General features: G+C 38.1%; 1 long non-coding RNA gene and 1 pseudogene across 2 annotated transcripts; both read left to right on the top strand.

Moving 5' to 3' along the window:
• Positions 1-30,727: 30,727 nt before the first annotated feature.
• LOC147380060 (uncharacterized) lies at positions 30,728-95,430 on the top strand. Of its 2 annotated transcripts, none has more exons than XR_015169086.1 (4): positions 30,728-30,835; positions 37,952-38,083; positions 93,856-94,005; positions 95,289-95,430. It is a non-coding gene; the product is annotated as an uncharacterized LOC147380060 (long non-coding RNA). The 2 variants fall into 2 exon arrangements; XR_015169087.1 differs by lacking the exon at positions 30,728-30,835 and adding an exon at positions 33,578-33,608.
• A 30,433-nt stretch (positions 95,431-125,863) lies between these two features.
• Positions 125,864-126,556, top strand: LOC147380059 (ferritin heavy chain pseudogene; annotated as a pseudogene).
• The last annotated feature ends 17,623 nt before the right edge of the window (positions 126,557-144,179 follow it).

The following is a 144,179-nucleotide window of genomic DNA, read 5'->3' as shown; positions in this document are numbered from 1 at the left end:
TTGACATTATACATATAAATGATAACTTATAGTATTTGTATTTCTCTGACTTATTTCACTAAACATAATATCATTCAGGTACATAAATATTGTTTCAAATGACAAAAATTTGTTCTTTTTTTATGGTTGAATATATTCCAAAATATAATATTATTTTGGAGATATATTTATATATCTCCAAAATATTATTTATTCATTCATCTGTTGATGGACACTTAGGTTGCTTTCATATCTTGAAATTGTAAATAGTGCTACTATGAACACTGGGGTGCATATATCTTTTTGAATTAGTACTTTTATTTTCTTTGGATGTATATTCAAGACTGGAATTGATGAATCATGTGATGGTTTCTATTTTTACTGTTTTGAGGAACTTTCATACTGTTTCCACAGCAGCTATACCAATTTGCATTCCCACATCAGTGTACAATGTTTTCCTCTGCTCCACATCCTTGCCAACATTTGTTATTTGTGGTCTTTTTGATAATAGGCATTCTGACAGATGTGAGATGATATCTCATTGTGGTTTTAATTTGCGTTTTTCTGATGATTAGCAGTTTTGAGTGCCCCATATGCTTGTTGGCCACTTGTTTCTAGTCTTTGGAAAGCTGTCTATTCAAGTCTTCTGCCTATTTTTAATGGGTTTTTTTTTTTTTTTTTTTTTTGAGTTTGAATTGTATGAACTGATACATTTTGGATAAATATGCGCACAAAAAGATAAAGGAACTTAAACCTAATATTAAAGACAGTCATCAAATCATAAAGGAAGAGTATGAAAGAAAAAGAAAGGAATGAAAAAGAACTATAAAAACAATCCCCAAACAATGAACAAAATGTTGTATGTACCTATCAATAATTACTTGAAATGTAAATAGACTAAATGCTCCAATCAAAAGACACAGAGTGGTTTGCTGCTACTGTTGCTGCTAGGTCACTTCAGTTGTGTCCAGTTCTTTGTGACCCTGTGGACTGTAGCTCTCCAGGCTTCTCTGTCCATGGTATGCTTCAGGCAAGAATACTGCAGTGGGTTGCCATGCCCTCCTCCAGGGGATCTTCCTGATCCGGGATTGAACCAGCTTTTCTTACGTCTTCTGTATTGTCAGGTGGGTTCTTCACCACTAGCACCACCTGGGAAGCCCTAGAGTGGCCAAATGGGCACAGAAAAAAGGGCTATATATATACTTCCTAAAAAAGACTTACTTCAAATCTAAAGATACACACGGACTGAAACAGAGGAGACAGGTAAAGGTATTTCATGCAAATAGAAATCAAAAGAAAGCTGGAATGGCAATACTTATATCAGACCAAATAGAACTGAAAACAGAGACTGCAACAAGAGACAAAGAACAGCATTACATAATTACCAAGTGGTCATTCCAAAAATAATATATAACCATTGTAAATATATATGAATCCAATATATGAACACCTAAATACATAAAGCAAATTATTAGCAGGCACAAATGGAGAAACTGATGGTAACACAATACAAGTGGTAGACTTTAACAACCCGCTTACATCAATGCAGATTATACGGACAGAAAATCAATAAGAAAACCCTGGCCATAAATGACATGTTATACCAGATGGACTTTATATGTATACAGGACATTCACATGCTTTTCAAATGCTCATGAACAATTCTCCAGGATAGATTACATAGCAGGTCACAAAAGAAGCCTTGGTAAATTTAAAAAACTGAAATAATATCAAGTGTCTTTCTAAACACAATATTGTGGGGCTAGAAATCAACTACAAGTAAAAATTACAGAAAAACAAAACAAAACAAAATGCAAGCATATTGATGCAGAACAACATATTACTGAACAACCAATAGATCTCTGAAGAAATCAAAGAAGAACTCAAAAGGTACCTGGAGAGGCCATCATCATTAAAAAGTCTATAAATAACAAATGCTGGAGAAGTTTTGGAGAAAAGAGGACCCTCCTATATTGTTGGTGGGAATGTAAATTTGTGCAGCTACGATGGAAAACAGTATGAAGGCTCTTTAAAAAGCTAAAGTAGACTTGTTATATGATTCAGCAAATCCACTCCCAGACATACATCTGGTGAAAAACAATAATTTGAAAAAACATGCATCTGATCATTCATAACAACATTATTAATCATAGCCAAGACCTGGAAGCAGCCTAAATGTCTATTAAGAGATGAACGGATAAAGAAAATGTGGTACATATACACAATGGAATATTAATACTCAGCCATAAAAAATCATGAAATAATGCCATTTGCAGCAACATGGATGGACCTAGATATTATCATACTAACTAAAGTAAGTCAGAAAGACAAGGATAATTATGACTTTTATGTGGGATCTAAAATACAATATACATAAACATTTATAAACTAGAAAAAGACTCACAGACATAGAAAATAAATGTATGATTACCAAAGGGAAAAGGGATTGTGAGAGGAACAAATCAGAAATTTAGAATTAGCAGATAAAAAAGTACTATATATAAAACAGGTGAACAACAAAGTCCTATGTGTAGCACAGGAAACTACAATATATTCAATATTCTATAATAATCCATAATGGAAAAGAATATGGAAAACACAACTGAATTACTATACTGTATACCAGAAACTATTATAACTTTGTAAGACAGGGAGGCCTGGCATGCTCTGGTCCTTGGGGTTGCAAATAGTTGGACACGACTGAGCAACTGAACTGAACTGAACTCAAGTCAATAAAAACAATTTTCATAAAGTATCCATTGAAAACCACAAAAACCAACTATCCAAAATCTATGAGATGTAGCAAAGCAGTGCTAAGAGGGAAGTTTACAGGAAACAAACAAACAAAAAATTCTTAAACAACCTAATCTTACACATCAAAGGTCAAACAAGATCCTTTAGTATAAGAAAAGAAATAATAAAGTTCAGAGCAGAAATAAATGAAATAGAGATTAAAAATCAATATAAAAAAGCCAAAGAAACTAAAGGTTGATTCTTTGAAAAGGTAAAACTGATAGGCTGTTAGCCAGATTCATCAAGGAAAAAAGAAATATGATGCAAATCAATAAAAACAGAAATTAAAATGGAGAAGTTATAACCTACACCATGGAAATATGAAGGATCATAAGAGATAACTATAAACAGTTGTTTGTATACAGTAAAGGGACAACTAGAATAAATGGACAAATTCCTAGAAATGTATAATCTCACAAGACTAAAACAGGAAGAGATAGAAGATATGACTAAAACAATTGTGTATTGGTTGCTCAGTTGTGTCTGACTCTTTGCTACCCCATGGAATGTAGCCGACAGAGTCCTCTGTCCATGGAATTCTCCAGCCAAAAATATTGTAGTGGGTTGTCATTTCCTCCTCCAGGAGATCTTCCTGGCCCAGGAATTGAATCTGGTGTCCTGAATTGCAGGCAGATTCTTTACTGTCTGAGCCACTGGGAAGCCTGACTAAAACAATTACAGTAATGAAATTCAATTAATAATTTAAAAAAATCCCAACAAACAAAATCCCAAAACCAGATGATTTCAGAGGTCAATTCTACCAAATATATGAGGAATAAAAGCCATATGTGCATATCAATAGATGCAGAAAAATCTTTTGACAAAACTCAATATCTGTTTATGATTAAAATCTCTCCAGAAGAGGGTATACAGGGAACATATCCCAATATAATAAGGGCCATATATGATAAGCCCACAGATAACATCAACAGTGAAAAGTTAAAAGCATTTCCTCTAAGATTGGGAACAAGATAAGAATGCTCACTCTCATCAGTTTATTCAACATAGCACTGGAAGTCCTAGATATAGCAATCAAAGAAGAAAAATAAATTAAAGGAATCCAAACTGAAAAGGAAGGAGTAAGACTGTCACTGTTTGCAGATGGCATGATTCTCTACATATCCTAAAAACTTCACCAAAAAAGTATTAAGGCTCATCAATGAATTTGGTAAAGTTGCAGGATACAAAATAAATATACAGAAATCTTTTGCATTTACATACACTAACAACAAAATAGCAGAAGGACAAAGAAAAGAAACAATCCTATTTACCATTGCATTAAATAGAATAAATACTTAGAAATAAATCCAATTAAGGAGGTAGAAGACTTGTATTCAAAAATCTATTACATTGATTAAAGAAACAAAATGACTCAAACAGATGAAAAGATATCCTACATTCCTGGATTTGAAGAATTAATATTGTCAAAATGACCAGAATACTCAGGACAATTGACAGGTTCAATGCAACCCTTATCAAAATATCAAGAATATTTTTCACAGAACTAGAGCAAAAAAAGTTTTTAATTTGTATGGAAACACAAAAGAGTCCAATAGTCAAAACAATCTTGACAAAGAACCAAGCAGGAGTATCATATGCTGTGACTTCAGTCTATACTATTAAGCTACAATAATTGAAACAGTATGGTATTGGCACAAAAATATATAATAGATCAATGGAACAAAAAGAGAGCATAGGAAAAGCCCATGCATTTGTGTTCTATTAATCTTTGCAAGGTGGGCTTCCCTGGTGGCTCAGAGGATAAAGCGTCTCCCTGCAATGCAGGAGACCCAGGTTCAATCCCTGGGTTGGGAAGATCCCCTGGAGAAGGAAATGGCAATCCACTCCAGTATTCTTGCCTGGAGAATCCCATGGACAGAGGAGCCTGGAGGGCTACAGTCCACGGGGTCGCAAAGAGTCAGACACGACTGAGCGACTTCACACACTCCACACACACAATCTTTGCAAAGGAGGCAAGAATATACAATGGAAAAAAGACAATCTCTTTAATTAGTGATGTTGGGAAAACTGGATAACTACAAGTAAAAGAATGAAATTAGAACGTTTCACTTCAAATTTCACACCATACAAAAAAATAAACTCAAAAGGCATTTTTAGGACCCAAATGTAAAACTGTTAAACTCCTAGAAGAAAACATAAATAGAACACTCTTGACATAAATTATAGCAATATTGTTTTTGATTTGTCTCCTAAGCAAGGGCTACCCTGGTGGCTCAGGTGGTAAGGAATTTGCTTGCAATGCAAGAGACCTGGGTTTGATCCCTGGGTCAGGAAAATCCTCTGGAGGAGGAAATGACAACTCATTCCAGTATTCTTGCCTGGAGAATTCCATGGACAGAGGAGCCTGGTGGGCTACAGTCCATGGGGTTACAAAGAGTTGAACAAGATAGAGCAATTAACACTTTCACTTTCCTAAGGCAAAGGAAACAAAAGGGAAAATAAGCAAAGGGGGCCTAATTAAATTTAAAAGCTTTTGTATAGCAAAGGAGACCATATACAAAACAAAAAGACAATCTACTGAAGGGGAAAATATTTGCAAATAATATGACCAATAAGGGGTTAATATCTTCTTTGCAATTACTTCTAAAGTGAACAAATATACAAAAACAAAAGAAAACAAAACAAAACATGGAATCTAAGGCCACTAAAACCTTGAAGAGAAAGACCAAGTTTTTTGCTCTTTTGGAGTTCTTTGTATGGAGTTGTTTTTTTTTTTTTTTTTCCTAAAGCATCTAGTATTTACGTAATAGATTCCCTGCTTGGAAAGTAAGCAAATGAGAACTAAGCAGGTTGGGGCAGGAGGTAAACTGTTCCCTAATGCTGGGCTCATTAGGTTGTCTTGTTTTCACCAACCAGCTTATAGTACCCAGAAGCATTTGCAAATGTTTATACCCTCTCACTCAGGCAAACCAACTCTGAATATCCGGATCAAATCCAGGTTCTTTAAATCTGAAGATTTTGAATCATTAAGCAAAGATTAAAGCATTATCAGATTAGTGATAAAGTACACTATTCAAAAAGAATTTTCTATACACATTACCGGTTTCATTTAATTTGAAAATAATATTGGCCAATAATAGTTTAATACTAATGCTAAGAGATGCATTAATAAACTTCCCAACAAAATGTTTTCAAGGTATCCACATAGTTTGATTTCTCTCTCTCTTTTTCCCACCTTTTTTGAATAAACTTAACTCTAACATATCTCTATTCAGGACTTATCATTTCATATAAAAGCAACTGGATATTTATGATAGTTTGGCAGTTTTCAAAATGTTTCCATAAATACAAAAATCATATATAATCATATGATAATGTTAGTTCAGTTTTAACTTATATATTCAATACATTGCAGAGATTTTGAGATGAAATTTTCTACTTGGTAATATAATTGGATATCACATACAAACTATTCTTACATAAATCTATGGTATGTGGTTTAAAAAAATATACAGAAGCTGATCACCAACATTTGAAAGTATTTAATTCCTAGAGCTGTAAATTATAATCGCCAAACTTGTTCCATCACTTAAATAAAAGTACCAACTAAATTTTAAAATGAAGTCCAGACTTTTGTTTGTTACAATTCTTTAAATCACAGTTTCAATTTCACTTCTTATAATTAGTCTGTTCATATTCTCTGTTTCTTCCTGGTTCACTTTTGAGAGCCTGTACCTTTCTAAGAATTTGTCCATTTTTCCAAGTTGTCCATTTTATTGGTATATAGCTGCTTGTAGTAATCTCTTAAAGGAGCTTCCCCACTGGGTAAGTGGTAAAGAATCCGCCTGCAATGCAGGAGCCACAGGAAACATGGGTTCAATCTCTGGGTCTGGAAGATCCCCTGGAGGGGGGCATGACAACCCACTTCAGTATTCTTACCTGGAGAACCCCATGGATAGAGGAGCCTGGCGTAATATAGTCCATAGGGTCACAAAGAATCGAACACAACTGAAGTGACTTAGCATACATGCACAGTTTCTGATAATCCTTTATACTCCAGTTGTGTCGGTTGTAACTTCTTTTTTGTTTCTGATCTTATTGTTTTGAGCCCTCTACCTCTTTTTCTTGATGAATCTGGCTAAAGGTCTATCAATTTTGTTTATATTTTCAAAGAACCAGCTTTTACTTTCATTAGTCATTTATTGTTTTCTTCATCTCTATTTCATTTATTTCAGCTTGGATCTTTATAATTTCATTCCTTCTACTAACTTTGAGTTTTGTTTGTTCTGCTTTCTCTAGATGGTTTAGTTATAAAGTTAGGTTGTTTATTTGAAACTTTTCTTGTTTCCTGAGGTAAAACTATATTGCTACAAACTTCCCTCTTAGAACTGTTTTTGCTGCATCTCGTAGGCTTTGCGTCATTGTGCTTTCATTTTCATCTGTCTCTAGGTATTTTTTGATTTCCTCTTTGATTTCTTCAGTGAGCTGTTGATTGTTTAGTAACATATCGTTTAACCTTCACATGTTTGTCTTCTTTACAGCTTACAGTTGATTCCTAATCTCATAGTATTACTGTCAGAAAAGATGGTTGAAATTATTTCCATTTTCTTACATTTATTGAGAGTTATTTTGTAGTGCAGCATGTGATTAATCCTAGAGAATGTTCCATGTGCATTTCAGAAGAATGTGTATTCTGCCCCTTTTGGATGAAATGCTCTATAAATATCAATTAAATTCATCTTGTCTAATGTGCCATTTAAGGCTTCTGTTTCTTATTGATTTTCTGTCTGGATGATCTTTCCCATGGTAAAAATACAGTGTTAAAGTCTCCCACTATTACTGTGTTACTGTTGATTTCTCCTTTTACATTTCTTAGCATTTGCCTTATAAATTGAGGTGCTCCTATGTTGGGTGCATATTTATTTACAATTTTTATAACTTCTTCTTAGATTGATCCCTTGATATTTAGGTAGCGTCCTTCTTTGTCTCTTGGAACAGTCTTTACTTTAAAGTCTCTTTTGTATGTTATAAATATTGCTGTTCCAGCTTTCCTTTGATTTCCATTTTCACGGAATACATTTTTTTTTATGTGATTAAAAAAATTCCAACAAACAAAAGTCCAGGATAAGATGGCTTCACAGGTGAATTCTATCAAATATTTAGAGAAGAGTAAACATCCAGCCTTCTGAAACTATACCAAAAAGTATCAGAAAGGAAAACTCTCAAATTCATTCTATTTGGCTACTATCACCCTGATACCAAAGCAAAAAATGACACCACAGAAAAGAAAGTTACAGATCATTATTGATGATGAACATACAAAAAATTCTCAACAAAATATTATCAAACTAAATCCAAAAATACATTAAAAGGATCATACAGCATGATAAAGTAGAATTTATCCAAGGGATGCAAGGATCTTTCCATATCTGCAAATCAACAATCAGTGTGATGCACCATATCAACAAATTGAGGGATGGAAACCATGTGATCATCTAAAGAGATGCAGAAAAGCTTTTGACAAAATTAAGCATTCATTTATGATAAAACTCTCCAGAAAGTGGGCATAGAAGGAACATACCTCAACATAATAAAGGTCATATATGACAAACCTAGAGCTAACATAATACTCAGTGGTGAAAAGCTGAAAGAATTTTCTCTAAGATCAGGAACAAGACAAGGATGTCCACTCTTTCCACTTTTATTCAACATAGTTTTGGTAGTTCTAGCCATGGCAGTCAGAGAAGAAAAAGAATTAAAGGGAATCCAAATTAGAAAATAAGAACCAAGACTGTCACTCTTTGCCAATGACATGATACTATACATGGAAAATCCTAACGTTGGTACTAGAAAACTACTAGAGCTCATTAATGAATTTGATAGTTGCAGGATATAAAATAAATACTCAGAAATCTCTTCATTTCTATATATTAACAATAAAAAATCTGAAAGAGAAATTAAAGATGCAATCCCATTTACCATCACATCAAAAAGAATAAAACACCTAGGAATGAATCTACCTAAGGAGTAAAAAGACCTCTCCTCCCAAAACAATAAAACTCAGATGAAAGAAATCAAAGATGACATAAACAGATGGAAAGATATACCATGTTTTTGGATTGGAAAAATCAATATTGTGAAAATGGCTACACTACTCAAAGCAACTACAGATTCATTGCAATCCTATCAAATTACCAATGGCATTTTCCATAGAACAAGAAATCTTGAAATTTGTATGGAGACACAAAAGACCCCAAACAGTCATATCAATCTTGAGATAGAAAAATGTAACAGGAGGAATCCAGTTTCCTAATTTCAGACTATACTTCAAAGTTACAGCCATCAAAGCACTATGGTATTGGCACAAAAACAGAAATAATGATCAATGGAACAAGATGGAAAGCCCCAAAATAAAACCATGTACCTATGGTCTATTAATCCATGACAAAGGAGGGAAGACAATATAATGGAGAAAAGACAATCTCTTTAATAAATTGTGCTGAGAAAACTGTATGGCTATGTATTAAAAAAATGAAATTAAAACATTCTCTAACACCATATACAAAAATAAACTCAAAATCAATTAAAGACCTAAATGTCATACCAGATACTATAAGACTCTTTGAGGAAAAGATAGGCATAAGACACTTTGACATAAGTTGCAGCAATATCTTTTTTTTAATTCATTTCCTAGAGTAAGGGAAATAAAAACAAAAATAAGCAAATGGGACCTAATCAACTCAAAAAGCATTTGCACATCTATTGAAACCATAAAGAAATTGAAAAGACAACCCATATAATAAAAAGAAAATTTTTGCAAATGATGCAGCTGATGAGGCATTAATCTCCTAAATTTACAAGCAGCTCATGCAGTCAAAATCCAAAAAAAGAAAAAACTCAATCAAAATATGGGCAGACAACCTGAACAGACATTTCTCTAAAGAGGATATACAGATGGCCAGGAGGCACATGAAAAGATGCCCAACATAGCTAATTATTAGAGAAATGCAAATTAAAACTATTATATAATGAGACACCTGATTAGACCAGTCAGAATGGCTATCATTAAAATGTCTTCAAACAATACTTCTGGAAAGTTTGTGGAGAAAAGAGAACCCTCCCTCCTACACTGTGATGGGAATGTAAATTGGTGTAGCTACTATAGAGAACAGTATGGAGGTTCTCTAAGAAATTAAGAATAGAGCTACTATATGATCCAGTAATCCCACTCCTGGACATACATCCAGAGAAAAACATGGTTCAAAGGGATACATGCACCTCAATATTCAATGCAGCACTGTTTACAATAGCCAAGATGTAGAAGCAAACTAATTGTCCATAAACAAAAGAATAGATAAAGAAGAGTTGGTACATATATGCAATGGAATGTTAGTCATTAAAAAGAATGAAAGTGAAAGTGAAGTCACTCAGTCCTGTCTGACTCTTTGTGACCCTGTGGACTGTAGGCTTCTGCATCCATGGGATTCTCCAGGCAAGAATACTAGAGTGGGTTACCATTTCCTTCTCCAGGGGATCTTCCTGACCCAGGGATCGAACCTGGGTCTCCTACATTTTCAGCAACACGGATGGATTGGAGATTATCATGACAAAATATCAAGATAAATATCATGATATTGCTTACATGTGAAATCCAAAAAATGATCCAAACACATGCATTTATTAATACAAAACAGACTCACAGATTTAAGGAACAAATTTAGGGTTACCAGGAGGGAAGAGCGGGGGGAGGGACAGATTTGGAGTTTGGGATTGTCATGTACACACTGCTATATTTAAAACAGATAACCAATAAGGTCCTATTGCATAGCACAGGGTACTCTATTCAATACTCTGTAATAACCTAAATGGGAAGAGAATTTGAAAAATAACTGATACATGTATATGTATGCTACTGCTACTGCCAAGTTGTTTCAGTCGTGTCCGACTCTGTGCAACCCCATAGATGGCAGCCCACCAGGCTCCCCCATCCCTGGGATTCTCCAGGCAAGAACATTGGAGTGGGTTGCCATTTCCTTCTCCAATGCGTGAAAGTGAAAAGTCAAAGGGAAATTGCTTAGTTGTGTCTGACTCTTAGTGACCCCATGGACTGCAGCCTACAAGGCTCCTCTGTCCATGGGATTTTCCAGGCAAGAGTACTGGAGTGTGGGGTGCCATTGCCTTAAATGAGGGGTTTCTCAGGTGGCACTAGTGGTAAAGAATCTGCCTGCCAATGCAAGAGATGTAAGAGACGGAGGTTTGATCCCCAGGTTAGGAAGATCTTCTGGAGAAGGAAATGGAAACTCATTTCAGTATTCTTGCCTGAAAAATCCCATGGACAGAGGAGCCTGGTGGGCTACAGTCCACAGGATCACAAACAGTCAGACATGACTGAAGTCTCTTAGTACACATGCACGTATAACTAAACCACATTGCTGTACAACTGAAACTAATACAATATTGTCAATCAAGTCTACTGCAATGTAAAATAAAAGTTAAAAAATAAATAAATAAAACGAAGCCCTGGTTAGTTTGGGAGTCACTCTTGGGTCCAGGGGGGCTTCCCTGGTGGCTCACAAGGTAATGAATCTGCCTGCTATGCAGGATACCTAGGTTCGATCCCTGGGTTGGGAAGATCCCTTGGAGATGGGAATGGCTACCCCCTCCAGCGTTCTTGCCTGGAGACTTCCATGGAAAGAGAAGCCTGGTAGGCTACAGTTCAAGGGGTTCGGGGGGGGAGGGGCGGGGGCGGGGTGGTAAGACATGGCTGAGCAGCTAACATTTTCACTTTTTTTTGTTACCTGGATCCTAAAAGGATTCCCAGGTGAATGCCTATGTAACTTTGGGCTCATCATACCATTGTAATGAAGTGTTCAACTACTTACAGAATAGATTCACACATAACAATTTCCTTATCAGTAACCACTGCTGCACTGACCACCTTTTAAAATGACTCCTCCCAATCTTTTGAACTGTTTTTTTTTCCAACAAGCTTTGAGTCTGTGATAGCATCTCTCTTAAGGTCACTAGCCTGGCAGTCGGCTCTTTTGATTTGAGTTTCCTGATTCATCTACCAGACTCTGGAAGAAAGCTTTTGCTATCCTGGCAATCATCATGAACAAATAATTCTAGACTTAATCCTCTTAAAGTTCCTTCTTATCTGTGGCTATAAGTTAAGATCTTCTATGAAAAACTTTGCTGAGAATAACCCACTCTGTGCATGACTTGGAGATTGGCTCTCTGAATACCTGAACTTTCTATGACCCTCCTAAGTAATGACAGTATTGGTTTGGCTGTTGTTCTGGTTTCCAGATGGGCAGGAAGCCCATCTCCTTTATAAGTGCATACTTAAAAAAATACACATAATTTTACTATTATTTTATCTGGCATGAATTTCTATTTTATTAACAGAAACATCCTACGTAATATCCTTAATTAATATTGTAAGAAAAAAGTCACAGTGAACTTGAATTAGATTCTTTGAAAGGCAAGTAAAAAGCAACAAACATATATGGATTTTCCACCTATTCTATGCTGGACACTATGCTAGGCATTAATATGCTCTGTAGCAAGAAAAATCCTATTATCTAGGCAATGGCATTCTATTGTTCCATTATACTTTTAGCCATAGACATTCAAATAGATATAGCCCACAACTCGAGAAATATTTAAAAATGGCTAAGTGATGTTGTTACTGATGAATTTATCTACCTTAAAAAGAGATTGAGATTCAGTTTAATAGTCTGCTAAATAAAGCTTGGATCACTATATTGAGGATTCTGAAAGCAAATATGAGCTCAGCATGAAAAAGCTCTGGGATCAATTAACAGCATCCACTACTTGTATGAATGGGTAGTAGTAACATGTATGCTAGGTGAGAGAGAGTTGTAGAAAAATCACTCTTTGCCTAAAGTTGTCCTGGTACCAATAGAAATGTACACATATTATTATTTCTCTTCTTCACATCCCCAGGAAGGAAAATCTATTTCTTATGATAAATGTGTTGCATAAGTTTCTTTTTGATACACTATACATCACTGAAGCTAACTTTTATAAACTATAAAAACCTCACTACCACACACAGCATTGTATCTATAAAAAAAGCATTCTTCATTCCAAACTACCAAATAAATGCATTATTAAGGACATGATTTTATTTTTTAAAATTCCTTTTTAAGAGAGTTCACTTATACTTTCAGTAACCCAATGAAATTCTACGGTAATCTGAGGATAGCAGATACTGAAATGGATGACATCACCATTTTATTTACCAATGAAACTTTTTCTCTCCCACTGAAATGGGAGAAATGAAAGTAACTCAAAATACAAAGGGAAAAATATCCTAGGGTAGAGCAATGACACACTTTGAAGGATATCCTAACAGCATCAATTCTCAGAATGTACTGCTAAATATGCTATAAACATCAGTTCACCTCCATTTTCAGCATCTAGAAATAATCTTTAGTTGTTATATATCCCTTATGTATTTCATGATTAAGGACACAAGTCTGAGTCTCAAAGAGAATTCACTTGTGTCTAAAATACAGAGAATTTGAATTTCTCCCCTAGAAGCAATCATACACATGGTTTACAGAACATCAAAGCCAAGAGAGTAGTACCATATAATAAGCTTTCTATCAGAGCTCTCTGTAAGTATTGAAGTCAGGTCAAACATCCAAAGTGTCCATTAGTGGTAATAAGAAAGGAACACAAAATAAAACTTGCTGCCACTTAAAGTTGTACTAGTGTGGATAGCCTCACAAGGAAGTCAAAACATCAAAGGATCTAGCTAATCCTCTACACCACTGGCTATTTTTACCACTTAATACTTTGGGAAGGAATACTTTTTATTCTGTGAATTATCATTTGGAAACAAATTTCCTAGAGTGTAAGAAAAAAAGAGAGAATGGACATTTAGGTAAATATAGAGGGACAATAAACGAGAATATATACTTGTTAGAACATTTACACAACACAGTTTTTCAAGATGAGGGTCACTTTTGCTCTAAGGGATGGTAACCTTTCAGGAAATGAATAAATATAACACATAATTAGTAGCTTGGAGGGCTTCCCTTGTGGCTCAGCTGATAAAGAATCTGCCTTCAATGAGGGAGGCCTGGGTTCGATCCCTGGGTTGGGAAGATCCCCTGGGAAGGAAAAGATTACCCACTGCAGTATTCTGGCCTGGAGAATTCCATGGACTGTAAAGTCCATGGGGTGGCAAAGAGTGGGACACGACTGAGCAACTTTCACTTTCACTAGTAGCTTGGAACTTCAACACCTCTTATATCTGAGAAAGGTGGAGCATAAATGAGACATTTTGGTTTAGAGAGAAAAATTCTCCTTTATATCACCTTACCTTAATTTGAGAAATTGTTCAGCAGACCTAAAATGGCCTCTCCATCCTGATAAAGTGATATGCTAATTATCTCCATTAATTAAATTTTGGAGGTTTTAATTGAAAACATAAGGTTAGTTCAAAAATTCAGCTATAAAATATTCAGTAAATGTTATTGGATGGGGTGTTGTGAAGGATTCAGTGGTAGAAGATAACATATTTGTCCTCAAGCCACTAGCACATTTGTTGTAGAGAAAAGAGACACCTCTGATGGAGCAGTGTAAAACAAGAAAGCACAAGGTCGAATGCCACATTAAACGATATGAATTCTAAAATTAACAAATCAGCACTGACTATGGAAAGTTCAGGAGTTCTCAGAAATGGCTGCAATTTTAATTTCTACTATTAAAAGTAAATAAAATAACTATTAACAGTTTCATTTTAAAATTAATCAATTAGCAAGTCATCTAGTTCCTACTGAACGAGCATGCACAGTGATTATTAGAGATCAGATAAGCATGATTAGAGCTCATTTATTTAATGGCTTATCCTTGAGCTGAACACTCCAGCCACTCTGATGATTTTGATTGTTACAAAACCTAAAATTGCTTTAGTCATCAACGTATGACATAAATTTATAATGGATCGTGAGTGCTTTAAAGAGAAAGCATAAGTAATGCTATGTTGAAAAACAAGTAAATCTTAAGTGACAAGTGAACTCATATGCAAGAAACATCATATTCTCCATTTTTGTTTGTGTGGGTAATGGATTTGATGACTCAATCCTGCCTGGTCAGGGAGGACTTTACCTTGGTCATGACTGGGTTTCCCTTGGTCATCCCTACCACTTGCAGTCATAGCTCCCACATTTTACACAAAGCACAATAGGGATCTCTCTAGTTTTCTCTTTACTCTGTTTTTTCTGAGGAGCTTATGTTCTGAGCCTTCTAGTTAATCTGTTAATATCTACTACCTTTGCTTCTGCTGTCAGGTTGGGGGTACAGACACTCTGAAGTGTTTTGAAACCTGGGGGTCTGGACTCCAGGCTCCATAGGTGCACAATAAAAATACCTCCCTCCCCCCGCCACCCCCCACCCCACTCCCCATGGCATCAAGCAACCCCTCTCCAATGTGAGCCACTGGGTTGTGGTCTTGCCTATCCCTCAAAGCTGATGTCTCAACTTTGTCAGGCTCTCAGGGACACAGAGAAGAAAAACCATAAGACATTTTGCCTTTAAATGCTTTTGGTTTTCCTTTATAAATCTTTTTTTGTGGTGATAACAAGGCAGATTCTTTTTAGTGTAGAGTTGAATATACACAATAATGAATACTGTACTTTATTAGAAATTAAATGGATCTTTCAAGGATAATTTTAACCATATTTTATTTCTAGCATATGCATAGTCAGAAATTAACCCAAGTAAAATATGGAATACATTGTATGCTATGTCTCCATGCTTTACACTATATTTTCCCCATCAGTCTGTGCTAGTGGTGCTTATTGGAGATCCAAGAAATGTGTTTTTCACTCCTAAAAAGAATCTGCCAGCACATGAAATGTGGCATAGCTTTCAAGGTTGGGAGCAAAGAAAAACAAAATAGTATTTGGAATACACATTAGGTATAAGGAGATATTTCTCATAGCATGCATTAGAATCACATGAGAGGTTTGGTAAAGGTAGAGAATATTGGGCTTTATTCAGTCTTATTAAATGAGATTATCTGGAGGAAGAGACCAGAGATCTGTAAATCTAACATGCTAGTTAGGTGGTTTTCATGAATGCTAAATGTGAGGACCACTGCAGAAATCAAGTGAGAAGACTAATTCTAACATGTCATTTTCCAAGTCTTTTTTTTTTTTTTTAATTTCAACCTCCTCTTGTGCAAAATAAAGGAAAATATTATCTGCAGTAACTACACCAAAGGGTTTAGAGGATGGCTAAATGAAAGATCAGGTATGAAATCTCTGTCGAACTTAGAAGTCTGAAACCATACATACAGCTCTTGTGAGTCTCATTACCATGATACTTAATTCCTGTCTCAAGCTCTATATTCCTTCTTCTATTCTCTGTACTGCATACCCTGTGGGAACTCAGGCCCAGAAGCCACTAATATTTATAAGAGAAGAGTCTGTGATCCAGTCAAGGAAAGTATCAAAGCTGGAGGAGGTTTTAATGTATTTTTTCATGTGTCTAATTCAAAGTTTTATATGTGAAAATATTGAAGCACAGAGATTTAAAGTTACTTTGTCAAGTCCTTTTCATGTTAGAACATAAGGAGGAGAGGTTTTGTTATTTTTTTTTATCACGTACAGATATTCATTCATGAGTTTGTGGGTTCTAAACTCTGTTTGCTCTTTCTTTTCTACTTGTGAACAAAATGTCGGGAAAAAAAAAAACAAACAAAAACAGGTTATCTGAAGGCCTAAGTCAAAGTTTCACATTGGTGTAATTGTTCCTATCACAAGAAGAGTATCTGCTATCTGGGTGGATTTTTAGAGCTTAATCCTAAAACCCTCATTTACGTTTGTTTGAGATATCCCTGATCTTTGTACTCCCTGCAAACACCTTAGGCTTCAACAAAAGATAGCCATACACAAGTCAAGAAATCTGTACAACACTTATGATAAAATATTTTGATTGATAATCTGCAATCATAGATGATAAACATAGACTGTTTCTAAATACAATCAATCACAGAATAAAGGAAAGACTTAAGACTCAAGAAGACCTTAGAATAACATAAACTATGTTTTCCATTATACAGAAATACAATTGAGGCCAAGAAATACTATTGTGTAGAACTTTGAGAGTATGGTAGAACATTACCATGATCTACTTACGTATAATGCAAATCAGTATTTATTTCACAAGCTGCTAATTAAAAACAAACAAATACAAGTTTCCATGGAAAGAACAATCTCATATTCAATGACACGCAGAAATACTTAACAGCAGCTAAATATTCCCTCCCCTAGCTTATATTCAGTTCAGTTCAATCACTCAGTTGTGTCTGACTCTTTGCGACCCCATGGACTGCACCACGCCTGGCTTTCCTGTCCATCACCAACTCCCAGAGGTTGCTTAAACTCATACCCATCGAGTCAGTGATGCCATCCAACCATCTCATCCTCTGTCACCCCTGCCTCCTCCTGCTTTCAATCCTTCCCAGCACCAGGGTCTTTTCAAATGAGGCAGTTCTTTGCATCAGGTGGCCAAAGTATTGGAGTTTCAGCTTCAGCATAATTCATTCCAATGAATATTCTGGACTGATTTCCTTTAGGATTGACTGGTTGGATCTCCTTGAAGTACAAAGGACTCTCAAGAGTCTTCCAAATCCACAGTACAAAAGCATCATTCTTCTGTGCTCAGCTTTCTTTATAGTCCAACTCTCACATCCATACATGACTACTGGAAAAACCATAGCTTTGAATAGCCGGACCTTGGTTGACAAAGTAATGTCCCTGTTTTTTAATATGCTGTCTAGGTTGGTCATCGGAGAAGGCAATGGCACCCCACTCCAGTACTCTTGCCTGGAAAATCCCATGGACGGAGGAGCCTGAAAGGCTGCAATCCATGGGGTCGCTGAGGGTCGGACACGACTGAGTGACTTCACGTTCACTTTTCACTTTCATGCATTGGAGAAGGAAATGGCAACCCACTCCAGTGTTCTTGCCTGGAGAATCCCAGGGACGGGGGAGCCTGGTGGGCTGCCATCTATTGGGTCATGCAGAGTCAGACGCGACTGAAGTGACTTAGCACCTAGGTTGGTCATAGCTTTTCTTCCAAGGAGCGAGCATCTTTTAATTTCAGGGTTGCAGTCACATTCTGCAGTGATTTTGAAGCCCAAGAAAATAAAGTCTGTCATTGTTTCCACTGTTTGCCCATCTATTTGCCATGTAGTGATGGGACTGGATGCCATAATCTTAGTTTACTGAATGTTAAGTTTTAAGCAAACTTTTTCCCTTTCCTTTTTCACTTTCATCAAGAGGCTCTTTAGTTCTTCTTTACTTTTTGCCATAAGGGTGGTGTCATCTACATATTTGAGGTTATTAGTATTTCTCCCAGTAATCTGGATTCCAGCTTGTGCTTCATCCAGCCCAGCGTTTCTCATAATGTACTCTGCATATCAGCTAAATAAGCAGGGTGACAATATATAGCCTTGATGCACTCCTTTTCTGATTTGGAACCAGTCTGTTGTTCCATGTACAGTTCTAAATGTTGCTTCTTGCCCTGCATACAGATTTCTCAGGAGGCAGGTGAGGTGGTCTGGTACTCCCATCTCTCAGAATTTTCCACAGTTTGTTGTGATCCACACAGTCAAAGGCTTTGGCAGAGTCAATAAAGCTGAAATAGATGTTTTTCAGGAACTCTCTTGCTTTTTCGATGATCCAACAGATGTTGGCAATTTGATCTCTGGTTCCTCTGCCTTTTCTAAATCCAGCTTGAGCATATGGAAGTTCATGGTCCATGTACTGTTGAAGCTTAGCTTGGCAGATTTTGAGCATTACTTTGCTAGCGTGTGAGATGAGTGCAATTGTGTGGTAGTGTGAACATTCTTTGGGATTGAAGTAAAAACTGACCTTTTCCAGTCTTGTGGCCACTGCTGAGTTTTCTAAATGTGCTGGCATATTGAGTGCAGTGCTTTCACAGCATCATCTTTTAGGATTTGAAATAGCTCAACTGGAATTCCATCACCTCCACTAGCTTTGTTCATAGTGATGCTTCCTAAGGCCCACTTGACTTCGCATTTCAGTATGTCTGGCTCTAGGTGAGTGATCACACCATTGTGGTTATCTGGGCCATAAAGATCTTTTTTGTACAGTTCTTCTGTGTATTCTTGCCACGTCTTCTTAACATCTTCTGCTTCTGTTAGGTCCATACCATTTCTGTCCTTTATTGAGCACGTTTTTGCATGAAATGTTCCCTTGATATCTCTAATTTTCTTGAAGAGATCTCTAGTCTTTCCCATTGTATTGTTTTCCTCTATTTCTTTGCACTGATCACTGAGGAAGGCTTTCTTATCTCTCCTTGCTGTTCTTTGGAACTCTGCATCCAAATGGGTATATCTTTCCTTTTCTCCTTTGCCTTTAGCTCTCTTCTTTCCTCAGCTATTTGTAAGCCCTCCTCAGACAACCACTTTAACTTTTTGCATTTCTTTTTCTTGGGGATGTTCTTGATCACTGCCTCCTGTACAATGTCACAAACCTCTGTCCATAGTTCTTCAGGCACTCTATCAGATCTAATCCCTTGAATCTGTCACTTCCACTGTATAGTTCTAAGGGATTTGATTTAGGTCATACCTGAATGGTCTGAATAGGTCATACCTGAATAGATGTGAGAGTTGGACTATAAAGAAAGCTGAACACTGAAGAATTGATGCTTTTGAACTGTGGTGTTGGAGAAGACTCTTGAGAGTCCCTTGGATGGCAAGGAGATCCAACCAGTCCATCCTAAAGGAAATTAGTCCTGAACATTCATTGGAAGGACTGATGCTGAAGCAGAAACTCCAATACTTTGGCCACCTGATGAGAAGAACTGACTAATTTGAAAAGACCCTGATGCTAGGAAAGATTGAAGGTGGGAGATGAAGGGGATGACAGAGGGTGAAATAGCTGGGTGGCTTCACTGACTCAGTGGCCATCAGATTGAGTAAACTCTGGGAGTTGGTGATGGACAGGGAGGCCTGGCATGCTGCAGTCCCTGGGGTTGCAGAGTTGGACACAACTGAGCGACTGAACCAAACTGAACAGAACTGAATGGTCTTGTGGTTTTCCCTACTTTGTTCAATTTAAGTCTGAATTTGGCTATCAGGAGTTCACGACCTGAGCCACAGTTAGAATGTAGTCTTGTTTTTGCTGACTGTGTACAGCTTCTGAATCTTTGGTTGCAAAGAATATAATCAATCTGATTTCAGTATTAACCATCTGGTGATGTCCACATGTAGAGCCTTCTCTTGTGGAAGAGGATTTTGCTATGACCGATGCGTTCTCTTGGCAAAACTCTGTTAGCCTTTGCCCTGCTTCATTTTGTACTCCAAGGCCAAATTTGCCTGTTATTCCATGTCTTTCTTGACTTCCTACTTTTGTGTTCCAGTCCCCTATAATGAAAAGGACATCTTTTTTTCAGTGTTAGTTCTAGAAGTTCTTGTAGGTCTTCATAGAACCATTCAACTTCAGCTTCTTCATCATTACTGCTTGGGGCATAGACTTGGATTACTGTGACATTGAGTATTTTGCCTTGGAAATGAAGAGACCATTGTGTCATTTTTGAGATTGCATCCAAGTACTGCATTTCAGACTCTTTTGTTGATTATGCGGGCTACTGCATTTCTTCTAAGGGCTTCTTGGCCACAATAGTAGATAGTAATGTGCACTATCAGACTGATAAAATGTCTTAAGGCAAGGAGCACAATCTGATACATGAGTGTTCTGAGGCAGAGACTTTCACTTTAATTATACTTCTTCCTCGATCTTAACTCTCAGAAAGTTGGTCAAATTGCTTTTAAATCCACAACCTCGGGATTATGCTTATTTAGGTTTTTATTTTTTGTATACTACCTATTTCTTAATATCAAAAAATAAAAGAAAGCTCATATTTTACCATCTTGAGTATTTCAATATAACATGATTATTATATCAAGTGACTTAAATTACATGGATAAAAATAGGTTTTCCAGAGTATTATTTTATATTACTTGCAGTGGTATTTTCTGTATCATGATGCATGCCACTAAGATCTGCTCTTAGTAAGGTCACAAATAAAATATACAGTTGGTTATTAAACACTCAATGAAGGAACTATACACAAAGGTACTGTGTATGGGAAACCAGCCAACAAATAAAATGTCAGCTCTGCCAGCAGCCCACACATCGATAAAGACAAGTGTTCACTAGGAGGAAAAGTAATTCTGTGTGATGACAATTCTGTAAAAATGCAATAATATAAGAACCTTTTTCCAAATAAGAAGTAGTTGTGATTTATCATGCTTTTCAGATTTAAAGATATTTTTAGCATTCTGTCATAAAGGAAGATATTTCAGAACTGAAAGGGATCAACCATCATGTGTATTTTCTGACATGACATTTACATAAGAACTTTTTCATAGTGGAGGATAAGCATTAAGGTCTGGATTTTACTTTATGCCTAAAGAAACTCATCTTGCTAAATCAGCAGTGACTGATGCTTGATTTGTTGAGTTACATTTTTTGGTGGTCATGGTGGTTTAGTCGCTAAGTCGTGTCCCACTCTTGCAACGCCATGAACTGTAGACTGCCAGGCTCCTCTGTCCATGGGATTCTCCAGGTAAGAATAGTGAAGTGGGTTGCCATTTCCTTCTCCAATCACATTTTAAAAGTAGACTTAAATAAATACTCATATTAATAAATATTTATATGAAAGGTTTTGAGATAGTAGAGCTTATTTTATGTGTTATGAGAAAAAAGACATACATAAAATAAAATAAAAATAGTTCTTAGTGTTTACAATATTGAGGTAACATCATATATCTTTTTTTAAAAATTCTTTTACTTAATCCCTCATACTCTGGTTGATAGGTTCTTATGTCTGTTCATTTCAGATGTTTTATATAGTGCACAACTAATACTCATATTATTTTCAAAAATCACATTTTGTGCCCAGTAAAGCCTAGTTAATAGGAAAAATATTTGAGATAGTTTTTATCAACCAAAGACTATTTTTCCACATTCTTCCGATGTAATAAAATAAAACAAATCTTATACAGTTGTAAACATACATGAAGGTACATATACCTAGGAGCACACTCCAATTGCACAAATGGCGGAATATAGGCATGATGGACTTGTACTACTAGTGACCTTAATTAGAGAGAATTAAGTTGAGCACCCAAATATATAACTGAAGAAAAAAGAGGTAAAAACGAACATTCCAAGACTTTTCTCACTTCTGAAACCAATCAGAGCAAAGGTTATTTTGATTCCTATTTGAACAAGAGAGGTTAAATTTTGTTCATTAAGCCACACTGAATAAAGTATTCTACTAGTTCTCTGACACCAAGGAGATTCACTGAGTGGATTTATTATGAAATATATACAGGAATTAAATACTACTAATAAAAGTGTTGCAACAAGTACTAAATACAGGTTATTAAGTTCACAGTACAGGCTACTCTCTTGGGTAGCCCCTTATATGAGCATATGGGGACATGGTAGACTTAGCCAGGGACTTCAAGGTTGGAAAGTCTGGAGTAGAAAGAAAGGGTAGGAGAGCTCAAAGGGAACACACTGGGCAAACGGTTGAACTTGAAGCAGCTTTGATTCTAACTATCTGGGGACAGTAACTAAAGAACAACCAATGAGACATGGTTTAAAAGATCTGTGGGGCAGGAATGAGATTGATAAATTCAATGCCTGATCACTAAGGATTTGATGAACTCAACTGATTATTTCAACCTACACTTGAATTTTATACATAAATAGAAAATGGATCGAGAGATTCTAAACTTTTTTCATGTTTTTCTTTCTCAGCGAGGTTAAATTATTTAATGACTAAAGCATATAACAATTCTCAGCTATCATAACCGAGTTTCCTCCTAGTAACAATGCATGTTCTTGTTTTTCTCCTCCACAATACAAAGGGTTTCAATCCCAGCACCATCTGCACTAGTTGGAATGAGATTTTCCTTTGTACAAGGTGACCAGGATAGCTTTGTCAATACAATTTGTCATGCCTTTTCTACTTTCAGTACTTGGTTCCCACTGCACTGAAGTCCCAGTTCCCTGAGCTCAAAGTCTTTCTTTGACACAAATGACATGTTAATGATTAGTAAAAACACAAAGCAGGAGGTTAATGACCATAGCTGAAATTATGGACTTCATTTCCATCAGCTCAGCAGAGTCTGAAACACCAAAGAAAGCTCAGGAAAGAGGCCTGGCTAATGCAGCTGCTGGTAAGCATGAGGGCAGCTTAACATTAACTTTCAGTCAATGATCCACAGTTCTCATGGGGAAACTCACCATTCTCCAGTTCACTGGGATTGCTGCTCCCTGTGGACTTTAGACAGTTCCCTGTTACTCAGATAACAGCTGGGTGCCTGGAAACCAGTTTTCATTTATGAGATGCTTGGGAGATAACAGTGGACAGAGCCCAGGAAAGATTTTTATTTGTATCTGTGAGGTGATTACAGCCTACTTCAGAAGATGAATAGTGATTTGGGAGATGGCACCTCTCTATTGGCTCCCTTCTCTAGACCTCCTTAGAAATATTTTATTTCTAATGGAATCCTGATCATACCAGTGTCTTTGATAATACTATTCAATGACTCACTATTGCTCTTAAGACAAAGACTGAGTTTCTTAATCTGGTTGAGTCTCCTGCCTGGTCTGGCCCCAGCTGACATCTCCATTATTAACTTAATTGAGATTCCCATTTCTGTTCTCTTTACTCCAGTCACTGTGGTCTTCTTTCAGCAGCTCTAGAGGACACTGCTGGGTCCTGCCACAGGGCTTTTCCCCTTTCCTCAGATATCTCAGCTCACATTTGTCCTTAGGAAAGCTATTCTCTGATCTCCCTGGTTAAATCAAATCAGATGTTTCCTAGAGATGTAATTAGAACATTATGTAACTCATTTACATACATTTGCATAATTAGTTTTGAATGCCTGCCTTCTTCTTTAGATTGTAAGCTCTATGAAATCAAGTATGGCTCACCTTTGGATAACCAATTGCTCAGTACACTGATAAGCAAAGAGGACACATTGAATATTTGTGAGATGAAAAGATATATTAGGAGAAACAAACTCATAGCAATGTAAGTGCCATACACACAGAGGCACATTTGTATGTGTATATAAACCCACATGAATAGTTCTATAACTATAGAAATTGTAGAACACTGTGAAGAATATTAGAGCACAAAAGTGAGGTATAAGACTGTAAAAGGTCAATAGGTCTTTCAGAAAGGACAAGTTAAAAAAAAAAAAACACTGAAGAATTGAATAGAAAGAAAAAACAGCAATAAAACCAGTCATTATACAAACTTGTTTACATCAATCATATAGCCTACAATATAAAAAAATTAAATAATAAACATAGATTATTAAGTTGTACTGTTGCAACTAAACCTGTGAAATGGAAATATGTTATAAAGATTAAATGTACTCTGTGCTTAAAGATTATGTTAAAAAAAAGAATATGTTAGCCTTCTTTGATAGAAGTAAAATTATGCTTTCTCCTAACTCTAGATAAGTGTAAGAATTATATCTACCTAAAGTTTGTAAGTGTTTTTACAGGTAGATAAGACACCCGCACCAAAGGTGATGATAACTCAAGGTTATGATCATAATCTTGGTTTTTTTACCGTGGAAAAGATTCACGACAGCTGTGTGCTAGCCCAGAGCAGGTATGTGCTGCATCCCAAACACCACTAGCTTGCTTTCTTCCTGGTGTCAAGGACAAATTTAATTTGTAGACCCTGCCCTCTTCACACTAAGCTGACAGGGATAAAAGAGCCAATTTCAAATGGATTTTCAGCTTTCAAAAACGAAAGCATATAAAATATACTCTAGAATTTTTGACTTCAGAATATTATTTCAAACAAACAGTATTTAATATTTTAAAAAGTCAAATCATTTTCTGCTTTTCACCTAACATAAATAGACAGTTAACAGAATAGGGAGATCACATTAAAATGCGTGCTCTGTAGTATCAAACATTCACAACATACTGTAAATGCAGGAATAGGAAAGACTATTCAGTTTCTTAAAGGCGAAATTGAGTTAATTTGCCAAATAAAAATAAGCATTTCCATTGATGAACTTAATAAGGCTTAATTACTACCTGCATCATGTTATTGAGGATACATGTTTAGTTTTGATGCATATGTAAAACATGAGGTTTTGCCATAGAAAAATAAAAAGAAATGATTAATTATGCCATTTTCAATTTTGAGAATTACTCTGGCTCCTAGAATGGTAAATTAGAATTTAGAAGCATGACCTTAAAATACACACACACACTCACACACACACGTATGTGTATATATGTATATATATATATATATATATACACACACACACACACACACACATCAAGACTGTGGGATGCTCAAGTGTAGATAAAGCCTTTTTAAGTTTTTGTGTTACATCTCTGAACAAAATAAGTGACGCTAAGAGCTGTAACAAACAACAGCAAAATTTCAGAGGTTTAAAAAAATAAGAGTTTGATTCTTACAAAAATCCAATGCAGATGTTGTTGGGTTCGCATTGCAGGGTGGGCTTCCTTTCAGTGGTGACTTAGGGATTCAGTTGTTGATGCCATCACCTGTAAGTGACCACCATGATTGCTGCAACAAAAGAAAGAGGATGAAGAGTTGCTAGTGACTAGTTCTCTGTCCCATCCATCCATGAGCCCAAAGTTAGGAGCACCACCTTTTTTATTTCCTATGCCACATATCTAAACAACTGTTCCTCCCATTTCTGATAAAAAATTCTCTTTTAAAGGCACATCATCAGGCTATTCAGCCTTCTTTCCTGAGGTTAACAACATCTTAGCCACTTCACTATATTTACCACTTTCTTCCTCTCAGATTGTTAGGAGACTTCAGGATCCCTGTCATCAGTTTCTGAACCTGGATGTTTTTACCTGCATAAATCCAAGGCACCAAGTTTTAATATTTGAAACTGTTTCATCTCTGAAATCTTAAAGAGCAACTAATGCCACATTCTTCCTTTCCCCCCGTGTCTTCGCTTCCCTATCCCACTTTGCCCATGTGCACTGACTTCAGGAACTCCTCAGTACTTCAAAATGTCATTTTTCTTGCTTCTCTATAATCCCACTCTTAGTTCCTATTCCTTCCCTAACCATCCCAAACTCCATATTTCCCGAACTGAATCAATCCAGTTGTCCACAGTTTCTGGTTTGTGGCTTAGTGATTCTGGAGAAAATCCATTTGTTTGAGAGGAGCATAGATCCAAGGACCTCAACTTCAGTCTAGGAACACTTTAACATGGCTGTATCAGGTTTCTATAGCTGTGTAACAAAAGTATTATAAAATACAGGTGCCAACAATATCTGTTCATTATCTCAAAGTTCTGAGGGTCAGAAAAATTCAGGCAGTCTTGGTTGAGTTCTCTGAGTAAAGTCTCCTAAAGCTGAAATTAAGATGGTGACCTGGATGGACTCTGATCTGGAGGCTCGGGAGGAAAAAATTTCCGCCAAATTAATTCAGATCATTGGTAAAATCTCACTCCTTGCTGTTGTAGGACTGAGGTCCCCATTTATTTGCAAGCTATTAGCTCAAGGCTGCTTGTTGTTATTAGAAGCTACCTGCATTTCTCATTATATCGCTCCCTCTATCTGCAAAGTCAGTTGTGGCTTGTTGAACTCTCATACTTCAAATCCTTGTGATTCTTCTGCACCTACCTAGTAAATACTCCAGTTTAAAAAGGCTCAACTTCTAGGGTCCATCCATATAATCTCTGTATTTTAAGATCAACTGACTTAGACTTTTAATTATATCTGCAAAATCCCTTGACAGCAATACTCAAATCAGTGTTGGATTGAATGACTGGGGCACACTTATTTTTCCTCAAGGGACCATATTTGGAATTCAGCCTTCCATCATGGTTCTACTTAGTTCAGTCAGCTACACTACTGCACAGCTCTTTCAACCTTCTCAAGACCCCTGTTCTACCAATGGACTCCCTTACTCTCAGAAGTAACCCTTCACCTCTCCTTTTTCTTACAGAGAAATTAGAAGGCAGTAACTGAAAAGAGGCCCATCAAAATTCTGACCCAGTTTTTGGTCCTAGAAAAATACATAATGTTCTTTTTCAGGATTCAAAATATCCTGGCCCTCAACCAACCAAAGTTTTATCTTTCATTTTCTGAGTTCTAACACTCCATTTTCTAATTGTCTCTCAGTTAAATTCTGTATCTTTCATCTGAATATACCACCTCTTCTACTACTCAATACTACTCAAACTATTTTGTTTTCCTATTTTTTTCACCTGGACAAATTCCATGTTACACCATTTGCATTTATCTGTAATTGTTAGCTATTTGTACTTATTCCATACTTTCTCCCTTCATTTCTATCACTATGATTACATTACCACCTTTCCTATAAAAGGGCAAGCTGTATGCTAGACTTTATTCCCTTTTCCCTTCTCTAAGAACTATTTCTTTTTTAGTTGTCAACTTCTCTCTCACTGTGGGGATTTTTCCCATGAGCATATACATTTCTGGTTACTCTTCTATTAAAACACACACACGCATGCCCTTGGCTTCCTTCAATCATTGTTCCATTTCTATAGATTGTTTCAGTGAAACTTATTTCACTTCCCAGTTTTATTTCACCACATCCCCAACTGACTACATTAAACTTTCTACTTTGAACATTTGAGAAAATCTCCAAGGACTTCCATGTTGGCAAATCTAATGGTCTCATGTTTGTCTTCGTCTTAATCAGTCTCAGGTCAAAATTTTATAGAGTTGACCCTCTTCCTTCTATTTTAGAATCTTTCAATATTTGGCTTTAATGACATTCTATTCCTGCTTTTCCTTCTCTAATCTCTCTAACCACTTCTTCCTAGACTCCTTTGCTCGAACTTCTACCTTCTCTGGCTGACTTCTCTTTGTGAAGTGCCCAAATGTTCTGTGATGAACACCCTTCTCTTCTTTGGCCACATTTATTTCTAGATCCTGTCTAGTCCTATGACCTTAAATACATTTATATTCTTGATAATGTCAACATTGAATTTCTAATACTAATATTTCCTGAGAATGCCATATTAAAATATCTTTAAAATCTTCATTTTGTCATCCAATTCAGTGCATCTCCAACTTTCTGTGGCAAAAATATGTAGTTACAATAATTTCCAATTCCTCATAGATTAGTAGCTTTGTGAAGGTCAATCAAAACAAATTATTTGAAAAATAAAGAAAAAAACATATTAAAAATACAATCTCCCCCTTTTTCATTATATCCAAAGACCTAAAACTCCATTTTAATAAGTATACTTAGAACAAGAAAAGCATAAGAAAAAATGAATTGCAAAAACTGTATGTGTTATTTACCATGTGTGTATAGGTATTGTTAATAGACAATTGCTTCAACATAGTTTTTTAACTCTGAAATTATTATAATAAAAAAATAAGAATAAAATAGTGATTCCCCATATTACGTTTTCTATAAGTGTCTTTGAACAAAGAAGTATATGAATATTTATATTGACAAATAAACTTGCTTCTTATCTAGTCTAGTTTAGATGGGTGACAATTTTATTTCAGGGAATGATATACATATATACATATTCATATACATACACTTATTTTTTCTGCTTTAATAATATTCAGTAGATGAACTTCCCTGGTGGGCCAGTGGTTAAGAATCCACCTTGCAATGCAGAGAAACTGGGGTTGATGCTGGTTGGGGAATTAATGTCCCTCATGCCAAGGAGCAACTAAGGCCCTGTGCCACAAGTTCTGAGCCAATGAGCCCCAGTTAGAGAGTCAGTGAAGTGCAGTGAAAGATCTTGCATGATGCAATGAAATCTTGCATGCCACAACTAAGACCCAATGCAGCCAAATAAATAAAATAAAATTCAATAGAAAGCTGCTGCTAAGTCGCTCCAGTCATGTCCAACTCTGTGCGACCCCATAGACGGTAGCCCACCAGGCTCCCCCGTCCCTGGGATTCTCCAGGCAAGAACACTGGAGTGGGTTGCCATTTCCTTCTCCAATGCAGGAAAGTGAAAAGTGAAAGTGAAGTCAAAAGCTCAGTCGTGTCCGACTCCTCGACCCCATGGGCTGCAGTCCACCAGGCCCCTCTGTCCATGGATTTTCCAGGCAAGAGTACTGGAGTGGGGTGCCATTGCCTTCTCCGAATAGAAAGCTAGTCTCACAGATATAAACTGACAGAAATGGAAAAGAGAATTTAAAGCAATTTAGAAAACTTAGGATATTTAATCTTTATTAGAAATAATGCTAGTGATGAAATAATTTCAAACTATATCTTCAATCTTTCATGAGTAGACAATTGCAATAACTTATCCTATAGAGTTGTAATGATATTTAAATTCTTTTGACAAAAATGGATTTCAAATGTATACATTTCTAGATTACAATTAGCAAACTAATTTTAAATTATCACATGCTGTAACATGTTCTTTCAGTGCATATATTATGTAGCTGTTAACCCATGCAACTCACTATGCAAATTTGACAGCAGAAAAATTGGTCAACACACAGTTAAATGTGACAAGTTTATTTACCACAAACTTGGATATCAGAGCTCTATCGAGTTCCTATAAACATTTCTAAATTCTTATTCCTATATTCTGTACTTATCCTGTCACTAACTGATAAATAATTCATGAGCCAACTTTGATCTAATTCATACCTCAAACTTAATATAGCCAAAAAGGAACTCATGATTTATCAAATCACAGTAACTTTTATTTCCATCTTCCAAATTTATTAAGTAGTATCATCACCCAGCCACTTGAAAATTGTTAACACCAAAATTATAGGTATTATTATTTTTTCTTTTTTAAAGCACAAATCACAAGTAGGATTCTTTTGGAAGAGACATCCTTTGGAACAGAGGATTTGGTAAACCATCCAGCTCACAATGGTAATGCACACACGCATGCTAAGTTGTTCCAGTTGTGTCCAACTCTGTGACTCTATGGACAAATCCTCCGTCCTGGGATTCTCCAGGAAAAAATACTGGAATGGGTTGCCATGCTCTCCTCTAGGGGATCTTCCCAACCCAGAGATCAAACCCAGGACTTCTGTATTGCAGGCAGATTCATTACCATGGGGCTGCAGAGTCGGACATGACTTAGCGATTGAACTACAACAATAAACCACTCTGATGAGGGATGTTGGTAGTCAGGAAAGCTGCACATGTGTGAGGGGAGGAGGTATATGGGAACTCTGTACTTTACACTCAATTTTGCTGTGAATGTAAAATTACTCTAAAAAATGAAGTGAATTCTTTAAAAACAGTGATATAAGCAAAAATAAAGAATAACTTGAAAACCAAAATAATAAAGCTAAACAAATAAGGAAAAAATAAATCCTGTTATGTCCTTCCTTAAACTCATCCTTACCGCTTACTCCCCAGGCCTCAGAAAGCATTCCCACTTCACTAAGAACAAAATCTAAACCTTTCCTGGTTTGCAGAACACCATGTGATCTAACCCATGCTTACTTCTCCACTTCTTTCAGAGACTCCAGTCATACTGCCTTCATTCTCTTTCTGGCTCAAGTCAAACATGTGGGAAAAAATGAAGACCACCAGAATGAGAAGAGTTTGCAAGGGAGTCAGCCACCATCATCTGCATTTGGCAGAAACACAAAGGCAGTAGAGCAGTGGGAAAGCTTTATAGTGAACAACAGCAAAGCTTCAGGTGTGCTGTCACTGGAAGTTGCTGGCATGGGAAACCTGGAAGAGGGCTAAATAGAAGTGGACTATCTTAAAAACTGGTGAACACTTTGGCTATCTCTTGGTCTTGAGTTAGAAACAGAGGTAAAATTAGCGAAAAAAGCTGATTTGGCTTTTGGTGCTGTTGCTACAGACTTGAATTAGAGTTATACTGTCATATATTAACTGGCCATTGGCTATTTGCATATTCAGTCTCTTAGTTATCTAACTGGTCTTTGCAACTTGTGAAGCCTCTGTCTGGAATATTTTTGTTGTTTAGTAAGTGAGTCGTATCCAACTCTTTTGTGACTCCATGGACTATAGCCCACCAGGCTCTTCTGTCCATGGGATTTCCCAGGTAAGAATACTGGAGTGGGTTGCCATTTCTTTTTCCGGGGCATCTTCCCAACCCAGGGACTGAACCCACATCTCCTGCTTTGCAGGTAAGTTCTTTACCACTGAGCCACTGGGGAAGCCCTTCTGTCTGGAATGCTCTTTCCTTAATCATCATTTGGGAACTCTAAAGCATCCTACACTATGATAAGACACAACACCTAGAGTTGTGCTTTTGGATAGCTACACCCTGACTTTAGGTATCTTAGACATCTACTCAAAGATATTATCTTTGATCATGTGCTGTGCTTAGTCGCTCAGTCGTGTCTGACTCTTTGGGACCCCATGGACTGTAGCCTGTCAGGCTCCTCTATCTTTGGGGATTCTCCAGACAAGAATACTGGAGTGGGTAGTTATGCCCTCCTCCAGGGGATCTTACCAACCCAGGGATCGAACCCAGTTCTCCTGCATTGCAGGTGGATTCTTTACCATCTGAGCCCGCATTGATCATATTATCAGCACATTAATTCATTTTAATTTCTGGAATGCCATCCATCACAATATTTTTTATTATTTTTCTTTTTTTAATTTCATTTATCTATTGAGTCTATTTCACTTGAAAACATATATAACTTGATAGCAGGAATTCTACTTATCATCAATACCTATAATAATGTCTGACACATAATAGCTGTTCACCAATATACTTTGAAAAAATAAGTAAATGAGTGAATATTATAAAATATTCAACGAAGTTGACATCTAGGTCCTGTGTACAACTATGTGTGGCCAATTTATGAAAATATTTATTACTTCTAAAAATAAAGTATAACTATATTTTCATATTTATAATCTTCATAGACTTTTCTGTTTTATTTTTCTCCCTGGGATCAGGAAAAAAACATTTCTTTTTTTTTTTTCCTATTTGCACTTTTATCTTCTTACTTCATTTACTTTCTCCCAAACTTTTATCTCTGTTTATTCTGCTGTTGGATGATATTTCTCATTTCTTTTCCTCATATCTTTCTCATCAGGAACTGTTTCAAACCTTGATAATTTATCTGTCTCTGAACATTTATTTAAATAACCAAGAGAAACTGATATTTATAGTTCTATGAAGGGTAATTTGAGTAGCCCAGATATTTAAGCTTTGTCGGGGGGTTAAAGTTAACACCTTTTTCCTGTTTTCTTTTTTTCCCATTGGTTCAATAAAAGCTGATTTACTACTTGTTGTGCAAAACTGGTCAGTGGGGAAGAGATACAAAAACGTGCCTGTGAATCCTATGTCTTTCCATGAGGGAAGGTATAAATAACCTATTCCAGTGTTTCTCAACCTTTTTTCAAAATTGTTCCCTTAGGGATCTCTTTTAGATAATCCTTCCTATTTACTCCCCCATTTCATGAAGTTTTAATACCTGAGACACATTGTGTATTTGTTTCTGTACTTTTGTATATTTGTGATTTATACAAAAAGAGGTTGAGATTGTTTTCACCCCCCAAGAACCAAGTTTTTTCCCCTCGAGGTCAATACCTCCCCTGCTTGGAGAATGCATAAAGTCCTGAGCCATTCATCCTGCAGTTTCCTCCTGTAATTCTCTCACAGTGAAATAGGTTATCTTAGCAAAGACTCAAAGAGCAATGAGGCTCCTTAAGTAAATCACTTTGCACAGAAACTAACTAAATGGTGACTCTGGCTCTGGAAGGGGCCCAAAAGCTCATCAGCCTTTGACTGAGGCTCAGAAGTCCTATGGACATGGCCAAGCTGTCACAAAGCCTGTGCCATCAAAAATAATGCTCCACAATGTGAGTGCAGAGTTTTGAGACACAAGCATATGGCTGTTGGAAGCAGACTGAAATCTGTCTAGGACATGTCATAAGAGCAGTGGATAAGCACAGATAAACCGTGAGTTCCATAAGATAGGATTGTTTTGTTTCCTTCTCTACTATATTCAGGAGACACCAGTTTGATTCCTGGGTCAGGAAGATCCACTGGAGAAGGGATAGGCTACCCTCTCTGGTATTCTTGGGCTTCCCTGGTGGCTCAGCTGATAAAAAAGTCCACCTCTAATGCAGGAGATCTGGGTTTGATCCCTGGGTTGGGAAGATCCCCTAGAGAAGGGAAAGGCTGCCCATTCCAGTATTCTGGCTTGGAGAATTCCATGGACTGTATAGTCCATGGGGTCACAAAGAGTCTGACACAACTGAGTGACTTTCACTACTATATTCAGGACAAGTTATTTAATGTGTGGAGTCTAGTGCAAAAAGGAAGTACAAGATCTCCTGTTAAAATGTTATTCAGGTTTTAAAGATGGTGACAGCAGAGCACTAAACCAACCTCAAATCCTTCTGAGCATGAGGCCTTGCCTGACTGCACTTGAAGCCGTCCTGGCTCTATCTTCAGCATGTAGACTAGTATCCAGAACACTGTTAACTTAAGTAGAATTTGATGAATGTGTTATTCAGGGCTCTTCAATGATCAGAACCAATAAGATATAGAGAAAGAGACTATTATGATATTACAGTTATGGAGGGCAAGAAGTCCTACAATTTGCCATCTGCAAACTGGAAGCCCAGGAAAGCTTATAGAATAGGTCCAGTGTAAGTCCAAAGGCTTGAAAGCCAAGTGAGCCAACATTGTAAGTCCCGGTCCAAGTCCAAAGGCTGGAGAATGAGGAGCCCCTATGTGTAAAAGCAGGAGAAGAGAAAGGGGCCAACTCAAACAGAGAACGTATTTACCCTTTCTCTGCCTTTTCGTCCTATCCAGGCCTTCAATGGATTGGACGATGCTACTCTTGCTGGTAAGAGTGATCTTCTTCACTTGTTTTTCCAATTCAAGTATTAATCTAGTCCAGAAACAATTTTTTAACCAGCTATATAGTCATCCCTCAGTCCAGTCAAGCTGAAAGATAAAATTAACCTTTTCCATAAGTAAATGAGATTATGGAGCAGGACTGGACTTAGGATGAGGGCAGTGAGCACTTAGGATGCAAAGTTTAAGGAGGCACTTACTCCCAGATTAGCGCAACAGCTGGACCTAGACCTGTGGGATCCTGGAAGCAGTGCACAACCTCCAAAGGCACCCATACATGGTTCAATGGTCTGCTACCACTGCCCTAGAATTCTTAATAATTTTTAAACAAGTGTCCCATGTTTTTTATTTTGCACTTGGTCCTACAAATTGTGTAATAGGTCCTGCTTGAGAGTGAAAGTTTCCCTAAGAGTGAAGAGTTCAGGTCACATAATTTATTAGATGCTCACTCTCAGTTTTGTACAAGTGTTCAGCCTGCACTTGCAGCACACTTACAGCAGCGTTGCCTGACATTCTGTACCTTAGACACTTCTTTTGCTAGTCTGGTCCTGCAACGGAAGACAAGCCATTTCCAATGTCACAGAGAACTAGAAAAGGACTAATGTTTGTACTGTTTCAATTGTCAGTTTTTGGAAAATCTGGGAGTGGTGGTAATGGCAGTGATAAGAAGCCTCAGACAATATCCCTGCAAAGGAACTTGAGAGATTAATCTGAAAAATAAAGAAGACATATTTCCCCATTCATGTTGGTAATATCATGGATCCTAGACATCTCCTGGGAATACTGTGATGTTGACCTGCAGATAAAGATTGACGTCAAGAGTCATATTTATTTGGGCCTTCTCATAGTTTGAGAAGTTGATGTTGAGTTTTTGACTAGAGCTAGTCCCTGATGTTTGGGCCTCTTGGGCCCTAGGCCTGACTTTTTAGGTTCCCAACTTGTTACTCATAAATTTAAAGCAGAATCGTTACCATATATCTTTTGCTTTCCCAAACATAGCCAGGCTAAAAAAAATGATCTTCTGCCTTATAGCTATATAAGCTATAAGCTTATACCTTTAGCTATAAGACTCTAAAGGTAATTATCTTTACTTCTAGAGTGACACTAATGTATTATTTATAAAAGTATCTCTAACACAGATCTCATTATAGAAACTTACTTCTTAAAAAGTCAGTATCATTGGTTTATACCATCATCATTATCAGTGCTCAGAGAATATACAGCACTCTGGAACATTGGTCAGTAGAGTTCTCTGCTAAAGCAGTAGTTTAATACTTTAAATCAATTTGACACTTTAAAATTTATTTTCATACTGAATATCTTATTCATATTAATTTGTAGAGGAACAAACATGATTTTTTTTCCTACTTCTATATTAGAAGTGTTCATGTATCATTCATGACTAGAGTATAGCATGGTGTATCAAAGAACAATTTGGAGTGAAAAGTTAGACAAATACATTTGGAAAATTCAAGGCAAATGATGATAATGTGATGGTTTTTGTTAGGCTCATCGGGTTGCTTGGAATGGGACCTGCCTGCTACCTAGTATCATGAGAGTTTACTAGGTGTATACACACATATACACACATACATATATATGCCATATAAATATACATAGGGTATATATGTATATTATATATATTATATGGGATATATATGTATTTGGATATATATATACACACATGTAATCATGAGAAACCTGAACATCTAAGCCATATCTTTTTAAAGGTGATTGGAACCAGAAGGTTCTTTAGAATTCAAGATAGCTCCAAGGCCTGAGTCATGGGAATTAATGGGTATTTATTCTGACTGCCTTCCGTTAGAGCAACCCGGCAATGCTCTGTGAGTCAGTTTCTGTCTCTCTTCAATTCTCTCCCAACTGGTCTTTTACCTTCTACTCCCTGGGTCACAAATCGGCAGACTAGAGCAAAAGAAGCCCAGGAGATAATTCTTTGTTAAGATAGCATGTGATTTTTGTTTTGTTTTTAAAACTGAATTTGAACGTCTTCAAGGCAATATTTGCATTTTCCAGTTTGCAGCAAGCTGCTCACAGCTGCCCCATCAGCTGAGAGATGGGGCGTCTTCTTTGGGAGGATTCGAGCAGAGAGACACCACAGACAGGCCCACTGTACCCTCTCACAGTGGGAAGACCTAGTGGATGCCCACTGGCACTTCATGCTGCTTAGCTTGGCTACTTTGCTGTCCTGTGCCTGTCTGCTTTTACATAAAATGAGGACAATACTATTTACCCAAATACCTGTTTTTGGTGTTAAACAGAAAGAATAAAATATCAGAATGCTTCTGAGTCCAAGTAATAGACCCATACAACCTGGGTTCAAAATTGTCTCTGCCATGTAGTAGTGTAGTTCATGATCATAATTTAACCTCTCTCAGTTTCTTAGCTTATATTTCCTCTTCTGTAAAATAGAGAAAATAATATCTTTCTCAATACTTATTATGGAAATAAAATTAGAGAAATATATATAAATATATATATATACACAAAGACATAAATAGTATCATTTAATACAGTGGCTTATTTGCTATGAAATAATAAATATTAGCTACTATTATCTACTGGGAAAATTGAACATCACAAAATTGGCAGTCAGATCAGTTAGATATCTCTTCCTTGAAAATGTTCTTGACCATCTGAGCAAGAGGAATTTACCTTTTATCTTACACCTTAGTGGGATATTTAGAAGTTGCAAAGATTCCTTAGTCTACTAGTATTTCTCCTGAATATTCTCATTCCACTCTGCCCTATAATTACTGTCTCTACCCATACTTAGATTTTTCCAATTATATAAAAAAAAAAACTCTCAATTGTTAAATAAGTTTAAAGAGTCTTATATGCTCTCTGACCACTTATATTTTTAAAACATGTCAGAAGTCTTCTAAAAATATACAGTGTTTTTAATGTCTTCACGATGAAAATGCTCTGAATGTGATTTGTGCCTTTAATCATGATGTCAAGTCATTGCCATGAACATTGTTTCTTATGCCTTGTCCTAACAAGGTGTTACCTTATTACTGTAGAGCCCTATAGGATCCCACCAGCACTATAGTCATTATATCAAATTTGAGTTCAACTTGCTTTTTTTTTTCTATCTACTTCTTTGCCCTCATGCTGTCAGTGTATTTACTGTTTTTAGTCTTATGTCCATTTTAAAAGAGGAAAGATCTAATATTTGCCAAGAGAATATTTCTTAATATGTTATATAATAGACCCCACTTGTCTCCTTAAAGTGTCTGGGTCTCCAAGGTGTTATTCGTTTTGTTGTTTGTTTGCTTGTTTGCTTTCTTTATTTTGTTTTTCCCCTCCCTCTTTTGTACTTCTTTGGCTTAAAGTGAGTAGGACTTTGTTTATGAAAAGAATTGAGAAGGTTTCTATGTGCATTATATAATTTAGAAAGCACCAGGCTTCTCTGATGGCTGAGTGGTAAAGAATTTGTCTTCCGGTTCAATTCCTTGTCTGGGAAGATCTCACATACCTTGGAGCAGCTAAGCCCATGTGCCACAACTAATGAGCCTGTGCTCTAGAGCCTGGGAGCTGCAGCCACTGAGCCTGTGTGCCGCAACTACTGAAGACTGCATGCCTACAGTCTGTGCTCCACAACAGAAGCCACCACAGTGAGATTGGAGAGGAGCCCCTGTGCACTGAAGCTGGAGAAAAACCTGCACAGCAACCAAGACCCAGCACAGCCAGTAAATAAATGAAATTATAAAAGAAGAAAAAAATCAATAAGTTGAACTTTATCAAAATCTAAAACTGAAAAAAAAAAACAAAACCCACTGAAAAGCCTATTACTTTCCACCGAATTTGACTCAATTGTTTTCTTACATACCTATAAAAGGGCCGGAGAAGGCAGTGGCAACCCACTCCAGTACTCTTGCCTGGAAAATCCATGGATGGAGGAGCCTGGTGGGCTGCAGTCCATGGGGTTGCTAGGAGTCGGACGGACTGAGCGACTTCACTTTCACTTTTCACTTTCACGAAGTGGAGAAGGAAATGGCAACCCACTCCAGTGTTCTTGCCTGGAGAATCCCAGAGAAGGGGGAGCCTGGTCGGCTGCCGTCTATGGGGTCGCATAGAGTCAGACACGACTGACTCGACTTAGCAGCAGCAGCAGCATAAAAGGGCCAGAAATTATAGCATTGGAATATTGTATGAACAATTTTAGGTTTAACATAGCAAAAATGGCTTATCGCCCAGTGCAATTCTAAAACAGTCAAATGATGAAAGCTGGGGAGTCAGCTGGGCATTAAGATAGGTGTCTCTGAAACAAACTTATTGCACCTTCATCTTACTTTTTGTTCCTGTTGTCAGGTAAAAGAATCTGAAGTGGAAAAAGTGATCACTGGGTACTTTACAATGGAATGTGGAACATTATCTAAAGGACTCTTCTGGGGTTATCTGGTTTTATAACTTTCATTGTCTGACTATTCTGCAATATTCGAGGTAATGTATGAAGAGATGGTAAACGCAAATGATTTCTGTTCATAGAAAAGCAAATGAATTTTGGATGATGGAGATGAAACTGATTTCTAGCTTGCCGAAGAGACAAATTTTGTATATATTAGCAAATATACTTCAGCATTGCTTAATGTCCATGTATGTATCTATTCTCTGATAGCCTTTTGAACTAATGTAATTACATGGATTTCCTAAATAATGAATGAGATAAAACTTGGCTAAATAAAATCTTTGAATGTATCTATTTTGTATTTTATAAGCTATGATTTTACCTTTCAAAAAGTCATTCTTTGACAATTTCACTTCACCCTTCTGAAGCTTTTTTTTTTTTCCTATTTCTTCAGTCTCTATCTATGCTTTAGCACTGGGCTCAATGCTTATTCTCTTAATGAAATGTTTCTTGATCTAGCAGGGTGTTTGGTACATGTCCTTACTTATAAATCACTGTGACCTAATGGCACCCATACTGAGCAAAGTAGCACTGTAGTCTTTAGATAGCAAGTCCAGGAATCTTTCTCTACTCCTCTCTGTCTGATGCCTCTGTCTTATGCCTGACTCCCTAACCTGTGGCTGGGCCTCATGCTGTTTAGGGTCCCCACTTACATTTTGAGTAGCAACTGCCAATGTCAGAATCTACCAAATGATAGAATCTGTCTGTTAGGGAATTGGCAATTTAATGAACCACCTTGTTTGCGGTCACCTGTCTAAGATGTCTGAGCTTACTGGGAAGAGAGAAATGTGTACTGAGATCTGAGGCAGAGGGTGATTCTGACTGAAGCAGCTGCTTTCTTACACCCCTAAATATGTGCCTCCCCTCAGGCTGGATTCTGTTGGCTGAGAGAATAATACAAGTTACTGCAGCTGACCCAAAGTCCCCCTACCAAAGCCAGTTCACTCCAAGGAAAGCAACAGTGCAGGGCAAGGGCGTGGGAGGGGTAGAATATTTTCTTTTTAAAAAGTATTTACTATATACTATTTCCAGTTTTTTAAGGAATCTCCACATTGTTCTCCATAGTGGCTGTATTAGTTTGCATTCCCACCAACAGTGTAAGAGGGTTCCCTTTTCTCCACACCCTCTCCAACATTTATTATTTGTAGACTTTTGGATCGCAGCCATTCTGACTGGTGTGAAATGGTACCTCATAGTGGTCTTGATTTGCATTTCTCTGATAATGAGTGATGTTGAGCATCTTTTCATGTGTTTGTTAGCCATCTGTATGTCTTCTTTGGAGAAATGTCTATTTAGTTCTTTGGCCCATTTTTTGATTGGGTCATTTATTTTTCTGGAGTTGAGCTGGAGGAGTTGCTTGTATATTTTTGAGATTAGTTGTTAAAAAACTGGAAATAGAACTGCCTTATGATCCAGCAATCCCACTGCTGGGCATACACACTGAGGAAACCAGAAGGGAAAGAGACATGTGTACCCCAATGTTCATCGCAGCACTGTTTATAATAGCCAGGACATGGAAGCAACCTAGATGTCCATCAGCAGATGAATGGATAAGAAAGCTGTGGTACATATACACAATGGAGTATTACTCAGCCATTAAAAAGAATACATTTGAATCAGTTCTAATGAGGTGGATGAAACTGGAGCCTATTATACAGAGTGAAGTAAGCCAGAAGGAAAAACACCAATACAGTATACTAACGCATATATATGGAATTTAGAAAGATGCTAACAATAACCCTGTGTACGAGACAGCAAAAGTGATGCTGATGTATGGAACAGTCTTATGGAATCTGTGGGAGAGGGAGAGGGTGGGAAGATTTGGGAGAATGGCATTGAAACATGTAAAATATCATGTATGAAACGAGATGCCAGTCCAGGTTCAATGCATGATACTGGATGCTTGGGGCTAGTGCACTGGGATGACCCAGAGGGATGGTATGGGGAGGGAGGAGGGTTCAGGATGGGGAGCACATGTATACCTGTGATGGATTCATTTTGATATTTGGCAAAACTAATACAATTATGTAAAGTTTAAAAATAAAAAAAAAAAGTATTTACTATATACTAGCTTCTAGACCCATAAAGCCTTATATACTTATTATTCAACCTTTTAGAGAAAAAGGTTAAAAGTTTGCTGATTCTTGCTACAAGTTATTGTTTTAATTTATGACTTCTCTTTCCAAAAAGATTGTAAATTCCTTGGGGTGACAAAAAGGGATAATTGTCCATCATGCTCAATAATTACTAAATGATTAGTTGTTTGTTTTCACCAATCCATGCTCTTTAGAATTGAAATCTTCTATATTTCCCTATTTAGCCCAATGCTAGGCTTATAACTTTAAAAGCTACATATATTTCAAAATAACAGCTAACCACATAGTATTACTACTTATCTAAGGTATTTTTAAAAAGCTTTGAAGTGGTAATTTTTAAAAAAAATAACTTTTCTATTAGTCAACAGTGACAATTTTTTTTTTAAAGTTACAGGAGAGATTCCAGTTAATAAAAACATTTTTTTAAAGAAAATAGAATTCTAAAATAGGTCTTACTTAATTTTAACTACAGGGTATTAAATGTTTCATGAGTTTTGTAGGAAAAAACAATTTCCTCTTTTCTAGAAATTTCAAGGTATTTGTTTCAGTAAATCTGACACTGATCTCTTGCCTTCCTCATCTGCTCTTTGACTCGTACAAGGCCTATGACTCAGGTATATTGCATGTTGCAGGTAGGCCTTAGACAGATACACTACAGATGTATTTTCTCATTGATGTCTGAGGGGAGAGCTAAGAATTTTTGTCAGCCACTGCTCATGTTTTAGTGATTTTTTCTGGTTTCCACCTTTATTTTAAACAAAGAACTCATGCTATAGACTGAATTCTACTTACCAAGTCATTCTGTATTCATGAGCTGTAAGGTCACTCATGTTCAGGGTAAATACTATGTATTTTTGGTATGTGCTTATTTTTTGGGGGAATTTGGGAACTGGATGAGAAAAAGTCTCAGGTGAAAGGTAGGTTTGAATGAAAAAGCCTGGAAAATGGCATATCCCTGAGGATGATACATGATGAGTTTTTAAAATTAAACTTCCCTGTCAGGTAGGCTTCAGAGTTATCTGTTGCCTGTTATGTCCTAAATAACTGAAGGAAGAAGCTTCAAGGAGATAAGCATGGTCATGTGAAAGGCACATTTTTAAGCAAATGTTAATTGTGAATATTCAGCTACATCCAAGGTGCTTGTTAGGGAATAATTCTTATTATCTAAATTATTATTGTTTTTGCATAATTTTACAGATTTTTAGGAGAGTGTTTTTAGCTGTTTGGAGCATAATACCAGGGAAACTGAGCCAGAGAAATAGAGAAAGAGAAAGGAAGATCAATTTCACTTTTAAATATATATATGAAAGGGAGCTTTGTGTGGGTAAGAATTCTGTGACCCCAAAGATTATACTTTAGCCTCCTACAAATCTATATGGAAAAGGCTTGTTTGCAAAGCAAGAAGTATAAACAGTTCAGAGATTCACCTTACACCAGCATCTTCAAGTGCAAAGGGCTGAGCCTTATAGCAAAACTCTAATAGTACCCATTATGAAAAGCTCTTCTAGTTTATATAAAAGAAATTCCTGAATGTTTCTGTTCATTTAGAAATAAAAAGAAGTCATATGAACTTAGGCCAAATTTTTAAAACCTCTATACCCACAGGACATGACATGAGTTTGAGCAAGCTTCAGGAGTTGATGATGGCAGGGAAGCCTGGTATGCTGCAGTCCATGGGGTCACAAAGAGTCAGACATGACTGAGCAACTGAATTGATACCCACAGGATACTGCCGATGAGCTTTAGGGAGAGAGAGACCGGGTGAAAAGCAAACCAAAAACCATGTTGTGAAATGACATAGATGGACATTTAGCAGGAGAGCTAGAAGCAAATTTCCTGATATACCAGTATCATGCATGGCATTTCATACAGACTTCAACTTTTTTTTTTATGTAGGTGGGTGAAGAAAAATTAAGCAAAATTGAAAGAGCAAACTTATTCTTTACTGTTTTTAAGAATGAATTTGGAAAAACAAAGCAAAAACATTCTTTTTAAAAGTGGGATTAAATTTGGTATGCCACACTGGAGTGGACAAGAAGTAGGATTACGGATATTGTCATGGCCCTGAGCTATGGATTTAAGGAGTGGCTGGTATCATCTTTCAGCAACTTCACAAAGAAGAACCAGATCTCTTGAGGAGGAAAAAGGACTATATCAAACTTAAAATGCATCCCACTATGTTTGTTTGGATTCATTTTATCTGTTGAGCTGCAAACAAACAAGTGAGCTGGAAACGTGAAAGCTACTGAGGCTACTTCAAAGGAGTACTCAGCAGGAAAGCACAAAGAAGGAAAATCAACCTTTGTTGAGGACCTACCATATGCTAGAAATGGTGCTATGTGCTCAGTCACTCAGCTGCATTTGATTCTTTGCAACCCCATGGGCTCTAGCCCACCATACTCCTCTGTCCTTGGGATTCTCCAGGTAAGAATATTGGAGTGGGTTGCCATTTCCTATTCCAGGGGATCTTCCTGAACCAGAGGTCGAACCCTAGTTTCTTGAGTCTCCTGAATTTGTAGGTGGATTCCCTGGTGGCTCAGAAGGTAAAGAATCCTCCTGCAAGGCAGGAGACCTGGGTTCAGTCCCTGGATGGGGAAGATTCCCTGGAGAAGAGAAAGGCAACCCACTCCAGTATTCTTTTTTTTTTTTAATTAATTAATTTTAATTGGAGGATAATTGCTTTACAATATTGTGATGGATTTTGCCATACATCGACATGAATCAACCACAGGTGTACAGGTGTCCCCCCATCCCTTCAGAGCACTGACTTTGGGTACCTGGTTCACACATAGAACTTTCACTGGTCATCTATTTTACATATGGTAATGTACACGTTTCAATGCTATTCTCTCAAATCATCCCACTGTCACCTTCTCTTGCTGAGTCCGAAAGTCTGTTCTTTACATCTGTGTCACCTTTGCTACCCTGCATGTAGGATCATCAGAGAAGGCAATGGCACCCCACTCCAGTACTCTTGCCTGGAAAATCCCATGGACACAGGAGCCTGGTAGGCTGCAGTCCGTGGGGTCGCTAAGAGTTAGACACAACTGAGCGACTTCACTTTCACTTTTCACTTTCATGCATTGGAGAAGGAAATGGCAACCCACTCCAGTGTTCTTGCCTGGATAATCCCAGGGATGAGGGAGCCTGGTGGGCTGCTGTCTATGGGGTCGCACAGAGTCGGACAAGACTGAAGCAACTTAGCAGCAGCAGCAGCATGTAGGATCATCGGTACCATCTTTAATATTCGATATATATGCATTTATATACAGTATTTCTCTTTCTCTTTCTGACTTACTCCACTCTGTATAATAGGCTCCAGTTTCATCTACCTCATTAAAACTGAACTCCATGGACAGAGAAGTCTGGCAGAATATAATCCATGGTGTCACAAAAACTGAGCTGTTAACACTTTCACTGTTTATAGTCAAATGACATTTAATAGTCACAATAAATTGACAGATGTTTTATAATTTCTGTTAGAGGAAAGGAAAATTAGAGGTTGCACATTATTTTCACAAGGTCACATAGTTAACTGTGGAGCTTGAATTCAATCCAGGTCTGTTTAACTGCAAAGCTGCTGTGGCATCAAGCCAAAGAAGTATACAGGTAGACCCCTATAAATATAAATTATCTCTTTTAATGCTACAAAACCATACATGGAAACTTATAGTCATTTTATCAAGATAACCGATAGGGAATTTTTAAAAATTTTCCCATGTCTACTGGAAATAATATTCTTTCTACTCCAAAAACCTCAAAGAATTCTTATGCTCCTTGGAGTCTAAGTAAGTTTTAGTTGAACACACTTATTTTGATCTTTCCAGGATTAATACAAATTACTCATCCTGAAAGATCAATAAATATTGGCTTTCTTTTTGTTCCCTAGTCTGTGTTTTGTGATGAGCTTATCTGATGTGTTAGCACAGCACAATGAAAATGATGTGAAATGGCATCAGGGACTCATGACTGATAGCCAGGTAACTGCCCAATTATGGGGGAAAAAAAAACGTTTTTTTCCTAGATATTAGAAAAGAGATGTCACCTTATATGCCAGAAGAAAACATCATGTTTTCTTGAAAGGAAGTCACCCTAACAAAACATTATTGAGCCTTAGATGTCAATTCAAAGCCCCATAGAAAGAACTAATACAATGTTCCTTTTCCTTTAAGTTTCAGGAAAAAAGACCTAAATAAACCCCTGCAAATTATAGGCTGGGACAATTATGTATTCTCATAAATTCTCCTGTTCTAAAGTTTTAGAGAGAATGTCAACAAAAAATGACCCCTGTATTCTGGAAGAAATCATCACTTCTTCATAAACAAAGAGCACCTTTTCAATCACTTAGTTTGCAAAGGGTATGCTTTTGCCAAAGAAAACTATTCTTTTCTTCTCTTTTTCCAGGCTATATCAACAGCATGGGTCACATTAAAACTGTCAATAAGTGGCTATATTCAGATTCAAAGGCAGTATGTTCTTTACAGTAGATATAACATTTGAAAGGGGATAGTGTGAATTTTTTCCATAACTAACATCTGTTAATATTCAATATCTATTTAGATCTATCGACATCTCTATCACTTTCTCGTTCAACCTATCACAAGGCAGAAAAAATAAGTTTATTTCATTTTCTATCCTTAAATAGTTTTATTTCTGTCACTTATTTCTATTTTCATTCATTTAAAACACATCTAATAGGCATCATATATGTGCCAATCACTGTACTAATCCCTGGGAGCCCAAAAAAGATTGAAGTCCTGCATGCCAGGATCTCACACTCAAGTTAGGAAGACAAACACCTAAATCAGTTCAGTTCAGTTCAGTCGCTTAGTCGTGTCCGACTCTGCGACCCCATGAATTGCAGTATGTCAGGCCTCCCTGTCCATCACCAACTCCCGGAGTTCACTCAGACTCACATCCATCGAGTCAGTGATGCCATCCAGCCATCTCATCCTCTGTCGTCCCCTTCTCCTCCTGCCCCCAATTCCTCCTAGCATCAGAGTCTTTTCCAAGGAGTCAACTCTTCGCATGAGGTGGCCAAAGTACTGGAGTTTCAGCTTTAGCATCATTCCTTCCAAAGAATTCCCAGAGCTGATCTCCTTCAGAATGGACTGGTTGGATCTCCTTTCAGTCCAAGGGACTCTCAAGAGTCTTCTCCAACACCACAGTTCAAAAGCATCAGTTCTAAGGCGCTCAGCCTTCTTCACAGTCCAATTCTCACATCCATACATGACCACAGGAAAAACCATAGCCTTGACTAGACGAACCTTTGTTGGCAAACTAATGTCTCTGCTTTTGAATATGCTATCTAGGTTGGTCATAACTTTCCTTCCAAGGAGTAAGCGTTTTTAATTTCATGGCTGCAGTCACCATCTGCAGTGATTTTGGATCCCAGAAAAATAAAGTCTGACACTGTTTCCACTGTTTCCCCATCTATTTCCCATGAAATGATGGGACCGGATGCCATGATCTTCATTTTCTGAATGTTGAGCTTTAAGCCAACTTTTTCACTCTCCACTTTCACTTTCATCAAGAGGCTTTTTAGTTCCTCTTCACTTTCTGCCATAAGGGTGGTGTCATCTGTATATTTGAGGTTATTGATATTTCTCCCGGCAATCTTGATTCCAGCTTGTGTTTCTTCCAGTCCATCATTTCACATGATGTACTCTGCATAGAAGTTAAATAAGCAGGGTGACAATATACAGCCTTGACGTACTCCTTTTCCTATTTGGAACCAGTCTGTTGTTCCATGTGCAGTTCTAACTGTTGCTTCCTGACCTGCATACAGATTTCTCGAGAGGCAGGTCAGGTGGTCTGGTATTCCCATCTCTTTCAGAATTTTCCACTCCCCAGGTCAGTAGGTGCCCAATATGCTACTGGAGATCAGTGGAGAAATAACTTCAGAAAGAATGCAGGGATGGAGCAAAAGCAAAAACAATACCCAGCTGTGGATGTGACTGGTGATAGAAACAAGGTCTGATGCTGTAAAGAGCAATATTGCATAGGAACCTGGTATGTCAGGTCCATGAAGCAAGGCAAATCGGAAGTGGTCAAACGAGAGATGGCAAGAGTGAATGTCGACATTCTAGGAATCAGTGAACTAAAATGGACTGGAATGGGTGAATTTAACTCAGATGACCATTATATCTACTACTGTGGGCAGGAATCCCTCAGAAGAAATGGAGTAGCCATCATGGTCAACAAAAGAGTCCGAAATGCAGTCCTTGGATGCAATCTCAAAAACGACAGAATGATCTCTGTTCGTTTCCAAGGAAAACCATTCAATATCATGGTAATCCAAGTATATGCCCAAACCAGTAACGCTGAAGAAGCTGAAGTTGAATGGTTCTGTGAAGACCTACAAGACCTTTTAGAACTAACACCCAAAAAAGATGTCCTTTCCATTATAGGGGACTGGAATGCAAAGTAGGAAGTCAAGAAACACCTGGAGTAACAGGCAAATTAGGCCTTGGAATACAGAATGAAGCAGGGCAAAGACTAATAGAGTTTTGCCAAGAAAATGTACTGGTCATAACAAACACCCTCTTCCAACAACACAAGAGAAGACTCTACACATGGACATCACCAGATGGTCAACACCAAAATCAGATTGATTCTATTCTTTGCAGCCAAAGATGGAGAAGCTCTAACAGTCAGCAAAAACAAGACCAGGAGCTGACTGTGGCTCAGATCATGAACTCCTTATTACCAAATTCAGACTTAAATTGAAGAAAGTAGGGGAAACCACTAGACCATTCAGGTATGACCTAAATCAAATCCCTTATGATTATACAGTGGAAGTGAGAAATAGATTTAAGAGCCTAGATCTGATAGAGTGCCTGATGAACTATGGACTGAGGTTCATGACATTGTACAGGAGACAGGGATCAAGACCATCCCCATGGAAAAGAAATGCAAAAAAGCAAAATGGCTGTTTGGGGAGGCCTTACAAATAGCTGTGAAAAGAAGAGAAGTGAAAAGCAAAGGAGAAAAGGAAAGATATACCTATTTGCATGCAGCGTTCCAAAGAATGGAAAGAAGAGATAAGAAAGCCTTCCTCAGGGATCAATGCAAAGAAATAGAGGAAAACAACAGAATGGGAAAGACTAGAGATGTCTTCAAGAAAATTAGAGATACCAAGGGAATATTTCATGCAAAGATGGGCTCGATAAAGGACAGAAATGGTATGGACCTAACAGAAGATGAAGATATCAAGAGAGGTGGCAAGAATACACAGAAGAACTGTAGAAAAAAGATCTTCATGACCCAGATAATCACGATGGTGTGATCACTGACCTAGAACCAGACATCCTGGAATGTGAAGTCAAGTGGGCCTTAGAAGCATCACTATGAAAAAATCTAGTGGAGGTGATGGAATTCCAGTTGAGCTATTTCAAATCCTGAAAAATGATGCTGTGAAAGTGCTGCACTCAATATACCAGCACATTTGGAAAACTCAGCAGTGGCCAGAGGACTGGAAAAGGTCAGTTTTCATTCCAATGCCAAAGAAAGGCAATGCCAAAGAATGCTCAAACTACCACACAATTGCACTCATCTCACATGCTAGGAAAGTAATGCTCAAAATTCTCCAAGTCAGTCTTCAGCAGTATGTGAACTGTGAAATTCCTGATGTTCAAGCTGGTTGTGGAACAGGCAGAGGAACCAGAGATTAAATTGCCAACATCCGCTGGATCATGGAAAAAGCAAGAGAGTTCCAGAAAAACATCTATTTCTGCTTTATTGACTCTGCCAAAGCCTTTGACTGTGTGGATCACAATAAACTGTGAAAAATTCTGAAAGAGATGGGAATACCCAACACTTAAATAGACAATTACAAAAGCACTGTGGAGGTCAGACCAAAACCAAGCAACACAACTATAGTTTTTCCATGGGAGGTAACATACTGAATTTTGTTTAAATTAATGCTTAAATTTTTATCTAGCAGTGAATTCTTATACATAGGGATTTCTAAGACCAGTTTTTTCCCGATTATTTACCACGAGGTAAAGGACCTAAACAAAAGGATCTTTCTGTTTCTCTGTTTTGTTTATGCAGATTCACTATGTGTTGCCACTTATGTAAAATACAATAAAAATATCACAGAAACATCAAATCACTATATTAGGTGCTTATCTCATCAGAATCTGTAGCTAACAGTTTTTTGACCATCACTAGCTTACAGATCCAGATGTGAGTATCGTTGACTTAGTTTACCAGACTCAGCAATGTATTAATAAATCACAATATTTGGCCTTGCTTACTAATAGATGCATCTATCAAACAAACTGAAGAATTCCAAGAATTCTGCACCCCCAGAAACAATATTATTTAAGAATCCCGTAGCTGTTGCTCTGACACAGGTACTCTGCACAAACTTTGAGATAGGAATACTCCTGGCTCCATTTCACAAAGATACTAAGATCACACAGCCAAAAGTGTCAGAAATAGGATATAAACACAGAGGGGCCAGTTCTGATTATAAGCAAACACCAGAAGGTGAGGACATGGCCCTGGCTATTTTGAGGTAGTTTTCTTTTCTTCAAGTGAGAAGTCTAATATTCCATGATTTCTACAGAATATATTCATTCCAATAAAAATGTGAGCAGTGTGCTTGTTAATACAAAGGATAACATTACAATAGTGAGTAGTTTTTTAAAATGAAGATTTTACTCAAATTCTGTTGATGAATTAAAGTCACTAAAATCAGAGGTAGTAGGTTTTCAGCTTCGTGTGTGTTCATGTACTGTGGGAGTGTAACACCCTTCTGGACACTGGAGAAGAGGCACATTCCCTGCCCTCTGTGACACTTCTGTGTGTCAGTTCAGTTAGGCTATTTATTGTCATGCAGTCGCTCAGTCGTGTTTGACTGTTTGCCACTCCGTGGACTGCAGCACTCCAGGCTTCCCTGTCCATCACCATCTCCTAGAGCTTGCTCAAACACATGTCCATTGAGTCAGTGATGCCATCCAACCATCTCATCCTCTGTCATCCCCTTATTCTTGTGCCTTCAATCTTTCCCAGTATCAGGGTCTTTTCTAATGAGTCAATCCTTTGCATCAGGTGGCCAAAGTCTTGGAGTTTCAGCTTCAGCATCAGTCCTTCCAATAAATATTCAGGATTGATTTCCTTTGGGATTGACTGGTTTGATCTCCTTGCAGTCTAAAGGACTCTCAAGAATATTCTCAAACACAACAGTTCAAAAGCATCAGTTCTTTGGCACTCAGCTTTCTTTATGGTCCAACTCTCACATTCATACAGGACTACTGGGAAAACCATAGCTTTGACTATATGGGCCTTTGTCCATACAGTTAGGACATAGTACCCAGTTATTTAATCAAACAGGTGTTGGTGTGGAGGTATTTTGTAGATGCAGTTAACATCTACAATCAATTGACTTTAAGTGAAAGAGATTATTTCTCTAACAAGGGTGGGACTCATCTAATCAGTTGAAAGTCCTTGAGAGCAAAACAAGCTTCCCTGAAGAAGAAATTATTCTTCAAGATTGCAGCATTAGCTCCTTCCCAAGAGTTTCCAATCTACCAGCCTGTCCTACAGATTTTGGACTTGGCAGCCATCACAATTGCATAAGCTAATTCCTTAAAATAAATGCTTATATATATGTGTGTGCTCAGTTGTGTCGGACTCTTTGTGACCCCATGGACTGTAACACGCCAGGCTCTTCTTGTCCATGGAATTTTGCAGCAAGAATACTGGAGTGGATTGCCATTCCCTTCTCCAGGGGATCTTCCTGACCCAGGGATCAAACCTGTGTCTCTTGCATTGGCAGGCAGATTCTTTACCACTAGCATCATCTGGGAAGCCCAGATGTTTATATAAGTGTATCAGTTGCTCAGTTGTGTCCAACTCTTTGTGACCCTGTAGACTGTAGCCCACCAGGCTCCTCTGTCCATGAAATTCTCCAGGCAAGACTACTGGAGGGGGTTGCCATTCCTATAAGTAGTACTTTTGTTGTTCTGGAGAAAACTGGGTGATACACACTCCTTTCTGGCTATAATCCAAATTATTTAATTATTTAAAATACTCTTAAGGTATATATTAGAACATCCTCTATGTATATTTGTTAGAAAATTCAATTTGAAAATTGCTAAGTTTTTATATATATTTTAAATTTTTTATTTTATTTTTTTACTTTTAAAAATTGTAATGACCAAACCCTCCTCAAAGTCCTGAACAAAAAAGAGAGCATACCATAGGTCTGACACTCTTCTTCATTGTAATCTGTGCTGACAATTTTGAAATATTCAATCTGTTCATTAATATTTTCATTTCACTTCATTGGTGGTGGTGGTGCTTAGTTGCTAAGTCAGGACCGACTCTTTGTGGACTGTAGCTCACCAAACTCCTCTGTCCATGGGATTTTCTAGGCAAGAATACTAGAGTGGCTTTCCATTTCCTTCTCCAGGGTTTCTTCCTGACCCAGGAATTGAACATCTTGTGTCTCCTGCATTGGCAGGCAGATTCTACACCACTGAGCCATTGAGGATTACCTTTTTTCAATTTTGTACCTCAATTTTTTCCTCTGTGTAATAGGAATAAAACTTGCCAACTTTCTGCCTTAGATGAATAAATATTTTGGAATATGCAGTGTAGGGACTTCCCTGGTGGTCCAGTGGCTAAGACTCCACACTCCCAATGCAGGGGTCCAAGTTTGATCCCTGGTCAGGGAACTGGATCCCGCAAGCTGCAGCTAAAGAGTTCACATGCTGTGACGAAGACCAAAGATCCCACTTGCCAAAACTAAGACCCAGTAGAGCCAAAAGAAATAAATAATTAAAAATTTTTTTTCAATGTATTTAGAGTAACACCATACCTACATAGAAACAGCACTGTTTCGGTTCAAATATTTACTAATTCTTTTTAAATTTCTGGTACAGGCACACACACAAAAGGCAAAGACAGTCAATTTTAGCATTTTTATAATTAATAATTTGATAAGAAATTAAAACCACAAGCCTCTATTACCTACAAAATAAATTTTATTACACTTTAGGTTTTATATTTTAAAGAAAATTTCATTAGAGGTCAGTTATAAAAAGCATAACACTTCTTTATTTAATTTTAAAAAGCCACCCACAGGTCAAGCACCAGTCTTGGTAGGTGCACTTTTGAAGTTATCATGTTCCCTCTGAAAAGATATCAGACATTTTCCAAAGAAGGGATAGGAAGCTATTTATAGATTACTGAAAGTACTTTTGTCCAGGGAATATTTAACTTTTAGTGAAATACAGATTCATTCCAACAATTCAAAAGAAGCCACTCTATTACTTTAATCCAGAGTATTCACTATTTCAAAATTCTTGCACTAATTTTCCAGGGTCCATCCCCCTTTTAAATTTATTTTTGATTATCGCATTGGAGTCAGTAGAACTGAATGATTAATCATATCCAGAAGAAGCTTCAGAGTGCTTGTGGCTGCACCCAATATCTGGTGTGTTAACTATCAGCAAATCGACCACAGAACAGCTGATCATAGCAGACAGGACTCCAAAACAGGAACATCCAGCTCAGTCGCTGCCCTGATAAGGTTCAGTGGGGCTGATATGAGTAGCTCTTCCCAAACACCTAACTGTGGCAGGTACATTGTTTCCTGACTGAGGGGCAGAGGTGCGCTAGGAGATAAACCTCTAAGGAAAGGATTCAGACCTGGGTCCAAGTGACACCTATTGATTGGCAATATTGTATTAAAAACAAACAAACAAACACACACACACACAAAATCATTGATTTGTTAGAGAGGATTATGTACAGGTACATATGGACAACTACAAAATGTTGTGTTTTGCCGTCTTTTGAAGATACTTTCCTTTTATTTTAACAACTCCACTGACATATCTCTCAGGGCCACTGTTCTTTTGAGTTTATTTTGGAAAGTCCCAGTAGTAGAGTGGGAAGTCCAGACTGAAAGTTTGAAACTGAAAGTCCAGACTTCCACATATCTTTTTATTACCATTAACTCCAGACTTCTTCAGATAGGAGCAGATAAAGTTCAAAACAGTAATTTCCCCCAGTAAATAGGAATTGAAATTCTAGACAGTTAATAGAACTTTTTCATCTCAACCCAACTCTTGTGATCTAATTTCAGATAGCAGGAAATATGCCAACTTTAGTGGCTAATTAGGGTTATTCATTGGAAACTATTTGTAGCCAATCTTTAATCTCTTATAGCAAAGTGCATTGACAATGTTGGCAGCATAAGCCCTGGCAGCATGAATGCTGGAATGGTTCTCAGGAAAAAGTGCAAGAAAAAATGGTTGCATTTAGATTATGCAATTCACTTGGCTGAAAAATTTCTCAGACTATACGGATGCTAATTTTGGCTAAATATAGCCACAGTTCACGTTTTTCCACTTGGATGCTGGAAGCCTTCTTTTGTCGGGGAGGGAGCTGTAGTAGGGAGTGTCTTTCACATACCTGGAAAATACAGTTTAATTCTGGAGTAGACTGGCACTTGCACTGTTAATTCAGATTTTATTAGATTTATTAAATTTGGGTTGCTTTAGGATTAAACACAAAACCTCTCCTTTTGTTGACATAATTATACTCATTTGGGGTTTAATGTTCTGTTCCCGCCGGAGAACCCATCCTAATGTAAACTCCATGAAATCAGAAAGCTTTCTATTTGGTTCACTGCTGTATCACCAGAGCTCACAGCAGGGTCTGGCACACAAGTAGGCACCCACTATGTATTTATTAAGTGAACACTTGAATGAATGCATGAGACATAGTCTCAAGTGCAGGAGAGGATGCCACTGCACTGAGATCAGCTGGCAAGCCTAAATACTTGGTTTCAAAGAGGCTCACCCACCGATGCCAGGAATATTTGGATCTCAACCACACCCTGTGTTCCGTTCCATTCCTTCCTCCTCCTTGCTCTTACTTCCACTATTTTAATAAAAAGGTTTTATTTGAACTTTTTACAAGAAGGGGAGTTTGGCAGAGCTAATGAATGACCTTTCATACTATATTTGCTTAAGGGCAAGAAAACTTACTTTTTCCCACAATATCACTGCCTTAAGGCAGGATTCTTTTTTGAAATAAACAACGGCTTTAAATCATGCAGGAAGTCAGTTACGTCCAAAAGGGACCCTTAAAAAACCAACAACAATAACAAGAACAAGAGCAACAAATATTTAGTCAGCAAATTTTGTCTGTAACACTCCATACTTCAACGTCTTTTCTTTGTTTTATACTTCCTTATGTTCCTTGCACAAAGGTGTCCATTTTCTTCATTTCACCCTCCTCTCCCAGGAAAAGATTTCATAACTCATTCACTTGGAATTATAAAAAAGACCTTATCTATTATTATTACTTTCAGAGCTGTTATAATTTTAGATCAAAAGGATCCACTTCTAATTGGGTAAGAGTATTTTGTAGATAAGAGACCAACTCTAAAATCCTATTTTCAGTCCTATAATATAAAAGAATATTAGTTAGCTACAAAGAGTTCATAGTCTAGCAGTAGGAGCAAATATGTAAAACCAATTATAAATTTCCATAATTACCACTAATAATGTGGGATATGACTATTTCAAAGGGGGTGATCAGTTTGTCTCGTACTCTGGAAAAACTATTTATCATTGAATCAGAATCAGTCTTTTTCATTGCTGGGTAGCATTAATTATTTTAAAGATTTATCCTCTTGTTGAGCTGAAGACTGTTTCCATGTGTTTTACATATTTGCCAAGTACTGACTTCTGGAGTAGAAAAAAGTCACAATTCTTCAGATATTTTAGCTAAGTAGAAAGTTTTTTTTTTTTTTTAAGGATTGCATATTTTTTAAACATTTAAACACATCTCCCCTTTGTCTGTTTTTAACTAGTGCCTGTCCTATTAGAAGTGACAGATTACCCAGCATCTGTTCTACTATACCAAGTATCTATCTAAGTTTGTAGCAGCCGGTAGGAGGCAATGGATTTGCCTCTAATAATGAATGGACTGTCATTCTCTTGGTAGGACCTCTGCCCCACTGCATTATTAGACATGAGGTAGAATATTAGATTAGGAGCTAAAGATGCATAATTTCAAGCACCGAGTTCCTTGAAGGATAAAGACCCAGGTTTTTGCCTGTGGCATTTGACTTTCTCCTTGTAGCATGTAGCAGTCTACCTCTGCAGTGGTCTGAGGTCTCTGAAAGAAAGGCTTAGTACCAAGCAGGCTCCTGAATTATTCTTAAAATTCTATGGATGGAATTTTAAGTTTTAATTCTTAATTTTAATTTAAGAATTTCCATTCTATGGATGGAAAGTTCACCATCAATGTAAAACACAACAGGACTTTAATGACCCTGAAACTGTCCTGAGAAATTCAGATAAAAAAAAACAAATGAGGAGCTGAGATTTAAAACAATGATAATACAAAACGTTAATGAGAAGATACATGCTTACATGATCCTGGTGGATACTGTCTTCTGGGAGGTGATTTGGCAAAAATATTAGAAGTTAGAAAATGTGCACATGATCTGACCCAGCAATATCTGGCATATAATTGGAAATGTACACAAAAGTTTCCCTTATAAACATATTTATAGCCCATAATTTATAAAAGAGGAATATTTGGGAAATTAAATATTTGGCCATAGAAGATTGTTTAAATTAATTTGTTCATTCTAATGAGGGAATGAACACAAGGAGTCCTTGAAAATCGTGCTCTAGAATACTTAATGACATGAGAAAATACTCATTATTAACCAGTAAAGGGAAAAAAACAGGTTGGAAAAAATTATGTGCTGTGATGTAATTTAAATTATGCAAAGTATGTAAATCTACATGGCAAAAACCACATATGAATATCTATATATACACATCAATGTGTAATATTTGATTCCTTAAGTATAGGGATTAGAGCATAATTTTTTTCCTTTGCTGTGCTTTTCTTGAGATTCCATATTTTCTGTTAGGATGGGCCATAAGAAGTTGCCTTTATTTAACTGGGTCTTATCTGCAAATGGCCATTTTGTAAAGTTGAACTTATATAAATAATAAGATTTTTTTCCTAATAAAAATTATGCTGTTAAAGAAACAATCCTCTCAACACACAGGCTGAGACACTAATCTCCCAACACTTGTTTTGGTTGCAACAGCGAGAAGCCAGGCCTTTGCTTTTGTTCTCCAGCTCCTTCTCTATTTAGTATGGATATAGAAAATGATCATTTTCTAAGGATGTTGTCAATTAAAATAGTTAGGTAAACACTGGTAGATCAAGAAGACATTTTCATAGTTTTTTTTTTTTCCTTGCAGGGGGTTGGGAGTGGTTTGGAAAACAACAGATTTTTTAGCATTATTTCTGGAAAGAGGCTCAAATTTAGAAATTCCCTTTCTCTAGGAATCTGTGACACCAAAAAGATCGGTTTATCTGGTTCTCCAAAGAATTTTTCAGTTCTTATAATTAAAAGGGAGAGCTGAGTTCATAAAATGAGACTGAAATATAAAACTTTTTCTCTACACACCCACCCACCCATCTAACCTCAATTTCATTTGCAAAGTCTCTCACCTCACCAGCAAGCACTGAAATCCTAACTGCAGAGTATTTCAGCCAAGCTGTGGGATGTGGCATTTAGACTTGCAACACTTAAGGATTGGTGTCATAAGGTAATCATAACACTGCTAACACACTGAATTAGATCATATGACATTTTAAAACTTCAAGGAGGTAACATACCAAATGTCATGGCTCAGAAAGAACATAGCTTACTAGGCTAATTCACTTTCCCTTTACTGGATGACTAATGCAGCTGGTAGGTTTTGAACAATTGGTTAAAATTAGAATTGTGGTCAACAGACATACTATGCTTAAAGTCTTCGCTGTGAGTCCAGATTCATACTGGAATAGACTGTCTAAACTTTAACTACACAGAGAGTTGGGCAACTGTCTACAGATATTTAGAAAAGAGTTGGAAGAATTTTTGAGGTTTTCTAACTCAACCCTCTACCCAGTGAAAAAATCTACACTAAAGTATACTTGATTGGTGTCAGTCAGTCTCTGCTTGGGCAAACAGAAAGTTTACCCCTCCTTGAGTTAGCATTTTCTATTGTTGGAATTAGAAAAAAATTTCATATTAGGGAGCTGGTATTGGCCTTGCCCTTGCCCTTGGTTTTGATTTTGTTGTTGTTCAGTTGTTAAGTCATGTACAACTCTTTGCGACCCCATGGACTGCAGCACACCAGGCTTCTCTGTCCTTTACCATCTCCCAGAGTTTGCTCAAACTCATGTCCATTGAGTCAGTGATGCCATCCAACCATTTTATCCTCTGTTGTCTCCTTCTCCTCCTGCCTTCATTTTTTCCTGGCGTCAGGGTCTTTTCCGATGAAAAGGTGGCCAAAGTATCAGAGCTTCAGTTTCAGCATCAGTCCTTCCAATGAATATTCAGTGTTGATTTCCTTTAGGATTGACTGGTTGGATCTTGCAATCCAAGAAACTCTCGAGAGCCCTTTCCAGCACCACAATTTGAAAGCATCAGTTCTTCAGTGCTCAGCCTTCTTTATGGTCCAACTCTCACATCCATACAAGACTACTGGAAAAACCATAGCTTTGATTAGATGGACCTCTGTTGGCAAAGTAATGTCTCTGCTTTTTAATATGTGTCTAGGTTTGTCATAGCCTTTCTTCCAAGGAGAAAGTGTCTTTTAATCTCCTGGCTGCAGTCACCATCTACAGTGATTTTGGACCCCAAGAAAATAAAGCCTGTCACTGTTTCCATTGTTTCTCCATCTATTTGCCATGAAGTGACGGGACTGGATGATGTGATATTTGTTTTGTAAGTATTGAGTTTTAAGCAGCTTTTTCACTCTCCCCTTTCACCTTCATCAAGAGGCCCTTTAGTTCCTCTTCGCTTTCTGCCAAGGTAGGTGTCATCTGCGTATCTGAGGTTATTGATATTTCTCCCTGCAATCTTGATTCCAGCTTGTGATTCATCCAGCCTGGCATTTTGCATGATGTACTCTGCATATAAGTTAAATAAGCAGAGTGACCAATATACAGCCTTGATGTACACCTTTCCCAATTTTGAACCAGTCTGTTGTTCCATATCTGGTTCTAACTGTTGCTTCTTGACCTGCATACAGGTTTCTCAGGAGGCAGGTAAGGTGGTTTGGTATTCCCATCTCTTTAAGAATTTTCCAGTTAGTTGTAATCCACACAATTAAATGCTTTAGAGTAGTCAACTGCTCTTATCTGACATTAAGTTGTGACAGATTGTTATTCATGGTTACAGTACATTGCTTCCTTGCTAGAATTTTTTGCAGAAGTTCTACCAATTTGTTGTTGTTGTTCAGTGGTCCAGTCATTTCCAACTTGTTGTGACCCCATGGACTGCAGCGTACCAGGCCTCCCTGTCCTTCACCATCTCCTGGAGTTTGTCCAAGTTCATATCCATTGCATTGGTGATACCATCCAGCCATCTCATCCTCTGATGCCCTCTACTCCTTCTGCCTTCAATCTTTTCCAGCATCAGGGACTTTTCCAATGAGTTGGCTATTTGCATCAGATGACCAAAATACTGGAGCTTCAGCTTCAGCATCAGTCATTCCAATGAGTATTCAGGGTTGACTTCCCTTAAGAGAAACTGGTTTGATCTCCTTGCTTTCCAAGGGAATCTCAGGAGTGTTCTCTAGCACCACAGTTCAAAGGAATCAATTCTTTGGTGCTCTGCCTTCATTACTGTCCAGCTCTCACTGGGAAGACCATAACCTTCACTATAGGGACCTTTGTTGGCAGAGTGATGTCTCTGCTTTTCAACACACTGTCTAGTCCTAACTTTCCTGCCAACAAGCAATTATCTTCTGATTTCATGGCTGCAGTCACCATCTGCAGCAATTTTAGAGCCCAAGAAGAAGAAATCAGTCACTGCTTCCACCTTTCCCCCTTATATTTGCCATAAAGCAGTTGGGCCAGACCAGAGAAGCCAATGGCAACCCACCCCAGTACTCTTGCCTGAAAATTCCATGGATGGAGGAGCCTGGTAGACTGTCGTCTATGGGGTCTCACAGAGTCGGACACTACTGAAGTGACTTGGCAGCAGCAGCAGCAATTGGGCCAAATGCCGTGATCTTAGTTTTTATAATATTTAGTTTTAAGTCCACTTTTTCACTCTCTTCCTTCACCGTCATCAAGAAGTTCTTTAGTTCCTGTTTGCTTTCTGCCATTTGAGTAGTATCATCTGCATTATCTGAGGTTGTTGATGTTTCTCCCACCTACTTGATTCTAGCTTGTAATTCATCCAGCCTGGCATCTCTGGTGATGTGCTCAGCACATAGCTTAAATAAACAGGGTGACAACAGACAGCCCTATCTTACTCTTTTCTCAATCCTGAATCAATCAGTTTTTCCACAGAGGGTTCTAACTGTTGCTTCTTGACCTGCATACAGGTTTCTCAGGAGACAGGTAAGATGGTCTGGTACTCCTATCTCTTTTAGAGCTTTCCAGTTTGTTATGATCCACACAGTCAAGGCTTTAGCTTAGTTGATGAATGAGAGGCAGTTGCTTTTCTGGAATCCCCTTGCTTTCTCTATGATCCAGGGAATGTTGACAATTTGATCTCTGGTTCCTCTGCCTTTTCTAAACCCAGCTTGAACGTCTGGAAGCTCTTGGTTCATCTTACTAACAAGGGAGATGAGTGCAATTGTCTGATGGTTTGAATAATTTTTAGTACTCCCCTTCTTAGGATTTGGGGTGAGGATTGGCCTTTTCCAGCCCTATGGACACTGCTGGGTCTTCTATATTTTCTGACATATTGAGTGCAACACTTTGATAACATCATCTTTTAGAGTTTTGAATAGCTCTACTGGAATTTGTTAGAAAAGACCTCACTTTGGGGAAAAACTGAAGGCAGGAGGACAAGGGGATGACAGAGGGTGAGATGGTTGGATGGCATCTCTGACTTAGTGGATCTGAGTTTTAGCAAGGTCCAGGAGACGGTGAAAGCAGGGATGCCTGGCATACTGCAGTCCTTGGGGTCACAAAGAGTTGGACACAGTGAGTGACTGAACAACAACAGCAACTGGAATTCCATTGTATCTACTAGCTTTATTGACAGCAGTACTTCCTAAGGCCCACTTGACTTCACACTCCAGAATGCCTGGCTCTGGGAGACTGACCACACAGTCATGGTTATTTGGTTCATTAAGATCTTTTTTGTACAATTCTACTGTGTATTCTTTCCATCTCTTCTTGATCTCTTCTGCTTCTACTAGGTCTCTACCGTTTCTCTCTTTTATTGTGCCCATCTTTGGTCAAAATGTTCCTTTGACATTTCCAAGTTTCCTGAAGAGATCTCTAGTTTTTCTCCTTCTGTTATTTTCCTCTATTTTTAATGTATTATTCATTGAAGAAATCTTTCTTGTCTCTCTTTGCTCTTCTTTGTAAGTCTGCATTTAGTTGGGCATAAATTCTGAAAGAGATGGGAATACCAGACCGCCTGACCTGCCTCTTGAGAAATCTGTATGCAGGTCAGGAAGCAACAGCTAGAACTGGACATGGAACAACAGATTGGTTCCAAATAGGAAAAGGAGTACGTCAAGGCTGTATATTGTCACCCTGCTTATTTAATTTATATGCAGAGTACATCATGAGAAATGCTGGACTGGAAGAAACACAAGCTGGAATCAAGATTGCCGGGAGAAATATCAATAACCTCAGATATGCAGATGACACCACCCTTATGGCAGAAAGTGAAGAGGAACTCAAAAGCCTCTTGATGAAAGTGAAAGTGGAGAGTGAAAAAGTTGGCTTAAAGCTCAACATTCAGAAAACGAAGATCATGGCATCCGGTCCCATCATTTCATGGGAAATAGATGGGGAAACAGTGGAAACAGTGTCAGACTTTATTTTGGGGGGCTCCAAAATCACTGCAGATGGTGACTGCAGCCATGAAATTAAAAGACGCTTACTCCTTGGAAGGAAAGTTATGACCAACCTAGATAACATATTCAAAAGCAGAGACATCACTTTGCCAACAAAGGTCCGTCTAGTTAAGGCTATGGTTTTTCCTGTGGTCATGTATGGATGTGAGAGTTGGACTGTGAAGAAGGCTGAGCGCCGAAGGATTGATGCTTTTGAACTGTGGTGTTGGAGAAGACTCTTGAGAGTCCCTTGGACTGCAAGGAGATCCACCCAGTCCATTCTGAAGGAGATCAGCCCTGGGATTTCTTTGGAAGGAATGATGCTAAAGCTGAAACCCCAGTACTTTGGCCACCTCATGTGAAGAGTTGAGTCATTGGAAAAGACTCTGATGCTGGGAGGGATTGGGAGTAGGAGGAGAAGGGGACGACAGAGGATGAGATGGCTGGATGGCATCACTGACTCGATGGACATGAGTCTCAGTGAACTCCGTGAGTTGGTGATGGACAGGGAGGCCTGGTGTGCTGCAATTCATGGGGTCGCAAAGAATCAGACACAACTGAGCGACTGAACTGACTGACTGACTGACCTTTCCCTTTCTCCCTTGCTTTTCACTTCTCTTCTTTCGTCTGTTATTTGTAAAGCCTCCTCAGATAACCACTTTGCCTTCTTGCTTTTCTTCGGGATGGTTTTGTTTGCTGCCTCCTGTACAATATTATGAACCTCCATCCATAGTTCTTCAGGCACACTGTTTACTAGATCGAATCCCTTCAGTCTATTCGTCACCTCTACTGTATATTCATAGGGGATTTGATTTAGGTCGTACCTGGATGGCCTAGTGGTTTTTCCTGCTTTTTTAGTTTAAGCCTGAATTTTGCTATGAGAAACTGATGATCTGAGCCACAGTCAGCTCCAGGTCTTGTTTTTTTCTGACTGTATATAGCTTCTCCATCTTTGGATACAAAGAATTATTATGATTATTTTGATTTTGGTATTGACAATTTGGTGACATCCATGTGTAAAATTGTCTCTTGTGTTGTTGAAAAAGGGTATTTTCCATGACTAGAGCATTCTTTTGGCAGAATTTATTTCTTTATAACCATATCATTGTTGTTTGTAGGAAAGGAGATATGACACTGATAAATACATTTTAACCAAGTTAAAGGTAGTTTATTAAGTAAATTTACCAGGTAGTAAGGTCATCTATGGATGTCTACCCAACATGCCAGGTAGATTTCAACAACAAAAAGGAGGCAGAAAGATAGAGAAGAAAGCCAACAAGTAAGAATTCCACCACCTTTAAGGATATTCCCCAAGCAAGTTTCTCATTATATCAATTTCTCTAGATAAGAGAGTACAGCATCTTTCTAGTCAGCAGAATCAATTGTTCAAGCAAATAGAGAGCATCTACAGTTCAGAGGTACTTTTTAGTAAGACTTTCCTAAAGATAAATGATGAGGAAGCTGGCCTTTACCAGATTGGACAGATATGCATTCCAGAGCCTACTGCTATATGCTCCCCATGGCCATTCCTCCATATTCTCCCAAACAGCAATACACTGAGATAGAAGAAAGACAAACTGTGGTGCAACAAATGTCTCCCTATTGGCCTAGAGATATAAGCCCTTGTTCTGCTTCTGCCAATTAATATCTCTGTGCCTCTGGACAAGTCCACCAAATCAGTTATGTCATCTAAAACAGATGAGTCATTAAATACGGTTTAAGGTTACTCAAGCTTTTAATGATTTGCAATAAGTGAAGTCCGTCTTTAGTAATGTTAGCTGTTGATTCTATGCCATATTCTTTCATTAAAGAAACAAAGGAATTTGTTCTCTTCAAGGGATAACCTCTCTTTAATTCTGTCTAATGAAATTCAGTTTGATATAACAAATACTGAGATTTTGTTAAGTGCCAGTAGGCACTAAGATAAACTCCTTTTGAAGATAAAGCCTCAGCTAATAGCTCTAATAGAAGAAATAGATAATTAAACGTACATTTTACAATGAAGTGTGATAAGGGCTCTAGTAGGTAAAGAGGGATGACAAAAATTACTTAAGAAAGAGCCTCAAACTTTTAAAAACCTATTCCTTGGAAAATCTGAAGCACATTCACTTTAATGAGAAAATGTCTACTAATAATTTAAAGATTGTTCCGATAGAAAGAAGAGAATATTTACTGATTTTAGGCATTAGCTAGCCTATAGGGGGACCAGACATTTCCAGGCTCTTGATGCCACCATAATCTAGATGGTCACTCACACGGCTTACTTGGCATGTGGCAGGATCTATCAAGACTCTCCATGTGGTTGGAGGAGGTCATCAAGAGGACATGATCTCAAGTTGACCTAAGAGCTGAACTTGGGCAATCAAAGACTCCTCACTCCTCTCATGATTTTGGAATGATGTTTGCAAAACTGGAGTCATTTTCAAGAATGCAGCCTTGAGAGAACAAGGTGGTGTTGAGACCATCTGGGACTAGTTCCAGATTTCAACCAGCAAAGTTCCAGCAATTGGCAAACCAGCCCAGGAGACTGAATAAATGGGTCTTGAAAGAAGAGGCATCCAAGGGGAAGTCCAGGTTAGCCATCGACTTCTGTGTAGGGAGGGGATACCCATATGTTAGATGTTTATAGATCACCATGTGACTGTGAGTGATGCCCTAAAAAGCTGTCCGGTTTAATATGCTTGTGTAAGGAACTGTTGGAGAAGGCAATGGCACCCCACTCCAGTACTCTTGCCTGGAAAATCCCACGGACAGAGGAGCCTGGTAGGCTGCAGTCCATGGGGTCGCTGGGAGTCGGACACGACTGAGCGACTTCACTTTCACTTTTCACTTTCATGCATTGGAGAAGGAAATGGCAACCCCCTCCAATGTTCTTGCCTGGAGAATCCCAGGGACAGGGGAGCCTGGTGGGCTGCAGTCTATGGGGTCGCACAGAGTTGGACACGACTGAAGTGACTTAGCAGTAGCAGCAACAAGGAACTGTACAGAGCACACTGAGGCAAAGAAGAGAAATGAACATTTACTATGCTAGGCTAGCCTTGTTGGATGCCCAACTAGAAGCTGAAGCTCAAGTTAGAAAGTTAGAAGAAGCGCTGAGATTAGAAAGGGACAGGCAGTGTCCGCTGCTCTGCTAGCTCGGGGCTGGCAGACAAGGTGGGAGAGCAGGATAAGAAATAGGAGAACTTCAGGTGCCATTCTACAAAGCTAGGAGGGTGCGAATGGCCCTGGATGAAAGTCCCAGTGTATGTGACAAAGTCTAATTGGAGCACTAATAGGAGGAATCCTTGGGAATGAGGAGAGCAAGAGAAGGAGGACATTATGGTGATTGACAGAAATGGACGAAACACCTGCTGCCGTCTGACTCCTAATGTACAGGAAAGGCAAAAGCACAGTAACCACAACCCCCAGCCAGTGGGCAGCCCCCCCAGGAAGTGTTCATGAGGAAAGGATTTACTCCTCCTGAGCTTATTGAACTAGCTGCCGAGTTCCAGGAAAGGGCCAGGGAAAGTATCCAGGCCTGGTTAGTGCAACTCTGAGGTATAGGGTGGAGTGGAATTTCACTGACTGGGCAGGGAAAATGAGCAACATCACTACACACTCCGCCTTCTGTCAGTGCCTGTGTGGTGATCAGAGGGTTTAAGGTACCCATTCTTTTGCAGACTGGGTTATTCTAGCTACAGGGAGGCTTAGCCCAATAAGGGGGATCTCCCTGGGCATGTGGGACTCTGGATATCCATAGAGGAAGTATGACAAATTCTTAGGGATCTGGGAATAAGACAGGCCTTCTAAGCTTCTGCTTTTGAAGGCTCTGCTCCAGTCACATTTGCCATGGGAGTGGAAGCCATATCTTCCAGCCCGCCCTCAGCACCTGGTGTGGAGCATTGATATCCATGCTGAGCTGTTGTGGGACAAGACATTTATAATGTTAGACAATTCACTGCTGATCCAGGAGAAACTGCAAACTGACAAATCCTGGGAACAGGTTTGAGCTGTGGGAAAGGCCCAGGAGAGAGATGGGAGTGAAAAAACCAAAATGCTATCCCAACAGTCTGTACCGGATCTGGTAAAACTAACCCAGAAACAAATGTGGTTTGACCTTATTGCTGCTGGGACCATATCCAAAAAGATACACTAACAACCCAATGCTGTGTTGGTCAGATGAGGAAAGCCTTAAATTCTGAACAACAGTACAGACCTGCTCAACCTCCCTCTCCAGTCCTACTTAGGGTGGGTGTCTCCACAGCCCAGGTATAGCATGCAGGCCAAGACTGCCTCCAGGTGAAGGGTATCAGAGGTGATTGGATGCCTCATGTTGAGCTCACTATTCACTTTTTATGTTGTTTAGTCGCTAAGTCATATCTGACTCTTCTGCAATCTCATAGGCTGTAGCCACCAGGCTCCTCTGTCCATGGGATTTCCCAGGCAAGAATATTGGAGTGGGTTACCATCTACTTCTACAGGGGATCTTCCCTACCGAGGGATCCAACCCATGTCTCCTGTGTCTCTTGCATTGGCAGGCAGATTCTTTACCACTGGGTTACCCAAGAAGCCCTTCGCTATTCACTGGCCTCTCAGAAATAAGCAAAAGGTGACAGCTCTGTTGACACTGGAGCTGAACATAGGCTAAAACACGGTCACCACCTCAAAGTTTTCTGGCCCTCTCAGTACCATCAGTGATTACATACAGTAAGTGGTTGTAGTTAGGAAGGCCCCTTTGACACTGCAAATTCTCTCCCACAAGAATACTAGGGTTTTTTTTTTTTTTTTTTCTTTTCGATACCAGAGAACGTTCCAGGCATTGAAATCCTACAAGGTCAATCTCTGCAAACCTCTATCATGAATTCTGCCTCTGGGTTAGAGTAATCAAACCAGAGCTGAGCAGAAACACCAATGGGGAACCAGTGTATCTACCTACCACTTCCATGAAGAGTGACTGTCAAAGAAAATAAATTGCCTGGGGTCATAAGGAAACAGGAGAAACAGAGTGTGCATTGTAAATTCTGCCCATAGTGCTTTCAAGAGGCCAGTATGGCTGGTAAAAATCCAGATAACTCATGGCTGATGACCATGGGCTACGGAGAGCTGGACAAGATAGTGCACCCATCCATGTGGCTGTGCCCAACAATGCTACCATCATAGACGGTCTTGGCCCCAGTCATAAGAGTGCACCATGCTGTACTGAATTTAGCAAATGCTTTTTTCAGTATATTTCATATCACTGACTCACAAAATCAATTTGCCCTCACATGGAAGGGACAACAATGGGCCTTTCAAGTGTTTCCTCAAAGCTACCTGCCCACCAAATGTCATGGGATGGTAGCCTGAAAACTCCCTGTTCTCTTTCCCTCACTGGTAAAATGGGCTCATTGCACTGAATCATGTTAACATGCAAAGACACCAAAACTGCAGGACACTCTGCAGTCTCTGCCCGAATACCTATACGGGAAAAGATGGATGATAAACCATGAAAAATGCAAGGCGCATGCACCACCATGAAGTTTGGTGGCATCATTTTGTTGGGTAAGATACTCATGACTTACAAGCTGTGATTGATAAGATACAAGCCTATCCAATCCCCAAGAACCTGAGAGAGGTGTCAGCTTCTGTGGGGATTTGGGAGTTTGGGAAAACTTGACTTCTTTACCTGCCACAGTGCCTCCATCACTTACACCACTTGGCTAGAAATGGGTATGTGTGGGATTGCAGATCAGAGCAGCAAGCCACATTTCAGATGGCAAAAGTACCAGTGAAGCAGACAAAAGCTCTGGGTACCTCCAGTGCAAGGTGAGCATCTGAGAAGATGTAGCTGAGACTCTGGAAAGGGTGGGCTGAGCACTGTGGCAGAGAAACAGAAGGAAAGAGCACCCCTAGGATTTTGGTCCCGGCTCTGGAAGGGGGCAGATTCTCTATATAGGGTGCAGATTCTCCATAGAGCAACAGCTCCTAGCAGTGTACACAGCATTCCTCCAGGGAGAGCCCCTCATGAAGGAATAGTGTATCATGATAAGAACCCTTTCTATGAAGGGCTGGGTTGAGAATGCCTTCCACCCACTCACCTCTGCCATGGTTCATGCTCCCATGTTGGCAGACTGGCCTACCTGCCACAGCATCCTGCCCACCAACCACTGTCTCTAGAAATGCAGGTTCCACTAGGCCCCATGGAACATGTAGATCCTCCTACCTTTGTTCCTGCAGAGGCCCCTGCAGCCTGTAAAGAGGGAGTGGGGGAAACGCCCACTGATGCCTGCTATACAGGTGGGTCTATTCGGGGCTGCTGTGGCTGCTAAGTCGCTTCAGTCATGTCCGACTCTGTGCGACCCCATAGACGGCAGCCCACTAGGCTCCTCTGTCCCTGGGATTCTCCAGGCAAGATTACTGGAGAGGGTTGCCATTTTCTTCTCCAATGCATGAAAGTGAAAAGTGAAAGTGAAGTCGCTCAGTTGTGTCTGACTCTTCGCAACCCCATGGACCCCTACTCTTAGCGACCCCATGGACCGCAGCCTACCAGGCTCCTCCGTCCATGGGATTTTCCAGGCAAGAGCACTAGAGTGGGGTGCCGTTGCCTGGACTGCAGTCACCATTCAGCCCAACACTGACACCATCTGGTTGGAAACAGGAACAATCATAGCATTAGTGGGTTCAACGAGGTTGGCTAAAATCACTTTTTGATCCTGGCTGTTAACTCTTTGTATTTTTTTTTTTTTTTAATAATTTACTTATTTTAATTGGAGGCCAATTACTGTACAATATTGTAGTGGTTTTTGCCATACATTGACATGAATCAGCCATGGGTGTACATTTATAACTCTTTATATTGACAATTGAGCTGTTCTAAAAGAATTAACCCTATGGTTGGCTTAGACAATGAAAACCAAGTAGTGACTGATCATGAATAAGCCATTGTGGGGTCAGGATATGTCAGAAGACTTTTGGGTTCCTTTGCAGAAACTTGAGGCAGTCCTCACTGTCTTCTGTGTCTCAGTTCATAAGATGCTGACGCCCTCTGGCCACTGGGAAGCTGATTCTCTAGCTTGGGTACAAGCCCTACCAACTCTATTGCCAGGGAAGATGGACTGCCCCTGAAACAGACTGGCTTGGTTAAGGCAATAACAGCATTTCCCGTTTGCTCTTAACAATGCCCAAGACAAATGCCAAAAGAGTATAGGACCATCTCCCAGCAAGTAAGGGGTTTGGAAATTGATTATACTGACCCCCTCCCTCTGTATAAGTTCTAAATATGCCTTTGCTTGCATGGTTACTGCAAGGCTTAAGGCAAGCTTTCCCCTGCTGCTATGCAAACCAGGCTTCCATTCTTCATGGATTAGAGAAGCTGAGTACCATGAACAGATACCCTCATCAAATAGGCTGTGTTTGAGGGTCATATTTCAAAAGTGAAGACTGGGCAAAAAGACTTGCTATTGAATGGAGATTCCATCTCCCCTATGACAGGATGGGTATAAATAAACAATGAAATATTAAAGCAGCAGATTAAATCACTAACAGGTAAAACCACTTTGGCTGGGAGAACTAAAGTACTGTCTCAGGTTTTGACATATTGAATAATCAGTCATTAGGGCTATTGCTCCATGTGCCAGACTGGCAAACCATGCCTAGAACCCAACATCTTAAAGACACGGTAGTCTCAGGAGACAGCCATTGCCCCAACTCTAAATGTGAATCAATGTTATGGCTGTGAGAACACTAAGCCCCAACACACCTGGGAGAGGTATTATCTACTGAAATTTGCAATGGGATGTCCCACTGAGATGTGTGAGTTACTTTGAATTCCTGGGTGAGACAAAACTACTCAAATGCCACTGGGATCCCACTGTTTCTGCTACAAGCCAGATCTATTGAAATGCACTGTACCTGGAATGCAATGTTGAAAGAGGGAGAAGGTGGGGATCCCGATCTGGCATATCCCACCCCGAGTCCATCTCCTCACTCTTGACAGTGCTGCCTTCCCTGGCCAACCTGTGTGGTATACACAACCAGGTCAGATTCCCATTGAAGGATCAGGCCACAAGTGTAATTTTTTTGGAAAAGAAGACTATCCTACACAAGTTCCTACTAAATATTGGTTTTTTTGAACTTAGACTCCTGATGTTCCTGTGGTATCTGGTCATTAGATGGGCAGCTCATGGAAATACCTTTCTACCATGGGCCTACTTGTATGCTCCGAAAAGGTAGCATCCAATCCAGCTGATGGATATGTGGGCAGCTGCCCTTCTCTAGCTCATCAGGACTACCATAGTTGGCATCACCACTCCAGGGAGGGGATCAGAAGGCCTAAAACCAGTAGCAAGAAAAAGCTAGGGCTTAATTCACCTGATACTACTGATACTGATCCAGAAGCCTGGCCTGTGGCATAAACTACCAATAATACTGGACATAGGGGTTCTCTCTGACAAACTACACAGGTAGCCCATCAAACTGCTGATGGGAAAGGTACTAAAAACATCACCAATCAGAGCCATGGGTGGCTATAGTCGGATCTGGATCTGAGATAAGTTCATGTAGCTCACCTGGAGTTAGGGATATTTGAACCCAGGTAGCTCTATGCTCAGAGAAGGCAATGGCAACCCACTCCAGTACTCTTGCCTGGAAAATCCCATGGACGGAGGGGGCTGGTGGGCTGCAGTCCATGGGGTCGCTAGGAGTCGGACACGACTGAGTGACTTCACTTTATTTTTTCACTTTCATGCATTGGAGAAGGCAATGGCAACCCACTCCAGTGTTCTTGCCTGGAGAATCCCAGGAACGGGGAAGCCTGGTGGGCTGCAGTCTATGGGGTCGCACAGAGTCAGACACGACTGAAGCAACTTAGCAGCAGCAGTAGCAGCAGCTCTACGCCGAGAACAGAAAAATCACTGTAAATGGAAGCAATCCAGGGTGGATATCACCAAAACTGTGCAGTCATTCTGTCATATCAAAGGAAGGTGGCTTGTTGGCACTGACTATTTAGACTGCCCAGAAATTTAATGGATAGCCCTGAACAGGAGCCAGTGGTATGGCATGAATCTTTGCCATGGCTTCCACCTGTATGGTTGGGTCACTGCACCCAACCTAGGCTTTCCCTAGCTACAGGGGAGAATCTATCCCAAGGTGAAAAAAAAAAAAGCCAACTTACTTCCCCTAAAGGCTAGATGAGCATGTCCTAGTGGCTCAATCATTTGGCCACCATCTATGTCCCTTCCATGTGGCCTGGAACATTATACCACATGTAGAAGCCCTTTCTAAATTCACCCTGCTGCTAAGTCACTTCAGCTGTGTCCGACTCTGTGCGACCCTATAGATGGCAGCCCACCAGGCTCCCCTGTCCCTGGGATTCTCCAGACAAGAACACTGGAGTGCGTTGCCATTTCCTTTTCTAAAGTATGCAAGTGAAAAGTGAAAGTGAAGTCACTCAGTCGTGTCCAACTCTTCGCAACCCCACGGATTGCAGCCCACCAGGCTCCTCCACCCATGGGATTTTCCAGGCAAGAGTACTGAGGTGGGGTGCCATTGTGTTCTCCTTAAATTCACCCAGCAAACCTTAAATAATAGCTGGCAAATTCTGTTTTTACTGAACACCAGATGTCTCTAATGAGAAAAGCTGTCCTCCAAGATTCGATGGCCTTGGACATTATTACTATCTCACAAAAGGCACCAGTGCCATTATCTAAACTGATTATTAAGTATTCAAATCTGATGAGTCTGCTAATGTATCATTTCCTTTAACTCACATGAAGACACAAGTGAACAATGTCCTGAGTGATCCAACTCCCAGCACAGGAGACTTAAATAAACCAGTGGTTCATGGGTAGGATCGTGGGGGTTTTGGTGGAAAAAATTACTACTTATTTTGGGAATCATTATTTTCATCTGTGTTTTGTCTTGCATGTGCTTCTATTGCTGTTGTGTTACCTACATCCAGAGAAGCCAGATAACCACCTAATGAAACACTTTCAAGCTAATGGGAGCCCTGGCACATTGTAGAAGGCGGGTGTGGGGCGGGGAGTATAAGATAGTAGCCACCAGAAGAAAAGGTGGAGGGTTGGAGGAGGTCATGGAGAAAATGTGACTGACACTTGACCTGCAAGTTGGATCTGGAGAATCTGAGGCTCCTCAACCCCTACCCCTGAACTTGGAGTGTACCTTCTGTTCACCCTTCCCACAGCTAGAGCCATTTTCAAGGACACAGCCTTGAGAAAGCAAGATGCAGTTGAGACTATCTGGACTGAATATGTGATTCAACTGGTGGATACAGAGATCTACCTATCTTGTGATTGCCTAAGACCAGACTAGCCTTGAATATAAATTCTGTTGCTTATTAAACCTGCCACCTATTTATCCGGAGTGGGCTGCCTCTATCTATGGCTTCTCCTTGCCCTCCATACATGGGGGCCAGCTTCAGATTTCACCTGGGGAAGCTCCTAAATTTGCAAACCAACACGTGTTTTATCTTTACATTGTCCTTTTAGCCTCAGAAATATAAATATTCAGTATTATTAGAGAAAGAAACCCCTCTGATCAGTTTGTGACTTTGCCCACAAGTCCTGCAAGGACAGCCTGTTGCAAGTGATAAATTCTTAATTTACTGTAATCTCTGTTTCAATCGGATCTGCTGCTGGAGCCTGGTGCCCAAGCTGATAGCTCCCTTATCTGCACTAACTCAGAAAATAAAAGGTGGTTAAACTGAACTGCTGCCAGTCTTCTTCCAGTCAAGCCCTTCTACTTAAAAGGTCTGGAAAGGCCAGTTCACTGTCCAAACGACTATGGAGTAGAAGCTCAGCATAAGAATTTAAGGACCGGGTATTACAGTGGGGGGAAATATAGAGAGAAACACTGATTTCAACTTTAAGAAAGCATAGGGCATTAAACATCAAACTCCCTGAGCTATGTCAGAGTCCACAGCAACTGTGGTATTTGTGTCAGACAGACAGAAAATTAATAAACACCATGGTCCCTGCTGAACAGTAGTTACTATTTTACTTAAAATTTTTAGAGATTATGCTTTCTTTTCATATTTCACTAGACAGATTCTGAATTCACTTTGTTGCTTATAAGTCAAGAAGTGTTGGGTTTCTTCCTGTGTGGACTAAATAATAATGCTAAATTGCATATTCTTTCTGTTTCTCAAGCACAGGACTTACCCATACTTATTAAAACACTTACTCCTGTTTACTCAGTAAGAATCACTGACCACTTTTTTACCTTCCCCACCAACCACTGATAATTTGCTTACATGTCCTGCTTCTCCAAACACAGCTGGTTCACATTCAAGTGTACATCCTGGGGCTGTTGTCTACAGTTAAGTTCTGATCGGTGGTGCTAGTGGTAAAGAACCCGTCTGCCAAGGCAGGAGATGCAAAAGACGTGGCTTCTGCCCCTGGGTCAGGCAGATCTCCTGGAGGAGGGCACTGCAACCCACTTCAGTATTCTTGCCTGGAGAATCCCATGGACAGAGGAGTCTGGTAGGCTACAGTCCAGAGGGTCACGAAGAGTTGGATACAACTGAAGCAACTTTGCATGCATTAGCAGTTTGGGGCTGAAATTGTAGATGAACCTGTATATTTCTTTTATGCTTTCTTCACCCTTCTCTTTTCCATTAGCTCAATAACTAGAAAGATCTCAACAGTGCAAACAATATCCTGGCTTGGCCACATGGACTGGAGTTATGACTTATACTAAGCAGTACAGGTACTCTTTTTAAGGGGTGGGTAGGTGGACTGAAGACCAAGAATAGGCAGTGCTAAACAGAGTTTCTGACTCAACATTCTCCTTCAGTCAGTTTGTGGAACAAAGTTGCCTCTGAAATATGTCACCAAGAAATACGATCAGTATGCCGATGTCACATTAGATTTCTTTAAAGTTTCCCCTCATTACCTCATGTCTTTTGTACCAAAGTTCTTTTCACTTTCTGAGATATAAATAAGTGGCCAGTCTTAAACTTGGGCCCCTTGACACAATGCTTTGATTTGAACTTGGCTTTTTAAAAAATATATTAAATCATATATCTTGGGGAGAGTCCTCATGAGCACATATAGTTCTGTCTCAGCTTTTTTTAAATGGCCATGTAGACTTCCATGTATGGATTCAGTTCAGTTCAGTCGCTCAGTCATGTCCGACTCTGCGACCCCATGAATCACAGCACACCAGGCCTCCCTGTCCATCACCAACTCCCGGAGTTCACTCAGACTCACGTCCATTGAGTCAGTGATGCCATCCAGCCATCTCATCCTCTGTCGTCCCCTTCTCCTCCTGCCCCCAATCCCTCCCAGCATCAGAGTCTTTTCCAATGAGTCAACTTTTCACATGAGGTGGCCAAAATACTGGAGTTTCAGCTTTAGCATCATTCCTTCCAAAGAAATCCCAGGCCTGATCTCCTTCAGAATGGACTGGTTGGATCTCCTTGCAGTCCAAGGGACTCTGAAGGGTCTTCTTCAACACCACAGTTCAAAAGCATCAGTTCTTCGGTGCTCAGCCTTCTTCACAGTCCAACTCTCACATCCATACATGACCACAGGAAAAACCATAGCCTTGACTAGATGAACCTTTGTTGGCAAAGTAATATCTCTGCTTTTGAATATGCTATCTAGGTTGGTCATAACTTTGCTTCCAAGGAGTAAGCATCTTTTAATTTCATGGCTGCAGTCACCATCTGCAGTGATTTTGGAGCCCCCCAAAATAAAGTCAGCCACTGTTTCCACTGTTTCCCCATCTATTTGCCATGAAGTGGTGGGACCGGATGCCATGATCTTCGTTGAGCTTTAAGCCAACTTTTTCACTCTCCACTTTCACTTTCATCAAGAGGCTTTTGAGTTCCTCTTCACTTTCTGCCATAAGGTTGGTGTCATCTGCATATCTGAGGTTATTGATATTTCTCCCAGCAATCTTGATTCCAGCTTGTGTTTCTTCCAGCCCAGCGTTTCGCATAATATACTCTGCATAGAAGTTAAATAAGCAGGGTGACAATATACAGCCTTGACGTACTCCTTTTCCTATTTGGAACCAGTCTGTTGTTCCATGTCCAGTTCTAACTGTTGCTTCCTGACCTGCATACAGATTTCTCAAGAGGCAGGCCAGGTGGTCTGGTATTCCCATCTCTTTCAGAATTTGCCACAGTTTATTGTGATCCACACAGTCAAAGGCTTTGGCATAGTCATAAAGCAGAAATAGATGTTTTTCTGGAACTCCCTTGCTTTTTTGATGATCCAGTGGATGTTGGCGATTTGCTCTCTGGTTCCTCTGCCTTTTCTAAAACCAGCTTGAACATCAGGAAGTTCACGGTTCACATATTGCTGAAGCCTGGCTTGGAGAATTTTGAGCATTACTTTACTAGCGTGTGAGATGAGTACAATTGTGTGGTAGTTTGAGCATTCTTTGGCATTGCCTTTCTTTGGGATTGAAATGAAAACTGACCTTTTCCAGTCCTGTGTCCACTGCTGAGTTTTCCAAATTTGCTGGCATGTGGAGTGCAGCACTTTCACAGCATCATCTTTCAGGATATGAAATAGCTCCACTGAAATTCCATCACCTCCACTAGCTTTGTTCATAGTGATGCTTTCTAAGGCCCACTTGACTTCACATTCTAGGATGTCTGGCTCTAGGTCAGTAATCATACCATCGTGATTATCTGGGTCGTGAAGATCTTTTTTGTACAGTTCTGTGTATTCCTGCCATCTCTTCTTAATATCTTCTGCTTCTGTTAGGTCCATACCATTTCTGTCCTTTATCAAGCCCATCTTTGCATGAAATGTATGGATTACTGTTACTTATTTAACCAATTCCCTAGTAATAGACATCTAAATTACTGCCAATCCTTTCCTATTACAAATTATGCCACAAAAATTTATCTCTATATTTGTCATTTCCATGAGTTTATCAATAGAATGAATTTCTAAATATGGAATCCTGGTGGCAAGGGGGTTATACGTATTACATTTTTATAGATTGTGCTAAAGTGTATTTCCATAGAGATATAAAAATTACACTCCCACAGTAATGTAACAGAACTTATTTTCCCAAGTTTTTAATAAAACAGTTATTAAACCTTTTTGTCTTTACCTTTCTCCGAGGTGAAAAATGTTACCTTTATGTGGCTTTTAATTTGCATTTCTCTTATGAGTGGGCTTGAGGATATTTGCCTGCATGTAGAAGCTATGCCTTCTTTTCTGTGGACTGTAGTCACCTTTTGCTCCTTTACTGAGTTGTTTACACAGTTTTACTTATTGTCAGGGCTTGCTATATATTAAATAATTTATTTATTTTTTCTATAACAAAGTTATAAATAGTTTTCCTGGTTTTTAATTGTCTCTAATTTTATTTGTCATTTTCCTTTTTCAGAAAACTAAGTTAGTGTTTAATTAAATTTATTACTTGAAAAATTATTTCTAGATTTTGTTTTATATTAAAACAGGACTTAATCTAAAATCTTTTAATATTTATTATATAGCTTTTACACTTTAATATTTACTCTATTACTTTTATACATCAACTTTTGAATGTTTACATTTTGATACACCTGGAATTTATTTTATGTACTTTTTTGAGATGGCTGCTTAGTTGTCCCAACAACATATGTGTATTAAGAGCCACATTTGTCATCCACCGATGTCTCATATATATTGAAATCTATTTCTGTTGTTCCTATATTTTCTACTGATCTGTTTATTTACATGTCAAATACCATTCTGCTTTAATTCTAACAACTTTATAGCACAATTTACTTTTCTTCTTTTCAAAATTAATTGGCTATTCCTTCTTACATATCGGGGCTTCCTAAGTGGCTCAGAGGTATTAATAAAATAATCCTCTTGCCAATGCAGGAGATACAGGAGATGCGGGTTCAATCACTGGGTTAGGAAGATCCCCTGGAGAAGGAAATGGCTATCCACTCCAGTATTCTTGCCTGGAAAATCCCATGAACAGAGGAGCCTGGCAGGGTAAAGTCCATGGGGTTGCAGAGAGTCAGACATGATTGAGCAACTGAACACACAGCAGCACTTATGTATTGAGAAAACTGTAGAATCAACTTATGTACCTTAGAAAACCTGTTGTTTTCATTTACACTAAGGGAAATGCCCCTTCCAGACATTTTTAAACAGAAGGTCTTGACTAGAAGATTGGCATGGAGATATTGATATTTTTATGATATTTAAGCTTCCTACTCTAGAATATTGTATGAATTGCTATGTGTTAAACTATTGCATGTCCTTAACTTTTATTTTAACATTGTCTTCATAAAGTCTAAGATTTCTTCCCAAGTTTATTCAGATATTTTACTTTTTTATTGCTAATGTACATGAACATTTTTTTCAACAAAGAATTTAAGTGGTAGTTGCTGTATATATGGCAGCTATATGATCCTGTGTATTAATCTTCTCACTTTACTTATTTTGCTATTAATAACCATTCTTTTTTCCTCCAAACAAATGATCATCTAAAAAAGTACTGATTTTATCTCTACTTTTCCTGTTTCCATAGCTACTTTTCCCCCCTTTTGCTTCCTTTCATTCATTAGCAACTCGGAAACAAAGTAAAATGGTAATAGTAATAAAATTCATGCTATTTTGCTACTGATCATATTTGGAAGGTTTCTAATGTTTTAAATAAAGAACAGATGTTAAATTTTATCAAAAAAATTTTCATCATCTGCAGAGTTCAGCTTTCCTGATTTGATGAATAGTTTGAATTATGTTAATAGATTTTAATATTGAATCAGTAGCTCAACACGCTTTACCATCATAGTGCTATTCTTCACTTTGCTTCTAGATTCTGTTTGCTGATTTTCAACTGTAAATTTCGGCTTGGTATTTGTATTTGTGAGTTTTGACATTTTCTTTTGATCTTTATTTATTTTCTATTCTTTTCTTTTTGGCTGTCTTTGCCAAACTTTGGTATTAATGTCATTGAAGTTTCATGAAAAAGAATATGAAGATTGTTCTGTTGTTGTTGTTGTGTGATCTAGCATACCTAAAACACTTAAAATTTTATTTTAAAATTAAAAGCACTTACTTCTCAGTTGGAGACACCTTGGCTTTAACAATTCTGGCGTATTCTCAGTCTTCCCAGGAAGGGATCTGAATCATAAGGACATTGAGAATGCTATAGACAAGTTCGCATAAAGTCTAAGAGGAATAAGGAAGGTAGTGATGGCAGGCACTGCTTACTTAGTGTCTGATAGTACCTGCTTCTAGTCCAACAACCAGTCCTAAGATGAGCAGACACTGTGCTCTATACAACATCCATGAAGGAGCAGTTATACAGCTGTTTCAAGGCTAAATTGAACTGTACACTTTATAAGGTAGCTAAATACTCCTTTATCCTTTTATTTATACTCTATAGCATTTTGAGCATCTACTCACACTAGAAACTATGCTAAACTGCTGAGAAAAAGAAAAATTTTTATAAATCAACAAATGCATCACTGTCACCTAATTCACTGATTTGAAAATCTGTAAGCAATTTTTAATACAAGAATGCAAATAAGAAAATATGGAGATATGAGTAGAAAATGTCAGCCAGTGAGTGGCTTTCATCACTAGAGACATGATTCCCCAGAGCAGATGTGCATCATGAGCATTACTAATACAGCAATCAATATAACAACTTTGGATTTTCCCCAAGTTAGAAAAGTAGAAAAGGATAAAAGCCAAAGTATGATAGCTTTCTTTTAATATAAATTTAATTGGGGATAAGAGAAAACAAAAGAGAGAACATATATCTTATGGATATTCCAAATAGGTGTGTATGTGTGTACTTTACAGGGGTTCACAGGGGGCCCACTGGTAAAGAATCTACTAAACAGGGAATGCGGGTTCAACCCCTGGCTTGGGAAGATCCCCTGGAGAAGGAAATGGCAACTCACTCCAGTATTTTTGCCTGGGAAATTCCATGGACAGAGGAGCCTGGTGGGCTGCAGTTTACAGAGTCAGACACAACTTAGCAACTAAATAAGTGCGTACTTTAGTTTCCTATTGAATTTTCCCATACACTTGATGATGGAGTCTTGGATTAAAAAGATAAGTTGCCTAGTAGTTCCTTCATTACTCCTCTACTCAAAATTTTCTCAATTCAATATTTGTGAATTATTTCTTAGCTGCTCAGCAGTAGCCATCAAGTTACAATAACTTAATTAGAAACATTCATTTATTTGAATTGGAATTTGACACAGTGTTGAAAGATAATAATAATAACATTGCTTGAGCAGTCATAAGTTATGCTATAGGTATGGTGGGACTATTTAAATACAGCCTCCTTGATGGCTCAGATGGTAAAAAATCTGCCCACAATGTGGGAGACCCAGGTTTGATACCTGGGTCAGGAAGACCTCCTGGAGAAGGAAATGGCTAGCCACTCCAGTACATACAGACATCCTTCTTTTAGAGCTTCCCAGGTTCCTAAGTGATCAATGCAAAGAAACAGAGGAAAACAATAGAATGGGAAAGACTAGACATCTCTTCAAGAAAATTAGTAATAACCAAGAGAAGATTTCATGCAAATATGGGTAAAATAAAGGACAGAAATGGTACGGACCTAACAGAAGCAGAAGATATTAAAAAAAGGTGGCAAGAATACACTATAGAACTATACAGAAAAGATCTTCATGGCCCAGATAACCACGATGGTGTGATCACTGACCTAGAGCCAGACATCCTGGAAGGTGAAGTCAAGTGGGCCTTAGGAACACTATGAAAGCTAGAGGAGGTGATGGAATGAATTCCAGCTGAGCTATTTCAAATCCTGAAAGATGATGCTGTGAAAGTGCTGCACTCAATATGCCAGCAAATTTGGAAAACTCAGCAACGGCCACAGGACTGGAAAAGGTCAGTTTTCATTCAAATCCCAAAGAAAGGCTATGCCAAAGATTGTTCAAACTTCTGTACAATTGCAAGCTAGGCTTCAACAGTATGTGAACCCAAACTTCCAGATATTCAAGCTGGATTTAGAAAAGGCAGAGGCACCAATGATCAAATTGTTAACATCCTTTGGATCACAGAGAAAGCAAGAAAATTCCAGAAAAAAAAAATCTACTTCTGCTTCATTGACTACACTAAAGCCTTTGACTATGTGGATCACAACAAACTGTGGAAAATCCTTAAAGAGATGGGAGTACCAGAACATCTCACCTGCCATCTGAGAAAATTGTATGCAGGCCAAAAAGAAACAGAACTGGATGGAACAATGGACTGGTTCCAAATTGAAAAAGGAGCACATCAAGGCTGTATATGTCACCCTTCATATTCAACTTATATGCAGAGCATGTTATGTGAAATGTCATGCTGTATGAAGCACAAGCTGGGATCAAGATTGCTGGGAGAAATATCAGTAAATTCAGATATGCGCTGTGGCTCAGCTGTTAAAGAATCTGCCTGCAGTGCAGGAGGCCTGGGTTCAATCCTTGGGTTGGGAAGATCCCCTGGAGAAGGAAAGGTTACCCACTCCTTTTAGCCTGGAATATTTTATTTATTTAGTATTTTAGCCTGGAGAATTCCTTGAACTGTGTAGTCCATGGGGTCACAGAGTTGGACACAACTGAGTGACTTTCACTTTCACATATATTCACTTTCAGATTTCACTTTTACTTTCAGCATAAGAGTCACACACCTTATGGCCGAAAGTGAAGAGGAACTAAAGAATCTCTTGATGAAGGTGAAAGAGGAGAGTGAAAGAGCTGGCTTAAAACTCAACATTCAAAAAACAAAGATCATGGCATCCAGTCCCATCACTGCATGGCAAATAGATGGGAAAATAATGGAGACAGTGACAGACTATTTTCTTGGGCTCCAAAATAACCGCAGATGGACTGAAACCATGAAATTAAAAGACGCTTGCTCCTTGGAAGAAAAGCTATGACAGACCTAGACAGTGACATTATTTGCCAACAAAGATCCATCTAGTCAAAGCTGTGTTTTTCCCAGTAGTCATGTAGGGATGTGAGAATTGGGCCATAAAGAAGGCTGAGTGCCAAAGAATTGATGTTTTTGAACTGTGGTAATGGAGAAGACTTTTGAGATTCCCTTGGATGCTCAAAATTCTCCAAGCCAGGCTTCAGCAATATGTGAACTGTGAAATTCCAGATGTTCAAGCTGGTTTTAGAAAAGGCAGAGGAATCAGAGATCAAATTGCCAACATCCGATGGGTCATCGAAAAAGCAAGAGAGTTCCAGAAAAACATCTATGTCTGCTTTGTTGACTATGCCAAAGCCTTTGACTGTGTGGATCACAATAAACTGTGGAAAATTCTGAAAGAGATGGGAATACCAGAGCACCTGACCTGCCTCTTGAGAAACCTGTATGCAGGTCAGGAAGTAACAGTTAGAACTGGACATGGAACAACAGACTGGTTCCAAATAGGAAAAGGAGTACGTGAAGGCTGTATATTGTCACCCTGCTTATTTAACTTATATGCAGAGTACATTATGCGAAAGGCGGGGCTGGAAGAAGCACAAACTGGAATCAAGATTGCCGGGAGAAATATCAGTAACCTCAGATATGCAGATGATACCACCCTTATGGCAGAAAATGAAGAAGAACTAAAAAGCCTCCTCTTGAAAGAGGAGAGTGAAAAAGTTGGCTTAAAGCTCAGCATTCAGAAAACTAAGATCATGGCATCTGGTCCCATCACTTCATAGCAAATAGATGGGGAAGTGCAGGAACAGTGTCAGACTTTATATTTTTGGGCTCCAAAATCACTGTAGATGGTGACTGCAGCCATGAAATTAAAAGATGCTTACTCCTTGGAAGGAAAGTTATGACCAACCTAGATAGCATATTGAAAAGCAGAGACATTACCTTGCCAACAAAGGTCCATCTAGTCAAGGCTATGATTTTCCCAGTGGTCATGTATGGATGTGAGAGTTGGATTGTGAAGAAGGCTGAGCGCCGAAGGATTGATGCTTTTGAACTGTGGTGTTGGAGAAGACTCTTGAGAGTCCCTTGGACTGCAAGGAGACCCAACCAGTCCATCCTAAAGGAAACCACTCCTGGGTGTTCATTGGAAGGACTGATTCTAAAGCTGAAACTCCAATACTTTGGCTACCTCATGCGAAGAGTTGACTCACTGGAAAAGACCCTGATGCTGGGAGGGATTGGGGGCAGGAGGAGAAGGGGACGACAGAGGATGAGATGGCTGGATAGCATCACCAACTCGATGCACATGAGTTTGGATGAACTCCGGAAATTGTGATGGACAGAAAGGCCTGGCATGCTGCGATTCATGGGGTCGCAAAGAGTTGGACACGACTGAGCGACTGAACTGAACTGAACTGGACTACAGAGAGATTAAGCCAGTCAATCCTAAAGGAAATCAACCCTGCATACTCATTTTAAGGACTGATGTTGAAGCCGAAACCCCAGTACTTGGGCCACCTAATGAGAAGAGCTGATTCATTGGAAAAGACTCTGATTTTGGGAAAGATTAAAGGTAGGAGGAGAAGGGAACAACAGAGGATGATATGGTTGGATGGCATCATTGACTCAATAGCCATGAGTTTGAGCAAGCTCTGGGAAATGGTGAAGGGCAGGGAAGCCTTGTGTGAGGCAGTCCATGGGGTTGCAAAGAGTTAGACAGGACTGAGCGACTGAGCAACAGGTGGCGCTAGTGGTAAGGAACCTGCCTGCTAACACAGGAGATGTAAGAGATGTGGGTTTGATTCCTGGGTTGGGAAGATTCCCTGGAGGAGGGCATGGCATCCCTCTCCAGTATTCTTGTCTGGAGAATCCTACTGACATAGGTGCCTGGAGGACTATATTCCATAGGGTGCCAAACAGTCGGACATGACTGAAGTGACCTAGCATTTGCATGATATTTTAAAAGACCAATGTCAAATGATTATGCAAATTCTTTCCATTAAGAGAAATTTTAAAGTCCATTTGGGAACACTGATAGTTTTGAAATGCTGGTTTATTTTCTTACTTTGAACATGGACATTGCTTATTGCTTTAAAAGAAATGAAATATATAATAAACCACCTGCTATAAGTTCAAGTGAAATTGTTGTCATATAACATGTCATGATATGCTTGGAATTAAGAATTAGCCCTCATGTCTAAGCAGTCTTTCTGTGGTGCAGTGTTCCTTCTCACTCAGAAATTTCCATGAAGTGTTTGCATCTACGAAAGCTAATGATGGCATTAAATTCTTTCTGTAGAAAAGTTTGCCATATAGGAAGTTCTCAGGGATCTTGGGTGGTGAGAAGGAAATCTGACAAATATTTTTTTTCCTCAGTAAATATTTAAAGAAATACATCCTTTAAGCCTCTGAACTCGTCTCAGCCATGATTTACAAAATGAAAAATACTTGAAGAGAAACCCCTTTCCTTCAATTATTAGTCTGTTTGGAATTACTAAGATACCACAACCTGGAATTACTGAGATAACAAAATAAATTAAAGCTACATATTTGCTCTTTATTTTTCATCTACTGTTTTTTTTTTTTTCCTATCAACATGTGGCAAACTTCAACAGGAACAGAAATACTATAACAGTTTAAAAAGCATACTTTTTGAGCCCCACTGTCTCAGGTACAGCAAGAATATTAACACACCAGAAGCAGTTAATTTAGAATCATTGTAAAATTTTTGGTTGATAATATGCTACTCTGCTGATTTTCTGATTCAAGATATCACTATCTTCTAAGGGAAAATGACAGTATAAACTTAGACCTGATGTATTTTGCCAAAAGAAAAAGAACAACGCTGAGTTTGTGACTGTCTCAAGATGTTGTTCTTCTGTGACAGACAAGTTTGAGTTTATACATTGTCAAGACTCTTTGGTATTATTCTTATTGACTAAAAGGAGCTTGAAGTACTGATAAGGGGAAAAAAAGCTTTTTCTTATCAGGATATTTTTGTTAACTTGTTAGAGAGCAGCGGACAGCTGTGGGCCATCTTGTAGGGAGATGCAAAGACTCCTATGATGATACATGGCATGGTCAGAGAGAAAACTTGTTAAAAGCATTTAAATATAGAATGGTGTCTCCATTACCTCTCTCTCTCCTATAGTACCTACAGTGCTTTCAGTTCAGTTCAGTTCAGTCGCTCAGTCGTGTCCGATTCTTTGTGACCCCATGAATTGCAGCATGCCAGGCCTCCCTGTCCATCACCATCTCCCGGAGTTTATTCAGACTCACGTCCATCGAGTCAGTGATGCCATCCAGCCATCTCATCCTCTGTCGTCCCCTTCTCCTCCTGCCCCCAATCCCTCCCAGCATCAGGGTCTTTTCCAATGAGTCAACTCTTTGCGTGAGGTGGCCAAAGTATTGGAGTTTCAGCCTCAGCATAAGTCCTTCCAATGAACACCCAGGACTGGTCTCTTTTAGGATGGACTGGTTGAATCTCCTTGCAGTCCAAGGGACTCTCAAGAGTCTTCTCCAACACCACAGTTCAAAAGCAGCAATTCTTCGGTGCTCAGCTTTCTTTAGCTGGACTTATATTCTTATTGTTGCTTAACATATAAATATATATTATGTTATCAAAAATGGATGCAGTATTCCACACAGTGTTACACGAAAGTAAGCTTTTACTTTTTATTAGTCACTTTATATTATAAAATTGTATGATATAGTTTTTAAAACAATTACTTTATTAATATCTCTATGCTACTAACCACTCTTAATGACTCAAGATTATTATATTGGCTGTCGAATATAGCCATAATCTCACAAATGCTGAGATATACTAGGATATTTTCCTCTTCACCAAATTACATCAGCTTTCTGGATTTCTTTGTATTTGAAGTTACTTAATTTTTTTTTCTATATTGTACCTTCTTTTTATTAAATTGCATGCCTATAGAAGTCATAATTGACTATGTTTTGTTTCAGTGGGGTCAGTCACAATGATCTTCTACTAGACTTCAAACTAGAACTCTCTCTCTCATTTATCTGTGAATGAGCATGGTCTTTGGCATATAGTAAGTTCTTACTAAACATTTGTAGAATAAATATATAAAAGATGACTATCATTTTAGAGTACAGTGTGAGTCTGAGGTTATGCACAACTTATATGCACGTTATTTCCACAGTATCCTGCAAGATAAGTGTAATTACTTCCACTTTCCAAAGTGGAAATTGAATGTAATTCAATTCAATTCACTACATTCTCAGTTAGCAAGGGGTAAATTTGAGATTTGAACTTGGGTCTATCTGGATCCAAAGTCAATGTCCTGTATTTGTTGGTTCCATAGTCCTAAAACCTTGTCTTCCCTTCCATTTAAATTCACTTCAACTGCTGCTGCTGCTGCTGCTAAGTCGCTTCAGTCGTGTCCAACTCTGTGCAACCCCATAGATGGCAGCCCACTAGGCTCCCCTGTCCCTGGGATTCTCCAGGCAAGAATACTGGAGCGGGTTGCCATTTCCTTCTCCAATGCATGAAAGTGAAAAGTGAAAGTGAAGTCGCTCAGTTGTGTCCGACCCTTAGCGACCACATGGACTGCAGCCTGCCAAGCTCCTCCGTCTATGGGATTTTCCAGGCAAGAGTACTGGAGTGGATTGCCATTGCCTTCTCCACTATGTCTGAGAAAAAAGATGACCTATGAAAACATCAATACATAACATCATTTTATATTTTGTTTGTCTTCTAGTTCTCAACTATATTCCAGATAGTAAGAATTTGTAAATATATATGTTTTACCACTCTTTGGGTATGGCCCAAACCATATTTACACTGATAAAATTCATTCTATGTTTAACACAGGAATAGTATTTGAAGATTATGCAAAAATTATAAATATGGCCGCTTTAGGGAAACTCCAAATCTCTGTTAAAATGAAAATATTTTTATAATCATTTACCATTTCCCTTCACATCTGTTTTTGTTTGTAAAGTTTGATGGTACTCAGCATTTTCAGATACTTGTTTCTACACACAAGTATCAACTATGTTGTTCATAGAGGAATGGTCTTTAAAAATCATATCCTTTACTATAAATATACAAATATTATATTTTTATTTTGGAAAGATTTTTGATGATAAGATTGACATATTTAAAAAATAGAGGGAATTTCCTGATGGTCCAGTGGTTAAGACTCTATACTTCTAGCCATACTTCCAATGCAGGGGCGCAGGTTTGATTCCTAGCAGGGAACTAAGATCCCATATGCCCTTTAGCATGACTGGGGGGCGGGGGCAAGAGAAAGGGAAAATGGCAGCCAAGTGTGCTGCAGTTCTCAAAAAATTTCAAAAGCTCCTTTAATACAGTCTGCAATTTGTCATTCTAAATGACTATCACTGGAATTTTGCCTGACTCTGTTTTGTATATACCATTATTATCATTAAAGAATGAAGTGAAAGTTAAGAAGGGCCTTGCTTTCTTTTAAATTAAAAAACAACAACAACAACAATAAAATGCTATTAATGTGAATAAGACTTTTGACTGCTATCTACTGAACAAGAGTTCTTAGAGCTTGCAGCCAACTCATTTCAGGCACCATGACAGCACCAGATTCACTTTTTTACTGAGGATTAAGAATAGACATACAAGGTGAAGAGTTGAAATGCCAGAGGCTTCATGAAACTGCTTTCACTTAAGAATTACATTTGTTTCAATTTCATTAAGCTCTAATTAGCCCCTATAAAAATAGATCCTTCCCTAATTCCTGGTAAAAGTCTTATTTTCCTCACAGATGTCTTAACAATTGCAAGGGTGAGTAAGACACGTTCTAAAGCATATTTGAGTTCTCTGGCTAGAGCTAACTCTTAGCTGAAGTTCAGTGAACAGATATGATCTTAGTCTTAATTTATAGAAGATAAATACAAATAAATAGGAGAATTGAGAGCAATTCAACCAACAAGAAATTGAAGTAGTTTGACTCTGTTGCCCAAGTACAACTCTATGAATAAATAGCAACCTCTTTAGAAACCCCAAAGAAAGATGTTGCTTTATTCTAGCTAAACTGTGTAAAGACAAAGGCAATCTGACATAGTATGTAAAAATTTATTTCAAGGGAGAAAGGATTTATAGCTGGAACATGAGTCTTTAATTGCAATGATACTTTGCTTTTCCCATCTCCCTGTTGCCACCACTTTCCTGAAATTAATCACTTCTAAAATAAAAGATTATGCATGCAAAAAACTTGGAGGGTACCTAAGGAGGTTAACATAGGCTTTATTAGGGAAAGAAACCAAAAATCTCGGTGGCATAATCTAATAAAGTTTACTATAATGTGATGACAATTCTTGGCAGCTCCTATCCAAATAGTGACCCAGAGATCCATACTGCTTGAATCTTTTGTCTGCATCAGCTTCTAGATGATGAGTTGAGGAAGAGCAAACTTGAGGGAGCATACCAATTCAAATGCCTTGGCAGGAAAGTTACATACATCAATTCTACACACAGCCTACATGACAAAAACTAGTTAAAAGGGCCCACTTATCTTCAAGGGGGCTGAAAAATATGGAAAAGATCATGGATATTTCATGAGAATAAACGTGTCTATCACAAGGGAGCCAACTTTAGAATAATTCAACAAGAAGTAACAATATTTATAACATAAGAGGTATAACAAAAATATTTCATGTATAAAGGCTACTTAAATTTTAAAATAGGAGAAATTATAGTATTTTCATTATCAGAGAAACATATTTCTCCATCCATAAATGTTTGTATAAATCATTTAATTTAGAAAACTGTCAGTAAATTGCTAATTTTAAAATGCTGAGCAAGATGCAATATGTCCCTTTTCACAGATATTACAGACATCCAGGAGCTTTTTTTTCCTGCCACTTCACATTATTCACTTCTTAGCCCTTTCATTTAATTTATCATGTATACAAGGAACAGTCTCAGCATTCCTGTCCTACAAACCATATCCCTCACTTTAAACTGAAGTTCAGAGCCCATTTCAGGAAAGCATCTCAAGGGAAATTTCCCTCAATTAACTGTGGCTCATTCTTTGATCTGCACAATCCATTCCTTATCTCTTTCTGTCAGAATATTTCTTTGTATGTATTCATATTCACTGAATATGAACCTATCTCATCTTTTTTGAAAGATTATAAAATTCTCAGGGCATAAGTCATGTCTAATCTCAACTTTATACTTTAGGTTCCTATTACAGTGCTAAGCATCTATGCATACTCTGCAAATGTCATTGACCTATATACAAGGACTTGAAATTCTATGTAAAGATTTTGGAATCTCCTGCTTGACTGAGTTAAATTCTTGATTAATTTCCTCCTGTTCATCAGAAAAGTATATTTCAGTGGATGAGAAATACATCATTTTGCTGTGTTTATTTTATACCTGTTTTTTAGCTAGCTTTGTAATAATGAAGGACAAGTTGGAAGAAATATTGATATTCTTAGATACAAATATACTCACTGGATTCTAAAATGTACTGTAATTCTAATAGACAAAAGTAATTAACATTAAACAGCAAATAATAAAAAAACAGCATTATCTTCAGGAAACAGCAAGTACAGAATGTAATTGAGAGTTTGGAGACAGTGTGTTGCCAGGAGAAAGCCTATGTGTTTATTTTCCAGCAAGTTCTATGGATCTCAAAGTGAATTCCAACCTAGACAGGTTTATATTTTGACAGTAGTCTATCAAGTTATAAAATAATAACCCTTTGCCTCACTTACTTGGCCCTATTGAAGTATTTTCTTGTTTTGCGTATTTATGTTTCTTTCTTTTCTCTAGGACCATATAAAAACAATCTATATTGCCTAAATTGTCTTTATTCAACTAAAACAAAGAAAATAATTGCACAACAACACATTCTAAATCAGCAGTTCTTAACTTTGTATGCTGGAATCACCATGGAGGTGTTTACAAATATACTGCTTCCTCTACAATCAGAGATTTTGTTGTTGTTATTCCAGGTAGAGTTGGGAATCAGTATTGTTTCTAAATTCATTCAGGTTTTTCAAATGTCAAGTCATGTTCCAAAGACCCAGCAAAAGTTCTGAATCTTTTTCTTTGTGATTGTCTGAAATAAACAAGAATCCTACCAAACCCTAAAAAGAACCAACTCCATCTATTACAGCATATTAAAAAACAGAGACATTACTTTGCCAACAAAGGTCTGTCTAGTCAAGGCTGTGGTTTTTCCAGTGGTCATGTATGGATGTGAGAGTTAGACTGTAAAGAAAGCTGAGTGTCAAAGAATTGATGCTTTTGAACTGTGGTGTTGGATAAGACTCTTGAAAGTCCCTTGGACTGCAAGGAGATCCAACCAGTCCATCCTAAAGGAGACCAGTCCTGGGTGTTCATTGGAAGGACTGATGTTGAAGCTGAAACTCCAATACTTTGGCCACCTCATGCAAAGAGCTGACTCATTTCCCCTGATGCTGGGAAAGATTGAGAGCAGGAGGAGAAGGCGACGACAAAGGTTGAGATGGTTGGATGGCATCACCGACTCAATGGATATGGGTTTGGGTGGACTCCGGGAGTTGGTGATGGACAGGGAGGCCTGGCGTGCTGCGGTCCATGGCGTTGCAAAGAGTTGGACACGACTGAGTGACTGAACTGAACTGAACATCTATTTCACTTTGACATTTAGTTTCTGAGACTAGAGAGAAATAAATGCAACTGGAATGTGTACAGGTAGGTGAAAATAACTGGAGTTTCACTAAACCTACTATTCTTCAGATGTATTTACTTGATTATTTGTGTGTGTGTGTGCATGTTTGAAAGACCTGTGGATTTGACAATGACATAGAAAACAAAAATATGTAAACAAAACACCTAAAAAGTTCCTAAGATTTACACCATAAGTGTGCCAAGCACCTTTATCTGCTTTAACACTACTTATACTATAACATTGCTAACACGGTTATGCAGTGTTCCTCTATAAGGTATTTGTAAAAATTTTTTGCTTAATTCTGATTCCCCTCTCCTTACTATCAGAAAATATCCAAAAAAAGTCTTGTAGAAAGTCAAAAGCATTCTTTCTCTCTCTCTGAAGTGGCACATTTCATGTCATCACTGTGGGTAACTTTCTAAGATCTTTCTAGTTTGGGAGTAACAAGAATTATTTCCTTAATATAAAATGGTAAGATCATAGAGGGTTAATATGAAATTTCAAAGCTTTGATTGTGTAAGAATTGCTATTTAAAATGAAGACCCAGTAACTGAGAGTCAAATATTATAACTTGGAGAAAGCCTCTAGAGGCAGCATGTTGAAGAAGGTAAGAAACATAGGAGAAATCACCTATTTAAATCCTGAGCTCATTCTGAAGTTACAGCTGGCTGGGTTCTATTGTTCTGGTGAATTGAAGGTTGCTTAAAGGGAAGAACAGCAGAAGAGGGTGCACCAAAAATCATCAATAAGAAAAAAAGTCATTACAAGTAGCAACTCACTCCAGTATTCTTGTCTCGAAAATCCCATGGACAGAGGAGTCTCATGGGCTACAGTCCATGGGGTCACAAAGAGTGGGACATGACTGAGCAACTGAGCATGCTACAGTATATCAAGTCAGGAAGGCAGAACTGAAATCAGGAAGCTGAGCAATGAGGAACTGGGACCATTGGAGCAGGAGATAAGTGGTAGAAGAAAAAAGGGAGAGTCAGTCAGAAGAAGGTGAAGCTATAGAAAGGAGGCAGGAATGAGTGAAGGGAACCCAGGGCTCTTCTGAGGTGCTCCTCTTGAGGAAGCTACTTTGCTGCCTGGCAGAACAGGCAAACAGGCAGAAATGACAAATGAATACAGTAGGATAAGCTCCGTATTTATTCATATTTTCATTCTTTATTCAACAAATATTTATTACATGCCTTGCAACTTCATTTTCACTTTTCACTTTCCTGCATTGGAGAAGGAAATGGCAACCCACTCCAGTGTTCTTGCCTGGACGATCCCAGGGATGGGGGAGCCTGATGGGCTGCCGTCTATGGGGTCGCACAGAGTCGGACATGACTGAAGCGACTTAGCAGCAGTATACAACAGGCACTATGTTGGATTCTGAGGAAGGAACTAAAGCTCTGTCAAAATATCTCCAAGTTAAGGAAACTGCACAGCCCAGTTAAGGAAACTGCACAGCCCAGTTCTGGAAGCCAGGAGGGAAGGGGTGGATGGTTGGTGGTTGTTATTGTTGAACAGATGGTCACTTTCTCAAGGCCCTTATTGTTTCATGCTATAGAAATGCAAGCTATAAAGTCCAGCATAATCAAGCAATATTTCAGAAGCTCTTAAAAATTATTATGTCTGTGTGCATAAATAAGAATCAGGATAAAGCTAAGGATTGGCAGAGCACTTTGGTAAATTAAATGAGTTTACTTCAAACAGAAACCTTAGATGCTATCCTCAAGATTCCTATCATTTTAGATACAGTTGTGTATCATGCTTAGAAACATACTTTACTAGTCGAGCTGTGGTCCTTCTTTCCTGTTGAGTTATACAGGACTGAGATAGGCCTGAGCACCAGAAATGAGGCAAATGCTAGAAGTGTGGAATCCTTGTGCACTTCATTTTCAGATCTTTGATTTCCCCTCTACCTGGTGTAATGGGCTCTTTTAAATAAACCTCTCCTTAACTCTCCAACCTACAATTGATTTAAGCAACCATATTGGGTCAAGGCTGAAACACATCTACTTAATTTTAATAAATGTAAATTTTAGATCCTCCCTGAATTTTTAAGCTTCTTCTGGGAAGGAACTATGTTTCTTATGGTTGTGTGTGTGTACTCAGTTCCTCAGTCATATCCGACTCTTTTTGGCCCCATTGCCTGTAGCCCGCCAGACTCCTCTGGCCATGGAATTTTCCAGGCAAGAATATTAGAGTGTGTTGCCATTTCCTCCTCCAGGGGATCTTCCTGACCCAGGGATTGAACCCTTATTTCTTACATCTTTTGCATTTGCAGGCAAGATCTTTGCTCCTAGAGCCACATGGGAAGACTCTTATGTGTTTGTTTTACTTTTAATGGCTGCAGAGGAGTCATATGTATTTACCATATTATCAGTCATTCTCCTGTTGAAGAGCCATTACTTCCTATGTAGTATTTGGCTACTGTGAACGCACTGCAATACATATCCTTCCTATTGGTGGTTTGTTTTATGGCTGGACTAAAAAGAAGAGGGGTTTCTGTATCAGAGGGTATATGTATTTTTAATTTTAAGAGACATTGCATTCCAAAATGTTTTTAATACTTTAGGTTTTACACTTGCCCATCAAGTTATCACCCTTTCAAATTATTGTCGGGCTCACAGCTGTAATGTGGTGTCTCTTAGTTATTTTATTTTTGCATAAAAGTTAACAGAGCATTATTTTCATATACTTGATCACTTGAAGATGATCTCTGTGAATTGACTATTATTGAGCTACTATTCTCATCCTGACAAATTTTGAAGTGTCCTGTGTATATTATAGAGACAACACTATCAGTATTCTTCAGCACACATACTTTTCTTTCAAAACCTATTACACATCTTTGGATTTTGTCTGTGTTACATTTTGCTACAAATGTATATATCTTATCTCTTATGGCTTCTGAGTTTTCAGTATTAGTTAAGAAGGTCATCCTTGCTGTTAGCTATTGTACATGTAGTAGTCTCCTAGATGTTTGCAAAACTTATTTTTTTAACTGTTTACAAAGAAATCTTCAATTCATCTGAAATTTTTTTTTGGCACAAGGTATAAGATGCAAATAGATAGTTGATTGTGCCAGGGCTAATTATTAATGATACATTTTTTCTGTGTGAAATGAAATACTACCTTTGTCAAATATAAAATCTATTATATACTACAATTCCTTTCTAGATGTCTTTTTTCTTCTACAGATTTATGTCATCCTGATAAAATAATAATTGCATATCAGTATTTTATAGGGTTTTCTATGGTTACGCTATCTCTTACTGTTCTTTTGTATGTGGAGAGGGGTGAAAGAGATCTATAAAACCTACTCTGTATATAAATTGTAAGGCGTTTTTTTACATATTCAAAAATTTCCAGCTGGGATTCTGATTGATATTAAATTAAGTCCACATTTGTTTTAGAAGCATAAAATTTTCTGTTCTAATATATCTCATCTAAAACCTGATTTGTCTTTCCATTTGCTGAGATATTTGTTTTATATCCTTTAATGAGATTTTTATTTTTCCTCGTGTAGGAACTAAACCTTTAACAATATTTTCCTAGGTACATAAAAGCATATGAGTATGCTTTTTGACAGTTACTTAATCCTAGCAAATCTTACAGGATCTAATGCAACAAAAGTTAAATACATGATTTTGTGTGTGTGTGTTGTGCTGATAACACATATCCATTTTTTTCTTTCTGTATTATAGTCTAAATATAAATTATGAGCCCTTTTCTCCTGTCTATAATTACTTTAATTAGATAGTTTATAATGCCATATCTGTTCAGCCTGTTCTTTTCTGGAGTAAATGACCCTACATTCAGTTCAGTTCAGTTCAGTCGCTCAATCGTGTCCGATTATTTGTGACCCCATGAATCACAGCACATCAGGCCTCCCTGTCCATCACCACCTCCCGGAGCTCACTCAAACTCATGTGCATCGAGTTAGGGATGCCATCCAGCCATCTCATCCTCTGTCGTCCCCTTTTCCTCCTGCCCCCATTCCCCCCCAGCATCAGGGTCTTTTCCAGTGAGTCAACTCTTTGCATGAGGTGGCCAAAGTATTGGAGTTTCAGCTTTAGCATCAGTCCTTCCAATGAACACCCAGGACTGGTCTCCTTTAGGATGGACTGGTTGTATCTCCTTGCAGTCCAAGGGACTCTCAAGAGTCTTCTCCAACACCACAGTTCAAAAGCATCAATTCTTCGGCACTCAGCTTTCTTCACAGTCCAACTCTCACATCCATACATTACCCTACATTATCAACCTCTAAATACTTCCCAATTGCCTTATAGGTAAATAGTCCTCTTTCCCAAAGGAGTTACTACAATCACCAGTTCTTTCCACTCAGGATAGAACATGAGCCCCTGACTAACTCTTAGAAGTGACAGAGATTCCATACTTTCCACAGCTGACTCTTATCTGTCTGCTTGTCTGCCTATCTATTATCTATCTATCTATTCACATGTGGTTGATCTAAAATACACACCATATCCCAATTTCAATTGAAGTTTATACATATAGTATTTATGTGATGAATCAATTAAGAAAACACAAGTTTGGACCTTACTATAGAAAGGGGAGGGGGGAGAGAGGAGGCTATGAACAATATCCTAAGATCCAACTAAGGAAATACACAGCAAAATAAATGCATATCAAGGCATAAATCCTGGGACTTCCCTGATGGTCCAGTGGCTAAGACTTTGTGCTCCCAATGCAGGGGGCCCAGGTTTGATCTCTGGTCAAGGAACTAGATCCCACAAGCCGAAACTAAGAGTTCATATGCTGCAACTAAAGAACCCATATGCCACAAGGAAGATTAAAGATCCTGAGTGCCACAACTAAGACCCAGAACAGCCAACTAAATAAATTAATAAGTTAAAAAAGACATAAATCCCGCCTCAGCTAGGCAGTAACCAGAGACTGATGAACAACACAGCCTTGCCAGATAAAACCCTACTTTGTACAGTAGCTATTTTAACTACTGTTACTAGTCACAAGCAAACAGCATCTGTTGTTGCCATAACAACAGATATATGGATTGTATTCAAGGACTTATAATTTGTCCTGGACTGTATTCAAAGACTTATAATATAGTCCTTGTGTTTTAACTGGACACTGGACTGTATTCAAGAACATAATTTGTCTAACAAAAATTAAGGCAAAAACTAGACTATACAATTTAGAGCCTAAATATGGCAACACTCATTTATAGAAGTTGGATTTAGAGGAAGTTAATCACAGCTGATTGTCCTGTCCTGGCCTAAAGAAGTTTGCAGCTCCCATCTTATTCAACTTTTTAAGACTGGACAAATCTGAGGGTCTGGACTTGAATCCCTGTTCTGGTACTAATTAATGAATTGTGGAAAGCTGGACAAATTCAATTTCTAATGCCACCTTATGAAATAGAGATTATAATCTTATATACTTTATATCAGTGGTTGTCAGCTGGGCCAATTTTGGTTGTTACAACTGGGAGGGTGCTGCTGCTGCTAAGTCACTTCAGTCCTGTCCGACTCTGTGCGACCCCATAGACAGCAGCCCACCAGGCTCCCCTGTCCCTGGGATTCTCCAGGCAAGAACGCTGGAGTGGGTTGCCATTTCCTTCTCCAATGCATGAAAGTGAAAAGTGAAAGTGAAGTCACTCAGTCATGTCTGACTCTTTGCAACCCCACGGATTGCAGCCCACCAGGCTCTTCCGCCCATGGGACTTTTCCAGGCAAGAGTACTGGAGTGGGGTGCCATTGCCTTCTCCAGGGAGGGTGCTACTGGTATCTAAGTCAGTAGAGTCAGGGATTCTTTGAGACATCGTGCAATGCATTGGCTAGTCGCCACAACAAGGAATTATCCAGCCTGAAATATCAATAGGCTAATGTTGAGAAACTGCATATTAGGACAGGGCTGGCCTTTGGTCAGCATGTACACTGGTGCTGCTCTCATTATAAGTATTGTTAATAATCTGAAGTCACTCCTTTTTTTCCATTCATCATTTTCTGGTGCTATACTGTGGTTGCTTGTGGGGAGGAAGGAAGTGGTAAAGTATGATAATGATGAACAGTAAATTCCACATATAAGTAAAATGCCACAGGAATAGTAACTTATCAAGGAAAATCTGCTGATTAGCTCTTTAAAGTATCTCCAACCCTTTAACTCCAAATACTATTTTCATGATTGTTTTACCTGTTCTGAGAACTTCCTTCAGAATTAGCAACTAAGGGCAAGACCTTAAAGTGAACTCCATCAGATACGTAATATTAACATACAAAATCCCCAAATCCCCGTATGCAATTTCTTTCTTGCATTCTTTATTTAATCAGACATGTTGTACTGATATTTTGTTTGTTTGTTTGTTTGTTTAGTCACTAAGTGGTGTCTGACTCTTTGTGACCCCCATGGACTGTAGCCCACCAGGCTTTTCCGACCATGGGATTCTTCAGGCAAGAATACTGGAGTGGGTTGCCATTTCGTTGTCCAGGAGATGGCATCTTATATAAAATGTCATTTTAAAGGTAATAAAAATAAAAAAATATTTACACAGTCACTGAATTAATAATGCAATCTGAAAGAGCAAAAGGATATAAATGTTGTGCTACATCCCTGAAGATTAGTAAGCCATTAAATGAATGACTTCAATGATGCTTTGGGTAACTCAAGGTCTATTTGGTTTGTATCAGGACTTTTGGTTAATGAAGAAAAACTGAACTACTTAACAAAGGTGGAAAAATGGATTTTAGTTAAAGATTAATATCAGATCAGCTAAGCTTTACTGAGCTCACATATGAACAGTTTAAGAGCACTGACTCCACTGATTTTAAGACAGAGTCAAAGTGCAGTACCAGTGCTAGCAGCAGCATCATCACAAGAGAAAGCGTTGGAAATGCAAAGCCTCAGGCTTCAGCCCAGGTCTGCTGAATCAGGAACTCTAAGGATGAGTCCAGCCACGAGGGTGTGATCATAGTCCTCCCAGCGACTTGGATGCACACTGAAGTTTGTGAACTACTATAGAAGAAACAAGCAAAACAAACAAAAGGGAAGCTGCTTTCCATGGACTCCTCAAAGTAAATAATTTTACATGGATTTATTTTCCATTCCTCAAGGAGGATGCCACCCAGGTCCACTCTGCTGAGGAGTCTTTAACTCAAATACAAGGGATTCACTTAACTAAAGTTTTACCCTCAACTAGACTTTTAGTCCAACTGATAATAGAAGAGAGCTTGGTGACCACCACACAAGATGTACTCTTGCTACAGCACAGGGAGCATCACCTGGTATATGAAAAAAGGGAAGAATTCTGGGCTTGAACAAAGTCTCTATCACTTATTGTTAAGTGACTTTGAGCGAATTATATTATCCATATATTTTCCTCAAAGTTCTGATCTATTAAAAGAGGTCAATTTATAGGATTTTAATAATCCATAACATTAGGTAAGTGTCTGTTACATACATTTTCTAAAGAGAGAAATGAAACTCTCAAGAGGAATGGCTGTTATGGCCAGCTAAATCATTGTCTCTTTATATAGATGAGCGATTCTCTCTAGATACTGAGAGATCTCTACAGACCCTCTAGGAAAGCCAAATTATCAGAGGATGGCATAGTGAACACAGATTCAGAAAAGGGAAATTATTTACATAAGTGTTTTACAGTTCATGCTAAGATGGCTTAATACATCCACCTCTGCAGTAATAGCTACCAATTAATTAGTTCTTAGTGTTAGGCACTGTATGAACACTCTATACATATTCACACATTTACTCCTTTCCACAACCTATTTTCCCTGTCTTATGCATGCAGAAACTGAGGCACACAGACTGTACAAAACTTGTGCAAACTCACATGACAACCAAGTGGCAGGCATGGATAGGAATGAAACAGTGGAGACCAGAGCTTGCCTGTTCAGCACCTATGCTAGGAATGCAGCTTCCTGGTTTAAGCCCGAAAGGTAAGTTGCTGTTCTGAGCCTACTAATTACTCTTGGCTTTGAATCTTCTTGCTCCTCTGCTTTTTCTCTTAGCTATCATAACTATCTCCCAGGTTTGGAAGAATTCCCAGCCAGGGTTTCCATTCAGGTGTCCATTCATGAGTATGCAGTTATTGACTTACTGGATGGCAGTGGAAACTTCTCTTTATGATTTCAGCCCCGATAAAGATAAATGAAGGCCAAACAGGAAAAAAAGCTGAAGTAAACATTGCATTTTGATATGGACAAAATCAGCACAGTGTTAACCCTTCCAACTTTTTTTTTATTCTTAAACTTTTTAATCTCAAGTTGAGGAAAGAAAAGCTTTATTTCGTGAAGACCTCGGGAGATTTAGTTTTGTGGCAAATCTTTAAGTTTGTGGGTCATGATAATAGTTTTAAAAGCAGTTGAGAAAGATAGAGAGAGAAAGACAAGAGATTGACATTCAGTTCAGTTCAGTTCAGTCACTCAGTCGTGTCTGACTCTTTGTGACCCCATGAATCTCAGCACCCCAGGCCTCCCTGTCCATCACCAACTCCCGGAGTTCACTCAGACTCAGGTGCATTGAGTCAGCGATGCCATCCAGCCATCTCATCCTCTGTCGTCCTCTTCTCCTCCTGCCCCCAATCCCTCCCAGCATCAGAGTCTTTTCCAATGAGTCAACACTTCGCATAAGGGGGCCAAAGTACTGGAGTTTCAGCTTTAGCATCATTCCTTCCAAAGAAATCCCAGGGCTGATCTCCTTCAGAATGGACTGGTTGGATCTCCTTGCAGTCCAAGGGACTCTCAAGAGTCTTCTCCAACACCACAGTTCAAAAGCATCAATTCTTCGGTGCTCAGCCTTCTTCACAGTCCAACTCTCACATCCATACATGACCACTGGAAAAACCATAGCCTTGACTAGACGGATCTTTGTTGGCAGAGTAATGTCTCTGCTTTTCAATATGCTGTCCAGGTTGGTCATAACTTTTCTTCCAAGGAGTAAGTGTCTTTTAATTTCATGGCTGCAGTCACCATCTGCAGTGATTTTGGAGCCCAAAAAAATAAAGTCTGACACTGTTTCCACTGTTTCCCCATCTATTTCCCATGAAGTGATGGGACCAGATGCCATGATCTTCGTTTTCTGAATGTTGAGCTTTAAGCCAACTTTTTCACTCTCCACTTTCACTTTCATCAAGAGGGTTTTCAGTTCCTCTTCACTTTCTGCCATAAGGGTGGTGTCATCTGCATATCTGAGGTGATTGATATTTTTCCCGGCAATCTTCATTCCAGCTTGTGCTTCTTCCAGCCCAGTGTTTCTCATGATATACTCTGCATATAAGTTAAATAAGCAGAGTGACAACATACAGCCTTGACGTACTCCTTTTCCTATTTGGAACCAGTCTGTTGTTCCATGTCCAGTTCTAACTGTTGCTTCCTGACCTGCATACAGATTTCTCAAGAGGCAGGTCAGGTGGTCTGGTATTCCCATCTCTTTCAGAATTTTCCACAGTTTATTGTGATCCACACAGTCAAAAGCTTTGGCATAGTCAATAAAGCAGAAATAGATGTTTTTCTGGAACTCTCTTGCTTTTTTGATGATCCAGCAGATGTTGGGAATTTGATCTCTGGTTCCTCTGCCTTTTCTAAAACCAGCTTGAACATCAGAAAGTTCACAGTTCATGTATTGCTGAAGCCTGGCCTGGAGAATTTTGAGCATTACTTTACTAGCATGTGAGATGAGTGCAATTGTGTGGTAGTTTGAGCATTCTTTGGCATTGCCTTTCTTTGGGATTGGAATGAAAACTGACCTTTTCCAGTCCTGTGGCCACTGCTGAGTTTTCTAAATTTGCTGGCATATTAAGTGCAGCACTTTCACAGCATCATCTTGCAGGACTTGAAATAGCTCCACTGGAATTCCATCACCTCCACTAGCTTTGTTCGTAGTGATGCTTTCTAAGGCCCACTTGACTTCACATTCCAGGATGTCTGGCTCTAAGTGAGTGATCACACCACCGTGATTATCTTGGTCATGAAGACCTTTTTGGTACAGTTCTTCTGTGTATCTTGCGACCTCTTCTTAATATCTTCTGCTTCTGTTAGGTCCATACCATTTCTGTCCTTTATCGAGCCCATCTTTGCATGAAATGTTCCCTTGGTATCTCTAATGTTTTTGAAGAGATCTCTGCTGCTGCTACTGCTGCTAAGTCGCTTCAGTCGTGTCCAACTCTGTGGGACCCCATAGATGGCAGCCCACCAGGCTCCCCCATCCCTGGGATTCTCCAGGCAAGAACACTGGAGTGGGTTGCCATTGCCTTCTCCAGAAGAGATCTCTAGTCTTTCCCATTATGTTGTTTTCCTCTATATCTTTGCATTGATCGCTGACAATGAGATTGACATTACACTTAGTCTATTCTAAACCTTTATTTTTCTTTTCAAAAGGAAAGTAATACTTCACAATAATACAGGAAAATGCATAATATGTTAAAACTGTACTTACCTATACTAATTAACTTTTGTAATTCATGGTATAGATGACCCTAGTCCTTGAATCAGCTGTTCTTGAAAAATGTTGTGATGATCAAACCTCTATGATAGGGCCCAGTCTGAGCATGAAGGAGTAGTGGTCAAGTGAACACTGGAGTCAGTGAGTAAAAGAAGTGCGCCAGCTGGAGTGTTCATTGCTGAATTTGCTATGGGAGTAGAGAATATGGTAAACCTCCCTGGCAGTGAAACTGTACAAGTTGAAAACCCTGCTCTAGTTATCTCATGGAATGCACATAAAGCAGCATCTGATCACAATCATCAGCAGCATAGTAAATTAGGAAAGGGACATTTCATTAAAAATATTCACTGATTACATAGATCATTTCAGGTAATCTTCCAATTTTCTGGGGATACAGCAGTGAACAGAACACAATGTCAGTCCACAAAGAACTTAAATTCTTAGTAATCATCAATGAGGGAATCCCTGGTGGCTCAGTGGTAAAGAATCCACCTGCCATTGCAGGAGACACAGGTTTGATCCCTGGGTTGTGATGATCCCCTGCAGCAGGAAATGGCAACCCACTTCAGTCTTCTTGCCTGGGAAATGCCATGGACTGAGGAGCCTGGTAGGCTACAGCCCATGGGGTTGCAAAGTCAGATATGACTTAGCAACTAAATGATAATAACAATCACCAATGAAACCACATAGCTGTAGGAAATAAAGTGGACATAACTACTCCCAAATCTCACACAATATAGAATCTGGAATTTATATCAGAATGTTTTATGTAACTGTCCTTGAAATGATACAGTTATAAAATCTTCATATTGCATAGTATCTTCTTCAGCAATATATGAGGATTTGCATAGGGATGGAACAGTCATTGAGATAGGATAAGTTTTGTCATCAGAAGTAAAGCACAATTTTGAAAACAGAAGAAAAGTAGGCGTGGATGCTCCTTGCTGCTGCTGTCCATGTTGTTTATAAAATCTGACTCTCAAGCTGCTCTTTCATTTGCCCCTTCTAGAATTTCCATAGGTACTCAGTCCAGTGAAAACATAACAAGAGAGGGAGACACCAAAACAGTAACACAAGCATTCATATTCAAGAGAATGTGATGGTCACCAAACTTTCATTCCTGTCTTATGCATAAATAAGACTTTGGCAAAAATGATTCATTGGGGTGAATTTTGAGAATTGTTGACTGAGGATATTAATAAATTTTTTCTTTGTTATATGAGAAAAGTTTAGTTATTCACAGCATAACAGTGCCAAGACAATATGAATTGAGTTATTCATTCATTCATTTTAATAACTATTAATAGACTTCTGCTTACCAGGTTATGAGTAATACAGGGGACACACTACTGAAAAAGAACATCACTGGGAGAACTAAACTATGGTGAAGATGAACAAGTTAAAAGAGTAATTACAATGGTTAAAAACAATTGCAAGCCATTATATTAATTTTCTAGAACTACCATAAGAAAGTACTGGTGGCTTAACACAACAGAAATTAATTCTCATACAGTTTTGAGGGCTAGAGGTTAGGGATCAAGTCATCAGCAAGGCCACACTCCTTTTGAAGATTCCAGAGAAAAATTCTTCCCTACCTCTTCCTAATTTCTGAGTTTCTGAGTAGACATAAGTTTTGGGAAGAAATTATTCAACCTACCACAGGTGTATGTATGATTTGCAGAAAGAAAAAATATTTTGCTCTAACTGGAGAGATATTTATAAAATACGAGGAAAGTGAAAGTGAAGTCACTCAGCCGTGTCCAACTCTTTGCGACCCCATGGACTGTAGCCTATCATGCTCCTCCGTCCATGGGATTTTCCAGGCAAGAGTGCTGGAGTGGATTGCCATTTCCTTCTCCAGGGGATCTTCCCGACCCAGGAATCAAACCCAGGTCTCTTGCATTGTAAGCAGACACTTTACCATCTGAGCCACCAGGGAAGCCTCTCACAAATAAAATAAATCATCATTTTTAGGTAAAGAAGAAACACAGGTTATAAACTGATAGTTGAGAAGACTGAGCACAGAGAGGTCATTTGTCCTATCTCATACAGCTCAACAGAGAGAGCTCTGAATTTTAAAGACAATTGCATTTTTTTTTAAATATAAATGTGAAGTGGGTCACTATTAGGTTCAGTATAAAGTGTTTTTTACAAGTTTTAATAATTTATGCATGGAAACTTTCATCTGTTCAGATACAAACCCCAAATCTCATTTTAGGTAATAGTTGCTATTACTCAAGTAATGCTTTAGTCAAAGCCATAGGAGAAACTTCCTCTGACTGATAGACGTGGTAATGGATAATGGTAGAGATAATGAAATATCAAACACTGAAGCAAAAAGAATATTAACTATCTTTATCAACAAATCAGATAAACAACCCTATCTACAGTGTTGGCTATATATCTAGAAAGTTCATGGTAAAATATTTGTGAAATATTGCTAGCAGAGTAGAGAAGTTGGACCACTGCAGACACAGAGACCATATAGCAGTAAGGTTTTAAATAAGGAAAGGTCAGAAATGAAGAGTAAGTTGATTTATGTCTATAGGATAGGCTTTAGAATTGAATATAATAGCATTTTTTTTTTGCTTATAGAGATAATAAGGCAGAGGTTTAATAGATGAGATAATATTTCTAATAGACAAGAACAATATAAAATGGAAGCAAAAATAAAATGTTTTGAGCCCATACTACATCTCTGACAGCTTAGTTTTTTCTCAGGTAAACCTGTTACAGATGAAAAAAACTGAACGTCAGAAGTCATGCAAGTTGCTAGTAAATGGTAAAACTGGGATCCTTGCACAATAATAAAGAACATTAATCAAACAAATTGAGATAGGAAGAATGGGAAACTGGATGGCAGAGAAACAGAAGGAAATTACTAGTCTCATTATATTGAAGGATGTGGTAGAAATTCGCTAAAATCTTGATTTTCCTTCTTGGACACACAGAAAGACCCCGTCTCCTAGTTCCTTCTAAAGTAAGTTTAAGTCCTCTACAGTAAGTTTAAGACCAGATAATTGAGTTCTGGCCAATGAAATATGGAATGTGGCCAAATCAATGTATGCTATTTTGGGATCTGCTTTTAAAATGCTGCATGAGATTTTACAATCTCTCTGCTCATTGGCTAACTGAATGACAGCAGAGACCACCAAGTTGAGCCTGAAGGATAGCAAAGACACTAGATAGACGATTCCTGGATCCCTGAGTTGTTACTTGGTAGAGAGTCACCCAAAAGAACTACCTGAGTGGCACTGAGGTGTGATATGAATAAGAAATAAAATTTTATTGTGTCAAGCTATTAAAACTTGGGGGTTATTTGTTATGACACAGTGTTAATTGCTCTCAATAAATATCTTGACTTTGGGGGCTTCAAGAAAACTCATAGATTACTTGAGTTACCTACTACTCTTATTTTATAATGAAAAAGAGACAGAAATGAGAGTTACAACTTGCTGCAAGACACACAGCTAATTAGCATAACTTCTCAGGTGGCACTGGTGGTAAAGAACCCGCTGCCAATGCAGCAGACCTAAGAGACACAGATTCTACCCCTGGGTCAGGAAGATCCCCTGGAAGAGGCCATGGCAACCCACTCCGGTATTCTTGTCTGGAGAATCCCATGGACAGAGGAACTTGGCAGGCTATAGTCCTTAGGGTAGCAAAGAGTCGGACACAACTGAAGCAACTTAGCATGTAAGCAGACTATAGTTCAAAATTCACTCTATAGTTCTTGATTGAAAAAGCCAGTAGAAATGGCAAAGATTTTTAAAATAAAGACATTCTACAAATATATCCTTTTTTATTTCAGAATTTGACACCATAAATTAACCATACGATGATGTCCTTTGAACAATGTTAATTCTGGGAGAAGAAGAGAATTAATTAGTGTGTAGAAATGCAAACATTGACCTAGAGGTAATTGGATGTGAATATGATGCCAGGTAGACTCTGAAAGGAAATGAGAGTAGACAGAGAGACACTGAATTTCCTCTGAAAGAGGTTGTCCATAACAAGCAAAAAAGAAGAATAAACTCTTCTCACCTGGGGACATATCTCCTTGGAATCTGAGACATAATGGCATAATGAATGTCCAGAGAGGCTAGAGTTATAGGTAAGTTGGGGATAAATATTAGTATAACAATTCTAAAACAAATGATTGAAAAAGTGCCAGGACATGACAGCTATTCAAAGGAACTATGGATAAATTAGATTGGCAAAAAAGAAATAAAACAAAGTTTTGGGAGTGGAGTTGAATGAATTAAAACCACGACAAGTGTATTTCACTTTTGAGCAAAAGCTTTCATGTGCAGTGAGGAATGGAATGGTTGTTGGAAGGATTAGCAAATCTTGATTTTTGAGGATTAGAGAAAACTAAATTGTCTTTAAAAACAGATGTGAAGCAAAACAGGGAAAAAATGAAGAGCCTCATGTTCACTGAGGGAGAACCTCAATTAAGCAAATATTGAACCCATTCAAAAATCATTTCAAACATAATTCCAAACTTTGATGTTTGGCCTTTCATTTAGTTTTTGTAAAACACTAACCTTTGGTTTTTATTTTATCTGATTCCCTGGGTAGTCCTACTAAAATGAATCACTTTAGACCTGGACTTATTATCATGCATAATGTAAGGATTCTGTTTAGCAAAGGAAAAAAAAAAAACCACTAGTTTTTATTTAAGTGCCTTTAAAAAATCCTCAGTAGTTTCACTTAAGGGGAATGTTTTTAGGGAAGCTCAATATTTTTTGAGACTCCAAAGTGAAATGACTTTTTGAAATCAAAGCAGAGACAAGCTTCTTATCACCACTCATAATGGAAGACTCTCAACTTCAGACACAGCTTTCTCAGTCTTTATTTTAAACATTAACTATAAAGTCTGCAGCAGCTGATGGAATCTAATTTTGCCTAAAAAATTTATCCCTAGTAAATTAAGAATATTAACTAACTTACTAATAAAGTATAGCCTATCTGATTATAAATCATTAATGAACTATTTCACCTCTGTCTATCACACTCTCAATTTTCCCAATTACTATATATTCATATGAATTGCAGTAAATATTGGTTGTTGTTGATGACAATAATGGTAGTGGTATATATGACAGAAGTTCTGCATCTTTTTTGTTTCTGTTAGAACAACAGCTCTATATCCTTGGGAATGACCTGTTCCTCATTCCATGTGACTCTCTTTGAGCTCCTGATCAGAGCACATCTGCCCTCTTTCCGTTGGGTGTACATTTAACCATCAGTCACAACATTTCACCCTTCTGACCACAGAATTTGGCTTAGGGAAAGTCATATGACACAAGTTGTGCAAATCAGAATCTTTATACAGAACTTAATATTGATATTAAAGGAAAACCTTTATCTTTCCCTTTAAATTATGACCTTTAAAAAAAAATATGGTCCCACAGCTGCTGGTGACCATGGCTCTGTCATACAAAGAAGACCTTAAAAAAATTCTCAAGCAGGAGACTTAAACAATGCTGTTGTCCTTTTGTTTCAATTATGCATGTATTAAGTGTCTATTTCATATGAAAGACTAAGCTAGAGCTAATGAGACAGAAAAATAAATATGATATTACTTCTGTTAAATTTTCAGCCTAGTTAATAGTCTGTAATGTTTTAATCATCAGTTTATTCAAAAGAACCTAAATGAGAACATTTTTCCAGCTATTTTATATAGTGGTGATCAAATTGATAAACTTCTTGGTTTCATTGAGTTTATAGTTTATGGGGAGAAATACATTAATCAGAGACAGACACAGAAATATTTAGTTTTAAACTATGATCAATATTCTGAGGTAAATTCAGCATATTTGAATATTTATGTAAAAGAGGCATCTTACTAGATATTTGGTGGTGGGGTATGGCTTGGGGTAGTGCTGGTAAGGTGGTGATTTAGTGGACTTGAAGGCTACAGATAGAAGTAAACAAGGCCTAAATGTTTAAGGCTGCTGCTCAGTCCTAAAGACACATATGGCAGTCACAGCTCTAGAGAACGTATCCTGCCTTTGACTAAATGTTCAAGGTCTCCACTATCATTCTCCATCCTTTATGCTGACAGCCTTTGAGAGCCCACAGCAAAGGAGCAAAGGAGCCTGAGGCAGATGTGCTGCTGGGACACACTCTGGAAGTCAGTGGACTGTGGTCTTAAGCAGCAAGGTCTCAATACCCCTGGGACCAAGGAAGAGTGGGGATGGTCAGGAGAGTCATATCTCAGCCAATTGCCTCAGACCAATGGATGGTGAGGAATGTCTAACAATATTATAGTGTTCAATGGAGAAAAATGAGATTACTTTTCACCAGTGTAGCTAAAAATTGGAGTGGCTGTTATACATATTTGTCAAAAGCAAAATACATTATCAATTCCCAGGAAATAAAAATAAAATCTGTAATAAAATAAAGTGTAACCTTTTTTTTTTCCTTTTTCTCTTTTCCTTTGTGCTTCGTCTATTTTCACTTGCTGAGAGGATGCTATGCAAAGAGACCTTGCACCTGGCCAGTCCTTCAGACTAGAGTGTCTCATGAAAAAGAGCTGCTCCTGACATCTCAGCTCTGTGGCCAAGTGCAGATTCAAGATGGTGGCAACATGCAGAGATGCTGTGCCTGCACTGTGATCTGGAGAGTGAGCAGCCCCTGTGTGCTTACTCAGTCAAAGCTGTGTGGAACTCTTTGCGACCCAATGGACTGTAGCCCAGTAGGCTCGCCTGTCCATGGGCTCTCCCAGGCAGGAATACTAAAGTGGGTGCCATCTCCTTCACCAGGGGATCTTCCCAACTCAGGAATTGAACTCAAGTCTCCTGGATTGGCAGACAGGTTCTTTACCACTGGGCCACCAGGGAAGTCCTGAGCAGCACAGCTGTGCCCAACCCATGAGAACTTTGCCCCATCCCACAAGGTCCCTATAAAGCAGCCCTGCCAACAGCTGCAATCACAAGAAGCACATGCTCTAGAATGAGAGTGGCACCTCTTCATCCTCTGAAAAAAATAATACAACTTTTCCTTGCTTCTGAAACAAATGTGGCCTAGTTCTATTGCTGTGAGTGATGGAGGGCAGAAAGCCCCTTGTTGGGGACCCACTCGGCTGGGATACAATATATGGGATACAATCAGCATATAAAGTTGTACCACCTCAAAGGGAAGCAGGGAGGACTCCATTTCTTCTTACAGTATATAATTTGAGATTATAAGCCTGAGAGACACTGGACAAATACTTTGAGGGAACAGAGAAGATGAGTTTACTAAACATATACTACCCTCTATGGCAAGGTTGCTGGTCTGAGTTTTCTGCCATGAAAAACTGTCATAGGGCCTAACTTATAGTAAGCACTCACTCAATGTGTTGAATGGGTGAAAGATTACAGTGAGAAACAATTACATACTTATCATAGCAACTTTGCCTAAATTTCTAGGCAGAATATCATTTTCCTTTTCAGTCACTTCTCTCTTATCATCCCTTCATCAATCCCTATTAGGAAAAAAAAAATAGATTCTTTTGACTTCTTTCTTTACCTGAAAAACTGTATCAATAAAATAAATATCTTAATTACATTTCTAGTTATTTAGGAAGCTTCTTTTTTGGGTCATTATCACCTTCTAATCATGTTACCATTGCTATAGAGGAATTGCATTACCCTAATTCCTACCCAAAGAGCTAACAGAAACAGTGATGACAAGTATCAGCTTCATATCCAAAAGTGTGTGGTTATTGACTATTCATTATTCAGCATTGTGGAAGACTTTGATGAAGTTCTGCCTGAAAAGTTGAGAAAGCCATCTCTGATCAATGTTAAGTACTCACAAAGACTTGAAGGATCTAGATGTCAAATCAGCAAAGATGTGGGAAATACTCTAAAGAGAAGAAGGGAAATTAATAAAATTACATGCAGAGGAAAGTAGAGCTTGATTTTTAAGGATTCCTATAACTCTAGAGAATGTGAGCATTTTAATATGGTTTATAATGAACTTCAACAGTAACTTTCTAAGGGACTCTATTCTCCAATTTTTTCTATCCATTTCTATCTATACAGACTATAATCTGAAGAATATCCATATGGTAAATAAACTTTCCTCGTTAGAATGAATTTCTCTAACTTACAAGCTGGTGAAAGTTTTATATAATTGAAGATAGTAGAAAGGGAAAATAATAGCTTCAAGTCGAAATTTTAACTGTGAGGAAACTTCATTGAGTCAAATTGTGAAAATTCAGCTATTTGTGGTTATGAGATTCCTTTTATGATTATATTATACAATCCATGTTTATGCTCTTTAAAATCATGATAGCTCTTTACATAGCTCCTTTATCTTTTAAAAGCTTCAAAAGAATCACACAAGCAGATTGTAAGAAAAACTAAATTCAAAAGACACATAAAATGCCAATAAATAATTTTACATAAAAGAAAACAATTTAGAATGCAACAGTATGGGCAATTAGGGTCAATAGAAAGTAAAGACAAACAGCTTGAGGATTAAAGGAAGAATGAATATATAGACACAGAGGTTTTTACTTCCCTACCCATTCATCCACTTATCCATCCACTTATCTAGCCATCCACTGAATTCCAAACTCTGTCCACAATCCAGATTCATATTTTCAGATTAATATTTCTAGATATCGTTTGGACAACACTATCAAGACCTTTCAACTTTCTGTCTTATAAAATTGAAAGCATCAGCATTCATTTAATTTCTCAAATATCACAATATTGTAAAGTAATTATCCTCCAATTAAAATAATAAACAAAACAAAATCAAAAAATAATTTCTCAAATAAGAAACTTAGAATCATTCTTAATTCAATATTTTCCTTTGCCACTCATACAAAATTGATCATCAAGTCATTTTGACTTTACAGTTCAGAGGTCTCATTAATCTTTTTTTTTGGAGCCACTGTCATAGAACATCTCTTGCATGGATTACTGAAATAGAATTGCAACAGTTGTCTGATTTTACTTCACAGAGCCCTTCCAATTAATCTCATTTATTGATATGCAATATATATTTTTTTCTTTTAAAGAAATTAATCTTCCAAATACACAAGATATTACAGAGAATAACAGAGAACTATATTTAAAATTTTTAATATTTTTGGTATATATTTGAGAAGCTTTTATTTTTTAGGAAATAAAGTGCTGTTGATAATCCAAAGACTTTTTAACCCCTGTGTTTTAATTTCCTTCCCACCTTTCCCAAACAAACATAGTACCCCGAAGTTGGTATGCTTCCTTCTTCCCACTTTTAACAAAATATTACTCAGACATAAAAAAGAATGAAATAGTACCATTTGCGGCAACATGGATAGACCTAGACATTATTATATTGAGTGAAGTAAGTCAGACAGAAAGAGACCAATACTATATGATATTGCTTATTTGTTGAATCTAGAAAAAAAAAAAAAAGGAGGGTACAAACGAACTTATTTACAGAACCAGAAATAGACCCACAGACATGGAAAACAAACTTGTGGTTACCAAAAAGGATAGCAGGAGGGAGACTAGAGAGAGAAATTGGGAGACTGGGATTAAGGCTACTATATATAAAATAGATAAACAAGGATCTACTACATAGGACAGGAAACTATATTCAATTTTTTGTGAAAATTCATGATGGAAAAGAATCTGAAAAAGGATCTATGCATATATAACTTAATCAATTTGCTGTATATCTGAAGCTAACACAGCATTGTAAATTAACTATGTATATGAAAGTGTTAGTTGCTCAGTCGTGTCTGACTCTTCATAACCCCACAGATTGTAGCCCACCAGGCTCCTCTGTCCATGGCATTACCCTGGCAAGAATACTGGAGTGGGTAGCCATTCTCTTCTCTAGAAGATCTTTCTGACCGAGGGATTGAACCCAGGTATCCCACATTGTGTGACTGACTAGGGAATACTTCAATTAAAAATCAGTTTAAAAATATTGTATCCTGTATGTATACATCCAAATCAGTGTTCTGTATCATTTTGGGTATTTTAAAAATAAAACTACATGGCGTATCACCATGCATATTCTCCTGCCTTTTGCTTTTTTTTTCATTCAATGTTGCTTCATATCACATTAAAATTGAGTAAATTTTTTTCATTCAAGATTGTAAGATGTATTTCTGTTGATACAGTTTGTTTGAAATACCATGTAGTATTTATTCCATCTTCCCATCTTTCTGATTATTTATTTTTAGTATTTTGCTTTCAGCTTGCTGTTAACCATTGCCTCTTCCTAGTTGGCTATTGTTAGTATTGTTAGTAAAAGTAGTTCAGTTCAGTTCAGCCGCTCAGTCGTGTCTGACTCTTTGCGACACCGTGAACCACAGCACGCCAGGCCTCCCTGTCCATCACCAACTCCCGGAATCCACCCAAACTCATGCCCATTGAGTCGATGATGCCATCCAACCATCTCAACCTCTGTCATCCCCTTCTCCTGCGCTCAATCTTTCCCAGCATCAGGGTCTTTTCAAATGAGTCATCTCTTTGCATCAGGTGGCCAAAGTATTGGAGTTTCAGCTTCAACATCAGTCCTTCCAATGAACACCCAGGACTGATCTACTTTAGGATGGACTGGTTGGATCTTCTTGCAGTCCAAGGGACTCTCAAGAGTCTTCTCCAACACCACAGTTCAAAAACAGCAATTCTGTGCTCAGCTTTCTTTATAGTCCAAGTCTCACATCCATACATGACCATTGGAAAAACCATAGTAGTACCCGTCAATGATTATGTAAGTTTACAAACATCTTCATCAGTTTTTTTGGTCATTTCTCCTCCCATCCCACTCTTTGTTTTGGTGTCAACTTCCTTGTTAGTAAACTCTATTTTGAAAGTAACAAACTCTCAGAGTCTTTGACTGAAAGTTCTATTGTCTCTCTTAATTGAGTTCATAGTAATCATTTTACCTTGGCACATGATATTATTACATTACTCTCTGGAAAATTTTTTACTTTTAGCCTAATTATTTATTTATTTATTTTGGTACCTTACTTTTTTTTTTTTTTTTCCCCCTTTAATCAGTCTAAAGGCCTTAAGAGCAGAACTGAGACTTCCCAGAGGAAATTCTGCCTGTGGACTACCATTCCAACCTGCCCTTCCTGCCAATGTGTCCATTGAATTTCAGACTTTTCCTAGCTGATCCCTAGGCTAGGGATTCATATATGCCAATTCCTTGCAATAAATCCCTTAACATGCATCTTTTCTTCTGTTTCTCTGTTTGAACACTGACTGACATATTGGCAAAGAAAATTTTCAGATGTAATTAAAGATACAAAAGGAACAAGTACCTCAACTCTACACTGACAAGGAGCTTAGTTCTGCCAACAATTTGAATGAACCTCAAAGCAGATTTTCCCTCAGGATGTCCAGATAAGAGCTCAGTCCAGCTGACACTTTGATTTTGACCTTGTATGACCCAAAGCAGAGAACAGAGCTTGGTCTGCCAGGTCTTTGAGCCTAGGGCACTGTGAGTTAATAAATAAGAATTGTTGTAAGCCGCTGTTGCTGCCGTTTAGTTGCTAAGTTGTATCTGACTCTTTGCCATCCCATGGACTGTAGCCCACCAGGTTCCTTTTCCATGAGATTTTCCAGGCAACAATACTGGAGGGGGTTGCCATTTCCTTCCGGTTGGTGGTCATTTGTCACACAACAATAAAGACGAATAGAAGTGGTTTGCACCAGCATTCATATTTGTAATGATTTCTTAGATCGGCATTCCAAACCATGGCTAGTGTAATGTGAACTTATGCATGACAAGCTTGAATTTAAATTTCTGGTGTGTGACTATTTCTACCCTTAGCCTCTGGCAGGTAGCATTGTTCCTTGTAGTTTCTTTAGTCAGTGGTGGATAAAAGACGACTAATTTTGTTTTTATGAAACAGGCAGCTCTTGGCTTTATGAAGGATCTCAGGTCCAGGTCCACTTAGTTTTTTCAGAATTTCTATAGTTAATCTTACAAAAATCTTCATAGAATCTTTCTAAAGGCTAGACTGAGGCTTCTTTAGGTAGGGAATGGATCTGGAAAGAATAGAAAAGGCAGAAGAGGTCTTTGTTAAGAAAAAGAAAAACTAAAATACAAAACAGAAACAACAAAACCCCCCATATAATTACAGGAAAAATCAGAATCAGATGATAAAATAAGGCTAGAATACATTATATAATCACTGAATTCCTTGGGCACAAATATTTCAGAACCAAGTACATTTCCAATGTGACAAAGACACTGCAAGGCATTTACTATATATTGGAAATAATACCTCTTCTAAGCCTGAGTCACTGTGCTGTGCTCAAAGACATTGGAATGCAGTATATCAATATTCACTCTAAGTGGAAAAATAAAGAATATGAATATCTTCATATAAGTTCATGTGATGTCTTACTGCTGTTTGGTTCAAGTTAGAGCAGAGTTTACCACCAGATAAAGTAACATAAATTTTAAGATTTGGGAGCTCTTAGGTTTTGGACTTTTAATGAAAGATTGTGGGTAAGTATAAACATTCAGTGGAAAGCATTTTTAGGAATAAAAAAATCAGATCCTAAAAATTGGGATAAAAGTAATATCTATCCATATATTATGAAGAAAATCTGACAACATGGCTTTTCCAGATAATTATAGATTTTTTGAGAGAACTTGACTAGACACACTGCTTTATTTAGGCTTAGCATTCGGTTTTTTAAAGCTGCCCTTTTACACTCCACCTGGGCAGGAATACACCTTACCACTATTAGTACTAATAAATATTGTAATGTCAAAAAGTAACCAAAGCACCAGATTATCTGCCCATGTGCTGTCTCACAGATCCTCTGAATTCTGTTTCCCTTGGGGATAACAGCAATGTTTGTTCATAATTGGACACTGTCTTGCTAAAGGGGCCTCTACACCCACAGATGCCACTGTCGCTAAAAGGAATTTGATTTACAGCTTAGTAAAAAAAAGTCATTTACTTCTTTAGTTGTTCTGCAAAGGCAATTAGATAAGAGCAGAAGCTGCATATAATTGTGGAATAATGATGAATGGAGAGTCTGTGTGTGTTTGTGTGTATGTGTAGGATTTTAAAGCAGGTGTAAATAAATAATCTTCTCATTTATTTTAATTCTTTCGAAGAGGCTGACATTAGGAAAATAAGAACAATGGAGAGTGCTGTAAAGAGCACAGTTGTCATCAATCTCTGCTTTTCATTCCCGTCACTTTTAATTCAAAGATACACTGTGTCTCTTAAGTGATCCTCCATTCAAACCCTGTGTTTAGAGTATTTGCAATGACAAACAGCTTAAATCTACCAAATCTTGATCTTCTACTGACAGTGTTTGTCACAATTCAAATAAACATTTACCTCCTGTGCTAAATGGTTTTCTTGATAATCTCTGGCCTTTGTTCTGACTTTTTCTGTTCTCCTGAGGCTGTTTTTCTTAATCTAACTATACCAGCTGAGAGAGTGAGGACTGGTTCCTCTTTTAGTCAACATTATCTAAACCATTTCTATAAAAGTTTTTGAAATCACCCCTCCTCTAATTTTAGTTTCTCTCATCATTTGTGCTTTCCCTTAAGAAACGTTAGTCGTCATTCTCGTAGGTGACACATTTTTTGACGGAAGTATTGATGCCAACAGCAATGGGCTGCAGTAATCGTTAATTACGCTCTGGTGCGTGTCTTTCATTAAGGTGCTGTTTCCCTCACTGGAGCTCTCAATAAAGCATTACTCAAAGGGCCCCTTAGGAGTCTGTGCAGGGAGGAGCCGTCGATCAGGCAGTTCCGGGCGGGATGTAGTGTTGCAGCCTGTGAGGTGGCATTAATGAGGCTGAGCAATGCAACTTGACAAGGCCTGATGAATGGGATTCTCTAGGGGGATGGTCTGACAAATGTAGGCTTCGTGACAAGCACAGTTTCCTAAACAATGTGAGGCTTCATTTGTCAGTGGATTGGTTATGAAAAAGGCCTAGTTCAAAAGGAGGATTGGGATTTAATGAAATTGTCTTCAGTGGTTAGAAGCAATATGAGTTGATGATATTATCAATGAAGAGTTTATTGGTAATTATGCTTTTCATCCTGTGACATTAGAGAAATCTCTGGCGAGAGCGCATGACTAAGAAATTGCCTAATGGTAAACTGGAGTGAAAAAAAATGGTACCTGTGGACTTAACATCTTGGTGGCTGTGAAATATATCTAGATATGCCAAAGGTGAGGACTGATATCACCTTTGGCTTCTAAAATATGCTCTATCACCACACTCTTGACTACAATGTTTTTATATCTTCAGCTTAAAAGAGTTCTGGATTTTTTTTTGTAATGCTCCATAGGAAATGAATATAAGCTCTGAAAGACAACTTGAAAAGGAATACTCTTTCTTTGTGTTTTTCCTACACTGAGAGCTAGAAACTTAATTATAAAGGTTGCATTGGTTTTACTAGATGAGGTATGTTTCGTAATAGAGATTAAAGGTATCTAAGTTAAGACCTTATGGAGATGACAACATTTTGTTGAGGGAGATTATGAAATACTTATACAGAATGAAGTAAAGAGTTAGTACACTGGATTTGGATTTGTCTTAAATTCCTCTGTTGTAAACAACTGACAACAACACTTAAGCACTGCACTTAATGAAGTAGTCCTTAGTTTTTCGGGGCATCAGCTCTGGTACCCTCACATATGCTTTACAAAATGTTGGCTCTGGGTCTGTGATGTAGCCGCTCTCTATTAACTTGTGTCTCCGTCCATCTCTACTAGTGGCTTTTTTCTTTTTGTGGCATCAAGGTCATCATCTTCATTATTATTACTATCAGTTTTGGTGGCACAATAGAGGAAGATATGTTTGTAGTGTCTCTATTTTCTTGAAGAATGAGAATGAAAGGGGTGCACAGTTACCGGGAGACATGGAAGCAATGAAGCTTTCTATGCAACACTACTAAATATATCCACCTTGCCCTCCGTCCTCACTGACAAAAGTAGGATTGGCACCACTGCGGTCAATTTTTAAATTCTGTACACTGTCTTCAAGCCAATCCTATGCTTGAAATAGCATGATATGCTGATACATATACAGCTGTTTCTCTAAAACAATTCCTCAATTCATTTGCAAGTCAGCCAATCCTTTGTCACATTTTGCTTCTATTTTGAGGCCCCATTTGTCTCTGGAAGAAGTTTTTGAAATATGAAGATGATGATAATCATAATATGCTTTTGTGAAGTTCAAATTCTACAAATTCTTTCATTAAGTCACAGAATTCATCTCTCCTAATAGTTAAAAGGAGGGCATTTCAAATCTACAAATACAAAGGAGAGGTGAGTTGCAGAAAATAAGTGAGAATTTACAAAGAAAATTCATTTAGTTCTGAATTTAAGTATGTATCCTGATTAACATACACATCTACATTAAGTTCTTTCAAGCCTGAATTTAAACCTTTAAACAACTATTTTATTACATGGTTTTAACCTAAATTCTCCCTAAAGTTAATGAAATCTTTGAATCTTGAAACAAGTGTGATATTTGAATGTAGTGTTCATGTTGCCATTTCAGTGTCTCTTCATTTTTTTTTGTAGTGTAGAAGGTTTGGCACTTCTGGGCTTGTCTAATTACCACTTTCTCTTGGCATTTAGCCCAGTTAATCTCATTTTATTTCCTTATACAGAACATCCTAGATAGAGTAGGCTTATTTTGAGAACTTTACAGTGAATAAATGAAATTCTTCTTAGGTGGCTGCTCTCATTTCTAAATCAACACTTTCTTTTTATAAGTCATTGATAAGAGAAACACATTTGGCCAATTTAAAAGAGGAAGTGTGTGTTAGTCACTCAGTCATGTCCGACTCTTTGTGACCCCGTGGACTACAGCCTGCCAGGCTCCTTTGTCTATGGGATTGTCCAGGCAAGAATGAGAATGAGTTGCCATTTCCTTCTCTAGGGGACCTCCCTGACCCAGGGTTCGAACCCTGGTCTCCTGTATTGCAGGCAGATTCTTTACCCTCTGATCCACTGGAAACGCAATGACAATTTAGCAATTTTGTGTGTGTGTGTGTCTAAGAATGATAGGCCAGATAAGATAAAGGAAAGATAATGTCTAGGTGGAAGATTCTAAAGTCAAAAAAGTTTTTCTTGATTACAGTGGTTTTTCATAAACTTAATAGTTCTTTTTTTTCATTACATATAAAATGTTTTTCAGGAATCCATATGAAGGACAAAAACAAAGCAAAACCTGTATATCTCAAACTACCACAAGAAATGAATTTTTGTTAATATGAGTTTTACCATGTGGCACCACGGTACCCACATGAAAATCTTTAAAAAAAGACTTGAATTATAGAAATATAATGTGAAGATAGACATAATATCACCTACTTCATAATCTGCAGTGTCTGGCATTAAACACACACACACACATACACTGAAACTTATCCTTTTCAAATTCTTATACCAAAAGGATTAATTTTGATAAATGCCCAAGTTTTTATTTAATTATGGAGTAAGTAAGTGGGGACAGAAAGTGTTTGAAAATAGGAAAAATGTCTATATTTTACCACAACTGAGCTTTTCTAAAAACATGTATTCACTTTTTCCTTGGCCTTTCATGAAGAAGCAAAGCTCAGTAGATATAGAGGCACATGTGGATTTATTATATAACTTTGAAATCATAGAAAATAGTTTCCCATATTGTTTTCTGAAATGTTTAGCTCTGAGACATGTTGATTAATAAAAATACTTTAAATTTAAGACATGTAGGTTTTGGTAATTTGTTAGTTCTGAGGAAAAATTAGCAATGAGTTAGACAGCTGAACACGCATACATGTACTCACGTACAGAGAATTTCAATATACTATTTTTTTGCTGATTTACTTCTGGGGCAAATAATTTCAAAGGGTTTCTGTCTTAATATTCTGGGCATCTAAGGTTAATTATAATGGGCTTTCCTGGTGGCTCAAACAATAAAGAATCTGCCTGCAATGTGGGAGACCCGGGTTCAATCCCTGGGTTAGGAAGATCCCCTGGAGAAGGAAATGGATACCCACTCCAGTATTCTTGCCTGGAGAATCCCATGGACAGACGAGCCTGTCAGGCCACAGTCCATGGGGTTGCAAAAAGTAGGACACGACAGAGCAACTAACACTTTCACTTCAAGGTTAATTATTTTACAGTTGAAGGTATTATAAGGTTATGAAATTTCACAAATTATCATAGTAGTTTATATATCATATATGGTACATAACCATGTCATACAATCTTCAGCATTTTCAGTATAGAAAGCAAAAGGAATTTTAATCCGTGACATATATTTTGCTAGTATGAACTTGAACAACTAGTGGGTGGAGCAGTAGGTATAGTTGAAACAGTAAGTAATGGGAGGAGATTGAAAAAGTCCAAAATGCTATATAAAATGAAGCAGAATTCACATCTAGATCATTTCAGCAGTTTTTACATTAAAATATCATCATTGTTTCTGCAAGGAGAAAAGACACGTTATTTTGAAGGCTCACTCTACTTTCAATTTAAGCTTTTCTAGGTGCAGATTCCGCTCCTCTGACAGCACCACAGCACTCATTATGTACCGCAAGTCATCAAGCTGAGGTTAGGAGAGACAAAGCCTGTTCCCTGAAGCAATTTCTTTCAGCAGTGCTGCTGGAGCATAGTTCAGAATTATCTTTAATATGAATGAGAAGCTAGAGCCACTTGAATAGGCAGATGGAGTTTTGTTTTTTCCCCCTAGACCAGGAACTTGTCTGCTTCTTTTTTCCAAGTACATTCATCATCTTGGTTGCTATTTTGTCTAACCTTGTTCTGCCATTCTTTCCAATTACTCAGTTTAGTTTATTCATTCCAGGTTAGCTAATTGGCTTTGCTTAGCCCTCCTTTTCACACATTTCCATCCCATTCCATGTGTAATTCAAGTCCCATTAGCTCCCACTTCATTTAAACCAACATAGGGCTCCTGGGAGGAGTAGGGCTGCTGGAAACAGGTGCAATTGGCCAGATGGCTGCCTTGCCAGGAAGGAGGAGCAGACTGAGACAGCTCCCTTGCCAAATTCAGACTGTGAGGCTGAGACAGCTAAACGGGTTAGCAGAGGGGTAAACCTGGATTTAATTGTTATAGTCCTTCTGCTATTGGTTCCCCCTTAGACTCGAAATGCATATTCTCTTCAGGCTTAAAGCCAACTTTAAGAAACAACCAAGTTGCTTATAAAGCATGAGGCCACCACTATAGTATATGCTGCCAAGATATTGTTTGGTTCTATTTTGAAAGAAGTAAGACCAATTCTAGAGACTATTTGGCTGCCAAGTTGCCTCTGTGAACATTTATTTTCATGCTATATTTGTTACTCCCTAAGACTGCCTCACGGTTTAACTCAGAGGGAACCCATTCTGAACCTTGAATTACCCCTGGATCTACTTTCTCCTTTATTGGCCAGGACTGTAAAACAGAAAATGGTGTGGATCTTGCCCACTGAAAATTCATGGTACTCAGTAATAAACAAGCTCTAACCTAGTGGGATTTTTCTTTCCATTTTTTCCAGCTTATTCCACACACATAAAAAACTTTTAAATGCTACTCATTAAATCAAGATTCTGCCTACTTTATTTTGCAAAGATGATTGGACCTCTATTTCTTATTATCCATTAGCCACATATTCTTCCATATCTGACTTTGTTTCACATGATTCTGATGGTATTTATTTAAGGGACAACATTAACCTTGTAATTTCCATTCTGAGTTATTTTTTTACTTTCAATCCCTATTTCCCTGAACCTATGAACATTAAGTCCACATAAATCACCACAGAAGTTTGTTTGTTTGTTTGTTTTTTAATTTGGGCTTTTAAAATAGTATATTTTTGATTTTCATTTAATTCTCTGGCCTCATTTTTTCTTTTCTGTTTTTTCTTAATGCATTCTATATATCTTGATATTATTCAAGACTCTTCCACTCTGTTATTTCTATTTCATTTTCCAGCAAACTGACGGTGCTACATCCTACAGTACCTCCATATCTATGGCTCAATTTCAAAGCACTTATTCCAATAACATGCTTTTACTTTCACTGATTTTAGGATGAGTAGATTTGTAGGTCTGACCCCACAGGTTTTTGTTTTTCCAGTTCTCTGAGTTCAAGGGCTATTATTCTTTTATAGTTTTTCCCATATTATCTTAACTGTCTCACCCCTGTCATTATTCTTTTTTTTTTTCTTTCCCTCAACTTTTTTAGTTTTTCTGCTAAACATTCTGGTCTGACTTATAATTAAGATACTCCTGAGCTATTACAATGAATTCGACCTAAAAATAATTGATACTAATGAGCTAAATATCATGTAACATTTACTGTGATTCAGTGCATTTTGTCATTCAGGCTTCACAACATCCCTATGAAGTATTATTATCCCCATTTTACTTTATTTTTTAAAAATATTTATTTATTTGGCTGCATTGGGTCTTAGTTGCAGGATCTTTGTTCTTCATTTCAGCATGTGGGAACTAGTTACTCAACCAGGAATCCAACCCAGCCCCCCTGCATTGAAAGCATGGAGTCTTAATCACTGGACGACCAGGGAAGTCCCTATTATCCCTGTTGTAAAGATGATAATATCAGAGTATAGCGAAATTATGCAGCCTGTCGATTATTACAGAACTACTGAAAGATAGGACTTGAACCTAGAATTTCTGAGAAATTCATCCATCTATGATCCTTCTATGTCTGTCCTCATCAGAATAACATGTTTTTAGAATAGTAGAGGACATTGGTGGCCTAAGAGTTTCCAGAAAAAAAAAGAAAGAAAGAAAAATCCCCACTTAACAAAATACTATCCACAAAAACTCACTTGTACCTATCTCACCAGACCCCTGGTTTTCTTTGTAAACTTCAATCTTCCTTAGAAGTCCTCTGGGACTCTGGGTTTACCCTTAGAAACAATTGGTCATAGAGGAGAAACCAGATCAATCTTTAGAGAGAACACAAGTATAAGGGGTGAATTATTCCTCAAATAAAGGATCCCTGTTTTAAAGTATATGGGTAAAAATAGACACATTTCTTTTACTCTTGAATCCTTCAGTTATTATATTACCATGCCCAAGTACTACAATTTTTTAGTTTGTTAATCTCTTTATATCACCAATTTCATTGTGTCATTTTGTTTTCAAAAACGTCACCTCCCTCCCTGCTTCTTGAAGAATAAAATTCAATGCTGGCCTATCACTCAAAATCATCTGTAAACCATACATAACTTTTCCTCTATTATTCTCCCAGTATACACTTACCACCTTAACCAGAGTATTCTTGCCCTTTTCCTAATAATGTATCCTTTTTCACTCTAGTCCAAAAATGTGGTATGATCCCAACTCTGTATGTTGAAATTTTACTTGTTTTCTAAGAGTTAGATCATAGTTTTACGCTTCTCATCCCTTAGCCAGAAATAAGCTTCCTAATTTCTCAATCCTTATCGTACCCTGTAATTCTCTTATTGCATTATCACATAGTGGTTTGACTTTGGGTTTTCTCTTTATGTACTTTTCTTTTTGTTCTTTCTTTTCATTTTATTTACTTTTAGCTGTGCTGGATCTTTGTTGCTGCCTGGGCTTTACCCTACTTGTGGTGAGTCGGGGCTACTCTCTAGTTGCGGCATGTGGTCTTTTCATTGCTGCAGCTCCTCTTGTTGCAGAGCATGGGCATATGGGCTTCAGTAGTTGTGGCTCCTGGGCGCTCGAGCACAGGCTCAATAGTTGTGGCACATGAGCTTAGTTGCTCCATGGCATGTTCCCTGATCAGGGATCAAATCCATGTCTCCTGCATTGGCAGGTGGTGTCTTTACCCCTGAGCCACCAGGGAAGTCCTACTTTTCTTCTCTTTGCTAAAGGATTGTGAAACATTAATATAAAGGATCAGCATCGCATGCTTATTTGTATTTTCCCAAAGTTAGCAGTAGACTACTTACAAGAGATGCTCAGTAAATGTTTATTGTTGATACTATACATAATAAGTGGTATCATTAGTAACCCAATAATATGCTTTGATGAAAACTCCAAACCTGTCATCACATGATGTTAATAAGTTAGCAATTAAGAAATTCAACACTGGCACACTGTATGATATCTAATTTCAGTCTTCAAATAACTGACATGGTAGGTATTCTGACTCTTATTTTACAGGTGAGGAAATTAAGTTTAAAGATCCAGAGAGAAAACATCAGAGTTTAGGCATTCCTGACTCCAAAGCTATATTCTACCAGTCTTCTTTTTTATATCCATAACTATTTTTCAGTAATACTCATTGAAATGTCTCCTAAGCTAATTCTTTCTTCTGTGTTCCCTCCTTTAACTTTTAATTTTAATCTCATATCAATTGATTTATAGAATATGGTCTTAATGGATTCAGTTCAGTCGCTCAGTCGTGTCCAACTCTTTGTGACTCCAAGGACTGCAACAAGCCAGTCTTCCTTGTCCATCAACTCCCAGAGCTTGCTCAAACTCATGTCCATTGAGTCAGTGATGCCATCCCATCATTTCATCCTCTGTCATCCCCATCTCCTCCTGCCTTCCATCTTTCCCAACATCAGGGTCTTTTCCAATGAAAAGAAAAGACCTTTTCGGTTCTTCACATCAGGTGGCCAAAGTATTGGAGCTTCAGCATCAGTCCTTCTAATGAATATTTAGGACTGATTTCCTTTAGGATTGTCTGGTTTGATCTCCTTCTGATCTCCTTACTGGATTGCTTCCCTACAAAATTTCCAGCATTAGTATATATACTGTGTATATATATACATAGTACCCTGACTCATTTTCCTTAAAATTTTCTACTTTCCCCAAATTTTTTCCTAGTCAACTAGCTACAAAATAAGCTTGAATAATTTTTTCAATGATCAATTTTGCTATGTCCAAAATGAGAATAATAACAGTTTGCCTCATAAAATTGCAGATGTGAAATGGATGCTCATAGAATATTTAATACATTTTAGTTTTTATTATTATGTACATCAAATTTTAGAAATGCCATGTTTAACATAATTTTACAAAGAAAGAAAATGAGGTACAGACAAGAGATTTGCCTAACAACAACTAGAAAGTTAGGATCAGGTCTAAGAGTAAAATCCTGACCCAACACTAATTTCTTTTACTATACAAGAATTTGTTGACTCATCTTACTTATCTTTCTCACTATCTGTCATGTAGCTTTTATTTCACAACACAGTACATTCATCTGTACAATTTAATTTTTGTAATTTCTGCTTTGAAAGCCTTCTAATCTATTTTGGTTATCAGTCCTCTCCAACTCTCAGGTCCTGTTTAAGTCATACTTTCTTTCTGATATTTTCCACAAAAATGTTGTCATACCTATCTTCTATGCATTATTCTCTGAAGTTTACTTATACATTTTTCATTTATCCTATGTTTTTTATCCTCTAAATGTTTCATAGTATGTGATACTGATTTTAAGTTTACCTAAGGAGTTTTAGCACCCAAAACTGGTTCAAGTTAAAAGGATTATTTGATGTCCTGCCTTGCTGATTCTTAACTTCATCACAACAAGACTTGGTTTGTTATTGCACATGTTATTCTACACTATTTTGGAGTAGGCATATTTATGTTTCTGGGCTTTTATATGGTCTTTCCAGTAGTCATATGTGGAGGTGAATGTTGGGCCATGAAAAGGCTGAGTGCTGAAGAATTGATGCTTTTGAATCGTGGTGTCAGAGAAGACTCCTGAGAGCCCCTTGGACAGCTAAGAGATCAAACCAGTCAATCCTAAAACAAATCAACCTTGAATATTTATTGGAAGGACTGAAGCTGAAGTTGAAGCTCCAGGACTTTGGCAACCTGATGTGAAATACGACTCATTGGAAAAGACACTGATGCTGAGAAAGATTGAGGGCAAGAGAAGGGAGAGACAGGGGATGTGATAGTTGTATGTCATCACTAACTTAATGGACATGAGTTTGAACAAACTTCGGGAGATAGTGAAGGACAGGGAAGCCTGGTGTGTTCTAGTCCATGGGGTTGCAAAGAGTCAAACACGACTTAGTGATTGAACAACAACAAATATGAATGTGTGAGAGATATTTTCTCAATGCTGTTTTTTGCAACTGTTCAAAATTCAAACTTTGAGTTCAGAGTTAACATCAACTCTCTTGCTAAAACTCAATTTACTGCCTTTCCTAATTTGCTACTTCTCTGGAGATTTGTGTAACACTGAAATATGAAAATGCTTGTCCTCCAAAATATATTTCCCAAAGTGGCCCAAGATCACTGCCAGGTTTCCCAGGATTTTTTCTTTCGTATCTCAATGCACTGCCCTCATACTTTCTCTCTTCTTTTTATCTTTGCCTGAGACAGTGGAAGAGTTATAATAACTACCCTGAAGTTTGGGGTAATTGCCAGTTCAAGTTATCCTCAGAGTTTTGCTGATTAACCATTTTATGCTGACTGTGGGTCAGCATAAGACTGCACAGTCAATAGAAGCTGAAGGAAGGTCATAATAGCTATTACCTATGGTAAAATAGATTCCATTTTCCATTTATAGACCCATTATTTTCATCTGTAAACCGCTGTTAAGAACTTGTATATTTATTTTCATTTTCTGCATATACTAGCTCTTAGAATAAGCAATTCTTTAAGTTTTGAATAAGAATATTAAATACTAGCATTATCTTTCATTATGGGCAATTTTAAATGCAATTTATTACGAAGTTTCAAAAATAAATATGAAATGACTTTACAATAAGAACAAAGCTATTTTAATTTTGATAAAACAACTCTAGTTATTCTCTAGTTGAAGTAGTATTTTATGTTACACGTTTTAAATATATCTCCATGGTTTTTACTTGTTGAAATATTTTAAAAGATATCTCCTTGTACAAAATGTAACATATTAGCATTTGATAAAATTGCTCATTTTCATCACTTTTAGTCTTAACAGGATAAGGCTTGGAAATTTTAAATAGAGACATTTTTATGGCTACACTATTTTACGGTCCCAAGACATCCCACTAATTGCTCTAGTGTCATTCATCACCTAATTGGAAAAGTATTTAATGTCCAGAAAGAGAAACCCACTGAGTTGCCCACATATACTTTTTAATTAATGGCAGAGAAACATACCCTGAAATAAGAACTTTCAATTACAAAAGTAGATGATTCACAGAAAAATTGATTTTTAATTTCTTAAATCTTAACTGTTAGACATAGGCAGACTTGGAAAAAATGTAGGATGCTTCCTAAATATTAGATCTATTTTAAAGGGAGACAAAAGTTTGACTTGCCTCTGAAAGAAGGTTGATCTGAATAGTAAAACTAAGTGGAGATGAGGACTCAGTGCCCCAACTTCTGGGCCAAGAATTAGAGGAGCAAAAGTATTAGAAACTCTAAGAGGTGAACAGGAATCCAAAAGCATAGAATATCTCAGAGCAGACTAGAAAGACTTACTAGCATCTCAGACAACTTCTTCTTCAATTGAGATGATAAAGCAATGGAATTGCAAATGCTGAGAGTGAGCAGACTCTCAGCATCTTAGACAACTTCTTCTTCAATTGAGATGATAAAGCAATGGAATTGCAAATGCTGAGAGTGAGCAGACTCTCAGGCAGCATATTAGGGTCAGCACCTCCCTCTATGGAAAAGGGAAATACCTGAATTATTTCTACAACATTTGAGGGAACTTTGAAAGTGACTGAAAGAGAGCCACCAGGTTCGGAGCAGTTTCAGATGGTGAGTGTAGAATATACTTGGACACCACATCTAGCAACAGTGGGTGCAAATATATGACAATAGGAACCAAGTGGGGCGTTACCCCAGTGGAGGCTACGGATAGAGGATAATTCTGGATCCATATTCCTCTCATGAAAGAGAGTCATATACAATCACTTCCAGAGAGCACCCCACAGCAAAATGCTAAGTTAAGTGAATGATACTGTTAATCCTGATATGTTCGGAGCAGTTTCAGATGGTGAGTGTAGAATAAACTTGGACACCACATCTAGCAACAGTGGGTGCAAATATATGACAATAGGAACCAAGTGGGGTGTTACCCCAGTGGAGGCTACGGATAGAGGATAATTCTGGATCCATATTCCTCTCATGAAAGAGAGTCATATACAATCACTTCCAGAGAGCACCCCACAGCAAAATGCTAAGTTAAGTGAATGATACTGTTAATCCTGATATGACTGTGCTTACCTTGAATAGGTAAGATTAACACTGTGTCTCTGAAAATGTCATCTCTAGAGAAGTAAAACAGTTTTGTTCAATTCATTTGTGACCACAGAAAGAGAATTACTGTAAATCTAAGGTAGCTGAAATCCCGGAGCCTCTCTCTCGCTCAAGCCTCTTCCAAAGCTCCCAGAAGAGCTCTAGCAATGCTTTTGTAAAATTTGCAGAAGACAATTTTAGCCACAATTGCATAAGACAACTGCCTGTTTCCACTCTGACTTTCCTTTGAGCACATGTGCCCTCTTGGCCCAGAATTCAATTCAATTAAGGGTGAATTCAATTAAGTGGAAATTGCATTGGAGATACATTTAGTTTAGGCTTAATGAGATTTATGTATGTGGTTCACATTCCCTTCTATGAAGGGTTAAGTTAGTGCTGGTCTCCAATAGTGCATGGTTAGGAGTCATATTGTGAGATGAATGAGTCCTACAGTACTAGACACTAGAAATATGTGGGCTATGGAGGAGAAACAGGTAAACATTTAAGGAGAAGACTCAGTTCTCCCTTCTGCTTATTCAGTGAAGAAATTCTATTACTACAAATGCATTTGCATGATATAGAAATGATTAGAATTCTTAATTTTTTAGAGAACAAACTTGTAGGTATACCATAGAGTATATCAGTGTAAATAATCATGTATTTTTCATCCTTTTATAATAAATTGCACTTCAACATTACATTTCTCAGTGAGTTGCAAAACTGGAACTTTTCTAAACTATAACTAATAAGTATTTTAATCAGGTGGACAAAAAGCCTAAGTTGTTGTTGTTGTTGTTGTTTTCTGTACTCTCTACAGAAAATGGTATAAAGTCAAAGATGTATGAAGAAGCTATCTTGGGGCTGGTGCACTGGGATGACCCAGAGGGATGGTATGGGGAGGGAGGAGGGAGGAGGGTTCAGGATGGGGAACACATGTATACCTGTGGCAGATTCATTTTGATATACAACAAAACCAACACAATATTGTAAAGTTAAATAAAATAAAATTAAAAAAAATTTTTTTAAATGTACAACTAACATTTTAGGGAAAAAGTATTACATTGGTATGTCAGTTTATTAGTAGAAGTAATTTGTTATTACTTTTCTGAATTTTATAATGCCTATGGCATGCACCAGATTTAATTTTTTTTTAATTTTGTGAATTTCTTTTTGTTCTAGTTATATGTCCAATTTTGTATTCCTAAATTTGTATTCTTTTCTTGTCAAATACCCCTGTTCCCAATTATATACACTTCAAGCCTTCTAAACCTTGACCAGTAATGTCATACTTTTTACTGATACTTGAATGTAACCTCCATGGGAACAGGAATTGTTTTCCTTTGTTCACTGTTCTATATCAAAACCCATATAGGATCTGAAGTATAAAAGGTACTCAGTAAATATTTATGAAACAAACACTGGTCACTGTTTAAATCATGCTTCCAAGATGAAGAAGCCTAATGTTTACTTTGTTCTTATTCAGTAGACTTGCTCACTCAGTTTCCTGTATTAATTTTTTCTGACAAATATCATGACGTTTATATAGAAAAGTTGTAAAAAGAAATTCCTTGCAAAACTCTAGTATTTTACAAAGGATTTACTTACTGCAGTAGTGATGGATTCAGTTTAGAAGATATGCAAACACAAGACACCCAGGAAAGTACAAGGTGAAGAAAGAGAAAAGAAAAAAAAAAAAAAAACCCAAAAACTAAAGACAAAACAGGATAAATTATTACAAGAGACCTGATAAAGATAAGAAAGAATAAGAGTTGAATGTGGAAACATGGCTGAACTCAGTTTTTCTTTTCACCTTAAGAGAAACACAAAGATTATACATATATATATATATATATATATCAGTTCAGTTCAGTTCAGTCACTCAGTCGTGTTGGACTCTACAATCCCATGATTTGCAGCACGCCAGGCCTCCCTGTCCATCACCAACTCCCAGAGTCTACTCAAACTCATGTCCATCGAGTTGGTGATGCCATCCAGCCATCTCATCCTCTGTCGTCCCCTTCTCCTCCTGCCCCCAATCCCTCCCAGCATCAGGGTCTTTTCCAATGAGTCAACTCTTTGCATGAGGTGGCCAAAGTACTGGAGTTTCAGCTTCAGCATCAGTCCTTCCAATGAACACCCAGGACTGATCTCCTTTAGAATGGACTGGTTGGATCTCCTTGCAGTCCAAGGGACTCTCAAGAGTCTTCTCCAACTTCACAGTTCGAAAGCATCAATTCTAAGGCGCTCAGCTTTCTTCACAGTCCAACTCTCACATCCATACATGACCACAGGAAAAACCATAGCCTTGACTAGACGGACCTTTGTTGGCAAAGTAATGTCTCTGCTTTTTAATATGCTATCTAGGTTGGTCATAACTTTCCTTTCAAAGAGTAAACATCTTTTAATTTCATGGCTGCAATATATGGACTTCCCTGATGGCTCAGACGGTAAAGCATCTGTCTACAATGCGGGAGACCCAGGTTGATCCCTGGGTCAGGAAGATCTCCTGGAGAAGGAAATGGCAACCCACTCCAATATTCTTGCCTGGAAAATTCCATGGATGGAGGAGCCTGGTAGGCTACAGACCATGGGGTCGCAAAGAGTCGAACACGACTGAGCGACTTCAATGTCATGTCATGTCATATATATATATATAAATAAAATACGAGCCAGCCCGCGTCACCACCTGACAGCGCCCTCCGACTGGCCCAAGGTCCCCGCCGCCGCTCCAGCTCCGCGCAGCCGTCGCCGCCGCCACCACCGCCCCTTCTCAGCCGCCCGCCATGACGACTGCATCCGCCTCGCAGGTGCGCCAGAACTACCACCAGGACTTGGAGGCTGCCATCAACCGCCAGATCAACCTGGAGCTCTACGCCTCCTATGTCTACCTGTCCACGTCATACTATTTTGACCGCTGTGGAGTGTCTTAGAATATTTTCTTCACCGATCTCATGAGGAGAGGGAACATGCTGAGAAACGGATGAAGCTGCAGAACCGGCAAGGCGGCCGAATCTTCCTTCAGAATGTCAGGAAACCAGACCGTGATGACTGGGAGAATGGGCAGAATGCAATGGAATGTGCGCCGTGCTGGGAAAGAAGTGTGAATCAATTACTACCTGAACTGCACAAACTGGGCACTGAAAAAAATGATCCCCATCTGTGTGATTTCATTGAGATCCATTACCTGAATAACAGGTGGAAACCATCAAATAATTGGGTGACCACATAACCAACCTGCGCAAGATGGGGGCCCCTGGATCTGGCATGGCAGAGTACCTCATTGACAAGCACAGCCTGGGACACAGTGAGAGCTAAGCCTCAGGCTGACTTCCCACAGCCACAGGGGTGACTTCCCTGGTCACCAAGGCAGTGCATGCATATTTAGGTTACCTTCACCTTTTCTATAATTTGTAACAAAACATCTACTTAAATTCTTTCTTTAGTACCATTCCTTCAAATAAAGTAATTTGGTACCCCTCCAAATATATATATATATACACACACATATATATATAATATAGATAATCATTATTATTGATAATTATTATTATAAATAATCAGGTTTCAATTTATTCAAATAGCCAATGTATTCTATATTCTGCAGATAGATATTTGAAAACTACCATCTTCAGCTTTAAATAATATATACGGAGTGACAAAAATACCAAGAGGGAAAAATAGTTAAAAGGGCAGGCTAGCTCATTTTATGCAGAGGTGTAAAGAAGCATGAACCACATGTTGCAGAACTGAAATGCTAAATGAAGCGGTGATGTGTGGGAACTGGGCCACAGATGTTAGGATGTTACTTGTTGAGACTGGGCTCAATAGACTAGACTCAACAAACCATGAAAGTTTAAAATTTAGAGGTTCTGATACTATTAAAATATTATGACTTACAGCTTTAAACTTTAAAATAGTAGCTCCCATTTGTTCAATTCTAATTTGAGATTATGCTCTGAATATGCTCTTTTTTTTTCTATAGTAGTGATATTAGACACAAATTCATACAAATAAAATTGATTATTTAAAATTTTAAAAACTGACTTTCTAAGTTGCTAGAGTAAATTGGTTCATTTCCTTCTCCTATCCCAGGCTTCTTAGTCTGTATGTCAGTGTATCACTTTCCTGGTGCCAAAAAAGTGTCTGTATTGCTTAAATAAATCTTTATGTGTTAGTAGAATTATACACGGAGACTCTCTCTACTCTCTCCTTCTCCCAATCTCTTTCTTTTTCAAATCTCATATTTTTATGTATGTCTGGTAGTATTTATGAAGTTCAGGTTTTGCATAATTTTTTATTGAAAGAATATAGTTGATATACAGTATTGTGTCAGTTCAGTTCAATCGCTCAGGTGTGTCCCTGCGACCCCATGGACTGCAGCACGTCAGGCCTTCCTGTCCATCACCAACTCCCAGAGTTTACTCAAACTCATGTCCATTGAGTCGGTGATGCCTTCTCATCTTCTGTCATCCCATTCTCCTCCCGCCTCAATCTTTCCCAGCATCAGGGTCTTTTCCAATGAGTCAGTTCTTCACATCAGGTGGCCAAAGTATTCCATTTCAGGTATATAGCATAGTGATTCAGTGTTTTTGCAGATTATATTCCATTATAGGTTATTAGAAGGTAATGGATATAATTCTCTCTGCTAACATGTAAATCCTTGTTGCTTATCTATTTAATATATAGCAGTTTGTGTGTTAATCCCATACCCCTAATTTGTCCCTCCCTCCTTCCCTCTCCTCTTTGGTAACCACAAGTTTTATTCTCTAAGTCTGTGAGCTTGTTTCTGTTTGTTTAATTTAATACTTTTCCAAATAGAAATATTTCCAATGATTTATTTTGCTACTTTGGGTAGTTAAACCATCTATAACCAGTTATTCCTTAAATCTTTGGTTATATAATGATTCAAATCAACCTTGATTACACACACACACACAAACTAAACAGAGAAACAGTCTAATCATGAATTATTGGGAATCCATAGGTTAGCTTATTTCTGCTTCAGTAAAATATGACTTAATAAAATAGAGATAATACCATCTACTGCTTCCAGGTCTCAAGTACAAATCAGGCAATGTCAAAGTACAGTATTTAGAATTCTGTGAGAATAAGGCTGCATAATATTTGAGACATTGCTATCAATGATTGTTACAAATAAGCTTTAGCCTTTACTGAACATCAGCTATATTCTCAAGACATACAGTGTGCTAAATACATTACAGTCATTTTTACATTTTAACCTCAGAACTCTGAAATGTAGGCATTATTATTGACCCTGTTTTACTAAAAAATAAATTGAATCTAAGTTTGAAATAAATTGTCTGAAGATATAGCAAGTAAATTTTAGATACAGTAATTGAAAGCTGGTCAACCTAATTTCAAAAGATAATTTATTAATTGTTTCCCAACTTAAGATACCGATGTGAATTCAATTATTTCAGTAGTTATATTATTATCCTAATGTGTATTAGGAAAAAAAGTAGTACATTTAACTCAAGATATTACAGATGTGATTTTTAAGACTGAGATTATCATAGGCATTTAATTTTAAAGGTGAATTAGTTTCAGTATAAATATTAGATAATAGTAAAGATGACACCCAGTTCAGTTCAGTCACTCAGTCGTGTCTGACTCTTTGCAATCCCATGAACCACAGTACACCAGGCCTCCCTGTCCATCACCAACTCTGGGAGTCTACCCAAACTCATGTCCATTGAGTCGGTGATGCCATCCAACCATCTCATCCTCTGTCGTCCCCTTCTTCTCCTGCCCTCAATCTTTCCCAGCATCAGGGTCTTTTCAAATGAGTCAGCTTTTTGCATCAGGTGGCCAAAGTATTGGAGTTTCAGCTTCAAAGATGACATCCAAATATGGCAAAATTAGGAAAGTGGTATTTGATTGATGAAACTTTAGGAAATTCTAGAATGACCTGTTGTTCATCTCCAGTCACTAGCATTACTAAGAGGGTCCTATTCAGAACTGGTACTAGGGGAAATTGGTGAGTTTATAGTTAATATGTATTATAATCCAGAAACAGCATGCTCTTGGGTTACCATAGAACCATTCTCTATGTATTTGGAGCTCATTTCCTCTTTTCAAATTTATCTGACTCATGTTCATTATTTAAATGTCATGCTTCCTGGGAAACTATCAAACAAGTTTCTTCTATAAGTTAACTTTTTACTGTAACAGCAGTATTTATTACCCAAAACCATAGGAGTGAATAATTATGGTTATTTCAGGCATTGTGTCACAGCCAGAATGTTATTTATGAGTAGGAAGGCTAGGTCCTTCTAATGCTTCCTAAATCATGCCAAGTAATTGTGATGTCAAACTGGTTGTAAAGGTGACTCTCCTTTCATTACCAATAGAAGTCATATCACTTTGAGGTATATGTTTGTTTTCTCTCAGGACAAATAACATTTTTCCACTTAAATGGGAAGCAAAAGTTTAACAACAACTTCAAACAATTATTTAATTTTAAGTCATGTCAACTATTATGAAGATATATTGAGCATCAGTTGTGTACCATCCATTATTTTAGGCACTGAAGATACAAAAAAGTAGGCACAGTCCTTGCTCTTGAAGTGAACTGAAAGCAGCTCAGTCATTTCCAACTCTTTGCTACCCCATGGACTATACAGTCCATGGAATTCTCCAGGCCAGAATACTGGAGTGGGTAGCCTTTCCCTTCTCCAGGGGATCTTCCCAACCCAGGGATCAAACCCAGGTCTCCCGCATTGCAGGAAGATTCTTTACCAGCTGAGTGACTAGAGAAGCCCAAGAATACTGTAGTGGGTAGCCTATTCCCTCTCCAGTGGATCTTTCTGACCCAGGAGTCAAACCAGGGTCTCCTGCATTGCAGGTGGATTCCTTATCAACTGAGCTATCAAAGAGTCCATATATATATATATATAAAATTGAATGAGTGATATGTGTGTGTGTGTTCTGAGATGAGATGGAGTAGGAGTATGAGAAGTAATCAGGACTAGAGGAGAAATGTATAGATGATTATGTTGTAGGGCCATACGCCCTGTACTGGCAAGCCTAATGTGTCTCTTAGTACAGAAAAAAGGCATTACCTCATCCAGGCCAGGGATGCTTAGAGAAGGCTTCCTGAAGGAGGCAGGTTTGAGTTGAATCTTCAAGAAAAAGTAAGAGTTAGCCAAGCAAACAAGGGAAAAGATCATTCAAGGAAGAGGGAATAGAATATGCAAATACATGGAAGACAAACAGCTGTCACCTTTGGGAAAGAGCAAATAGGTTCATGTGGTAAAGGTTATCTTGAGCTGCGATTTAAACCTAAACTCTTTTTTCTACACTGTGTGATACTATATACTCCTGATAGGCTACAGCCTTGGAATAGGCAATTGACTTAGAAGATGCGTGCTTGACACGGAGGCTCATGATTATTAGTATAAAACTGATGAAGCCAACTATTGCATTTAACTAACAGCTCACTATTTAGAATCCTGAATCCTTCAGAAGTATGCTAATTTAAAATACAATTACTTGATGACATAAATCAAAGCAAGATCTTCTAGGACCCACCTCCTAGAGTAACGGAAATAAAAACAAAAATAAACAAGTTGGGACCTAATTAAACTTCAAAGCTTTTGCACAGCAAAGGAAACTACAAACAAGGTGAAAAGAAAACCCTCAGAATGAGAGAAAATAATAGCAAAAGAAACAATGGACAAAGAATAGATTTCCAAAATATATAACCAGCTCATACAATTCAATATCAGAAAAACAAACAACCCAATCAAAAAGTAGGAAAAAGACCTAAACAGACATTTCTCCAAAGAAGACATACAGATGGCTAACAAACACATGGAAAGATGCTCAACATCACTCATTATTAGAGAAATACAAATCAAAACTACAGCGAGATACCACCTCACACCAGTCAGAATGGACATCATCAAAAAGTCTACAAACAATAAATTCTGGAGAGGGTGTGGAGAAAAGGGAACCCTGTTGCATTCCTGGTGGGAATGTAAATTCATACAGCCACTATGGAAGATTGTATGGAGATTCCTTAAAAAACTAGGAATAAATTACCATATGACCCAGCAATCCCACTACTGGTCACATACTCTGAGGAAACCAAAACCGAAAAGGACACACATACTCCAATATTCATTGCAGCACTATTTACAATAGCGAGAACATGGAAGCACCTGAGATGTCCATCGACAGATGAATGGATAAACTGTGGTACATGTATACAATGGAATACTACTCTGCCATAAAAAGGAATGGATTTGAGTCAGTTCTAATGAGGTGAACATACCTAAAGCCTGTTATACAGAGTGAAGTAAGTCTGAAAGAGAAAGATAAGTATTTTACAGTGACTCACATATGTATGGAATCTAGAAAGATGGTACTGATGAATTTATTTTCAGGGCAGCAGTGGAGAAACAGGCATAGAGAATAGACTTATGGACATGCGGAGAGGGGAGGAGAGGGTGAGGTGTATGGAGAGAGTGACATGGAAACTTACATTACCATATGCAAAATAGATAGCCAATGGGAATTTGCTGTATGTCTCAGGGAACTCAAACAGGGGCTCTGTGACAATCTAGAAGTGTGGGTGCGGAGGGAGATGGAAGGGAGATTCAGGAAAGAGGGAGCATGAATGTATCTACAGCTGGCTGATTCTTGTTGATGTATAACAGAAAACCACAAAATTCTGTAAAGCAAATATCCGTCAATTAAAAAAAATAAAGTGGCAAAAAATAAAATGCAGTGAATGCAATATAAAGTAAAAGCCACATGAATTTATCTATTATTTAATAAATGTTTATTAAGTACCAACTATCAGAGAATTCAATGGCACCCCACTCCAGTACTCTTGCCTGGAAAATCCTATGGATGGAGGAGCCTGGTAGGCTGTAGTCCATGGGGTCACTAAGAGTCGGACACGACTGAGCGACTTCACTTTCACTTTTCACTTTCATACATTGGAGAAGGAAATGGCAACCCACTCCAGTGTTCTTGCCTGGAGAATCCCAGGGACGGGGGAGCCTGGTGGGCCTCCGTCTATGGGGTTGCACAGAGTCGGACACGACTGAAGTGACTTAGCAGCAGCAGCAGCAAGTACCAACTATACGTTACAAAATTATGCTGGTGGAGAGATACAATGATAAACAAGCTATGCCCTGTGCACCTAAACACACGAAAATAAAATAACAAAAATGGTCTTCCTTGAGTCTGAAATGTGAGACAAGCAAAAAAAATTTACACAATATAATCCTGGCCTTATTTAATAGAAATGGGCTGTTTTGGCTATTATCAGAGATATATTGGTCTGTTTAGCAGTTTTATCTCTATGGTAAAGTAGACATATATCAGTCTTGATAATATTATTTCCTAAAATCATTTAGTATCTTCATCTTGAATTTTTGCTCATTACAAAAACGTTCTGACAGTAATTTCACTATTCCATCTGGGAATAAAATGTTTTGACAAAATGCAGGTAAGATTCTAAATCTCTTGGCTGTTCTAATCCCTATTTTCACTTAATATTATCATAGTATGTCTGATCAAGCAGGAGCTTGTGATTTAGTGCTTATGACTATTTTCTGAGGCCTCATTACTGTGGTAGGAACTAACACAGACCAATATGTATTACAGACTAATACAAAGAAGCAGAAATGGACTATGAGAGAATCAGCAGAAAGGGTAGTAAGCCTTTGTTGCTTCTCCAATAAGCAACTATCTTTATCTTATTAATTGTACTAGACTGTTTATTATATTCAAACATAGAAAACAGAATGGCACAATGAGGCACTGTGTATCCATAGCCCACCAACAATAAACATATTAGTATGTATATCTAAAGAATGTCTCTTAAAAAATAAAAACATAAACCAGTTATTACTTAAACATGTATAGCAGCTCCTTCACATCACTGAATATATGCCTAAATGTTCAAAGTTCCAACTGTCTCATATATGTTATTTTTATTAACAATTGTTAGAATCAGTATCAAAATAAAGACCACACATTGCAATTGGCCAATATGTTGTTTAAATCTTCTTAAATCTCTAAGGATCACCTTCAATTTTATTTTTCTCACTTGCGATTTAAATGTGGCAAAAAAGAACCTAGGTGCTGATTGCATTCCCGTAGTGTCACTTGACATGTTCATTAGTTATATCATTAAATTAGCATTTGGATCTAAAGATGTCTTCTAAATTAGATTTCTCCTACATTTTATTTTTTTGACAAGATTATTCCATAGCTGTACATTCTATCAAGAGATACAGCATCTAGTCATCTTTCTTTTTGTGATGTTAGTAACTATAAATACTTAATACCGAGATCTAAATTACTTTCAGAAAAATCAATTTATCCTTGTAACTGTGTTTGAACAAAATACTGTGTTCTTCATATTCCCATCAATTGAATGCAGAAAAAGAAAAATGGATGCATATGATATTTCTTCTTCCAGAAAGAAAGAGAGAGAATGGGGGGAATGTGGGGGAGAAAGAGAAAAAAAGTATCAATGTTAAAAATCACTACACTTAGGAATCGAATAACTGATAATATCACACACACATCAGACACATTATTTCATTATTGTTATAGAAATACAAATGAATAAAAGCCATTACTTTAAAACAAATGCTGTAATTGATATTTTCAAGTCTCATGCGATCTCAGCACTATGAAGATTACTTTTGTAGAAATTGTTTCTATTTATATCTGCTTACTGTCAGATTGAATAAAGTGAAGCACGGAAGGTACCATGTCACATGGACTCATAATTAAAATCACATAGAAAATCAATTGTAGAAATGAGAATATACTGGACACATAGTTTGGCGCTATCTTACACAAAATGGTAAAATTTCTAAGCTAATAAAAGAAGCACAGGTAGAGATGCAACGAAGAGAGAATTCAAACTAGGGCCAATGATTACTTTTAAAAAGCTTCAAAGGATAGGTAGGATTTAAAATAGGTCTTGAAAGGTAAAATATGTTGAAAGGGAGATTGGAAGGCTTGATGGAAGACAATGAAATGAAAATGGATAGTAGCCTGGTTTGGACAGAGAGTGGTGGATTAAAGATGAATAGAAATATAGTCACTATACTGACTATGGAACTAGATATTCTAGAGTACAGTTTGAGCACAGCTTCTAAATAGTGGTGTGCCTGCGTTAGTCTTTGTGAAGTTATTTCTCCACTGATCTCCATATTATATTGGGCACCTACTGATCTGGGGAGTTCATCCAATATGAAACTGGAGATCAGGGGAGATATAACTTCAGAAAGAACGAAGGGATGGTGCCAAAGTAAAAAAAAACACCTGGTTTTGGATGTGACTGGTGTTAGAAGAAAGATCTGATGCTATAAAGAGCAATATTGCAGAGGAACCTGGAATGTTAGGTTCATGGATCAAGGTAAACTAGAAGTGGTTAAACAGGAGATGGTAAGAGTGAACGTCGACATTCTAGGAATCAGCGAACTAAAATGGACTGGATGGGTGAATATAACTCAGATGACCATTATATCTACTACTGTGGGCAGGAATCCCTTAGAAGAAATGGAGGAGCCATCATAGTCAACAAAAGAGTCTGAAATGCAGTACTTGGATGCCATCTCAAAAACCACAGAATGATCTCTGTTCATTTCCAAGGCAAACCATTCAATATCACAGTAATCCAAGTCTATGCCCTGACCAGTAACGCTGAAGAAGCTGCAGTTGAACGGTTCTATGAAGACCTACAAGACCTTTTAGATCTAACACCCCAAAAAAGATGTCCTTTTCATTATAGGGGACTGGAATGCAAAAGTAGGAAGTCAAGACACACCTGGAGTAACAGGCAGTTTTTATTCCAATCCCAAAGAAAGGCAATGCCAAAGAATGCTCAAACTACCACACATTGCACTCATCTCACACACTAGTAAAATAATGCTCAAAATTCTCCAAGCCAGGCTTCAGCAATACATGAACCGTGAACTTCCAGATGTTCAAGCTGGTTTTAGAAAAGGCAGAGAACCAGAAATCAAACTGCCAACATTGGCTGGATCATCAAAAAAGCAAGAGAGTTCCAGAAAAGCATCTATGTCTGCTTTATTGACTATGCCAAAGCCTTTGACTATGTGGATCACAATCAACTGTGGAAAATTCTGAAAGAGATGGGAATACCAGACTACCTGACCTGCCTCTTGAGAAACCTGTATGTAGGTTAGGAAGGAACAGTTAGAACTGGACATGGAACAACAGAGTGGTTCCAAATTGGGGAAGGAATATGTCAAGGCTGTATATTGTCACCTTGCTTATTTAACTTATATGCCGAGTACATCATGAGAAATGCTGGGCTGGATGAAGCACAAGCTGGAACCAAGATTTCTGGGAGAAATATCAGTAACCTCAGATATGCAGATGACACCACCCTTTTGGCAGAACATGAAGAACTAAAGAGCTTCTTGATGAAAGTGAAAGAAGAGAGTGAAAAAGTTGGCTTAAAGCTCAGCATTCAGAAAACTAAGATCATGGCATCTGGTCCTATCACTTCATGGCAAATAGATGGGGAAACAGTGGAAACAGAGACAGACTTTATGTTTGGGGGCTCCAAAATCACTGCAGATGGTGACTGCAGCCATGAAATTAAAAGACACTTACTCCTTGGAAGGAAAGTTATGACCAACCTAGATAGCATATTAAAAAGCAGGGACATTATTTTGCCAACAACATTCTGTCTAGTCGAGGCTATGATTTTTCCAGTAGTCATGTATGGATATGAGAGTTGGACTATAAAGAAAGCTGAGTGTCAAACAATTGATGCTTTTGAACTGTGGATTTGGAGAAGACTCTTGAGAGTCCCTTGGATTGCAAGGAGATCCAACCAGTCTGTTCTAAGGGAAATCAGTCCTGAATATTCATTGGAAGAACTGATGTTGAAGCTGAAACTCCAATATTTTGGCCACCTGATGTGAAGAGCTGACTCATTTGAAAAGACCTTGATGCTGGGAAAGATTGACGGCAGGAGGAGAAGGGGATGAGAGAGGATGAGAGAGGATGAGAGACGATGCTTTGAATACATCACTGACTCAATGGACATGAGTTTGGGTAGGCTCTGGGAGTTGGTGTTGGGCAGGTAGACCTGGCATGCTGCAGCTCATGGGGTTGCAAAGAGTCAGACACGACTGAGCAACTGAACTGAACTGTGTTAGTCTGGGTCTTCTGAGAAGCACATACCACGAGAGATTTAGCCCTGCTAGAGCTTACTGCAGTAAATGCCTATGAGAGAAAATAGGAGAGAGCCAGAAAAGGTCAAGAAAGTTGTCAGACCATGATTTAGGTCTGCCACCTGTAAAAGAGAAAGAGAAGAAAGGAAGGAAGGTTTTAGACTGCAGTGTAGCTCTGAAAATTTCTACAAAATTGGGAGTTTTTGAGCAAAGTTGTTTGTCAGAGGAGTTCTGTATCTCCCAGTCATAGACAAGGAACAGCCCTTAGTAACTCTGACTTTGGTGCACAATGGAGATGGATTTCAGAGCCCAACAGCTGGAACCATGGTCCGTTGCACTCCCTACCCTGAAGGATACTTCTTTGTAGCTTGAGTAGCTAACGTTTTGAGTTACAGCTCTACCATTTAACAAGGGGAATATACTGATATAGATTTGCTGACAATTAAATGAGAATGTATCTATAAAATGGAAAAAATACAGTTTAGAAGTTGTTTTGTTTTCAGATATGACAGTAGCTTTGATGATTATGGCAAATAAATGTAGGGGTAAGAATTTTTCTTTAATTGGCTTACAGATAGAAAATGTATAGTCTTCTTGGCAAAAATGTGATATTATCAAACTGTAGCATAGGAATGAAAAAGCGCTTATTGAGAGAGAAGTATGAAGAGAACCATCATCTCATGGGATTTGCAGATAAAGCAATGGGAAGGACACATTGTTAGTAAGAGGGAACCCTATTGCATAACTGTCATATTAAGTAAGGCAATATATTAAGAAATATAGAAACAAAATCTTGAACTCAAATGTTGGCTGTAATCATGAAAAGAAAAAACTATAAATGAAACACAGGAGAATTGATCTATAGACAGGATATCTAAGCAGATATGTCAGGTTAGAGGAAAGAAGATGCAAACTTTATCACTGTGATTTCAAGTTAGTATCTTGGGAATGTTGAGGGCTTAAAAGGTTTTAAAAAATTAAAAAGTTTAAGTTTAGATACTATGAATCCATTTAAATTTTAGATTTCTGAAATTGTGGTATATGCAAGTTATTCCTATCTAAAAATGAAGGTTAGCATCCTAGGAATAAGTTAGATCATCAGTAAACAAACTTGGGACTCAATAAAATAAAAATGAACTTGTCACTAAGAGAATTCATATTGTCACCGAGAAAACAAATGTAGAGCATAGTGAAGTGAAACCAAAGTCAAGACTTTCATTTAATTCCTATCTGGCAAGTAGGCAGAGCTAGGGCTTTGAGAGTTAGGAGGGTAAGAGGGAAGAAATAGTGAATTCAGAAATTTAGGAGGCAGTCCAGTGCCAGGCCTGGGACGGGGGTGGAGATGGAGATGGATGAGGGGAAGTTATGGAGGAAGCAGGCTCTGTAGGGAAGTGCTCAGAGGAGGTGCAGGGAGAGTAGGGTTCTGTGGTTTGAGCCTGAGGGTGAAGCTGCCCGAGAAGGAGGATGGGCTAGCATTCTGAATGCCAGATGGATAACTGTTGTGCTACACCATTTGTAATTATTTGTGGGCTTAGCCTCATTTCTACCATCTACATGGCAGCCTGAATTGGCACAGACTTCTGGTATGAGTATCCATGTACAGTTCAAGAAAATTCCAGAAATTTGAACAAAAGCATCTGAAATGATTGCTAGTGATGATGCACATGAAAAGACTTGCAAAGATGCACTTTTCCGATATTCTGGAAATATATATATATTTGGGATTGTGGAGACAGTGTAACACTCTACCCAACACATACTGGTATAGCCCACTAGAACTTGCACAAACTCTGGGAGATAGTGGAGGACAGGGAAGCCTGGCACGCTTCAGTCCTTGAGGTTGCAGAGTTGGACATGACTTAGTGACTGAACAACAACAGAGCCCACCAGAAAGGACAGAGTTATAGGCTATGTGACACTGAGCTCCGTGGGTTGTACTACTCCACCAGACAACAGCTGCCTGAGAATGTGTCTGGAAAGTTCGGATGGGCCTTCTGCCTGGCTTGTGTCTCTGCTCCCTTAGAGTTCATGGTTTCTGCTTTCTCTATCTGGGCTGCTCATACCAACCAGAAAGAGTACACTTTAATGAAGGAATATCATGTGGCATGAGTAGGAAGCTGCCTGCTTTACATCTGTATTATTTTTTGATATTATATTTTCTCTTATTTTCTCCATTGTTTTTAATTTAATCTCTTTTGTGGATATTTCACTTTATCCTGAAAATTCATTTTATTTATTCATACAGACTATTGTTTCTTAACACACTAAAATTTACCTGGAGTCTGTTGCTGCTGCTGCTGCTGCTAAGTCACTTCAGTCGTGTCCGACTCTGTGCGACCCCATAGACGGCAGCCCACCAGGCTCCTCCGTCCCTGGATTCTCCAGGCAAGAATATTGGAGTGCATTGCCATTTCCTTGTGATTCCATATTTCAGACAAAGTAATCTAGGTTCAGAGATCATACAGGAGAAAATGGGTAGACACTTGGTACAAATTTGTGAAAGAAAATTGGTAGCTGGAGGCTGACCCAAAGCAAGTTCTGCCAATGACTGTTAGACTTTTCAGTAAAGTAACTGTATCTGTTTAACTGGAAACACTAGTTTCTTTGAGAAACCTCTTATCATTGTTAAAACTTGTATTCACTTTGCTGTTGTAGATACCCAGTCATTCAGAGGTATTAGTGCTATTTTCAAGGACTTAGGTTATCTAAAAATGAAGAAATTGTCTAAGATCTTTTCCCCTAAACATTGGCATATAGCTGAATCTGAGGTGAAATATCACAATTGTTTATCTGTATTTTGTCTGTTTACAAGGAAGGAAGTTTTTACATGGAATTTTGACTTTGTAACTGAAAGGATTCCAGTTCAGTCAGACAAGAGGATTAATTTTATTCTTATTCTTATTATTTTTAAAAAGCTCTCCTTAATAGGTCAATAGAATTTTCACTGTCACTAAATTATTAGGGATTTTTGTTCTTTCCCATCTCTGCTTCATGTTATGTGGCAGCTTAGATGAGAGGGGAATTTGGGGAGAATGGATACAGGTACATTACTTTGCCAACAAAGGTCCGTCTAGTCAAGGCTATGGTTTTTCCTGTGGTCATGTATGGATGTGAGAGTTGGACTGTGAAGAAAGCTGAGCACCGAAGAATTGATGCTTTTGAACTGTGGTGTTGGAGAAGACTCTTGAGAGTCCCTTGGACTGCAAGGAGATACAACCAGTCCTTTCTGAAGGAGATCAGTCCTGGGTGTTCTTTGAAAGGAATGATGCTAAAGCTGAAACTCCAGTACTTTGGCCACCTCATGCGAAGAGTTGACTCATTGGAAAAGACTCTGATGCTGGGAGGGATTGGGGGCAGGAGGAGAAGGGGACGACAGAGGATGAGATGGCTGGATGGCATCACCGACTCGATGGATGTGAGTCTGAGTGAACTCCGGGAGTTGATGATGGACAGGGAGGCCTGGCGTGCTGCAGTTCATGGGGTCCCAAAGAGTTGGACACGACTGAGCGACTGAACTGAACTGAACTGATATGTATGGCTGATTCCCTTTGCTGTTCACCTGAGACTATCACAAAATTGTTGATCAGCTATTAGATCAGATCAGATCAGATCAGATCAGTCACTCAGTCGTGTCCGACTCTTTGCGACCCCCAAATTGCAGCATACCAGGCCTCCCTGTCCATCACCAACTTCCGGAGTTCACTCAGACTCACATCCATCGAGTCGGCGATGCCATCCAGCCATCTCATCTTCTGTCGTCCCCTTCTCCTCCTGCCCCCAATCCCTCCTAGCATCAGAGTCTTTTCCAGTGAGTCAACTCTTCGCATGAGGTGGCCAAAGTACTGGAGTTTCAGCTTCAGCATCATTCCTTCCAAAGAAATCCCAGGGCTGATCTCCTTCAGAATGAACTGGTTGGATCTCTTTGCAGTCCAAGGGACTCTCAAGAGTCTTCTCCAACACCACAGTTCAAAAGCATCATTTCTAAGGCGCTCAGCCTTCTTCACAGTCCAACTCTCACATCTATACATGACCACAGGAAAAACCATAACGTTGACTAGACGAACCTTTGTTGGCAAAGTAATGTCTCTGCTTTTCAATATGCTATCTAGGTTGGTCATAACTTTCCTTCCAAGGAGTAAGCGTCTTTTAATTTCATGGCTGCATTCACCATCTGTAGTGATTTTGGAGCCCAGAAAAATAAAGTCTGACACTGTTTCCACTGTTTCCCCATCTATCTCCCATGAAGTGGTGGGACCAGATGCCATGATCTTTGTTTTCTGAATGTTGAGCTTTAAGCCAACTTTTTCACTCTCCACTTTCACTTTCATGTAAAACAAAATGCCTTTTTTTTAAATGAGTGCTCTCTTTTTAACATAACATTGGGGTCACAGAGTAAAATTCTCCAACTGCCATATGTTTATTTCGGCTAAGTACCATAAAGAAGGTTCCCCCATAATGACCCTTTGGAGCTACGAAAATTATTACAAGGCCTAAGGCTTTCGCTGGTCATTAACTTCATACTATGGTCTTTATTTCTTATGATGAAATGATGTACCTTTCATTACCTAAACCCTTCCTGGTGTGTATCCACATTATTTAATGTCTTCTAACTCAGTTATTTTCAATATAAATATGTTTTAAACATTGAACTTTAAAAATCTTATTCCATTACTGCAGTACTTGACAGATTTTTTTTTTAATTTAACTTAGTAATTTCTTACAAAATCCTAAATCTGTCTTTAAGAAAAAATGAGAAAGAAAAAATTAAGAGGCAAATAATGAACATTGGTCAATAAAATATTTCAAGAAAAACTTTCAACTTTGGAAATCAGAAGAGGAATGAAATAAAATTTTTAGTTAAAATTGTTTAGTGATCTTTGAAATGACAGCTTCATCAGGTACAGAATTTTAAATATACAAAATAAGTCAACTATGTGGAAGACAAGGCACCAATGGTATATTCACTTTCTAAGATGGCTAAAAAAAATAGAAAGAAAGTGATAAAAATATAAGTGGTTTGTGGGCAACAAAATTCAGAGAAATGTGTATTTTTGTTTATTTTTATTAGGGGGTTTGGTTGGTTGCTGCTCATTGGAAACATATTTTCAGGTAGAGGGAAAGAAAATAGTTGGAATTAAAAATTAAAAAAATATATATAGAGAGAGAGACAAATAATTTTAAAGGCCGTATTTGATAAATCAAAGCTCCAGAGAAGATAAAACAACGAGTACGATTAAAGCACAAAGAGAAGGATCAGCCTTGGTTAAAAAATATTATTTCTTTCTCACAGATTGAAAAATGGAAAAGAGAGAGAAATTACAGAGTGCTTTTAGAAATATAGAAGATGGAAAATGAGTACCTGCTTGTGGGGAGCCGTAAAATTCTCAGTAAAATAGGGGGTGTGGTCACCACTCCTTTTCTAACCAGTATCACAGCTTCCTTAACTTGGTAAATGCCACTACCAGCCACAGTGCATGACTACATTTACTGCTTTAAAAAGCCTTGAAACTTTTCTCCTTGTTCCTGACAGTATTAATGAAATGCTTCCATTAAGCCACAAATTAGGCTAGTATTTTATTGAATTAATTTATTTAGATTGAGTCTGATTACTTAGGTATCATGATAATCACTCTGGAAGCATTTGAATAAAATAACCCAATTAATTTAATAAATTCTTAATTTACTCTTGCATTCCAGATGTAATTAAAACATCAGTTTTAACCCATTAATATGGGCTTAGCAACTTGGTTTATCAAATGAAGATATACTATATCAACAAACAACACTGTCACTCATAAGAACTTTCTCTGAAAACATGATCAAGTCATGTATTTACATTTACAAATTTCAGGAAAAAAATGAATGATGATAGCATTATTATTATTTTATATTTGAAGTAAGTTTTACTCTCAAGTGAAATTCTGATTTCTTAACAAGGTAGAAGTAGTTAATTTTGATCCTACTTATGCATTAGTGAATCTGATTATGCATTAAATCACTTTCTTTCCTCAAGAACTATATATATTAAGATTTTAAGAACTGCTGTCAATAAACTAGTACATTGATCTTAGCCCTTCTAGTATATTCTCCCAGGAAAATTCAGTAGCAGCTGTGTATAGAGACATAACGAAATGAAAATATATATATAGGCCTTGTTATAACTGTGATATTTTCAAACTAGAATCACCCATGCTAGTCTTAATTAGAGTTGAGACCCACCAAGATGAAGTTCAAGTAACAGAAAAAACTACATCCCCTTGACAAGGTTGCCTGCAGTATTTTTAAGTCATAATTTGCAATGATGTGGCAAGTTTTCCTGAACCAAAGAATCATAGGACTACTGATTCCTTGTGATAAAAAGTATCACCACTTCAGAAACTGGAAGCTTTCATGAACTGCATTTTGAAAAGCCACGCATACTTGAAAAACGGCAAAGTGTCCCTGCATTCCGGTGTTCTAGTAACAAACACTTCGACCTGAAAAACATGGGGAATGGAACACAGGCATTTCTTTTATCTGAGAACTTGCTGAGAGAAATGATGCCTGGTAATCCTTGAATGGTAACACATACCACAAGGAGTCAGATCTAGAAGCCAGGGTGAAAAGTAGGTGCACAAACCTGAGATCAATGTTGGTGACTTAGTTAATAAATTAATTCAAAAATTAAGATTTTTTTAATACTGCTTGTACCAGCCAGGGAAATACTCCAAAACACTATTCAGATCTTGCACTGAGGAACTTCTATTTCTCCGCCCATTACTGACTCCTGGCTTCTATCAGCCAAGCTTACCTTGGTATGGTTTGGGTTTGATAGCTATTAGTTCTGTGCTAGATGCAAAGAGTGCATATGGGGATGATTTTTTTTTTGTCTTCCTTTATATTGTATCTTTTTTATGTTGCATGTTGCTTTTGGTATCAGCCTGAGTCTTTGCCCAGTATATGATAATTCTGCTGTTTTACTGTTTATTAGTGAACATATCTTCATTAAGAGTTTTTGGAAAACTCATCAAACTCAGTTAATAAGTTTTCTTCATAGCCCATTTGGAATTATTCCTAATAAAATGATAAAACATGTAAAAATTATTAGCCTAAATTATGTCTTCCTTTTAGGTTAGTAATCTTGCAATCACTGCTGACTTTGGCAGCTGTTATCAACAATTCTACAAATATATCTCTGCCTCTATTCTCAGAAAAACAGTTCATTCTTGGGGGAGATGTTTCACAAAGTCCAAACAAGTAGTCATCTAACTAGAATGAGCATCAGAGTCACAAGAATGCTGGTTTCTGAATCATCCCTCTGCTATTCTCTAAAGCTTCTTGGCAGAGAGGGAAAGAGAGCTGTTTCTTCCACTTCATCTCCCTTCTTTGTAGCACTCTCATAATTCCCCAAAGAAAATGAAAAGGAGTCGCAGCATAACCTCACAGCAACAGTGTACAATCAAAGAGAAAAGTGAACCTTCATAGAGGACGTTAGGATCAGCCTGGCATACTTGCTCATCTTGTTTGCTACTGACTGATGGTGTCATAGGAACTCTCAACCTCTGCCAAGGCCCTTCTATTATAGAGTTAAAAACCTAAAGGTTCAGGAGCAGCAGAAAATCAGAAGCCAAAACAAAGTCTCTTGCATTTGTGATATATGTTCCTTCTTCTTAAAATTTAAAAAAAAAAAACTTCACAATAGTTCACAATTTATTTTAAAAGAGATGCATATGGTCTGCTTAAAAGACAGATATTTAGAATACATCTGTACTAGATTTTGCACACACACGCACACACACACACACACAAACGTGCTACTGAAAGTCAGCTCAGCCAACCCTCTGTCATTAACTTTATTTGATCAGTTCTGATTAGTAACTAAGAACAGTTGGTATCCATATGGAGTATTTCTTTATGG

Source organism: Bos grunniens, chromosome 1 (genome assembly GCF_055505025.1).
Source record: "Bos grunniens cultivar Pamir isolate PY7600 chromosome 1, Bosgru_T2T1.0, whole genome shotgun sequence".
NCBI lineage: Eukaryota > Metazoa > Chordata > Mammalia > Artiodactyla > Bovidae > Bos > Bos grunniens.
The sequence above is the reverse complement of the archived record's forward strand: the minus strand, read 5'-3'. Positions and strand labels throughout refer to the sequence as shown.